General features: G+C 33.6%; 13 protein-coding genes and 1 long non-coding RNA gene across 14 annotated transcripts; 4 read left to right on the forward strand and 10 right to left on the reverse strand.

The window, feature by feature from the left end:
• Nucleotides 1-5,047: 5,047 nt before the first annotated feature.
• LOC133702588 (monolignol oxidoreductase AtBBE-like 13) lies at nucleotides 5,048-6,734 on the reverse strand. The gene has a single exon (XM_062126895.1). It carries the CDS (start codon nucleotides 6,718-6,720, stop codon nucleotides 5,083-5,085), a length of 1,638 nt encoding a protein of 545 aa, XP_061982879.1. The 5' UTR covers nucleotides 6,721-6,734; the 3' UTR covers nucleotides 5,048-5,082.
• An 8,159-nt stretch (nucleotides 6,735-14,893) lies between these two features.
• Nucleotides 14,894-17,295, reverse strand: LOC133702810 (monolignol oxidoreductase AtBBE-like 13). Its single transcript, XM_062127124.1, has 4 exons — nucleotides 17,215-17,295; nucleotides 16,744-16,874; nucleotides 15,247-15,506; nucleotides 14,894-15,153 (listed from the first exon to the last, which is right to left on the reverse strand). The coding sequence occupies exons 1-4, from the start codon at nucleotides 17,293-17,295 to the stop codon at nucleotides 14,894-14,896; spliced, it is 732 nt and encodes a 243-aa protein (XP_061983108.1).
• A 6,797-nt stretch (nucleotides 17,296-24,092) lies between these two features.
• LOC133702598 (monolignol oxidoreductase AtBBE-like 13) lies at nucleotides 24,093-25,786 on the reverse strand. The gene has a single exon (XM_062126905.1). It carries the CDS (start codon nucleotides 25,763-25,765, stop codon nucleotides 24,128-24,130), a length of 1,638 nt encoding a protein of 545 aa, XP_061982889.1. The 5' UTR covers nucleotides 25,766-25,786; the 3' UTR covers nucleotides 24,093-24,127.
• A 15,113-nt stretch (nucleotides 25,787-40,899) lies between these two features.
• Nucleotides 40,900-42,661, reverse strand: LOC133702522 (monolignol oxidoreductase AtBBE-like 13). Its single transcript, XM_062126816.1, has one exon. The coding sequence runs from the start codon at nucleotides 42,628-42,630 to the stop codon at nucleotides 41,029-41,031; it is 1,602 nt and encodes a 533-aa protein (XP_061982800.1). The 5' UTR covers nucleotides 42,631-42,661; the 3' UTR covers nucleotides 40,900-41,028.
• A 13,998-nt stretch (nucleotides 42,662-56,659) lies between these two features.
• Nucleotides 56,660-58,620, reverse strand: LOC133702999 (monolignol oxidoreductase AtBBE-like 13). Its single transcript, XM_062127373.1, has one exon. It carries the CDS (start codon nucleotides 58,429-58,431, stop codon nucleotides 56,821-56,823), a length of 1,611 nt encoding a protein of 536 aa, XP_061983357.1. The 5' UTR covers nucleotides 58,432-58,620; the 3' UTR covers nucleotides 56,660-56,820.
• An 11,690-nt stretch (nucleotides 58,621-70,310) lies between these two features.
• LOC133703260 (monolignol oxidoreductase AtBBE-like 15) lies at nucleotides 70,311-72,340 on the forward strand. The gene has a single exon (XM_062127720.1). It carries the CDS (start codon nucleotides 70,531-70,533, stop codon nucleotides 72,148-72,150), a length of 1,620 nt encoding a protein of 539 aa, XP_061983704.1. The 5' UTR covers nucleotides 70,311-70,530; the 3' UTR covers nucleotides 72,151-72,340.
• Nucleotides 72,341-72,769: 429 nt separating this feature from the next.
• Nucleotides 72,770-74,530, reverse strand: LOC133703261 (uncharacterized). Its single transcript, XR_009843859.1, has 3 exons — nucleotides 74,410-74,530; nucleotides 73,526-73,605; nucleotides 72,770-72,935 (listed from the first exon to the last, which is right to left on the reverse strand). It is a non-coding gene; the product is annotated as an uncharacterized LOC133703261 (long non-coding RNA).
• A 1,733-nt stretch (nucleotides 74,531-76,263) lies between these two features.
• Nucleotides 76,264-77,875, forward strand: LOC133702641 (monolignol oxidoreductase AtBBE-like 15). Its single transcript, XM_062126949.1, has one exon. It carries the CDS (start codon nucleotides 76,264-76,266, stop codon nucleotides 77,866-77,868), a length of 1,605 nt encoding a protein of 534 aa, XP_061982933.1. The 3' UTR covers nucleotides 77,869-77,875.
• Nucleotides 77,876-78,562: 687 nt separating this feature from the next.
• LOC133702811 (tetrahydroberberine oxidase-like) lies at nucleotides 78,563-87,253 on the forward strand. Its single transcript, XM_062127125.1, has 9 exons — nucleotides 78,563-78,660; nucleotides 79,664-79,826; nucleotides 79,914-80,013; nucleotides 82,418-82,682; nucleotides 83,374-83,645; nucleotides 83,727-83,860; nucleotides 83,978-84,074; nucleotides 84,889-85,076; nucleotides 85,664-87,253. Exons 1-9 carry the CDS (start codon nucleotides 78,563-78,565, stop codon nucleotides 87,251-87,253), a joined length of 2,907 nt encoding a protein of 968 aa, XP_061983109.1.
• Nucleotides 87,254-88,081: 828 nt separating this feature from the next.
• LOC133703036 (uncharacterized) lies at nucleotides 88,082-96,833 on the reverse strand. Its single transcript, XM_062127430.1, has 8 exons — nucleotides 96,592-96,833; nucleotides 96,374-96,488; nucleotides 94,112-96,006; nucleotides 91,687-93,305; nucleotides 90,589-90,719; nucleotides 89,609-90,447; nucleotides 89,357-89,469; nucleotides 88,082-88,706 (listed from the first exon to the last, which is right to left on the reverse strand). The coding sequence occupies exons 1-8, from the start codon at nucleotides 96,649-96,651 to the stop codon at nucleotides 88,403-88,405; spliced, it is 5,076 nt and encodes a 1,691-aa protein (XP_061983414.1). The 5' UTR covers nucleotides 96,652-96,833; the 3' UTR covers nucleotides 88,082-88,402.
• An 8,636-nt stretch (nucleotides 96,834-105,469) lies between these two features.
• LOC133703032 (dihydroceramide fatty acyl 2-hydroxylase FAH1-like) lies at nucleotides 105,470-108,698 on the reverse strand. The gene is made up of 7 exons (XM_062127425.1): nucleotides 108,470-108,698; nucleotides 107,258-107,328; nucleotides 107,035-107,127; nucleotides 106,690-106,886; nucleotides 106,484-106,589; nucleotides 106,111-106,257; nucleotides 105,470-105,834 (listed from the first exon to the last, which is right to left on the reverse strand). The coding sequence occupies exons 2-7, from the start codon at nucleotides 107,306-107,308 to the stop codon at nucleotides 105,718-105,720; spliced, it is 711 nt and encodes a 236-aa protein (XP_061983409.1). The 5' UTR covers nucleotides 107,309-107,328; nucleotides 108,470-108,698; the 3' UTR covers nucleotides 105,470-105,717.
• Nucleotides 108,699-109,623: 925 nt separating this feature from the next.
• Nucleotides 109,624-111,004, reverse strand: LOC133702812 (receptor-like protein 33). The gene is made up of 2 exons (XM_062127126.1): nucleotides 110,610-111,004; nucleotides 109,624-110,379 (listed from the first exon to the last, which is right to left on the reverse strand). Exons 1-2 carry the CDS (start codon nucleotides 110,877-110,879, stop codon nucleotides 110,095-110,097), a joined length of 555 nt encoding a protein of 184 aa, XP_061983110.1. The 5' UTR covers nucleotides 110,880-111,004; the 3' UTR covers nucleotides 109,624-110,094.
• A 3,336-nt stretch (nucleotides 111,005-114,340) lies between these two features.
• Nucleotides 114,341-115,207, forward strand: LOC133702950 (putative germin-like protein 2-1). Its single transcript, XM_062127297.1, has 2 exons — nucleotides 114,341-114,528; nucleotides 114,672-115,207. The coding sequence occupies exons 1-2, from the start codon at nucleotides 114,414-114,416 to the stop codon at nucleotides 115,205-115,207; spliced, it is 651 nt and encodes a 216-aa protein (XP_061983281.1). The 5' UTR covers nucleotides 114,341-114,413.
• Nucleotides 115,208-117,574: 2,367 nt separating this feature from the next.
• Nucleotides 117,575-119,476, reverse strand: LOC133703081 (uncharacterized). Its single transcript, XM_062127493.1, has one exon. It carries the CDS (start codon nucleotides 119,286-119,288, stop codon nucleotides 117,837-117,839), a length of 1,452 nt encoding a protein of 483 aa, XP_061983477.1. The 5' UTR covers nucleotides 119,289-119,476; the 3' UTR covers nucleotides 117,575-117,836.
• Nucleotides 119,477-126,597: the final 7,121 nt, after the last annotated feature.

A 126,597-nucleotide genomic window follows, 5' to 3' on the forward strand; every position in this document is an offset into this window, starting at 1 on the left:
GTGTTTTTTCGTTCTTTCCCCCTGTATGCTTCCCCTGTTTTTTCTCTGTTCGGCTCTGTGAATTTTTGTTCTCTGCCGTTCAGGGCTTTTCCTTCTTCTTCTTTTTCTGTTCGTGACTCTTTTTTTTTTTTTTTGTCTCCCCCTTCCCCTCAGTTTGTTTTTCAGTTTTTTCAGTCTCCCTTGCCCTTCGTGGCCTTTTCTTCTCCTCCCCGGTCCCCCTAGTTTTTGTGGTTTTTTCGAGTCTGGGTTTTACCTTCCCCACTCCCCCCTGTTTTTTTTTCAACCTCTTGCTTTTCGGTGCTGCTCGGTTTATATAGGGCTCGGCGGGTTGATAACGGGCGGCAGGCTGAGGGTCGACCACCATTAAGGCACCCATTACTGAAGCCAACGGACGACCATTATTGCTGCAATGTTCGGCGTCCTTTACTGTAGAAAACGGTCACTGGGTTAAAGGCGAAGAAGATGAACAGCGTATTCACAACGACGTCGTTCGGCCATTTGTCCTTTTGATCCTTGCAGTTTTGAAAGTCTTGCAATTAAACCCCTGGTTTAAACTGTAATTGGCCCCTGCATTTGTGCGCCTTTTTTAATGTAGTCCTTGGATTTTAATTTCGCAATTTAGACCCCCAATTAAACCCCAAACTTTGCTATTTCTTCAATTAAGTCCCTCATTTCACTAATTTAATTAAATCCAAAGTCCAATTAAGTCTAAAACTTATCAATTCTCTAATTAAGCCCCTGATTGGATTAATTAGATTATTTCCAAGCTTAATTAAGTCTCAAAACTTATCAATTCTCCAACTAAACCCTTGATTGGATGAATTAAATTAATTTCAAGCTTAATTAAGTCTCAAAACTTATCAATTCTCCAATTAAACCCTTGATTGGATGAATTAAATTAATTTCAAGCTTAATTAAGTCTCAAAACTTATCAATTCTCTAATTAAACTCTTAATTGGATTAATTAAATTAATTCCAAGCTTAATTCGATTAATTCCAAAGATTAATTAAACCCCAAAACTTCCAATCATTTTGTCCTTAACCCAAATTTTAATTCATTCTTCATTTACTTGTTTTTTCCAACATTATTATTTTTTTTTTCATCATTTTTTTCTTTTCAGTAAATAAAATAATAATAATAATAATAATTAAAATAAAATGGTCAAAAATTGGGTTATGACATCCTAGACGACCAGATATTGGGAGCGCAAACCCAATTGCGAGGAACAAAAGATCGATACATTACGACCCGTTTGTATATCCTTAATCATAGTGTTTGAGATACCATAAACTCGATTTCTATCGAATCCACCAGACGATCCAGCCTCCAACCACAAATCCAAATCGAGTTTTGGATGTCGAATGATTATCCTTGTATTCCTCTTGCAAACGGGAATTATATGTTTCCTAAAAAAAAATCAACAAATTAAAAAAAATAATAACTTAATAAAAAAATTGTTAAAATCCGATTTACCCTGAACTTTTGAGCTTGGCTATCCAAAAGATATTATGCTTATTTCCAACAGTCATCATTTTGCTTGTGAGTTTTAACAAAAAGCTTTATCGGTCTTGTCGCACCCGACATCGTAGCGGCCCACAAAATAATCTCGATTGTGAAAAAAGAACAGATTTCTGGCATCTTGTTCTTTTAGAAAAAATGTCATGTTTGAGGAGTCGCCACCTAGTATTATGGTCACTAGAAACCCTAACTGGTCAACAGAGATTCTATGGTTCGGGATTGGTTACGTAAAAGGAAAGATATTAGCACCCCTTAAACGTTCTGCTGAAGGCAAACCGCATTGTTGTTTTGTCTTAAATTGCTAAATGTTTATTAGTTTATGCTTTGATAATTTGTTTATAATATTCCTGACTCTGGCGTCAGTGAATATTCGAGCTCGAATAATTCCAACTCTGGCGTTGGTAAAAATTCGTAACTATGAAAAATTAGATCAATATTTTTTATTCCCTACTCTAGCGCCAGTGAATAAATAAATAAAAATAAATTGATTTTTACGCATGCACATATTTTTTATTTTTCTAGCTAAATAAAATAAAATACACCGAATAAAAATAATATAAATTTAAACCGATATTTTTATTCCTGACTCTAGCGTCAGTGAATAAACCAATAAATTTATATTATTTTTATTCATGCATACATATTTTTTTAATTTTTTCAACTTTTTTACTTTTCTGTTTTTTTTATTTTTTATTTTTTTTTTGGGCTGGGCTAGACCCAGCCGGCCAAAGCGAACAAGAAGCACGCGTGCTGTGTACCGTGCGAGGTGATTAACAAACTTATTTGATCTGTGAAGGCGAAAGAGAATTATTCTATGAAAGCTAAAGAATTAGTCTACCTTTGCTTTCCTGCCCTCTGCTTCTTCCTCTCTCGGTCATTTGTCTCCTCTCTGCTTCTGTTTTTTTTTAGAAATGAAGGAACGAAGATGATGATGATGTCGGTTCTCCCCGATGGTTTTAGTTCTGGGTCCTTCCTTTTTCTGATTTGCAGGGTTTCTTCCCTCTGTTTTTTTCTCTGTTTTTCGGGGTTTTTCTTCCTTGTTTTTGCTTGCGTTCCTCTCTTCCTGCTTCTGTTTTCTTCCCCGGAAACAATCTAAAAAAAACATACATAATAAAACAAAATCTTACCATCCTCTTTAGTTTAGACACATGTCAATTAACTAGTATTCTAGGCCAAGGGGTTTCATCATAGATTTAGCAGCATATAAAATCGCTTTCAGCCTATTTCCTTTAGATAAAATGTTTCTTGTTCATTTGATAATTTTATCGTAACCGCCCTAGCTCAACCCATGATCTGATTTAATAGTGAACACTTATGAAACGATCGATAATTTACTATTATTTATGGAACCATACCATAATGGTTCGTCAAAATCTTTCAATTAGTTCTTCATCTACAATTAACATTCACATGCATTACTCTGATTCATTCTTATTACATCCATAATCATACTCCTATAACGATTATTATTATCATTTACAATTCCATTCACATTGCTAGAACTAAAAGTCGACTTAACCATCATTTATACCATGATCTTGTATGGAACATATGATTCTACATACGCAAACCAACACAAGTACTTCTCTAAGCATTTTTTTTTAGAAGATGCATCGTAATAACATCTAGATCAAGAAACTTTTATTTTGACACCTTTTACATGGAAATTTAATATCGCATCCACTAATATTTTTGGATTAGATAGTGTGTATTTAATAAAACGCTTAACGCCATTACAATAATTTATTTTTATGTAGTAAAAAACTAAATGAAATGGAAAAAATGAAATGAATGAAAAATAAATTGAAATTTGGGTAAGACAACACAAATTGAAAGCTTTGAGAATTAATAAGGGTGAAATTATAAATCTAGGAGTCAATTTTGGTAGAAATTAAAAGAATTAATAAGTTTGGGGACTTAATTGAACTTGAAATTAATTTAATTAATGAAATGAGGGGCTTAATTGAAGAAATATCAAAGTTTTGGGGTTGATTTGGGTCAAAATTGCAAGAATTAAAGTCCAAGGACCAAAGTGAAAATTCAGAGTTACGATAGGTAGTTTAATTGATTTTTCAAGGATAATTTTGATAGAATTAAAAGTTAAAGAGTCAATTAAGAACTAAATTAGAAACCAAGGACTCTTTTGTAAATACCGATGGCATGCAGGGGTCCAATTGCAATTAATCCAGAGGCAAAAAAAATTTAAAAAAAGAAGAAGAAATTTCCTTGAATAAGGGCCTGATTGCAATATATCAGAACTTTAGTGTCCAAATTGAAGAATGACCAACTCAGTCGAAAACAATGTCGTTTCTACATGTACTGTTTCTTCTTCTTGTTCCTTTGGAACTGAAAATCTGCCTACAAAAAAAAGGAAAGAAGAGTGAAGTGATGGTGTCCCCATCCTACCCAACACCACAACCAAGGTCACCCTATACGGCTCGGCTAGATCCGGCCCAAAAATGACAGATATTTGTTTTTTCTATCATAGAAAATTAAAGGCCACTATGATGTATCAGTGTGACAATTTATTTTATTATAAAACACTTAAATTACAAAATCAAACCATTTTCATCCAATGACAAACAAATATAATTTTTTAAAATTTCAAACAAACTATAACATGCACAAATCATATAATAAATTTATATGAAAAAACGCTATAAAACAAGTAAACACACAAACAAATTACATATACTACATCAAAATGCAACAACAACAAAAATCAATATTTTGAAAATGGGTTACAACAAAAAAAAAAGGTAGTTTTGTTATTTGATGTGGTAAATATTCAAAAAACATGGAACCAGAATAGGATTGCTAACCGACTTAGTATTGGGGTGACTAGATTCATAATGATGATAGCTTGATTTGTGACAAAATATGTGAGTATTGTGTGTTGTTTTATGCAAAATGAAAAGGAAGAAGAAGAAATGAGAAAGGAGGAGAGGGGGGTCGTCTGTCAAGATATAACATAAATATTATCGACAAACGATGAGTATTAGTAAAGAGTATATTTCTTGGTAATTCTATCTGTAATAATGACACTTTTTTTTTTCATTCCTTTATTTCCAACTGTATTTTCCTTAGTATTCATCGATGAAAATTTTATATTAGTGTATAATGAGAGAAATAGCGAGGAAATATTTCATCAATAAAAGTCATTGTGATTTATTGACGACTTTGTTTTTGTTAATATTTCTATTTGTATTTGATAATTTTCTAGTTGTGATATTTATTGGACAATGTACTGTGATATTGGACAATGTACCGTGAATCTCTCTCTCTCTCTCAATTTAATTTTAATTTTAACTTTATAAGTTTGATGAAAACAGTGGCAAAAGCTTTTATTCTAATGGTGTTTCCTTGTTGATCATTTTTATTCTAAACATTTTTCAACATTCTTCCTCAACAAATTGGACTATTTAATGCAAAGCTTTTATTTATAATAAAAAAAACCGCAAGACAGCATGATTGCACAGCATGACATTTCTTTATTTAGCTAAAGTATTAAAGCAAAAAGTCCCTGCTCCTATATATCATGACTTGTGAGAATAGTGATCCAACTAAGCTTTGCTGGATATGAATTCCACTTCATTTCTTAATCCCATTTGTTGTGGAAGAGGAGGGATGCTTTGTTCGTGCCTGAAGAAATTATCAGGATCAACTTTGGTCTTGACATGCACCAACCTGTAGAAGTTATCCTTGAAGTAGCTGGTACCAAAAGCAGTCGCTTCGACAAAACTTGTTTTAGAATTTCTGTTCATGCCCAAATCAAGATCCCTGTAATTAGCATATGCTTCCCTAGGATTCTTTGAGACATAAGGTGTCATGTAACTGTAAACCTTCCTAGTCCAATTTATATGCTTTGCAACGTTTTCCGTTGCATCTTGCCAACTGGACCAGTAAAGGATCATGAACTTGGTACCGTTTCTATGAGGGAAAGGAGTCTGAGATTCTGAAATTTGGTTCATCATCCCACCATAAGGAGTAAACACTACTAGAGGACTCTCTGCTTCAAATAACTTCTCCCATAACCCTTCAAGTGCCTTTTCAGGTATGGGTTTTCTGGCATAGTCAGATTTGCCTTTGAAGTAGGCCCTGTCCATGTTAATTCTTTGAAGGAGAACTTCAGGAGGAGTATTATTTGCAAAGCCTGACATATATACAGTAGAATTGATCCAGTTTGTTTCGATACAATCCTGTCGTGTCAAACCCAATTCAGGGAAGCTGTGTTTCATTACCTGGAGAAGTCTGTTGGCGTCACCAAGAAACATGGCATTGTAAGAGGTGGTGATAGTTCTTTTACCTTGACTACTGACATTAGCTGTCTGAATTTGAACTCTGATGAAAAGATCCTCGTCTAGTTGATCAGCAATTTGTTGCCATCTATAGAGGAGTTCAGTTGCACCTTGTTCTAACGTCTTGGTAACGGTGAATACTGTCACAGCGGATGGTACAGGAACTAATTTTACCTTCCAGGCGGTGACGATTCCGAAGCTGCCACCTGCGCCTCCTCTGATGGCCCAAAAAAGGTCTTCGCCCATGGCTTTTCGGTCTAGAAGTCTTCCATGAACATCAATTATATGTGCATCAACGACATTGTCGACTGCAAGGCCATATTTTCGCAACATGGCACCATATGCACCTCCTGAAATGTGCCCACCCATGCCTAAACTTGAGCAAGTACCAGCTGGGAAGCCATGAATTTTGCTTTTCTCATAAATTCTGTAGTAAAGTTCGCCATTCGTAGCACCCGTCTGAACCCACGCGCTGTTGTGCTCAATATCAACGCTGATGGACCGGAACTTGGCAAGGTCCACAACGATGAAAGGTGACTCAATTTCTGAAACATAAGAGAGTGCCTCAAAATCATGGCCTCCGCTACGGACTCTAAGGTGAATTCCAAGCTGCTTAGAGCAAATAACAACTGCTTGGATGTGAGATTCTTGTAAAGGAGTGAAGATAAACTCAGGTTTCGGTACTTCAGGCAAGGTGAACCTGAGGTTTTGAGCAGAAGATTGTAAAACACTAGTGAAGGAAGAGTTTTTTGGAGTATACAAGACAGTGGAAAAAGGAAAGGATGATTCTGAAGTTCTTGAGAGACATTTCAGAAACCTATCCTGAAGTGCATGTGAAACTATAAATGGAGATAGGAGTAGGACCAGAAGTATTGAAAGTATGAAAGAACTTGAAGGCACCATTTTGCTTGCTTTGTTGCTTCTTTGGCTTGTCTTCAAGAATTGAAGTCTCAAGGTGCTCTTATAGAGGAGCTGTGAGGAGTTGATCGTAAATTGGTTTAATCATTACATTATCCTAGAAATATAATATTACTCTGAATTCTTTGTAGTAAAATATTTAATTATGACATTAGAATTGAATTGTGATTCTAAACAATTGATATATATGTGATCTTAAATCTTTTATGTCAATTTTTTTGGAAATATATATATATATTGTTAAAGGATAATATAAATTATTTTTTGAAATCTCATTTAATAATTTAAATTATTGGATTAATATAGTTTTTTAATATGATATTAAATTCTTAATAATTTAGTGGTTACAAGTTTGAATTTCATTATTTATATTTATTTAATAAAAATTAAGTACAAAATAGTGTGAGTCTGTATAAATTTTAAATTTAAAATGTTTTAACTTAAAAAAATATAGAAAAAACAATATAATTGATGTAGATATTAGACATGTATAATTAACCATGCATGAAAAATATTTGATTGGCCTTAAACATGTACGTGTCTATTGAAAGTTTTAGTTAATTAAACGTGTCAAACTTTCTTGCATTTGGGAAGAGTATTTGTTTTTATTGATAAATTATTTGGATACGGAAGGCTGTATTCCGTATCGATGTCGGAATTGGCTTGTGTACCTTCCTTTTATGTTGTCTGCTTTGATTTTTACAACGTCCTCTTCTGGTTTTATCAATAAATTATATATATATATATATATATATATATATATATATATATATATAATAAAAATACAGTGGATCTTCTTTTTCTGTTGTCTGCTTTTATAGAGCATGACTTGACGGAGTAAGATCTTCAGTTATCTAAAATCAAGATTTTCTGAATTTATATATATATATATATATGTGTGTGTGTGTGTGTGTGTAAATGAATGTGCTTAAGGTTCTTTATTAAACTTTCAAGTTGGACCAAGTGAGAGCTTCTAATATCTCAGTTTTATTGAAAGTTTCATCGCCATCGATTTTCTAAATTTACATCAATATTCCAATCCTTGAATTTTCAACCAGATGCTTTAATACTAAATTAAAATATCTCAATTACAGGGGTAACACACCAATCATAATATAGAAAAAAACAAATGATAAATCTTTTTTTTTTTAAACAACATCACTAAAGATTCACTAAAATTTCTATCGAAATTTTAGGTACTATCTTCTCTATACCAAAAAGTTCTAAATTATCAACAAACAACATATACACTTCTATTAATCATTATTCAATCATGATCCAATTATCTTGAGTCTTAATTTTCATCAACGCTTATTGGTACAACCATAATTTTCCAAATATCCAAATAATAACAATGAGTATTAATTAGTACTTAAATGAGAAAAAAATTGACATACATGGAAATTATAAATACATGATAATATAAATTATGCTAATCAATTTTATATAAAATTTTGAAATATCTCTGAGAATGCTAATATCAAAGATTTTTGACATCATTAACTTTAACATCAGGAATAAGTAATCAATTTTCATGGAATTGTTGATATCAATATTGCCATTGATATCATTAACTATTCTTAACTTGAACAGTTAATTAAGTTCATTTAAAGTAACTTTAAAATAGAAATATATGTAGCCAAAACAACATTATTTAAAATTAACTATAGTAATACCAATTGCATAAAGAATTATTGGTGAGTTAGAGACTATAGTAATAATTTAAAAGAAAGTACTCACTTCTTTTTATAACAACAAATAACAGTAATACGTTATAAGGTGAGGATGATATTGCTAGAAACTAGTATATTGGTATTTGCTTCGCTGTAGGTTAGATTAATTTTTTAAAAATATATAAATAAAACATTAAGAGCACAAAGAATTTTTTTTAACAGTGTTATTAAACCTGACTAAAAGGTTTAATTTTAAAACCTTTCGACTCAACTCTTACATAACTTAAGTTTTTAATTAAACTATGTGAGAGCTAGTTCGACTTAAATCGATCGATTTTATAAGTCTAAATGCAACCTTGATAATCGATAAAAACATGACTTAACTTTTAAAAAAACATCAAGATGATAATTTTATTTTTTAAATATTAAGACAATGATATATTGGATCGACCTCGGTCCCCCGCGACCTGGGTCATGGACTCTATCAGGTTTAATAACTTTTTCTTATAAATCTTTTTTATTTAATTATACAATAAAAATAGATGCTTATAAAATTGAGTACCAACCTAAAAAAAGACATTTATTTGAGACAATTATCCGTAGAAAGCAAACAAGAATCAATAATACAGTTCATTTCCTAACCAATTCAATATTAAATGATGAAATAAAAAAATAAATTAAAAAAATTAAAAGATCATAAAAAAAGCATATCCTATCAGTGAGTAAACTCGTCAAACTTCTGAATCAGGTAAGGCAGGTTAGGACGCCAAATTTGTGAAATGGATTATGGACTTCACTAGGATTATAATTTGTTTTTTTTTCCAAAACTATTTTTCATTTAACTATATGATAACTAAAATAGATAATTGCAAAATCAAAAAACCAACTCAATACTGAGATATTTTTTTAGATTGCGATAACATCATAAAAGGCAAAACGAAACCAATTATGAAATTGAATTCTCAATTAACCAGTATCTAAAGATGAAAAAAAATTAATTTAGAAAAGTTAAACTTGTCAAACCCGCGAATCAAGTCAACTAGCCAAACCTGTAAGTGGGTCTATGTACTTTATAAAGTTTAATAACATGATTTTTTTATGAAACCTCTTTTTTTAACTATATGAGAAAAGAATAGAAGATAAAAAAATCAAGTTCAATTAAAAAAATGACACCTTACTAAACTCGTAAACCAGGACAACTCAAGTTATTCTAGAAAACATGCAAACCATGTTAACCTTATAGAAAGGTAAAATAAAAAAAAATTATTAAGTCAAATTCTTAACCATCCCAATATTAAAAGGAGAAATCGATAAAAAAAATAAAAAAATCATAACAAAAAGAAAAAAAAAACCAAAACACTATGAATTACTATTATCATTCACAGTGCAATGTGTTCTTCACACTCTTTAATTTTTGTTACTTTATAAAGTTTAATAACATGATTTTTTGCTAAAACTATATTTTTTAACTATATGAGAACAAAAAAATAGACTACAAAAAATTAAATTCAATTAAAAAAAAAACCCATCACACTTGTAAACCGAGACAATTTAAATTACCTTGACAAACTCGTAAACTACACTAACCTCATATAAAGGTAAAATAAAAAGAAATAAAATACAAAACTAAATTCTCAACAATCTTAATTTTAAAAGATAAAATAGATTTTTAAAAAATAATTATAAAAAAATTCAAAAAAATAGCAAAATATCATGGATACCATTGTAATCGACAATTGAATGAATGTTAAGTTAACAATGATTTCCCACGTATCCTTTAAATTTTTTTATACTTCATAAAATATTTTGAAAAGTTTGAAATGACAAGGCACGTGGTCAAAGCAATCAAATTGAAAAGTTGCCTAAAACATTTAGAAATAAGTAATCTTAAATTCGGTCAGTTTGACAAGTGTTTTCGTGACGCAGCTAAAGAAATGTAAGAATAAAGAAAACAGAATTTTCAAAAGAAAAATCATAGATAGACTCTAATTCATGATTTTATTATCTCTTTTAATAATATTCTACCCTCAAAACAAAATTACAATTCAATTAATAGGCTTGAAACTAACCTTTACAAAATATAAATAGTCAAGTTTTAATTCAAATAGAAAGTATCACATGGAATCCAAAAATAAAACTAAAAATTCAAAATTAATTAAAAAACTAATAAAACTACAATTTCATGAGCTAATTTTAAGATTTTTTAGATGATCATTAATTTTAGAATTCATAAAATTAATTGAGATATGCACAAGTTGATTCGAACAATCACGTTAATTAAAAAAATAAACCTTTTAGATCTAATCTTGTTATAACAATTTAACCTCTTATATATAGAACCTTTTAACCAAATTTAATCCCAATCCAATGTTAATCAAATCAAACGTGACTTGCCTTTCAGTCATAGAGGATGATACGTAAAAACAACATTATTGAAAATTAGCAGTTGCGCAAAGAATTATTGGCTCTCTGTCATATCTTACAAAGAAAATACTCACATTTAAAAGATGTTAAAATTATTAGGTGGCAAGGTGCATGCAAGTAGTCGAAGCAATCAAATTTGAAAAGTTGCCTAAAGCCGCACGTAATCTCAAATTTGGCCAGGTTGAAAAGCGTGCTAGAAAATCAAAGGCGTCCACTGGGTTGGGTTTAACTTGAAAACTAGGAAATGACATCTAAAAAAAAACTTAGAAAAAAAGCTGATCTGTTATAACAAAACCATATCTTCTACCAGCCCGGTTGCTCTTCCTGAAGATTAAAAGAGCAACTTCTTCACCAGACTTTATGAAAGCAGTCCTTAAATAGCAATAAAATTTTATTTTGTGCGATTTGATCCTAGTTGAAGGCCAATTGATTTGAATTTTTTAGGCAAAGGATAAATTTGAAGAATTAGGATCAAAATTAAAAAGGCATCAAACATGGATGGCGTGCTAGAAATTTTAGGAAAGATACACTTTGGTCTTTTAACTTTAAAAATTACACAAATTATACAATTTTGGTGCTTTGATTTTTTTCCAATTTAATTTTGGTACAAAAATTTATTTTTGTTTTTTTTAGTCTCTAGTTAAGAGAGTAAAGATAGAGAGGTCACTAGAAAGAGAAAAATAATGTTGACACTAATTTAGACCATTAAAATTTTCGATGTTTGTGTTAAATGGTTTCATTTGATGAAGAAAGTTCAGATCAGGTGTTCTTTTTTTACCCTTTAATGTTGTGAAAAAACAAATATGAGTTTTGTTTGATTTTTTATTTTAGGTTAATTTTAATTTTTTGCATGGTTTTTTGGTTTTTTAAGGTCATAGATAGGTTTATCACGATTTCTAAAGTGTTTTTGATCAAAAATAAGTCGAAAACATCTTTTTGGGTAAAAAAAACATAAATCTCAATTTTTGGGACATTTGGTGATTAATTGCATATATCAAATATTCAAGGACCATTTGGGATGAAATTCCAAGTTATTTCCAGAATTTTTTTAACATTAAGAAAAATAATTTTGAGGTATACTATAATAGAAAAACTTGACTCCGCGGAGAAAAAACTTGTATAATGATTTATTTTATTGTAACAATAATGGTTCAAATGACGCAGATTTACTAATTAAAAGGGGTTTAGCCCATTTTGAGGTGCTCACTATAGTCTATCTGACAAGTCCAGTCCAATCCTTAAGCTCCTTGAGATGCTCCCTGTAGTCTATCTGAAAAGAAAATTAGTCCTCAAACTAACCTTTAGAAGTTATCTTCCACCATTCTGGCCATCCATGGCCTAACCTTGTCGAACAACTTGTTCCACTAAGATAAATTATTATATATCAAAAGCTGCCATCATTGAATTAAAATCATCAAATAAAATTACAACTTGTGAAGCCCCAAGAAAACGATGTCCAGAAAAAACCAAATCATCTTGTAGCAACCACGACTATATCAGGGAATAATCTACCCCACCATAAATCCAACCAACTAGGCTCTTACGAAGCCATAAAATATCATACTCTTTTGAGCCAACAATCACCAGATTCGCAGCAAGAAGATTAGCAACAAGAGGCACCATATCTAAAGAGTGTTCTAGTGGAATAGTGTCGGCAGACATAGTCCCCCTCCCTGACTAGACTCAAGTTGATTGGTATCTGAACTCTAGTTATGTTTGGATTCCTCTTCATAATGACTTTACTTCTAAGCTCACGTAGATCATATTGGCTATAAGTTTATAAGAGCCCAATCATAAATCATTAAGCCTATCAAGGAAAACAGCATCAATATAATTTGATCTTATAGGTAAAAAAATCCATACTCTACCAGCCCGGTTGCTCTTCCTGAAGATTAAAAGAGCAACAACTTCACCAGACTTTATGAAAGCAGTCCTTAAATAGCGAGGAAACCTTTCAAAATAAATCTACAATGCCCCTACAGCGGATTTGGTTAAACTCTGTCGACGAGTTGAAATTTGGTGATTTTGGGAAGGGTTGTGATAATGGTTGGCGAAGTTTTGGGTGGGAAATGGAGGTTCTGTAGTGGTGTTGGTAAGTGTTGTGGTGGCCTGAGAAAAGGCATCCCTTTATAGGGTTTTTGAACTTAAAAACTAAAACATGCGAGGTAAATATTGTCTGGCTAGCATTGTTCATCCCCTCATAAAATATTGTAGATGCCCTGTTTATCTTTTAAAAAACTATTTTAATTTTTAAAATTTTATTTTATACAATTTGATCCTAATTGAAGGCTAGTTTATTTGGATTTTTTAGGCAAAGGATGAATTGGAAGAATTGGGACCAAAATTAAAAAGGCACCAAACATGGATGATGCGCTAGAAGTTTTGGGAAAGATATGTTTTGGTCCTTTAACTTTAAAAATAACAAAAATTATACAATTTTGGTGCTTTGATTTTTTTTAAAATTTATTTTTGTTATTTTTTTAGTCTCTGATTAAGAGAGAGGAGAGAGAGAGGTAACTAGAGAGAGAAAAATGATATTGATACTAATTTAGGCCACCAAAATGATCAATATTTGTGTTAAATGGTTCAATTTGATGAGGTGAGTTCATATTAGGTTTTTTTTTTTTTTTACCTTTTAATATTGTGAAAAAACATATCTGACCTTGTTTGATTTTTTATTTTAGATTGATTTTAATTGTTTGCATAGTTTTTTAAGGTAATGGATAGGTTCATCATGGTTTCTAAGACGTTTTTGGTAAAAACAATAAGTTAAAAACATGTTTTTGGATAAAAAAAAACATAAATCTCAATTTTTCAGACATTAGGTGATCTTTAGACATTTTGGTGATTAATTGCAGATATCAAATATTCGAGGACCATTTGAGATCAAATTCCAAGTTATTTCTAGAATTTTTTGAACATTACGAAAAGTAATTTTGAAGTATACTATAATATAATTAAAAACTTGACTCCTCGGAGAAAAAACTTGTATAATGACACAAAAAATAAGCATTCAATAAATGAATAACCAGGTATTTAATTTTGGGTGTCTAGTGTATGGAGGACAAGGAAGGCCGAATATAGATTTAGTAATGTGGAGGGGGCAAATAATAATTTTGATTTTGAGGAGGATTTTAGAAATTCTTTAAACTTGGGGGGGCGCCAAGGCCACCCCTAAATCCATTCGTGAGGACAAGATTAACCAGGGATATTAAAAAAGCAAAATCCCTTTAAATGGTGCAATCAAGATTAGACTAAAATGTTTAAAATATAAAGTTGAGGGTCCAAAATGAAATTAACCTCAAAACTGCATTCAGAACCCGGTTAAAGTGATTTACCAAATGGGCTTTATCCCATTTTGAGGATAGGCACAAAGACCCAAATAATGATTTATTTTATTGTAATAATAAAGGTTCAAAGGACGCAGATTTACTAAATGGGGTTTAGCCCATTTTATTGTAAAACATTTCATTATAATAATTTTTTATTTTTTGATTATCTCAATGAATACACAGTTTTTAACTAGATTATTGCTTCTGCTAAAAATAAGTATTTTATTATTGTTACATTAAGTTAATAAAAAAATTTAAAATAGTATGTTTATATTTTATGTGTGATTAAAACAAAAAAAATCATAAATATAATAAAGTCAAGTTCAGAATCTATTTAAAAATTTTAAGATTAAAAAAACATCTGAATAGAATTTTTATGAACAATTTATTATTAGTATTATTATTTTAATTTCATATCATATACATATAGTTGAATAAAATTATTATTGTTATTAAAATATAAATTTATAATAATATTTAAAAATTATGTCAAAACTAAAAAAATAAATGAATCTAGTAAAAGAAACTTTAGAATTCAAAAAAAATAAAAGAAAAAAAGAAAAAATAAAGGAGAAAAGGATAGAAAAGAGTGAGCCAAGTGTGGATGGGCGATAGGCATTGCATTATTTTTTTTTTATTAGAGTTTTTTTTTAGAGTTTTAATGTTGGAGAAATATATCATATTATATAGTCCAAGATTCAATACACAAAAATACACCAGATTTGAACCTTATAAGATCTTAGTTGCACCTTGTTCTAACGTCTTGGTAACGGTAAATATTGTCACGGTTGATGGTACGGGAACCAATTTTACCTTCCAGGCGGTGACAATTCCGAAGCTCCCCCCTGCGCCTCCTCTGATGGCCCAGAAAAGATCTTCTCCCATGAGTTTTCGGTTGAGAAGTCTACCATGAACATCAATTAGATGTGCATCAACGACGTTGTCCGCTCCAAGGCCATATTTTCGCAACAAGGCACCATATGCACCTCCTGGAATGTGCCCACCCATACCTAAACTTGAGCAAGTACCAGCTGGGAAGCCATGAGTCTTGCTTTTCTCAGAAATTCTGTACTAAAGTTCGCCATTCGTGGCTCCCGCCTGAACCCACGCGCTGTTGTGCTCAATATCAACGCTGATGGACCGTAGCTTTGCATGGTCTGCAACAATGAAAGATGTCTCAATTTCTGAAACATAAGAGAGTCCCTCAAAATCAAGGCCTCCGCTACGGACTCTAAGGTGAATTCCAAGCTGCTTAGAGCAAATAACAACAGCTTGGATGTGAGATTCTTGTAAAGGAGTGAAGATAAACTCAGGTTTCGGTACTGAAGGCAAGGTGGTGAACCTGAGGTTTTGAGCAGAAGATTGTAAAACACTAGTGAAGGAAGAGTTTTTTGGAGTTTACAAGACAGTGGAAAAAGGATAGGATGATTCTGAATTTCTTGAGAGACATTTCAGAAACCTATCCTGAAGTGCATGTGAAACTATTAAAATGGAGATAGGAGTAGGACCAGAAGCACTGAAAGTATGGAAGAACTTGAAGGCACCATTTTGCTTGCTTTCTTGCTTCTTTGGCTTGTCTTTAAGAATTTAAGTCTCAAGGTGCTCTTATAGAGGAGCTGTGATGAGTTGATCGTAAATTGGTTTAATCATTACATTATCCTAGAAATATCATATTACTCTGAATTCTTTTCAGTAAATTATTTAATTATGACATGAGAAAATCGTGATTCTAAACAATTGATATATGATTAAATAACAACAGCTTGGATGTGAGATTCTTGTAAAGGAGTGAAGATAAACTCGGGTTTCGGTACTGAAGGCAAGGTGAACCTGAGGTTTTTAGCAAACGATTGTAAGACACTAGTGAAAGAAGAGTTTTGTGGAGTATACAAGACAGTAAAAAAAGGAAAGGATGTTTCTGAATATTTTGAGAGACAATTTAGAAACCTATACTGAATTGGAAGTGAAACTATAAATGGAGATCGGAGGAGGAGCAGAAGTATTGAAAGTATGGAAGATCTTGAAGGAACCACTTTTCCTGCTTTATTGCCTCTCTGGCTTGCCTTCAAGAATTGAAGTCTCAAGTTGTTCTCTTATAGAGGAGCTATGAACAATCAACAGGAAATTAAATTATTTTGAACGTAGCTAGCTAGCTGGTTTTGTGCAGTGAGATATTTACTTGTGATACTACAATGGGATTATAGAAATTTGAATGATTCATATTCCATGCAATATAGTCAATTAAATGTTTAATTAATTAAACACGTCCAATCTTATTATACATATCATTATAGTTAAAGGAATAAATCAAAACAATTGAGGATTAATTTGGAAATTAATATTTTGACGCCATTTTCTTTTAAATAAAATGGCATGTTTTATTCAAAACAACACAGTTTCATACACTGTTCATAAAAAAAAAACCAAAACGGTGTCGTTTTGAACGACACTGTATATCTTCTTCCCTAACGTGCAAAGGTAGGGGAATAAGGTTTTTCTTCATCTCCTTGCAGCACCCATATTCCCTCTTTCTCCCTCTCCCCACTGGTCCAAACCCTGACACAACTCACGCCCCTCACCTGCCACCTTGATAAAGATTGGGCAGGGAAGCCATACTATATGACTGAGGCGGCTGCACAGAAGCCGCCCCAACCACCCTACCTTGTCGCCATGATTGGACACAGGTAGGGTAGCTCCCGCTTCCCTTGTCCTATAAATACCCCATTCAACAGACCGAGAGTCGGGGGAAAAAAGAAAAAACAGGGGAAACATAAAAAAGAGATGAAAGAGAGAGATTGTGAGAGATAAGAGAAGAGAGAGACTCAAACAGAAAGGAGTGAAGAAAAAGACCAAAACAAACCAAGAAAAAAAAAAAGAGAAATGGAGATAGAGAGGAGAGAAATAGAGGGATTTGGAAGGAACAAGAAGGAAAGGAAAAGGAAAGATATAAAAAGGGTGGATAAATAGAAGAAAAAAAATGGAGGGAAGAAAAAACACAAAGAAACAGAGGAAAAAAAGAAGAAGAATCGTTGTCTAGAACAGCCGTCCACCGCGACATCACCACCATCGAGAGCCACCAGCACCATAAATGTCGTCAATAGGTCATCCTCCCCTCTTCTCCTTCTACTCATTTTCCATCTCCACTGCCCTGTAGAGCGAACAATGGAGAGCTGCTATACTGTTCATTAAGTCGGACAACGCCGATCCAAACCAGAATAGATGGACCAGGTTCGGCCCAATTCGAAAGAGAAAAAAACATCTAATGGGCCAAACCACCCCAACACATTTAGGTCGGCCTCGGTCCAACCCCAATACCTTGGGCCGAACTCAGCCTAATTTATTCTAGGCTGTTTTCGACCCAGTCACAATGGGCTCTGTAACAGTTCAAATTGTACGACTCGATCAATGTTAAAAAATCTTGGGTAATGACACGAAAAATAATCATTCAATAAATGAATAACCAAGTATTTAATTTTGGGTGTCTAGTGTATGGAGGACAAGGAAGGCCGAATATAGATTTAGCAAAGTGGAGGGGGCAAATTATAATTTTGATTTTGAGGGAGGATTTTAGAAATTCTTTAAACTTGGGGAGCGCCAAGGCCACCCCTAAATCCATTCGTGAAGACAAGATTAACAAGGGATATCAAAAAAAAATCCCTATAAATGGTGCAATCAAGATTAGACTAAAATGTTTAAAATATAAAGTTGAGGGTCCAAAATGAAATTAACCTCAAAACTGCATTCAGAACCCGGTTAAAGTGATTTACCAAATGGGCTTTATTCCATTTTGAGGATAGGCACAAAGACCCAAATAATGATTTATTTTATTGTAACAATAAAGGTTCAAATGACGCAGATTTACTAAATGGGCTTTAGCCCATTTTGAGATGCTCACTATAGTCTATCTGACAAGTCCACTCCAATCCTTAAGCTCTAAATCAGTGAAAAAAGAAAAGAAAAACGTACCTTTCTTACAGCTCCGTGAGATGCTTCAACCTGACATCGTCTCCCAAAACACAAAGAGAGTAGTTGTGGTTTATATATATATATATAGTAAAGTTCAAGTTTTAATGATTATAATTTACTTATTTGTATGCATGACTCTGCTGAGAATAAAACAATTTCTATACATAAAAAAATATTTAGGTTTTAGAGAAGTGTTGAAAAAAAAATTCATTATAATAATTCTTTTTAATGTATTTCTTGTTTATTTCAATGAATGCATAGTTTTTAACTAGAATTATTGTTTCTACTTAAATAAGTACGTTATGATTGTTACATCAAGTTAATAAAAAATTTCAAAATAGTATATACATATTTTATGTGTGATTAAAACAAAAACTATCATAAATATAACAAAGTCAAGTTCAGAATTTATTTAAAAAATTTAAGATTTAAAAAACATATGAATTGAATTTTTATGTACAATTTATTATTAGTATTATTATTTTAATTTCATATTATATTCATATAGCTAGTTGAATAAAATTATTAATATTAAAAAATAAATTTAAAAATCATGTCAAAACTAAAAAATAAATGAATCCAGTAACAAAAATTTTAGAATTCTAAACAAAATAAAGATAAAGATAAGAAATAGCCAGCCAAGTGTGAATGGGCGCTAGGCATTGCATTTTTTTTATTACATTCTTTTTTAAAAAAACAATTAATCATAAATATGACCTCTAGATTTAAATATGCACACTGACCAACTAAACTATTTGCATGCAAATTTGTTGTCATATGAAATAAATAAATATATCATGTGGAATAAATAAATATACTAACCTGCTTCAATTTATTATAAAGAGTCAGTTTTTTTAGAGTTTTAATGATAGAGAAATATATCATATTATATAGTCCAAGATTCAACGGATCATCCAATAGACACACACACACACACCAGATTTTTGTAATGTGAATTCCAAGCTGCTTAGAGCAAATAACAACAGCTTAGGCGACTACACAGGGGCCACCCCAGCCACCCTACCTTGTCTCCATGATTGGACAGAGGTAGGGTAGCTTCCGCTTCTCCTATCATATAAATACCCCACTCAACAAGCCGAGAGCAGGGGGGAAAGAAAAAACAGGGGAAATAGAAAAAAGAGATGAAAGAGAGAGAGAGAGACTCAAACAAAGAGAAGGAGGGAAGAAAAAGAACAGATCAAACCAAAGAAAAAAAATAGAGAAACAGAGACAAAGAGGAGAGAAACAGAGGGATTGGGAAGGAACAAGAAGCAAATGAAAAGGAAAGACAGAAAAAGGGTGGAGAAATAAAAAGAAAAAAAACTGAGGGAAGAAGAAACACACAGAAACAAAGGAAACAAAGAAGAAGAATCGTCGTTTGGAACAACCATCCACCGCAACATCACCGCCACTGATAGCCACCAGCACCGTTAATGCCGTCAGCAAGTCAGCCCCCCCTCTTCTCCTTCTTCTTCTCCTCATTTTCCCGTCTCTATTACCTAGTAGAGCGAACAATGAAGAGTTGCTCAACTGTTAACTGGGTGGTCAGACAACGCCGATCCAAACCAATATGGATGGGTCGGGTCTAGCCCAATCCAAAAGGAAAAAAAAACATCTGGTGGGCCAAATCGACCCAAACCCAATACCTTGGGCTGAACTCAGCCTAATTTATGCTGGGCCGATTTCGGCCTAGTCAGGAAGGGCTCAGCCCAATGTAATTGGACCAAGCCAATCCTAATATATTGATATAATAATGTTATATAATATAATATAATATATTAAAAAAAATTCCAAATCCTTTGAAAAACTTCTTTGGGATTTTCTCACAAGTTTTTTTTTTCATTTTAGGTTAATATCGATTTGTATTTTTATACTGTAAAGATATAGATCCGATATTAAAATACCTGGTTTTCTTTGAAATGTTGCAAAAAAATTATATAAAAAAAATATTTTTTTTCATGCATACGGCCAAGTTTCTCAAAAAATAAAAAAAAATCATATTGTATTTTCATACAACAAAAACAATTACAGAAAATGTTTAGCATGTATTTTGGTTTTAATAATTAGTTTATTAAAGCCATGAGAACTAAGCCAATATTTTAAAATACCCAAAAAATATTTTTGTTTTTTTAGTAACTGGGATTATGAATTTATATGTAAAATGTATTCCCGATGTTAAAATGTATTTTTTTTATAGACATTAGAACGATTAGGTTTTTACCTGATAAGATAAGGACTTCTTTATCGAGCAGGACTTTTGTTAACCCATAGACATACCAATAATTAGAAAACACAACAAGACCTTAGTTTTTTTTTTATCAGACGATTAAACAATGCAACTTACTTTAGGTAGGGCGTATTTGGGGTGTTAGTACCTTCCCTTTACGCAACCAGTCTCCATACCCGATCCCCGAGACTAGTTAGGGTTTCTAATGATCAAAATACTAGGTGGCGACTCTCATTCCCTGTTTCCACGGATAAAAGACAAGAATTCCTTGTCTGCTCCATTTTTCAATTTCCAGATACTTAAAAGAGTAGACGATCGTCGCGATATTGCACACGTGCAACAAACCACATGGAACACCAGGGGTTAACAATAAATGCTCGTACAATCACCTAAGTTGAGTCGTCATGTACCAAAGTTGAGCCATCTCATAACTAAGCTGGGTTGTCTGAGCCTTAACTTATTCTCGTACAATCGCCTAGACGACCATAGATTGGGAGTGCCAACCCGATTGCGAGGAACAAAAGGTCAATACACTACGACTCGTTTGTATATCCTCAATCATAGTGTTTGAGATACCATAAACTCGATTCCTATCGAGTCCACCAGACGATCCAACCTCCAACCACAAATCCAAATCGAGTTTTGGATGGGTCGAATGATCATCCTTGTATCTCTCCTACAAACGGGTATTATATGTTTCCTGAAAAAAGAAAAAAAATCAACAAATTAAAAAAATATAACTTAATAAAAAAATTGTTAAAATCCAATTTACCGTGAACTTTTGAGCTTGGCTATCCACAAGCTATTATGCTCCTTTCCAACAGTCGTCATTTTGCATGTGAGTTTTAACAAAAAGCTTTATCGATCTTGAATCATGTCCAAGACCTGTAACCTGCAAAAGAGAGTTATTGTTTGTTAAACATTAAATATTTTCATATAAAACAACAATAAAAAAAATATACATAATAAAACAAAATCTTACCATCCTCTTTACAAGCAAAATGAACAAAATGAATTTAGTAAAAGTTTAGACACATGTCAATTAACTAGTATCCTAGACCAAAGGGTTTCATCATGGATTTAGCAGCATATAAGTTCGCTCTCAGCCTATTCCCTTTAGATAAAATGCTTCTTGTTCATTTGATAATTTTGTCGTAACCGCCTTAGCTCAACCCATGATCTGATTTAGTGGTGAACACCTGTGTAACAATCGATAATTTATTATGATTTGTGGAACCATACCATAATGGTTCGTCAAAATCTTTTAATTAGTTCTTCATCTACAATTGAACATTCACATGCATTACCCTGATTCATTCTCATTGCATCCATAATCATACTCCTATAACGATTATTATTATCATTTACAATTCCATTCACATTGCTAGAACTAAAAGTCGATTCAACCATCCTTTATACCATGATCTTGTATGGAACATATGATTCTACATGTGCAAACCAACACTAGTACTTCTCTAAGCACTTTTTTTTCTAGAAGATGTATCGTAATAACATCTAGATCAAGAAAATTTTATTTTTACACCTTTTCATGGAAATTTAATACCGCATCCACTAATATTTTTGGATTAGATAGTGTGTATTTAATAAAACGCTTAACGCCATTACAATAATTTATTTCGCTCAACCTTTAAGGTGAAATTCGATACATCCAAGAACGATCGATAATTACATATATGAAATCTATATAGAATATTGATGAAAACATGTATTGATTAATAATGTGAACTAAAGAAATTATCGATGCCCAACTAATTAGCTATCATTAGTTTAACTGAAATTTATTCAATTTATTTTAATAGTACCCTTAAATCATTATTAATTTTCTATAAAAGTTCAAATTCCTTTAAATTTGTTGAGATTTTCAGCTTAACAATAAAATTGATAAAATTATGAAATGTACTTATTAAATAAGTCATTATTTAAGTCATAATGTAATGTTTTATTCTTTCTTTATTTTTATGTAGTAAAAAACTTAATGAAATGGAAAAAATGAAATGAATGAAGAATAAATTGAAATTTGGGTCAAGACAACACAAATTGAAAGCTTTGAGGATTAATGAGGGTGAAATTATAAATCTAGGAGTCAATTTTGATAGAAATTAAAAGAATTAATAAGTTTGGGGACTTAATTGAATTTGGAATTAGTTTAATTAATGAAACGAGGGGATTAATTGAAGAAATACCAAAGTTTTGGGGTTGATTTGGGTCAAAATTGCAAGAATTAAAGTCTGAGGACCAAAGTGAAAATCCAGGGGTACAATAGGTAGTTTAATTGATTTTTTCAAGGATAATTTTGAAAGAATTAAAAGTTAAAGAGTCAATTAAGAACTAAATTAGAAACCAACGACTCTTTTGTAAATAGTGCTGGAATGCAGGGGTCCAATTGCAATTAATCCAGGGCAAAAAAAAAATTTTAAAAAGAAGAAATTTCCTTGAATAAGAGCCTGATTGCAAGATATCAGAACTTTAGTGTCCAAATTGAAGAATGACCAACTCAGTCGAAAACAATGTCGTTTCTACATGTACTGTTTCTTCTTCTTGTTCCTTTGGAACTGAAAATCCGCCTGCAAAAAAGGAAAAGAAGAGCGAAATGATGGTGTCCCCATCCTACCATCACCACAACCAAGGTCACCCCATATGGCTTGGCTAGATCCAGCCCAAAAATGATAGATATTTGTTTTTTCTATCATAGAAAATTAAAGGCCACCGTGATGTATCAGTGTGATAATTTATTTTATTATAAAACACTTAAGTTACAAAATCAAACTTATTTTCATCAAATGACAAACAAATATAATTTTTTAAAATTTCAAACAAACCATAACATGCACAAATCATATAATAAATTTATATGGAAAAACGCTATAAAACAAGTAAACACACAAACAAATTACATGTACTACATCAAAATGCAACAAAAGAAAATCAATATTTTAAAAATGGGTTACCACAAAAAAAGGATAGTTTTGTTACTTGATGTGGTGAATATTCAAAACACATGGAACCAGAATAGGGTTGCTGACAGACTTAGTGTTGGGGTGACTAGATTTGTAATGATGATAGCTTGATTTGTGACAAAATATATGGGTATTGTGTGTTGTTTTATGCAAAATGAAAAGGAAGAAGAAGAAATGAGGGAGGAGGAGAGGGGGGTCATCTATCAAGATATAACATAAATATTATCAACAGACAACAAGTATTAGTAAAGAGTATATTTTTTCGGTAATTTTATCTGTAATAATGACACTATATTTTTTTCATTCCTTCATTTCCAACTGTATTTTCCTTAGCATTCACCGATAAAAAATTTATATCAGTGTATACTGAGAGAAATAGCAAGGAAATATTCCGTCAATAAAAATCATTGTGATTTACTAACGAGTTTTTTTTTGTCAATATTTTCATTTGTATTTATTAATTTTATAGTTGTAATATATATTGAATAATGAACCGTGAATCTCTCTCTCTCTCTCTCTCAATTTAATTTTAATTTTAACTTTGTAAGTTTGATGAAAACAGTGGCAAAACCGCCAAACCTCAAGAATGGTGTTTCCTTGTCGATCAATTTTTAACATTTTTCAACATTCTTCCTCAACAAATTGGACTATTTAATGCAAAGCTTTTATTTATAATAAAAAAAACCGCAAGACAGCATGATTGCACAGCATGACATTTCTTTATTTAGCTAAAGTATTAAAGCAAAAAGTCCCTGCTCCTATATATCATGACTTGTGAGAATAGTGATCCAACTAAGCTTTGCTGGATATGAATTCCACTTCATTTCTTAATCCCATTTGTTGTGGAAGAGGTGGGATGCTTTGTTCATGCCTGAAGAAATTATCAGGATCAACTTTGGTCTTGACATGCACCAACCTGTAGAAGTTATCCTTGAAGTAGCTGGTACCAAAAGCAGTCGCTTCGACAAAACTTGTTTTAGAATTTCTGTTCATGCCCAAATCAAGATCCCTGTAATTAGCATATGCTTCCCTAGGATTCTTTGAGACATAAGGTGTCATGTAACTGTAAACCTTCCTAGTCCAATTTATATGCTTTGCAACGTTTTCCGTTGCATCTTGCCAACTGGACCAGTAAAGGATCATGAACTTGGTACCGTTTCTATGAGGGAAAGGAGTCTGAGATTCTGAAATTTGGTTCATCATCCCACCATAAGGAGTAAACACTACTAGAGGACTCTCTGCTTCAAATAACTTCTCCCATAACCCTTCAAGTGCCTTTTCAGGTATGGGTTTTCTGGCATAGTCAGATTTGCCTTTGAAGTAGGCCCTGTCCATGTTAATTCTTTGAAGGAGAACTTCAGGAGGAGTATTATTTGCAAAGCCTGACATATATACAGTAGAATTGATCCAGTTTGTTTCGATACAATCCTGTCGTGTCAAACCCAATTCAGGGAAGCTGTGTTTCATTACCTGGAGAAGTCTGTTGGCGTCACCAAGAAACATGGCATTGTAAGAGGTGGTGATAGTTCTTTTACCTTGACTACTGACATTAGCTGTCTGAATTTGAACTCTGATGAAAAGATCCTCGTCTAGTTGATCAGCAATTTGTTGCCATCTATAGAGGAGTTCAGTTGCACCTTGTTCTAACGTCTTGGTAACGGTGAATACTGTCACAGCGGATGGTACAGGAACTAATTTTACCTTCCAGGCGGTGACGATTCCGAAGCTGCCACCTGCGCCTCCTCTGATGGCCCAAAAAAGGTCTTCGCCCATGGCTTTTCGGTCTAGAAGTCTTCCATGAACATCAATTATATGTGCATCAACGACATTGTCGACTGCAAGGCCATATTTTCGCAACATGGCACCATATGCACCTCCTGAAATGTGCCCACCCATGCCTAAACTTGAGCAAGTACCAGCTGGGAAGCCATGAATTTTGCTTTTCTCATAAATTCTGTAGTAAAGTTCGCCATTCGTGGCACCCGTCTGAACCCACGCGCTGTTGTGCTCAATATCAACGCTGATGGACCGGAACTTGGCAAGGTCCACAACGATGAAAGGTGACTCAATTTCTGAAACATAAGAGAGTGCCTCAAAATCATGGCCTCCGCTACGGACTCTAAGGTGAATTCCAAGCTGCTTAGAGCAAATAACAACTGCTTGGATGTGAGATTCTTGTAAAGGAGTGAAGATAAACTCAGGTTTCGGTACTTCAGGCAAGGTGAACCTGAGGTTTTGAGCAGAAGATTGTAAAACACTAGTGAAGGAAGAGTTTTTTGGAGTATACAAGACAGTGGAAAAAGGAAAGGATGATTCTGAATTTCTTGAGAGACATTTCAGAAACCTATCCTGAAGTGCATGTGAAACTATAAATGGAGATAGGAGTAGGACCAGAAGTATTGAAAGTATGGAAGAACTTGAAGGCACCATTTTGCTTGCTTTCTTGCTTCTTTGTTGTCTTCAAGAATTGAAGTCTCAAGGTGCTCTTATAGAGGAGCTGTGAGGAGTTGATCTTAAATTGGTTTAATCATTACATTATCCTAGAAATATAATATTACTCTGAATTCTTTGTAGTAAAATGTTTAATTATGACATTAGAATTGAATTGTGATTCTAAACAATTGATATATCTGTGATCTTGTATCTTTTATTTCAATTTTTTTGGAAATTTATATATATTATTAAAGTATAATATAAATTATATTTTGGGATCTCATCTAATAGTTTAAACTATTGAATTAATATGGTTCTATAATATGGTATCAGATTTTTGATAATCAACCGGTTATGATTTTGAATATTATCATTCCTATTTATTTTATAAAAATTAAGTACAAGATAGTGTAAGTCTTTATAAATTTTAAGGTTAAAGGATTTTAACTTAAGAGAATATATTAAAAAAAAATATAATTTGTATATTATTAAATTAATATAGATATTTTACATGTATAATTAACCATTCAATGCACGTGTCTATTGAAAGTTTTAGTTAATTGAACGTGTCAAACTTTCTTGCATTTGGGAAGGGTATTTGTTTTTATTGATAATACGTGAGCCAACGTCAGCAGAAAGGAGGAGGATACGGAAGGCTGTACTCCGAATCGATGTCGGAATTGGCCACAAATACAAAACAGTGTTCTTGTCTATAGGTTTTTGTTAGCTGTCAATGCCCGTGTATCTTCTGGTTTGATTTTTACGTTGTCTGCTTTGATTTTTACAGCGTCGTCTTCTGGTTTTATCAATAAATTATATATATATATAAAATACAGTGGATCTTCCTTTTATGTTGTCTGCTTTTATAGAGCATGACTTGACGGAGTAAGATCTTCTGTTATCTAAAATAAAGATTTTCTGATTTTTTTTTATATATATTTGTGTAAATGAATGTGCTTAAGGTTCTTTATTAAACTTTCAAGTTGGACCAAGTGAGAGCTTCTAATATCTCAATTTTATTGAAAGTTTCATCGCCATCGATTATCTCTTTTATAATTTTCCATTAAATGTGGGTACTCTCATTCAACAACTAGGTCACACAATTTACCCGTATTTCTTATGACGTCTGCATCTAATCTATAATCCTTTTCACTTTTCTCAACTAATGTCTAGTGACTTCAGTGTCTTCCTTACAAAGTGACCACCCTCTTCGGTCTAGGAGCGGTATTGGATGTTCTTGCTGCCATAGCCCTAACTAGCTGCTCCATGAAGGTAAGATATCAATATATGGGTTAGGCACAACTATCAGCACCATCGGTGGGGGTTTATCATCTTGTCTCTGCTCCTCTGCAGCCCCGGGCAACGATACCTTTGCCTGATGGGATGCAGAATCATCCTGATGCCATGCTGATTCACCCTTCTCAAAGTGAGCTGACGCTGCATGTAGGTGGGAGGCATTATCCGTCAATGGATGCCCCTATGGTTCACTACCATACAATGAATTATACCCTCTTCTCTGTATAGGGAAGGATCCGTGCTGGCTCTCTGTATACGAACCATCCACAATATGTTTTTAAATTCACATCAATATTCCAATCCAATCCTTGAATTTTCAACCAGATGCTTTAATACGAAATTATAACATCCCAATTACAGAGACAACACACCAATCATAATATAGAAAAAAAAACATGGTAAATCTTTTTTTTAAAAAAAACAACGTCATTAAAAGGTCATCAAAATTTCTATCAAAATTTCGGGCACAATCTCTTCTATACCGGAAAATCTCAAGTTATCGACAAACAATTTATACGCTTCTATTAATTATTATTCAATCATGACTCAATCATCCTGAGTCTCAATTTTCATCAACGCTCATTGGTACAACCATAATTTTCCAAATATCCAAATAATAACAATGAGTATTAATTAGTAATTAAATGAGAAAAAAATAGACATACATGGAAATTATGAATACATGATAATATAAATTATGTTCAGACATTCTATTTAAAAGATATTATTACAATTTAAGTCATAATAGTTTCTTGAGATACAAAATACATTAGCATTTGTTTAGTTCTAAATGACAGAAAAGATAGAGGATCTAAAATATTACTCTTGTCGTGAATATGATGGACTTGAAACAAATATAAGATTGAAAAATAATTATCATAAAAGCAATACTAACATTAATAGTAAAAAAAAAATATTTAAGGCTACATATTATCATATTCTTTGCAATTTTCCATCTAATCCCCTTTTAATAATTTTGGACTTATTCCTTCTAGATTTACTAACACTTTCCTTTCAACTCCTAAATTTTCTTGCCAATGTCATATGTTAATGTTGAAGGACAATTCCTTCAAAAGTGTCAATACCAATTCAATGGTACCATCAACTATCCTCTATAGGATTGCTAATCAAATCTCTTCTTCCCCAAATCTTGGGATGGTAATGTTGATACTAATAAATGTCATTAGTATCATTAGTCGTCTTTACTGGGACCGACTAATCAAGTTTGTCGCAAATTTCGATATCAATGCAACCCATTGATGTCATTAACTATTTCTAACGCGAAATAGCTAATTAATTTTCCATAAAACTTCGAAATATCTCCGAGAATGCTGATGTCAAAGATTCTTGACATCATTAGCTTTCACATCAGGAATAACTAATTAATTTTCATGGAATTGTTGATATCAATGATGCCAATGATATCATTAACTATTCTTAACCTGAATAGTTAATCAAGTTCACTTAAAGTAACTTTAAAATAGAAATATGTATAGCCAAAACAACATTATTGAAAATTAACTATAGTAATACCAATTGCACAAAGAATTATTGGCGAGTTGGAGACTATAGTAATATTTTAAAAGAAAATACTCACTTCTTTTTATAACAACAAATAACAATAATACATTATAAGGTGAGGATGATATTGCTAGAAACTACTTTATTGATCATTGCTCCTACGGGTTATATTAATTTTTTTTAAAATGTAAGTAAAACATTAAGAGCATAGAGAATTTTTTTTTTACAGTGTTATTAAACCTGACCAAGAGGGTTAATTTTGAAACCTCCCAACTCAACTCTTGCTTAACTGAAATTTTTAATTAAACTGTGTGACAACTAGCTTGACTTAAATTGATCGATTTTATAGGTCTAAATGCAACCTTGATGATCGATAAAAACATGACTTAAATTTAAAAAAAAACATCAAGATGAAAATTTTATTTTTTAAATATTAAGATAATGACAGATTTGATCAACCTCTATCCCCCGCGACCCAGGTCATGGACTCTATTAGGTTTAGTAACTTTTTCTTATAAACCTTTTTTTATTTAATTATATAATAAAAATAGATGCTCATAAAATTAAGTATCAACCATAAAAAGACATTTATTTGAGACGATTATCTATTGAAAGCAAACAAGAATCAATAATACAGTTCATTTCCGAACTAATTTAATATTAAATGATGAAATAAAAAATAAATTAAAAAAATTAAAAGATCATAAACAAAAAAAAAAGCATATCCTATCGGTAGGTAAACTCGTCAAACTTGTAAATCGGCTAAGCCAGGCTAGGACGCCAAATTTGTGAATTGGGTTATGGACTCCACTAGGATTATAATTTGTTTTTTTTCAAAACTAATTTTTATTTAACTATATGATAACAAAAATAAATGATTGCAAAATCAAAAACCAACTCAAGACCGAGATGTTTTTTTAGATTGCGATAACCTCATAAAAGGCAAAACAAAACCAATTATGAAACTGAATTCTCAATTAACCTAGTATCTAAGGATGAAAAAAAACTAACTTAAAAAGTTAAACTTGTCAGACTCGCGAATCAAGTCAACTAGCCAAACCTGTGAGTGGGTCTATCTACTCTATAAAGTTCAATAACATGACTATTTTATGAAATTACTTTTTTTAATTATATGAGAAAAGAATACATGATAAAAAAAGTCAAATTCAATTAAAAAAAAGACACCTCACCAAACTCGTAAACCAGGACAACCCAAGTTACTCTAGAAAACATGCAAACCAAGTTAACCTTTTATAAAGGTAAAATAAAAGGAAACTTATGAAATCAAATTCTTAACCATCCCAATATTAAAAGAAGAAATCGACAAAAAAATTTGAAAAAAAATCATAACAAAAACTCAAAAACAAAAAGAAAGAAAGCAAAATATTTTGAATTACTATTATCATTTACGGTGCAATGTGTTCCTCACACCCTTTAATTTTTGTTACTTTATAAAATTTAATAACATGAATTTTTGCTAAAACTATTTTTTTTTAACTACATGAGAAAAAAAATAGACTACAAAAAAGTCAAGTTCAATTAAAAAAAAGAAAAAAAAAAGACCCATCAAACTTGTAAACCGAGACAATCTGAGTTACCTTGGCAAACCTGTAAACTACACTAACCTCATATAAAGACAAAATAAAAATAAATAAATTACGAAACTAAATTCTCAACAATTTTAATTTTAAAAAATAAAATCAATAAAAATATTTTTGAAAAAAAATCATAATAAAAATTAAAAAAAAGCAAAATATTATAAATTATTATTATAATTCACGGTACAATACAATGAATAATGAGTTAACAATCATTTCTCACGTATCCTTTAAATTATTATTTTTTTGTACTTCATAAAATATTTGAAAAGTTTGAAAAGACAAGGCACGTAGTCAAAGCAGTCAAATTGAAAAGTTGCCTAAAACATTAAGAAATAAGTAACCTTAAATTCGGTCAGTAATCTTAAATTTTCCAAAGAAAAATCATAAATAGACTTTAATTCATGATTTTATTATCTCTTTTAATATTCTACCGTCAAAACAAAATTACAATTCAATTAATAGGCTTGAAACTAACCTTTACAAAATATAAATAGTCAAGTTTTAATTCAAATAGAAAATAGTATGGAATCCAAAAATAAAACTAAAAATTCAAAATTAATTAGAAAATTAATAAAACTGCAACTTCATGAGCTAATTTTAAGATTTTTTATATGATTGTTAGCTTTAAAACTCGTGAAATTAGTTGAAATATATACAAACTAACTTGAATAACCACGTTAATTAAAAAAACACCTTTTAAATCTAATCTCGTTATAATAATTTAATTTCTTATAGAATAATTTAATTTTTTATAGAACCTTTTAACCAAATTTAATCCCAATCCAATGTTAATCAAATCAAACGTGACATGCCTTTCCGTCATAGAGGATGATAAGTAAAAACAATATTTTTATATATTATTGAGAATTAAGTTTCTTCTTTGACTTTAACCCATAAAAACAGCTAAAGAAACTTAAGACAGTGTTTTACAGAAAGAAAACTTCAATCGTATGCCTATTCTGTTGTTCTATACATGTATATATAGCAGGAAATTATGTGGCAAGGAAAGACAATCTTGCACATAATTTCTCCAAGAATCTCGCTAGGATTTCAGACTAATAATAACAGAGCATAAAATCATGTCTAATCTAGGTAACAAATAAATTACATTAGGGAATATTATAATACTGGAATATCTGTATCAATAGTTGCAGCTGGAATTTCTTCTTCAATATCTGTTGTATTTTCTGCAGTATCTTCAATACTCCCCCTCAAGCTGGATCGAGCGGATTGGTAGATCCAAGCTTGCTCAACAACCGGTGAAATTGAGTAGATGACAGCGCTTTTGTGAGCACATCAGCTAATTGATCATGAGAACGAACATACTGGGGTTGAATAAGTTTGGCTTGAACCTGTTGACGAATGTAGTGACAATCAACTTCGATGTGCTTTGTACGTTCATGAAATACCGAATTGGACGCAATATGCATGGCAGCTTGATTGTCACAAAACAATGTCATGGGAGTAACCCCATGAAAACCGAAATCAGCAAGAAGTTGTTTAAGCCATATCAATTCGCAGGCAGCAGAGGCCATAGCACGATATTCTGCTTCAGCACTTGACCGAGCGACGACAGATTGTTTCTTACTTTTCCAGGACACCAAATTACCACCAACAAACATACAATAGCCAGTAGTAGATCGACGATCAAGAGAGTTTCCTGCCCAGTCAGAATCAGCATATCCCATGATGTTGTTATGACCATTGCGAGTCATAACTATGCCACGACCAATGGTGCCTTTCAGATATCGCAAGATACGTTTGACCATACCAAGATGTTGAACTGTTGGAGCATGCATATAACCACTGACAAGACTGACAGCAAATGTAATATCCGGTCGAGTGATTGTTAAGTAAATGAGTTTTCCAACAATTTGTTGATAGTAAGTGCAAGAAAAAAGAGATTCACTGGAAGAGTCCAATGTTAATTTGCTGTCTAAAGGGTTGGCAACAGGCTTCGTGTGCAGCATATCAACATCCTGCAATAAATCAATTATGTATTTACGCTGATTGAGAAAAAATCCTTTACGGGAGGTTGCCATTTCAATGCCTAAGAAATATTTCAATGAACCAAGATCTTTGATCGGAAATTGCTGCTGGAGAGACCGTTTAAGCTGGGCTATGGAAGCTTCATTACTCCCTGTTATAATAAGATCATCGACATATATCAGTACAACCAGTGTATGATCAGAAACAATTTTAATGAACAAGGAGGAATCTGCTGAGCTTCTTGTAAAACTGAGACTCTCAAGAGCAATGCTTAATTTTGTATGCCAAGCACGAGAGCTCTGCTTCAAGCCATAAATAGATTTGTGAAGCTTGCAAACCAACATAGAGTTTCCACTGTGAGGATGTCCGGGAGGAAGTTTCATGAACACTTCCTCTTCAAGATCTCCATGTAAAAATGCATTGCTGACATCCATTTGGAAGAGAGGCCACCCCTGGTTGATAGCAACTGAAAGTAAAACTCTAACAGTGGTCATCTTGGCCACAGGGGCAAATGTCTCCTTGTAATCAACACCAAATTTTTGAGTGAAACCTTAGGCCACTAGACGAGCTTTGTGGCGATCAACTGTCCCATCTGATTTAAACTTTGTCTTGAATATCCAAGGACATCCAACAGCTTCCTTTCCAGCAGGTAAAGAGACTATAGTCCATGTGTGATTTTCAGTAAGAGCCTTTAATTCTTCATGCATGGCCTGCTGCCATACGGGCTGTGATTGAGCTTCTTTAAAGTTTTTCGGTTCATGAACATTGGATATAGAGGTAAGGAATGCATTATGTGTTGGAGACAGTCGATGATAAGACATAAATTTGGAAATAGGGTACCTCACGTTGTAGGTGACATAGTCTTGCATGCGTGATGGCGGTTGACGTGTTCGAATAGAAACTCTTCTAGTGACTGGCAGAGCATCAAGAGTACCAGGCAGTTCTGAGTTACTGATATGGTCAATTGTGGAATTGCTGGAATCAATGGCAGACTGGAGGTGAATCTGTTGGTCAATCTGCAGAATATCATTGCTAGGATTAGATGCAGGATGAGTTGCAGCTGGAAGTTGATGTTGTCCCAGACCATCATTGTTGGATGTGAATCTAGTGGAAGACTGAGTGTGTTGGTCCGGATTGGGAAGAACACAATCAATACTAGGAACAATAGACAGAAGATTATTAGTGTTCTCAATACTGGGCAAAGGAAAAAAATTTGACAAAACTTCTCCCTGTTTTCCTGCAGTAAAATATGGTGTGCCTTCAATAAATCTAACATCTCTGGACACGTACAATTTCTTCAATAACGGGTCATAACATTTGTATCCTTTTTGGGTTGTGGAATAGCCCAAAAAAATACACTTGCTTGTTCTAGGATCTAATTTATCCCGGTGAGTAGCTGATAAATGCATGAAACAAGTGCAACCAAACACCTTGATGTGTGATATATCCGGAACCTTATTCTGCAAAACTTCAAGAGGAGATTTAAATTCCAGCACTCGACTGGGTAAGCGATTGACAAGATAAACAGCAGTAAGGATTCCATATGACCAGAAGTGTTTTGGAACATTCATTTGAAGCATGATGGCACGAGTTTTTTCAAGCAGATCACGATTTTTGCGTTCAGATACCCCATTCTGTTGAGGTGTACCAACACAACTAGTCTGATGCACAATTCCGTTAGAATGTAAATATTTTGACATGTTTTTGGACATATATTCGGTGCCATTATCAGATCGAAGGATTTTAATATGAGCAGAATACTGATTAAGGATGAATGAATGAAAATCCTTAAAGCAATCAAATACATCATGTTTAGTTTTCAGCAGATACACCCAAGTGACTCTAGAGAAATCATCGATGAAAGAGACAAAATACTTAAAACCATCAATAGAAGCATAAAAGGGTCCCCATACATCTGAATGAATAAGTTCAAAAACATGAGTGGTTTTCGACTTCAAAAGGGAAAAAGGAAGTCGTGTAGATTTCGAAAAATGACAAATCTCACAATTGAGAGGTTCTTGTATTGGGACGGATTTTATTTTATTGAGGACAAACTCTGAAGGGTGCGCTAGCCGACGATGCCATAAGAGGTGCTCATGTGAATGATTAATGGTTGCTTGAAAACTCCTGGGAGCTGGAGATTTATGAGAGATATAATAGAGACCATGTAGAAAAAATCCTTCACCAATCATCTTCTTGGTGACAAGATCCTGAAACACAACCTTGGATGAGGTAAAAATTACTTCACAGTTGAGAGTAGCTGTAATTTTACTAACAGGAAGCAATTGAAATGGGAAAGAAGGTAAGAAAAGGACATCTGATTCTATCTTATTAGACAGTAGGTTGATCTTACCTTTTCCCTTAACATAAGCATTTTTTCCGTTAGCAATAGACACAAAAGTGGGACGAATGAATGATTTAAAATCATGGATGCTGGTTAACTTATTTGACATATGATCAGTGGCACCAGAATCAATTATCCAAAGATCATGCAAATTTACAAGTTCTAACGCAGTCATGAAAGCAAGCAGTTTACCTTGACTGTTTTTCGGGTCTGTCTCTACTAGAAAATCAGCAAAGTGGCTAAGGAGTGCAGCTGATTGCTTCTGGTCCTGACTAGTTTGTTGATCAGGTGACTTGCCCTGGACTTGCTTGTCTTGCAAATAATTTGCAAAATCAGATATCAAGGTTCCCGGAGTAGCAGGAAAAATCTCGGTGTGGTTAGAATTATTGTGGGCAAGGTATGACTTAAAATTGTTTGCACGTCTTGGTTGCCTCCTGAAATCCTTTGCAAATTTAGGCTTGAGTTCGGGGTGTAGAAGCCAGCAACGATCCATATGATGACCAATATTGTGACAGTATTGGCACTTGGAATCAGGTCGTTTCCCTTTGTAAGCTTTATTCTCAGATAGTGACCTGTACTGACCATGATCAGCATTTCTAGAACTCATGTCTTGTGACAGCAACTTGGTTTGATAAGCACGAGTATCCGATACACCAGCTTCCCGAGTCATTACTTTTCTGCGTATTTCTTCACGTTGAATAGTGGCACACACTGATTTAAAAGTGGGCAGTTCTGGGTTCATTAGAATGTGGCTTCGCAGATCTTCAAAATCTGGACTGAGGCTCACCAATAGCTGAAAAATTTTGTCCTCCTCAGTCCTTTTTCGTAGTATGGTGGCATCTGTAGTGTGAGGTCTGTACATTTCCAATTCATTCCACAAGTTTTTAAAACTACCCAACAATTGAACAAAAGGTTTGTCTTCTTGGTAAAGGCTGGCAACTTCACGATGGATCTGGAAAATCCTGGCAGAATTGTTTTGATTCCCATACATGTAACGAATAGCATCCCATAGATCAGAAGATGATTATGAGAAACTAAATATTTCTTCAAGGTTTCTTTCCATGGAGTTGAGAATCCATGACATAACCAGTTGGTCTTTGGACAACCATGCTTCATATTCCAGATCGTTCACTTCAGGAGAAACAGTTGAACCATTGATAAAGCTCAATTTAGATCTTCCACCAAGGGCAATGGTTACAGCCCTTGACCAAGGAAGGTAGTTGAACTCATTCAACAATACAGAGGTTAATTTGTGGGAGGTGTTTGTGTCGTCTGAGTAACTAACTGGTGTGGAGAATTTGGAGCCAACGTCAATGGCTTCTTTCAAGTGGCCTTCCATGGCAGCAAAACTGACTCTGCCTATGGTAAACAAAAAAATTCAGAGAACCTGCTCTGATACCATAAAGAAATTTAAGACAGTGTTTTACAGAAAGAAAACTTCAATCGTATGCCTATTCTGTTATTCTATACATGTATATATAGCAGGAAATTATGTGGCAAGGAAAGACAATCTTGCACATAATTTCTCCAAGAATCTCGCTAGGATTTCAGACTAATAATAACAGAGCATAAAATCATGTCTAATCTAGGTAACAAATAAATTACATTAGGGAATATTATAATACTGGAATATCTGTATCAATAGTTGCAGCTGGAATTTCTTCTTCAATATCTGTTGTATTTTCTGCAGTATCTTCAATAACAGCATTATTGAAAATTAGCAGTTGCGCAAAGAATTATTGGCTCTCTGTCGTATCTTACAAAGAAAATACTCACATTTAAAAGATGTTAAAACTATTAGGTGAGGATAATACTGCTAGCATTGTACGTATGATGAATTTCTTTTACAGTCAATCTTTTGAAAAGTTTAATCTGACAAGGTACATGCAAGTAGTCGAAGCAATCAAATTTGAAAAGTTGCCTAAAGCCGCATGTCATCTCAAATTTGGCCAGGATGAAAAGCGTGCTAGAAAATCAAAGGCGTCCACTGAGTTGGGTTTAACTTGAAAACTAGTAAATGACATCTAAGCAGGTATACATTTCAGTACCCAAGCTAATTTTTCAATTGCACAATCTGATTTTGTCCATGGCCTAACCTTATTTATATATATATATATATATATATATATATATATATATATATATATATATATATATATATATATATATAATAATGGAGAGTATATTGAAAAGCCTATAAAATCAATAATCAAAATAAAATACAGGAACATAACAAAAAAACTTTTAAAAAAAAACTGATCTTTTTCAATAAAAACAAAAAAATTACCTAAGATTTTTTATTACACCACAATTTGATGTCATCAGAAGATCTTAAAAGATTATTTATTGTATAAGTGAACTTTGAATCCAGAGTAAGTAATTAAATAACAACTCAATGAGAAATGATGGAGAAATAATCAAATAAATTTATAGTTATCTCATCAAAATCAATTTTATTGCTTAACAACCAAATACTCCAAATAATACTACTAAAAATTAGTCTTCAAACTAATCTTTAAAATTTATCTTGCACCATTTTGGCCATCCATGGCCTAACCTTGTCGAACAACTTGTTCCACTAAGATAAATTATTATATATCAAAAGCTGCCATCATTGAATTAAAATCATCAAACAAAATTACACCTTGTGAAGCCCCAAGAAAACGATGTCCAGAAAAAACCAAATCATCTTGTAGCAACCCCGACAGTATCAGGGAATAATCTACCCCACCATAAATCCAACCAACTAGGCTCTTACGAAGCCATAAAATATCATACTCTTTTGAGCCAAGAATCACCAGATTCACAGCAGGAAGATTAGCAGCAAGAGGCACCATATCTAAAGAGTGTTCTAGTGGAATAGTGTCGGCAGACATAGTCCCCCTGACTAGACTCAATTTGATTGGTATCTGAACTCTAGTTATGTTTGGATTCCTCTTCATAATGACTTTACTTCTAAGCTCACGTAGATCATATTGGCTATAAGTTTATAAGAGCCAAATCATAAATCATTAAGCCCATCAAGGAAAACAGCATCAATATAATTTGATCTTATAGATAAAAAAAAACCATATCTTCTACCAGCCCGGTTGCTCTTCCTGAAGATTAAAAAAGCAACAACTTCACCAGACTTCATGAAAGCATGCAGTCCTTAGATAGCAATAATCCAATCAACTAGGAAACCTTTCAAAATAAATCTACAATGCCCCTACAGCGGATTTGGTTAAACTCTGTCGACGAGTTGAAATTTGGTGATTTTGGGAAGGGTTTTGATAATGGTTGGCGAAGTTTTGGGTGGGATATGGAGGTTCTGTAGTGGTGTTGGTAAGGTGTTGTGGTGGCCGGAGAAAAGGCATCTCTTTATAGGGTCTTTGAACTTAAAAATTAAAACATGTGAGGTAAATATTGTATGGCTTCATCCCCTCATAAAATATTGTAGATGGTCCTGTTTATTTTTAAAAAAATTATTTTGATTTTTAAAATTTTATTTTATGCAATTTGATCCTGATTGAAGGCTAATTGATTTGGATTTTTGAGGCAAAGGATGAATTGGAAGAATTATGACCAAAATTAAAAAGGCACCAAACATAGATGACGCGCTAGAAGTTTTGGGAAATATATACTTTGGTTCTTTAACTTTACAAATAACAAAAATTATACAATTTTGGTGCTTTAATTGTTTTGCATTTTAATTTTGGTACAAAAATTTATTTTTGTTATTGTTTTAGTCTCTGGTTAAGAGAGAGGAGATAAAGAGGTCACTAGAGAGAGAAAAATGATATTGACACTAATTTAGGCCACCAAAATGATCAATTTTTGTGTCAAATGCTTCCATTTGATGAGGAGAGTTCATATCAGGTGTTTTTTTTTTAACTTTTTAATGTTGTGAAAAAACATATCTGAGCTTTGTTTGATTTTTTATTTTAGATTGATTTTGATTGTTTGCATGGTTTTTTAAGGTCATGGATAAATTTATCACGGTTTTTAAAGCGTTTTTGATAAAAATAATAAGTTGAAAACATGTTTTTGGGTAAAAAAAACATAAATCTCAATTTTTCGGATATTTGGTGATTAATTGCAGATATCAAATTTCGAGGACCATTTGGGATCAAATTCCAAGTTATTTATAGAATTTTTTGAACATTACGAAAAGTAATTTTGAGGTATACTATAATATAAAAACTTGACTCCTCGGAGAAAAAACTTGTATAATGACACAAAAAATAAGCATTCAATAAATGAATAACCAAGTATTTAATTTCGGGTGTCTAGTGTATGGAGGACAAGGAAGGCCGAATATAGATTTAGTAAAGTGAAGGGGGCAAATAATAATTTTGATTTTGAGGGAGGATTTTAGAAATTCTTTAAACTTGGGGGGCGCCAAGGCCACCCCTAAATCCATTCGTGAGGACAAGATTAACCAGGGATATTAAAAAAGCAAAATCCCTTTAAATGGTGCAATCAAGATTAGACTAAAATGTTTAAAATATAAAGTTGAGGGTCCAAAATGAAATTAACCTCAAAACTGCATTCAGAACCCGGTTAAATTGATCCATCAGCCTTGTGAGGCAGCTAGCAAGCAATAAGCTTAACAGAGTGTTCGGCTGTGCGTTTCAACCTGCATTTTATCAAATTTTGAATTTTTTTTTTACTAAAATTGAGTGCGGTTTGTACTTTTTAAATTGTTTTGATGTGCTGATGTTAAAAATGATTTTTAAAAAATAAAAAAACATCATTGGCATGTATTTCGGCACGAAAAGCTATTTGAAAAGCAATCGTTACCACACTGCCAAACACACTCTAAATCCTTTCGAAAAACGAATTTCACTAAGCATCTATCAACATTTTAGACCTTAATTCATGCGAGAAGTGAATTTACTCTTCATATTATTATTTTAAGTTTTGATTAAAAAATCCCAAAAGAATTTGTTTTAAATTAGATTGTGTGTTTCAAAGCACACCAAAGAGATTTAGTCTGATCATGTGAAAACCTAAATTTTTTTCCTTCATCATCTGTAATAACAAAAAAGATTTACCACATGGGCTTTATCCCATTTTTAGGATAGGCATAAATTGACCCAAATAATGATTTACTAAATGGGGTTTAGCCCATTTTGAGATGCTCACTATAGTGTATCTGACAAGTCCAGTCCAATCCTTAAGCTCTAAATCAGTAAAAAAAAGAAAAGAAAAACGTCCTTTCTTACAGCTCCTTGAGATGCTTCAACCTGGCATCGTCTCCCAAAACACAAAGAGAGTAGTTGTGGTTTATATATATATATATATATATATATATATATATATATATATATATATATATATATATAGTAAAGTTCAAGTTTTAATGATTATAATTTACTTATTTGTATGCATGACTCTGCTGAGAATAAAACAATTTCTATACATAAAAAAAATATTTAGGTTTTAGAGAAGTTTTTTATATTGTAATTAAACTTAAAAATACAGTCGTTCTGAAAAAATAAATTCATTATAATAATTTTTTATAAATGTATTTTTTGTTTATCTCAATGAATGCATAGTTTTTAACTAGAATTATTGTTTCTATTTTATTATTGTTACATTAAGTTAATAAAAAAATTCAAAATATTTCAAAATAGTATGTTTATATTTTATATATGATTAAAAAAAAAACAAATCATAAATATAATAAAGTCAAGTTCAGAATCTATTTAAAAATTTTAAGATTAAAAAAACATTTGAACAGAATTTTCATGAACAATTTATTATTAGTATTATTATTTTAATTTCATATCATATATTTATAGTTGAATAAAATTATTATTATTATTAAAATATAAATTTATAATAATATTTAAAAAACATGTCAAAACTAAAAAAAAATGAATCTAGTAAAAGAAACTTTAGAATTCCAAAAAGAAATAAAAGAAAAAAAATAAAGAAGAAAAAGATAGAAAAGAGCGAGCCAAGTGTGAATGGGAGCTAGGCATTGCATTATTATTTTTTTTATTGCAGTCTTTTTTTATTTTATTTTAAAAAAAATAATCACAAATGTGACTTCTAGATTTAAATATGCATACTAACCATGCAAAGTTGTTATCATGTGGAATATATAAATATACTAACCTGCTTCAATTTACTATAAAGGGTGAATGGGCGCTAGGCATTGCATAATTTTTTTTTATTACAGTCTTTTTTTAGAGTTTTAATGATGGAGAAATATATCATATTATATATATAGTCCAAGATTCAATACACACACACACACCAGATTTGAACCTCCAACATTTAAAAATTTTAAGCCAATCGATTTGAAATTACTCTTTCTTTCTTTTATTTGCTGATACAAACAGTGAATGTGAAAATAAATAAATATATTTTAAGTTTAGTCTCAAACCCCAGACAGCATGATTGCATAACATGGCATTTCTTTATTTAGCTAAAGTATTAAAAAAAAAAAGATCGATCAAGACTTGTGAAAATAGTGATCCAACAAAGCTTTGCTGGAGATGAATTCCACTTCAATTTCTTTATCTCATGTGCAGTGGAAGTGGTGGAATGCTTTGCTCGTGCCTGAAGAAATTATCAGGATCAACTTTGGTCTTCACATGCACCAACCTGTAGAAGTTATCCTTGAAGTACTTAGTACCAAAAACACTCGCTTCAACAAAACTTGTGTTAGAATTGGTGTTCATGCCCAAATCAAGATCCCTGTAATTCACATATGCTTCCCTTGGGTTCTTTGAGACATAAGGTGTCATGTACCTATAAACCTTCCTCGTCCAATCTATATGCTTTGCAACGTTTTCCTTTGCATCTTGCCAACCGGTATGGTACCGAATCATGAACTTGGTACCTTTTCTATGAGGGAAAGGAGTCTGAGATTCTGAAATTTGGCTCATCATTCCACCATAAGGAGTAAACACTACTGCAGGACTCTCTACTTCAAATAACTTCTCCCATAACCCTTCAAGTGCCTTTTCAGGAATGGGTTCTTTGGCATAGTCAGATTTGCCTTTGAAGTAGGTCCTGAGCAGGTTCGTTCTTTGAAGGAAAACTTCAGGAGGAGTATTATTTGAGAAGCCAGCTAAATATACGGTGGAATTGATCCAGTTTGTTTCGATACAATCTTGTCGTGTCAAACCCAATTCAGGGAAGCTGTGCTGCAATATCTGAAGAAGCCTGCTGGCATCACCAAGAAACAAGGAATTGTAAGAAGTAGCAATAGTTCTTTTACCTTGGGAGGTGACGTTGGCTGTCTGAATGCGTACTCTGATGAAAAGATCCTCGTCTAGTTTATCAGCAATTTCTTGCCATCTATAAAGGATCTTAGTTGCACCTTGTTCTAACGTCTTGGTAACGGTAAATACTGTCACGGTTGATGGTACGGGAACCAATTTTAACTTCCAGGCGGTGACAATTCCGAAGCTCCCTCCTGCACCTCCTCTGATGGCCCAGAAAAGATCTTCGCCCATGAGTTTTCGGTTGAGAAGTCTACCATGAACATCAATTAGATGTGCATCAACGACGTTGTCCGCTCCAAGGCCATATTTTCGCAACATGGCACCATATGCACCTCCTGAAATGTGCCCGCCCATACCTAAACTTGAGCAAGTACCAGCTGGGAAGCCATGAATTTTGCTTTTCTCAGAAATTCTGTAGTAAAGTTCACCATTTGTGGCTCCCACCTGAACCCACGCGCTGTTGTGCTCAATATCAACGCTGATGGACCGTAGTTTTGCAAGGTCTACAACAATGAAAGATGTCTCAATTTCTGAAACATAAGAGAGTCCCTCATAATCATGGCCTCCGCTACGGACTCTAAGGTGAATTCCAAGCTGCTTAGAGCAAATAACAACAGCTTGGATGTGAGATTCTTGTAAAGGAGTGAAGATAAACTCAGGTTTCGGTACTGAAGGCGAGGTGAACCGGAGGTTTTGAGCAGAAGATTGTAAGACAGTAGTGAAAGAAGAGTTTTGTGGAGTATACAAGACAGTGGAAAAAGGAAATGATGCTACTGAATATTTTGAGAGACAATTTATAAACCTATCCTGAATTGGAAGTGAAACTATAAATGGAGATAGGAGTAGGACCACAAGTATTGAAAGTATGGAAGATCTTGAAGGCACCATTTTTCCTGCTTTCTTGCCTCTCTAGCTTGCCTTCAAGAATTGACGTCTCAAGGTACGTGTTCTCTTATAGAGAGGAGCTGTGATGAGTTGACCGGAAATTGTTTTAATCCTTACATTATCTTAGGAATATAGTATTACTCTAGCTGACATTAATAGAATTGAATTGTTAATCTGAACAATTGATATGTCGGCAATCTCAAATCATTAAGATCAGACTTTTTGGCCATTAAATGTCTAATTAATTAAAAATAACTCTAGCTGGTCCTGTCATGTTTATACAGGTAATTATAAACGTGATAATATTCTTTAACAGTTTACGAACAAATCATGGTCATTGTTTGAAAAGGCATGAATTGTGACTTAAATAGTTTAAAAAGTGGCTAATGAATCATGACTATGAAAGTTATTAAATAATTATTTTAATTTAAAAACTTAAATAGATGAATTGTGTTTTAAAAATAGTTTTATATTATTTTTTAATATTTTTTTATGGTGAAAGTTTTTTAAATTTAAAGCTTACATAAACTTATTATTAATTCTTAATTAAAAAAAAATCTAAAATTTAAAATCTTAATTACTTGATTATAAAAGTTCTAAACCATGTTAAAGGCGACACTTATACAATTTACTGATGGTGATGCTGCTGGTGATTTTGGAGGTGATGATGCATGATGATGCACATTGTTTCCTAGCATATCCAGTATGGCAAACTGCAATCAATGATTGAGAGAGTGATTAAGAAATTTGAACCGAGTTCATCAAGCAATCATTTTAATTTAAAAATTAATTTATTAAATGAAAATCCAAAAAAAAATTATATTATTCATTAACAACACTAATATTATTCTAAGCATTTTTTTCCTGCTAAAAGTTTGGTTGGTTGCTTTTTTATGATCCCAAGACATGCTCATGATTATTGTAAAAAATTAACTATTTACTTTTCGAAAATTAAATACATTAATTCATTCCAAATAATTTCAATTTGAAAGAATCAAATGATATAAAAACGAAGGATAGATGAGTTGGTCTAATATTTAATTATTAGCTTTGATGAATAATATGCAAACTCCAACAAATCTCTTGCTGTGGAACGAAGGAAGCGTGATTCTTATGGCACTATTTTTTAAAAGGAATAGTGCAAGAGATACTAAGATTTTTTCAATCACTTGAATAATAAGCTAATGTTAATACGGTTTTTTTTAAAAGTGATTTTTATTTAAAAATTAATATATTAAAATAATATTTTTTTATTTTAAAATTTTTTATATCAGCCCATCCAAACAATTTAAAATCATAAAAAATTAATTTAAAATAAATAAAAAATTTAAAACACTTTTTAAATACAAAACTAAACCTCTTTTTTGAGACTGCCTTCATAAATTTGAATTTTGCTTTCATTTACAATTATTCTGAATGCTAAATTTGAGAGAGTTGGTGAAGTTATGCCAGTGGCAGACGGGTGAGTGACGCATTATAACACCTTGTATTTTTTTGGCCACTACCTTGATGGCCTCTTTTTTTAATTAATTTTTCAGTTTTGAGTTTACCCAAAGTAACTTCAAAGAAGAAATTTATTTGGGCCAAAACAACATTATTGAAAATTAACAATTGTGATGCACAAAGAATTGGATTCGCTCTCTATAATATCTTAGAAAGAAAATACTCCTTTTTTTATTACAAAAAATAATATTAATCCAATATAAGGTGAGGATGATACTGCTAGCATTGCATAATTGAACTGTAATGAATTCCTCTTACAGTTCAATGTGACAGAGGTGAAAGGTGCATGCACGTTGTCAAAGCAATAAAATCGAAAAGTTGCCTAAAACCACATCATAATAACATTATTATAGAAACAAGTAATCTCAGATTTGGCAAGTTTGACCGTTATGGAAATGATTCGGTTAAACTTAATGTATCAAAAAACTCCATCGTCATCATATCAATGAATCGCAGGAAAGTTGGAAATGTGTCTGGAGCTTGAACCAATCTTTCTTGCGTGCATACAAGAACAGCCCTAACCTTTTTTCTTATTCCAGGCTTCCTATGAATATTTTTCATGGAAGTGCTGCAATATGTACATGACTGCAAATCCAATGAGTGGAAATTTAACCCAACTAGTTGTACTGTGATTAAACATGCCCCACGCTCAAACCTTCTTCATTATTATAAACCTAAGTGCGTAGGAGGGTATATAGTCTTTTGGAAAGCCAATCAAGCATGCCCAACAAGCAAAACAAGTAAAAAATTACAAAAGAATAATGACTGTAGCATTATATATATATATATATATATATATATATATATATATATATATATATATATATCATAATTACAACCAGAAAAAAGGCTAATGTTCAGGTGATACTTGATAGTCTTCATGCATTTTCTCACCAAAAATGATGTTACAGCTCATAGCAACCAAAATAATACTATGTCTAGCTTAATCTTTTTTAGTTAAACTGGATTTTTGACATTATAGTGACGAAAAGTTCAAAGACTTTCACTTAAATTGATATGTTAAAAAATAATATAAAATTATTTTTGAACTCATGTAACTACTACTAAAAAATCGATAAATACAAACGGAAATACCGATGGAATATTTTCGTCGGTAAATTTTCGAGGGATTTTACCAACGGAAATATTCCCTCGGTATATACCGAGGGAATTACAGTGGAAAAAAAATTAAAACAAAACAAAAAAAATGATAACGTGTAATTTTTACCAACGGAATTAGCGACGGAATAAATTCCGTCGGTAAATTCGTTGATAAACTATGAACACTGTTCTTCATGTCAATTACAAAGGCAATCACTGACGGAAAATTCCGTCAGTATTTTTCAAAGAGCTCCAGAACTGTTCACTTTCCAATTGCAATGTTAATTGTTGTTCTTTACGGACAAAATCACCGACGGATTGAAAATTTATCGGTGTTATTTGGCGGTTTTCTGAAAAAATTCAAATAACTTAAAATTTTCATTTAAATATTACAGACGGAATCACCAACGGATTGAAAAATCATCGGTAATTGTTGGCGGTTTCTGAAAACTTTTTACGAAATTGAAAATTTAAATTAAATATTACCGATGGAATTACCGATGAAATAATTAAAAAATATTAATATTCAATTATCCGTTGGTAAATCTGTCGCTAACATGCCCCAATAAAAAGCCTGAATCCTCTTATTTTACAAGAGACAGACTCATTTCTTATTATTCTTCTTCTACTACTTCTACTTCTACTTCTACTTCTTCTTCTTCTTCTTCTTCTTCACTATATGTTAAAAACATCAATATCTATTTCTTTCTCTTTTTTTCTCTCCTCATCTCCTTCTCTTTTCCTCCATGCTCGGGTATGTCTTCTTCTTCTTTCTTCTTTTATCCTCTTATTGTTTTTTAATTAATATGCTTTACGAAATTTTTTCTCTCTCTTTAGCTTCACTTGCAACTACATTAAGGTAAGATTTTTCTTTTTTCTTCTTTTTTCATGATTTTTTTCACTATATTAGTTTTTTATTTTAATTTTAATTGTTTTTGTTCTTAATAATTGTATAAATGTTGTTGTGAGATTTTTTTTCATATGATATCAATTTTTAGTTGATTTATTTATAGGATTTTTAAATTTTTAGCAATTGCAACTTCATTTTTTTCATATGAATTTTTTTAGTTGAATTTATTTTTTTGTTTTATTTATTTGTTGCAAATTTTTTTGAGTTGATTTTATTTTCTTTTTTTTCCAAGCATTTTGAGTATATATTATACAATGTTGATTTATGTTAATTTAATTATTTTATAATTTTTTAAAATGATTTTTTAAATTTTTTTTAAATAATTACCGATGGGATTTCCGTCGGTATATCCCTCATAAATCCGTTGGTAATAAAAAAATATTATTACCGAGGGATATACAGACAAAATGAAGTGTGTAATTTGTTTTTTACCGATGAAAAAAAAAATTACCGATAAAAGATTCACCGACGGATCATTTCCATCGATGATTTTGTTGGTAAATTAATTACCGATGGAATATGTATCTTATGTCAACGGAAAAATTCCGTCGGTAAAACTATTAAATCTTGTAGTGAACTACTTAAGCTTTCAAACAAAAGGTAAAGAATATCTGGCATTGGAAATTCACCGAACTCTTATGGAACTCAAGATACTTCTAGTAATCCAGCTGATTTTTTTTTTTTCAAATAATTGATTTTACCAAGTGATTGTAATGCTTTTGTTGGTTAATCTATTCTGTTAATTAATCACCTATGCAAGCCCACATGAAAAAAAAAAAAAACTATAATCAGTAAGGTATAATATATGGCAGCAAGAATTACAGAACAGCGGCAATTACAAAAAGGAAAATAAAGTTGAAGCTGCTTTCTTTTTTTCTCTTTCTCCTTTTTTACTTACAAGGAAAGAGATAGCTAGCCTTTAGGGAAGGGGGAGTGGGGATTTGATGTTTCCCCCTTTTCAGCTGCTATCAGACTATGATGAAAATGATGTATCCTCAAATAAGTATGAAAATGATGCTATCAGTAAGGTATCATATTTTCCCTCTCTGTCAAAGACGTTCTCAATCCAGGTGTGCTCATCTTTTTCCTCTATTATTTGTGTGACAGCTCTTCGCAGGTTTTTCAATCGATTATTGCTACTACCATCTTCCATGTCACGGTTTAGTTTTTTAGTCATCTTGCTACTCTTTTTTGTCACGGTTATTGCTATGCATCCATTGGTTAGTGCTGCTACTGGCATTAATGTCAGCCCTTCTTCTCCAAATTCATTTTCCCCGGTTCTTGGACTCACAACAGCAACCAACACAGCCATGGCTCCTTTTGTTGCAACCGCAGCGCTTATTCCCCTCTCTAACACCTAGCAGGTTATCAATCTCAAACTCACCAACAACAATTATTTGTTTTGGCGTATGTAGATGAAGCCGTATCTGATTGGTCAAGGAGTCTTCTCATTTGTTGACGGCTCGACTTCATGCCCCTCTATACACAATCTGTCCAATACGGTTTCTGCTGCCTCTGCTACCTTTAATTATGGCCCTTCCCAAACATTTCTGACTTGGAAACAGTAAGACCAACTCTGTTGTCCTCTCTCACAGATGATGTTCTTCATCTCGAGGTTGATTGTCTGACTTCTGCTAGTATTTGGAGCACACTTGAACATGCTCTCGCCTCCCCATCCAAATCTCGAATCATGCAATTGCATGGCTCTTTTCAAGATCTTCAACATGATAATGATAATGTCACCCTCTACTTGCAACGCGTTAAAGGTTTGTTTGATGAATTAGCTGTGATTGGCAGACCTATTTCTCTCACTGATTTCAACTTATATGTGTTTCGGGGATTTTGTGATGAATTTTGTGATTTGGTTACGAGTCTGTCACCAAAGTTGACTGTAAATCCCGAGATAATCAAGGTTGGATTAAATTAAAGAAAATAAACTAAACTAAAAAGAAGTGGGGGCAAAACGAATACACTTAAAGAAAATAGGGCTTAAATGCAAATAAGAATAATTATAGAGCATAAATACTACTCTTCTTACCAAAAACAAAACTGAAACTATCGTGAAGAAAGAATAGAGGGAGTTTTGGTATCTATTTTTACAGATCAAGAGAGAAACACCAAATTTCAAGAACTCATCCAAGATTAAAGGTTATAGGTAAAAATAAACACTGGTGAGCAAGGGATTAACAAGAAAAATTGAACAAGAAGAGAAGAGGGGAGGGTCAATTGCTATTAGAAAGAAAAGGAGGGATCGAGACCTTGATTCGTACCGGGTAAGATATTTTAAACATGATCTTATGAGTTCTTTTAAAGTCCTTTATGAATTGATGCATGGATGTTAAATTATAGATTTGAGTTCTAAAACTCCAGATATAGTTAAAAAATCTGAGGAGAGGTCAGACAGTAATAGTTCAAAATTGAGACAGTAACAATCCAAGTGTTTGTTGATGACCATTTTGACTATTGTAGAGGCAGAATTGGGTTCTCCTTAAACATAGAACTTCTAGCCTCATGTCTTAGCTTTCCAACAAGACTAATCTCGCTTGAATCAGAGTCCTTTAACTCCAGATATGGTTAAAAATCTGAGGAGAGGTCAGACAGTAACAGTTGGACAGTAACAGTCCAAGTGTTTATTGATGAGCCATTTTGACTATCGTAAAGGCAGAACTGAGTTCTCCTTAAATCATAGAACTTGTAGCCTCATGTCTTAGCTTTCCAACGAGACTAATCTCACTTGCATCGGAGTCCTATAACTCCAGATATAGTTAAAAATCTGAGGAGAAGTCAGACAGAAACAATTCAAAAATGAGACAGTAACAGTCCAAGTGTTTGTTGATGAGCCATTTTGACTATCTTAAAGGAAGAACTGGGTTCTTCCTTTAAGATAGAACTTGTAGCCTCACGTCTTAGCTTTCCAACGAGACTCATCTCGCTTGAATCAGAGTCCTATAACTCCAGATATGATTAAAAATCTGAGGAGAGGTCAGATAGTAACAGGTCAAAAATGAGACAGTAACAATCCATGTGTTGGTTGATGAGCCATTTTTACTATCTTAGAGGCAGAACTGGGGTTCTCCTTATATCATAGAACTTGTAGCCGCATGTCTTAGCTTTCTAACGAGACTTATCTCACTTGAATCGGAGTCCTATAACTGCAGATATGGTTTAAAATATGAGGAGAGGTTAGACAGTAACAATTCAAAAATGAGGCAGTAACAATTGGAAGTAATAGTCCAATTGTTTGTTGATGTGCCATTTTGACTATCTTAGAGGCAGAACTGAGTTCTCCTTAAAAAATAGAACTTGTAGCCTCATGTCTTAACTTTCCAACGAGACTAATCTCACTTAAATCGGAGTCCTATAACTCTAGATATAGTTAAAAATCTAAGGAGAAGTCAGACAGAAACAGTTCAAAAATGAGACAGTAACAGTCCAAGTGTTTGTTGATGAGCCATTTTGACTATCTTAAAGGAAGAACTGGGTTCTTCCTTTAAGATAGAACTTGTAGCCTCACGTCTTAGCTTTCCAACGAGACTCATCTCGCTTGAATCAGAGTCCTATAACTCCAGATATGATTAAAAATCTGAGGAGAGGTCAGACAGTAACAGGTCAAAAATGAGACAGTAACAATCCATGTGTTGGTTGATGAGTCATTTTGACTATCTTAGAGGTAGAACTGGGTTTTTCTTATATCATAGAACTTGTAGCCTCATGTCTTAGCTTTCTAACGAGACTTATCTCACTTGAATCGGAGTCCTATAACTCCAGATATGGTTTAAAATATGAGGAGAGGTTAGACAGTAACAATTCAAAAATGAGGCAGTAACAATTGGAAGTAACAGTCCAATTGTTTGTTGATGTGCCATTTTGACTATCTTAGAGGCAGAATTGGGTTCTCCTTAAAAAATAGAACTTGTAGCCTCATGTCTTAGCTTTCTAACGAGACTAATCTCGTTTGAATCAGAGTCCTATAACTCTAGATATGGTTAAAAATCTAAGAAGAGGTCAGACAGTAACAGTTCAAAAATGAGACAATAACGGTTGGATAGTAACAGTTCAAGTGTTGGTTGATGAGCCAGTTTGACTATCTTAGAGGCAGAACTAGGTTCTCCTCAAATCATAGAACTTGTAACCTCATGTCTTAGCTTTCCAACGAGACTAATCTTGCTTGAATCGGAGTTCTATAACTCCAGATATGGTTAAAAATCTGAGGAGATGTCAGACAGTAACAGTTCAAAAACAAAACAGTAACAGTTGGACAGTAGCAGTCCAACTGTTTGTTGATGAGCCATTTTGACTATCGTAGAGGCAGAACTGAGTTCTCCTTAAACATAGAACTTCTAGCCTCATGTCTTAGCTTTCCAACAAGATTAATCTTGATTGAATTGGAGTCCTATAACTCCAGATATGGTTAAAAATCTGAGGAGAGGTCAGACATAAACACTTCAAAAACAAGACAGTAACAGTCCAAGTGTTTGTTGATGAGCCATTTTGACTATCTTAGAGGCAGAACTGGGTTCTCCTTTAAAATAGAACTTGTAGCCTCATGTCTTAGCTTTCTGACGAGACTCATCTCGCTTGAATCAGAGTCTTATAACTCCAGATATGGTTAAAAATCTGAGGAGAGGTCAGACAGTAACAGTTCAAAAACAAGACAGTAACAGTTGTACAATAACAGTCCAAGTGTTGGTTGATAAGCCATTTTGACTATCTTAGAGGCAGAACCGGGTTCTCCTTAAATCTTAGAACTTGTAGCCTTATGTCTTAGCTTTCCAACGAGACTCATCTCGGTTGAATCAAAGTCCTATAACTCCAGATATGGTTAAAAATCTGAGTAGAGGTCAGACAGTAACAGTTCAAAAATGAGAGAGCAACAGTTGGACAGTAATAGTCCAAGTGTTTGTTAATGAGCCATTTTGACTATCTTAGAAGCAGAACTGGGTTCTCCTTAAACATAGAACTTGTAGAATCATGTCTTAGCTTTCCAATGAGACTAATCTCGCTTGAATCGGAGTCCCATAACTCCAGATATGGTTAAAAATCTAAGGAGAGGTCAGACAGTAACAATTCAAAAACGAGACAGTAACAGTTGGAAGTAACAGTCCAATTGTTTGTTGATGTGCCATTTTGACTATGTTAGAGGCAGAACTAGGTTCTCCTTAAAAAATAAAGCTTGTAGCCTCATGTCTTAGCTTTCCAACGAGACTAATCTCGCTTGAATCGGAGTCCTATAACTCCAGATATGGTTAAAAATCTAAGAAGAGATCAAACGGAAATAGTTCAAAAACGAGACAGTAACAGTTGGACAGTAACAGTCTAAATGTTTGTTGATGAGCCATTTTGACTATCTTAGAGGCAGAACTGGGTTCTCCTTAATTAATAGAACTTGTAGCCTCATGTCTTAGCTTTCCAATGAGACTCATCTTGCTTGAATCGGAGTCCTATAACTCGAGATATGGTTAAAAATCTCAGGAGAGGTCAGACAGTAACAGTTCAAAAATGTGACAATAACAGTTGGACAGTAACAGCCCAAGTGTTTGTTGATAAGCCATTTTGACTATCGTAGAGGCAGAACTGGGTTCTCCTTAAACATAGAACTTCTAGCCTCATGTCTTAGCTTTCCAATGAGACTAATCTCGCTTGAATCGAAGTCCTATAACTCTTGATATGGTTAAAAATCTGAGGAGAGGTCAGACAGAAATAGTTCAAAAACAAGATAGTAACAGTTGGACAGTAGCAGTTCAAGTGTTTTTTGATGAGCTATTTTGACTATCATAGAGGCAAAACTGGGTTCTCCTTAAACATAGAACTTCTAGCCTCATGTCTTAGCTTTCCAACTAAACTAATCTTGCTTGAATCGGAGTCCTATAACTCTAGATATGGTTAAAAATCTAAGGAGAGGTCAGACAGAAACAGTTCAAAAACGAGATAGTGACAGTCCAAGTGTTGGTTGATGAGCAATTTTGACTATCTTAGAGGCAGAACTAGGTTCTCCTCAAATCATAGAACTTGTAGCCTCATGTCTTAGCTTTCCAACGAGACTAATCTCTCTTGAATCGGAGTCCTATAACTCCAGAAATGGTTAAAAATCTGAGGAGAGGTCAGGCAGTGATAGTTCAAAAACAAGATAGTAACAGTTAGACAGTGACAGTCCAAATATAAAGAAAGGAATGATAACTGGGGTCGGACAAAGAACAACAATAATAATGGGTGAAATAAGAAAAACATAAAATATTAAGAAATGACTTAAAGAAAGACTTATTGGTTGTTGATATGGTTATTATAAAACATATCCTTGAGTGAGGAAAATTTATGAGATAAACCTGTGATTTGCAGAAGGGACCACAGGCGTGGTGCAACAGCAGCAGTAGGGGTGCACGAGTAGTGCTTCTATTGCTGGTAGGTGAATCGCACCTTTACCTTCTAGTTAAATTCCATGATTTAATATCTATTACCAATGTGAAATGTGAATTACTGAATGTATGTGTACTCAAGGGGAAAGGTTGTTGTGTGAATTGCTAAGTGATGAAATTATCATTGACAAATGAAATATGAGAAGTGTGATTTGAGGCGTAAACTAACATACATTTAGTGTATGTTAGGATCCTAGGTAAGGGGATCGCCAAGTTTGGACTAGCATACATTTAGTGTATGTTAGGATCCCGGGTAAGGGGATCACCATGTATTGGCTAGTATACATTTAGTGTATGTTAGGATCCCGGGTAAGGGGATCACCTTGCATCGACTCCTATGGGATGATGATGATGATACCGGTGAAAGGGGTATCGATAATGTGTTAAACAAAGATAATCATATTTGATCTTATAAAGTCTGGAATGGAGGTTAATAGTGAAAGAGGGAACGGTTATTAATAGTTGAATAAGGAAGAGATTCTAATGAAAATCAGAAATAAGAAGTGAACAAAATATGAATGCATGTTACCCTGTTAAAATTGTTAGATATTCGTGTTGTTATATTTATGTGATATTCACCTTTCAATAATATGTATTTTATTTCAGGATCATCACATGTACGACAGGAGTAGATCCTAGCTTATGTTCCCTTTTTGTAATTTAGGTTCTAGAGGGTATACCCTTGTATTTTGTAAACATGAAAATGTGTGTATAACTTAATTTGTATAATTAATGTTTAAACTTTATTGAATGAACTTAATCTTTGTAGTTCATATAACCATTTTTCGTGTGTATGTATTTATTTTTTATCCATCCATAATGATATTTTGTTATATAATGTATATTATGAATATTGTGGGTAATAGGTGTGAGAATATCTGTGGAATTTGAAACCCAAGATAATTGGGTTGGGATTAAGTTATGAGATGCGAGTTATTAAAAGTGTAAACTGGTTACATGTCGATAACTTGGGACCTTTTGGTATAGGAGGACTCCGCCAAAATTTCGGTAAATTTTAATATGAAAACCATGAATATATATATATATATATATATATATAAGAGAAAAAAAATTATTACTCTGTTTTCGGTTGACATGAGAATGTTGTTTTTATCCCGGAATGAAGGATGTTACAGTTGGTATCAGAGCCCAGGTTGCTATTCTGGGGACAGGAATGATTATATGATTTTGAAATGTGTTTCAGCATGGTGAGAACAAGGCAATGAGCCAGGACTGATCCATCCCCAGTTCAGGGAAGTGACAAGAGTTTTCGAAATGAAAGTGATCCAGACTGGGATCCCTTGGCAGACACCTCCTCTCATATACCTGCAACATCAGTGTACTCTGAAGCTGGCGAGTCAGTGAGACTTTGGAATGATTCGTTGTCCCGTCAGGCAGATGTGTCCATGCCCGAGGTATGAGACAGACGGGGGGGAGATAATATACCCCCACCAGTGGAACCGGTAGCTGGATCAAACCCATTTTTAGATCCTGCTTTTATGGAACATATAGTGAAAGCTGTAGCAGCAGGAATGGTAGCCGAAGCCTCCGGTATAGCTCTTAGATCAGGGGGAGTAGTCATCATAGTGCAATGGGTGACGGGTATGAGAGAGATGGGTTGTATGACTTACGGTGGTGAAGAGGATGTTGAGGTTGCTGGGCATTGGCTAAGGAAAGTGGAAAGAGTTATAAATCAGATGCAGGTGCCAGAGGAGCTACGGGTGGATTGCATGACTCAACTATTGGTTGATAGTGCCCACTCTTGGTGGGAGACTATTAGAGAGAGGAGATCAGGGGAGGCATTGAGATGGAGGGACTTTCGTGAAGAGTTTAAGGAGAGGTACTATTCCAGGGAACATAGGAGGGAGAAAGAACAGGAGTTCTTGGATTTGAGGTAGGGAGATTTGATATTTCTGGAGTATGAGAGGAGATTCCAGGACTTAGCAACTTTTGCCTCCACTTACCTTCCCACATAGCGCCACAGGGTGGAAAGGTTCTGTGATGGACTGAGGCGGGAACTGAGGATGATATTGATAGCCATGCAGTTTCAGTCTGTGCAGGAATTGGTACGGGCAACTCAGGGTATGGAGAGTGTAATAAGGGATACCCCGAAACCAGTGGTCGAGCAGAGTTGGGTAATTGGAGCTAAGAGGAGAGATTTTGAGTTTTTGACTGGGAGACCTCCTCTCCCAAAGAAAGAGAAGAGCAGGCAATCATCAAGTCAGTTCCAGAGAAAGAGCGAGAGTTTCATCCTAAGAGGGAGCTCAGGAGGATCTAGACGGGTCAGTGGAAGAGGAGATTGGGGAGGACAGTCTAGACAGGGAGTCAAAACTACTGGAGGATCTACAGAACAAAAGGGCGAATCTTCTAAACCTAGTTTAATCCCCGAAACTCGCATCCTGTAAAATCCTAGACCTGAACTCAACCAAAAAGCTCAATTTTTAACCAATTTAATTTTACAGGATGAAATAAAAAAATATCAATTTTAAAAAAATAAAGTATAAAAAATAGCAATCAAAAGAATAAGGATGAAAATTGATACGTGAAAAAAATTGAGATGAAATCATAAAAAAAATCAAATTCAAAAATTTTCTCAAATAGAAATCAAAAAAATGAGGACAAAATTTGACAGATAAAAAATCAATGGATGAAATTGAAGAAAAATCAAATGTTATAAATTATATCAAATAAAAAGAAAGAGTAATTAAAATAACATGACCAAATCTAAAGAAAAAACAAATTGAAGGGATGCTTTGAAAATTAGAAAGGTCGAGTATGGAAATTGAGGAGAAAGTAAAAAAAGAGAAAAGAGTCGCGTGCCACCTAGGGATGGAGGAGACATCATAAAAATTCAAACAATACCCTAAAAGCCACTGCTAGGCCACCAGACTCCCACTAACACCCCGTTAGAAGATCATGAGAGCTTCTCACTCGTTGTCGAATGTGCCAACCAATTTTTTAAAATAAACTTTTATATTTTATAAAGATAACTAGTTGCCCCTGAGTAAACTTGGTTAGAAACAAATAGGATAAAAATATGAAAAATCCCCTAGATGTATTTTTTTTAAAATGTAATTAATCATTTTATTGTGCTAAAAATTAAAAAAAATTACAAAAAAGCCCCTAAACAACAGCTAAATATTTTTTTTTCTTTTAAGGGTAATTCAATATTTTACTATGCTTAAAATGCATGAAAAGAATGATTTTTTCCCGGTCAATCTAATAATAAACAATGGATCTCGTGAAAAAGATAGTAATGCCTCCAATAGAAAGTTTATTGAGCTTTTTTATAAGGGTAAAATTGTCGCTATATTGTTCAAATCTACAGTGTTTTTTATCTACGTGAACAGTAAAAGCCTTGATCCATTTTAGTTTTTTTTTTAATAATTTATTTGATTATTATGTAAAAGGGCAAAGTGCATCCTATTATACAATCCAAGATTTAATGGATCCTTTGAAAAAAAAAATACTTATTATACTACTAGACCAACATCCAGGGGAGGGTATGTTTTACAAGGTTAATTAGGAACAAACATTAAATTATCTTGATATATCTTTATCGGATTAGAACCTCCAAGACAAAATTGACAATCTAATCTATTTTAAATTAATCCATATAGTTCAACTCTCTCTCTTTCTTTTATTTTTTTTAACTTTTGGTTTGACTAAGGTTGCTGACATAAACAATGAATGTGCAAGCAAGACTTTAAGTTTAGTCTCACAAGAAACTTTGGATTGATTCGTACCCAAACGTTCAATTGATATGTGAACAAACTAAATCATATGTCATAAGGTTTAATGGCTATTATTGGAATTAATTTAATACAAGTAGTTCCTATACATGTGCTTAAAATAATATATAAAAGAGATTCGAGAAGTTAGCACAAATGTGAAATTAATAAAGAAAGATTAAAAAAAACCATTTTAACTGAAGAAAAAAAGTTTTTATTTATAATAAATTGACAAGCTAAGGGATATTTAGAAAAAAAAAAGAAAAAAAAAACTTTGATCAGAGCAGTGGCAAAAACACCTCAAGAAGGGTGTTTTCTAGTCGACCATTTTAACTCGAAACATTTTTCCATCATTCTTCCTCAACAAATTGGACTATACAATGCAAAGTTTTTAGTTATAATAAATAAACCCCAGACAGCATGATTGCATAACATGGCATTTCTTTATTTAGCTAAAGTATTAAAAAAAAAAAAGATCGATCAAGACTTGTGAAAATAGTGATCCAACTAAGCTTTGCAGGAGATGATTTCCACTTCAATTTCTTTCTCTCATGTGCAGTGGAAGTGGTGGAATGCTTTGTTCGTGCCTGAAGAAATTATCAGGATCAACTTTGGTCTTCACATGCACCAACCTGTAGAAGTTATCCTTGAAGTACTTAGTACCAAAAGCACTCGCTTCAATAAAACTTGAGTTAGAATTGTTGTTCATGCCCAAATCAAGATCCCTGTAATTCACATATGCTTCCCTTGGGTTCTTCGAGACATAAGGTTTCATGTAATTGTAAACCATCCTAGTCCAATCTATATGCTTTGCAACGTTTTCCTTTGCATCTTGCCAACCGGTATAGTACAGAATCATGAACTTGGTACCTTTTCTATGAGGGAAAGGAGTCTGAGATTCTGAAATTTGGCTCATCATTCCACCATAAGGAGTAAACACTAGTAGAGGACTCTCTACTTCAAATAACTTCTCCCATAACCCTTCAAGTGCCTTTTCAGAAACGGGTTTTTTGACATAGTCCGATTTGGCTTTGAAATACCCCCTGTTCGGGTCTTTTCTTTGAAGGAAAACTTCAGGAGGAGTATTATTTTGGAGCAAAGCCATAAATACAGTGGAATTGATCCAGTTTGTTTCGATACAATCTTTTCGTGTCAAACCCAATTCAGGAAAGCTGCGCTGCATTATCTGAAGAAGCCTGCTGGCATCACCAAGAAACAAGGAATTGTAAGAAGTAGCAATAGTTCTTTTACCTTGGGAGGTGACGTTAGCTGTCTGAATGAGTACTCTGATGAGAAGATCCTCGTCTAGTTTATCAGCAATTTCTTGCCATCTATAAAGGATCTTAGTTGCACCTTGCTCTAACGTCTTGGTAACGGTAAATACTGTCACGGTTGATGGTACGGGAACCAATTTTAACTTCCAGGCGGTGACAATTCCGAAGCTCCCCCCTGCACCTCCTCTGATGGCCCAGAAAAGATCTTCGCCCATGAGTTTTCGGTTGAGAAGTCTACCATGAACATCAATTAGATGTGCATCAACGACGTTGTCCGCTCCAAGGCCATATTTTCGCAACATGGCACCATATGCACCTCCTGAAATGTGCCCACCCATACCTACGCTTGTGCAAGTGCCAGCTGGGAAGCCATGGGTTTTGCTTTTCTCAGAAATTCTGTAGTAAAGTTCACCATTCGTGGCACCCACCTGAACCCACGCCCTATTATGCTTAACATCAACGCTGATGGACCGTAGTTTTGCAAGGTCTACAACAATGAAAGGTTTCTCGATTTCTGAAACATAAGAGAGTCCCTCATAATCATGGCCTCCGCTACGGACTCTAAGGTGAATTCCAAGCTGCTTAGAGCAAATAACAACATCGTGGATGTGAGATTCTTGTAAAGGAGTGAAGATAAACTCAGGTTTCGGTACTGAAGGCAAGGTGAACCTGAGGTTTTGAGCATAAGATTGTAAGACACTAGTGAAAGAAGAGTTTTGTGGAGTATACAAGACAGTGGAAAAAGGAAAGGATGTATCTGAATATTTTGAGAGACATTTTAGAAACCTATCCTGAATTGGAAGTGAAACTATTAATGGAGATAGGAGTAGGACCACAAGTATTGAAAGTATGGAAGATCTAGAAGGCACCATTTTGCCTGCTTTCTTGCCTCTCAGCCTCGCCTTCAAGAATTGAAGTCTCAAGGTGTTCTATTATAGAGAGGAGCTGTGATGAGGTGACCGAAAATTGTTTTAATCCTTCCATTATCTTAGGAATGTAATATTACTCTGCAATCTTTGCATAGAAGAAATTTTTTAGATGACATTAGAATTGAATTGTCAATCTGAACTATTGATATGTCGGCGATCTCAAATCTTTAAGATCAGACTTTTTGGCCATTAAATATCTAATTAATTAAAAATAACTCTAGCTGGTCCTGTCATGTCTATACAGGTAATTATAAACGTGATAGTATTCTTTAACAGTTGACGAACAAATTATGGTCATTGTTTGAAAAGGCATGAGACCTGGGATCAACAAAAACATAAAGCGGCGAATGAATCATGACGATGAGAGTTATTAAATAATTATTTCAATTTTAAAAAGTTAGATTGTGTTTTAAAAATAGTTTTATATTATTTTTTTAACAAATTTTGTTTTGATGAAAATCTTTTAAATTTAAAATTTTAATTTATTAACTGAAAATCCAAAAAAAAATTATATTATTCATTAACACCATTAATATTATTCTAAGCATTTTTTTTCCAACTAAAAGGTTGGTCGGTTGCTTTTTTATCCAACTAAAAGGTTGGTCTAATATGACCTGACACCCATCCTTATTTTCAACTCTCAATAGACATAAAGAAGCATACCACGCTTATTTTCAAACTCTCAATAGACATGATTATTTTCAAACTCTCAAATAATTTCAATTTGAAAGAATCAAATGATATAAAAACAAAGGATAGGAGTTGGTCTAAAATTTAAGTGTTAGCTTTGTTGAATAATATGATACTCCAACAGATCTGTGGCTGTGGAGCGAAGGAGCGTGATTCTTCTGGCACTGTTTATTTAGAAGGAATAATGCAACAATATTATTGTTTTAAATTTATTTTACTTGAAAATATATTAAAATAATATTTTTTTAATTTTAAAAAAATTTTATATAAAAAGATTTCAAAAACATTTTGTAAATACAAAAACTGAATCTATTTTTTTAGACTGCTTTTTGTCCAATTTCTCCTCAATTTTGGTGTCAAAAACCCCCTGCCTCCATAAATTTGAATTTTGCTTTCATTTACGATTATTATGAATGCTAAATTTGAGAGAGTTGGTGAAGTTATGCCAGTGGCAGACGGGTGAGTGACGCATTATAACACCTTGTATTTTTTTGGCCATTACCTTGATGGCCTCGTTTTTTAATTAATTTACTGATTTAAAAAAATTAATTAACATTATTATAGAACCAAGTATTCTCAGATTTAGCATATCAATGAATCGCAGGAAAGTTGGAAATGTGTCTGGAGCTTGAACCAATCTTTCTTGCGTGCATACAGGAACAGCCCTAACCTTTTTTTTCTTATATCACAGGCTTCCTATGAATATTTTTCATGGAAGTGCTGCAATATGTACATGACTGCAAGTCCAATGAGTGGAAATTGAACCCAGCTAGTTGTACTGTGATTAAACATGTCCCACGCTCAACTATCCTTCTTCATTATTATAAACCTAAGTGCGTGGGAGGGTATATAGTCTTTTGGAAAGCCAATCAAGCATGCCCAGCTAGCAAAATAAGTGAAAAATTACAAAAGAATAATGACGGTAGCATTATAATTAATCTTTCATACAGGATGACAACCAGAAAAAAGGCTAATGTTCTCACCAAAAATGATGTTACAGCTCATAGCAACCAAAATAATACTATGTCTTTTTTAGTTAAATTGGTTTTTTAACATTATAATGATGAGTATATAAGTTTTAAATCTAAAAATTTTTACTCTTAGACTCTAAGTAACTACTTAAGCTTTCAAACTAAAGGTAAAGAATATCTGGCTTTGGAAATTCACCGAACTCTTATGGAACTCAAGATACTTCTGGTAATCCAGCTGATTTTTTTTTTCAAATAACTGATTTTACCAAGTGATTGTAATGCTTTTGTTGGTTAATCTATTCTGTTAAGTAATCACCTATGCAAGCCCACATGAAAAGAAAAAAAAAAAACTATAATCAGTAAGGTATAATATATGGCAGCAAGAATTACAGAACAGCGGCAATTACAAAAGGGAAAATAAAGTTGAAGCTGCTTTCTTTTTTTCTCTTTCTCCTTTTTTAGTTACAAGGAAAGAGATAGCTAGCCTTTAGGGAAGGGGGAGTGGGGATTTGATGTTTCCCCCTTTTCAGCTGCTATCAGACTATGATGAAAATGATGTATCCTCAAATAAGTATGAAAATGATGCTATCAGTAAGGTATCATATTTTCCCTCTCTGTCAAAGACGTTCTCAATCCAGGTGTGCTCATCTTTTTCCTCTATTATTTGTGTGACAGCTCTTCGCAGGTTTTTCAATCGATTATTGCTACTACCATCTTCCATGTCACGGTTTAGTTTTTTAGTCATCTTGCTACTCTTTTTTGTCACGGTTATTGCTATGCATCCATTGGTTAGTGCTGCTACTGGCATTAATGTCAGCCCTTCTTCTCCAAATTCATTTTCCCCGGTTCTTGGACTCACAACAGCAACCAACACAGCCATGGCTCCTTTTGTTGCAACCGCAGCGCTTATTCCCCTCTCTAACACCTAGCAGGTTATCAATCTCAAACTCACCAACAACAATTATTTGTTTTGGTGTATGTAGATGAAGCCGTATCTGATTGGTCAAGGAGTCTTCTCATTTGTTGACGGCTCGACTTCATGCCCCTCTATACACAATCTGTCCAATACGGTTTCTGCTGCCTCTGCTGCCTTTAATTATGGCCCTTCCCAAACGTTTCTGACTTGGAAACAGTAAGACCAACTCTGTTGTCCTCTCTCACAGATGATGTTCTTCATCTCGAGGTTGATTGTCTGACTTCTGCTAGTATTTGGAGCACACTTGAACATGCTCTCGCCTCCCCATCCAAATCTCGAATCATGCAATTGCATGGCTCTTTTCAAGATCTTCAACATGATAATGATACTGTCACCCTCTACTTGCAACGCGTTAAAGGTTTGTTTGATGAATTAGCTGTGATTGGCAGACCTATTTCTCTCACTGATTTCAACTTATATGTGTTTCGGGGATTTTGTGATGAATTTTGTGATTTGGTTACGAGTCTATCACCAAAGTTGACTGTAAATCCTAAGATAATCAAGGTTGGATTAAATTAAAGAAAATAAACTAAACTAAAAAGAAGTGGGGGCAAAACGAATACACTTAAAGAAAATAGAGCTTAAATGCAAATAAAAATAATTATAGAGCATAAATACTACTCTTCTTACCAAAAACAAAACTGAAACTATCGTGAAGAAAGAATAGAGGGAGTTTTGGTATCTATTTTTACAGATCAAGAGAGAAACACCAAATTTCAAGAACCCATCCAAGATTAAAGGTTATAGGTAAAAATAAACACTGGTGAGCAAGGGATTAACAAGAAAAATTGAACAAGAAGAGAAGAGGGGAGGGTCAACTGCTATTAGAAAGAAAAGGAGGGATCGAGACCTTGATTCGTACCGGGTAAGATATTTTAAATATGATCTTATGAGTTCTTTTAAAGTCCTTTATGAATTGATGCATGGATGTTAAATTATAGATTTGAGTTCTAAAACTCCAGATATAGTTAAAAAATCTGAGGAGAGGTCAGACAGTAATAGTTCAAAAATGAGACAGTAACAATCCAAGTGTTTGTTGATGACCATTTTGACTATTGTAGAGGCAGAATTGGGTTCTCCTTAAACATAGAACTTCTAGCCTCATGTCTTAGCTTTCCAACAAGACTAATCTCGCTTGAATCAGATTCCTTTAACTCCAGATATGGTTAAAAATCTGAGGAGAGGTCAGACAGTAACAGTTGGACAGTAGCAGTCCAAGTGTTTGTTGATGAGCCATTTTGACTATCGTAAAGGCAGAACCGAGTTCTCCTTAAATCATAGAACTTGTAGCCTCGTGTCTTAGCTTTCCAACGAGACTAATCTCACTTGAATCGGAGTCCTATAACTCCAGATATAGTAAAAAATCTGAGGAGAAGTCAGACAGAAACAGTTCAAAAATGAGACAGTAACAGTCCAAGTGTTTGTTGATGAGCCATTTTGACTATCTTAAAGGAAGAACTGGGTTCTTCCTTTAAGATATAACTTGTAGCCTCACGTCTTAGCTTTCCAACGAGACTCATCTCGCTTGAATCAGAGTCCTATAACTCCAGATATGATTAAAAATCTGAGGAGAGGTCAGACAGTAACAGGTCAAAAATGAGACAGTAACAATCCATGTGTTGGTTGATGAGCCATTTTGACTATCTTAGAGGCAGAACTGGGTTCTCCTTATATCATAAAACTTGTAGCCTCATGTCTTAGATTTCTAACGAGACTTATCTCACTTGAATCGGAGTCCTATAACTCCAGATATGATTAAAAATCTGAGGAGAGGTCAGACAGTAACAGGTCAAAAATGAGACAGTAACAATCCATGTGTTGGTTGATGTGCCATTTTGACTATCTTAGAGGCAGAAATTGGTTCTCCTTAAAAAATAGAACTTGTAGCCTCATGTCTTAGCTTTCCAACGAGACTAATCTCACTTGAATCGGAGTCCTATAACTCCAGATATAGTTAAAAATCTAAGGAGAAGTCAGACAGAAACAGTTCAAAAATGAGACAGTAACAGTCCAAGTGTTTGTTGATGAGCCATTTTGACTATCTTAAAGGAAGAACTGGGTTCTTCCTTTAAGATAGAACTTGTAGCCTCACGTCTTAGCTTTCCAACGAGACTCATCTCGCTTGAATCAGAGTCTATAACTCCAGATATGATTAAAAATCTGAGGAGAGGTCAGATAGTAACGGGTCAAAAATGAGACAGTAACAATCCATGTGTTGGTTGATGAGCTATTTTGACTATCTTAGAGGCAGAACTGGGTTCTCCTTATATCATAGAACTTGTAGCCTCATGTCTTAGCTTTCTAACGAGACTTATCTCACTTGAATCGCAGTCTTATAACTCCAGATATGGTTTAAAATATGAGTAGAGGTTAGATAGTAACAATTCAAAAATGAGGCAGTAACAATTAGAAGTAACAGTCCAATTGTTTGTTGATATGTCATTTTGACTATCTTAGAGGCAGAACTGGGTTCTCCTTAAAAAATAGAACTTGTAGCCTCATGTCTTGGCTTTCTAACGAGACTAATCTCGTTTGAATCAGAGTCCTATAACTCTAGATATGGTTAAAAATCTAAGAAGAGGTCAGACAGTAACAATTCAAAAATGAGACAGTAACGGTTGGACAGTAACAGTTCAAGTGTTGGTTGATGAGCCATTTTGACTATCTTAGAGGCAGAACTAGGTTCTCCTCAAATCATAGAACTTATAGCCTCATGTCTTAGCTTTCCAACAAGACTAATCTCGCTTGAATCGGAGTTCTATAACTCCAGATATGGTTAAAAATATGATGAGATGTCAGACAGTAACAGTTCAAAAACAAGACAGTAACAGTTCAAAAACAAAACAGTAATAGTTGGACAGTAACAGTTCAACTGTTTGTTGATGAGCCATTTTGACTATCTTAGAGGCAGAACTGAGTTCTCCTTAAACATATAACTTTTAGCCTCATGTCTTAGCTTTCCAACGAGATTAATCTTGATTGAATCGGAGTCCTATAACTCAAGATATGGTTAAAAATCTGAGGAGAGGTCAGACATAAACACTTCAAAAACAAGACAGTAACAGTCCAAGTGTTTGTTGATGAGCCATTTTGACTATCTCAGAGGCAGAACTGGGTTCTCCTTAAACATAGAACTTGTAGAATCATGTCTTAGCTTTCCAATGAGACTAATCTCTCTTGAATCGGAGTCCCATAACTCCAGATATGGTTAAAAATCTAAGGAGAGGTCAGATAGTAACAATTCAAAAACGAGACAGTAACAATCCAATTGTTTGTTGATGTGCCATTTTGACTATCTTAGAGGCAGAACTGGGTTCTCCTTAAAAAATAAAGCTTGTAGCCTCATGTCTTAGCTTTCCAACGAGACTAATCTCGCTTGAATGGGAGTCCTATAACTCCAGATATAGTTAAAAATCTAAGAAGAGATCAAACAGAAATAGTTCAAAAACGAGACAGTAACAGTTGGATAGTAACAGTCTAAATGTTTGTTGATGAGTCATTTTGACTATCTTAGAGGCAGAACTGGGTTCTCCTTAATTAATAGAACTTGTAGCCTCATGTCTTAGCTTTCCAATAAGACTCATCTTGCTTGAATCGGAGTCCTATAACTCGAGATATGGTTAAAAATCTCAGGAGAGGTCAGACAGTAACAGTTCAAAAATGTGACAATAACAGTTGGACAGTAACAGCCCAAGTGTTTGTTGATAAGCCATTTTGACTATCGTAGAGGCAGAACTGGGTTCTCCTTAAACATAGAACTTTTAGCCTCATGTCTTAGCTTTCCAATGAGACTAATCTCGCTTGAATCGAAGTCCTACAACTCTAGATATGGTTAAAAATCTGAGAAGAGGTCAGACAGAAACAGTTCAAAAACAAGATAGTAACAGTTGGACAGTAGCAGTTCAAGTGTTTTTTGATAAGCTATTTTGACTATCGTAAAGGCAAAACTGGGTTCTCCTTAAACATAGAACTTCTAGCCTCATGTTTTAGCTTTCCAACTAGACTAATCTTGCTTGAATCGGAGTCCTATAACTCTAGATATGGTTAAAAATCTAAGGAGAGGTCAGACAGAAACAGTTCAAAAACAAGATAGTGACATCCAAGTGTTGGTTGATGAGCAATTTTGACTATCTTAGAGGCAGAACTAGGTTCTCCTCAAATCATAGAACTTGTAGCCTCATGTCTTAGCTTTCCAACGAGACTAATCTCGCTTAAATCGGAGTCCTATAACTCCAGAAATGGTTAAAAATCTAAGGAGAGGTCAGGCAGTGATAGTTCAAAAACAAGACAGTGACAGTTAGACAGTGACAGTCCAAATATAAAGAAAGGAATGATAACTGGGGTCGGACAAAGAACAACAATAATAATGGGTGAAATAAGAAAAACATAAAATATTAAGAAATGACTTAAAGAAAGACTTATTGGTTGTTGATATGGTTATTATAAAACATATCCTTGAGTGAGGAAAATTTATGAGATAAACCTGTGATTTGCAGAAGGGACCACAGGCGTGGTGCAACAGCAGCAGTAGGGGTGCACGAGTAGTGCTTTTATTGCTGGTAGGTGAATCGCACCTTTACCTTCTAGTTAAATTCCATGATTTAATATCTATTACCAATGTGAAATGTGAATTACTGAATGTATGTGTACTCAAGGGGAAAGGTTGTTGTGTGAACTGCTAAGTGATGAAATTATCACTGACAAATATAATATGAGAAGTGTGATTTGAGGCGTAAATTAACATACCTTTAGTGTATGTTAGGATCCTAGGTAAGGGGATCGTCAAGTTTGGACTAGCATACATTTAGTGTATGTTAAGATCCCGGGTAAGGGGATCACCATGTATTGGCTAGCATACATTTAGTGTATGTTAGGATCCCGGGTAAGGGGATCACCTTGCATCGACTCCTATGGGATGATGATGATGATACCGGTGAAAGGGGTATCGGTAATGTGTTAAACAAAGATAATCATATTTGATCTTATAAAGTCTGGAAAGGAGGTTAATAGTGAAAAAGGGAACGGTTATTAATAGTTGAATAAGGAAGAGATTCTAATGAAAATCAGAAATAAGAAGTGAACAAAATATGAATGCATGTTACCCTGTTGAAATTGTTAGATATTCGTGTTATATTTATGTGATATTCACCTTTCAATAATATGTATTTTATTTCAGGATCATCACATATATGACAGGAGTATATCCTAGCTTATGTTCCCTTATTGTAATTTAGGTTCTAGAGGGTATACCTTTGTATTTTGTAAACATGAAAATGTGTGTATAACTTAATTTGTATAATTAATGTTTAAACTTTATTGAATGAACTTAATCTCTGTAGTTCATATAACCATTTTTCGTGTGTATGTATTTATTTTTTATCCATCCATAATGATATTTTGTTATATAATGTATATTATGAATATAATGTATATTATGAATATTGTGGGTAATAGGTGTAAGAATATCTGTGGAATTTGAAACCCAAGATGATTGGGTTGGGATTAAGTTATGAGATGCGAGTTATTAAAAGTGTAAACAGGTTACATGTCGATAACTTGGGACCTTTTGGTATAGGGGGACTCCGTCAAAATTTCGATAGATTTTAATATGAAAACCATGAATATATATATATATATATAAGAGAAAAAAAATTATTACTCTGTTTTCGGTTGACATGATAATGTTGTTTTTATCCCGGAATGAAGGATGTTACAGTTGGTATCAGAGCCCAGGTTGCTATTCTGGGGACAGGAATGATTATATGATTTTGAAATGTGTTTCAGCTTGGTGAGAACAAGGCAATGAGCCAGGACTGATCCATCCCCAGTTCAGGGAAGTGACCAGAGTTTTCGAAATGAAAGTGATCCAGACTGGGATCCCTTGGCAGACACCTCCTCTCATATACCTGCAACATCAGTGTACTCTGAAGCTGGCGAGTCAGTGAGACTTTAGAATGATTCGTTGTCCCGTCAAGCAGATGTGTCCATGCCCGAGGTATGAGACAGACGGGGGGAGATAATATACCCCCACCAGTGGAACCGGTAGCTGGATCAAACCCATTTTTAGATCCTGCTTTTATGGAACATATAGTGAAAGCTGTAGCAGTAGGAATGGTAGCCGGAGCCTCCGGTATAGCTCTTAGATTAGGGGGAGTAGTCATCATAGTGCAATGGGTGACGGGTATGAGAGAGATGGGTTGTATGACTTACGGTGGTGAAGAGGATGCTGAGGTTGCTGGGCATTAGCTGAGAAAAGTGGAAAGAGTTATAAATCAGATGCAGGTGCCAGAGGAGCTACGGGTGGATTGCGTGACTCAACTATTGGTTGATAGTGCCCACTCTTGGTGGGAGACCATTAGAGAGAGGAGATCAGGGGAGGCATTGAGATGGAGGGACTTTCGTGAAGAGTTTGAGGAGAGGTACTATTCCAGGGAACATAGGAGGGAGAAAGAACAGGAGTTCTTGGATTTGAGGTAGGGAGATTTGATATTTCTGGAGTATGAGAGGAGATTCCAGGACTTAGCAACTTTTGCCTCCACTTACCTTCCCACATAGCGCCACAGGGTGGAAAGGTTCTGTGATGGACTGAGGCGGGAACTGAAGATGATATTGATAGCCATGCAATTTCAATCTGTGCAGGAATTGGTACGGGCAACTCAGGGTGTGGAGAGTGTAATAAGGGATACCCCGAAACCAGTGGTCGAGCAAAGTTGGGTAATTGGAGCTAAGAGGAGAGATTTTGAGTTTTTGACTGGGAGACCTCCTCTCCCAAAGAAAGAGAAGAGCAGGCAATCATCAAGTCAGTTCCAGAGAAAGAGCGAGAGTTTCATCCTAAGAGGGAGCTCAGGAGGATCTAGACGGGTCAGTGGAAGAGGAGATTGGGGAGGATAGTCTAGACAGGGAGTCAAAACTGTTGGAGGATCTATAGAGCAAAAGGGCAAATCTTCTAAACATAGTTTAATCCCCGAAACTCGCATCCTGTAAAATCCTAGACCCGAACTCAACCAAAAAGCTCAATTTTTAACCAATTTAATTTTACAGGATGAAATAGAAAAATATCAATTTTAAAAAAATAAAGTATAAAAAATAGCAATCAAAAGAATAAGAATGAAAATTGATAGGTGAAAAAAATTGAGATGAAATCATAAAAAAAATCAAATTCAAAAATTTTCTCAAATAGAAATCAAAAGAATGAGGACAAAATTTGACAGATAAAAAATCAGTGGATGAAATTGAAGAAAAATCAAATGTTATAAATTATATCAAATAAAAAGAAAGAGTAATTAAAATAACATGACCAAATCTAAAGAAAAAACAAATTGAAAAGATGCTTTGAAAATTAGAAGGGTCGAGTATGGAAATTGAGGAGAAAGTAAAAAAAGAGAGAAGAGTCGCGTGCCACCTAGGGATGGAGGAGACATCATGAAAAATCAAACAATACCCTAGAAGCCACTGCTAGGCCACCAGACTCCCACTAACACCCCGTTAGAAGATCATGAGAGCTTCTCACTCGTTGTCGAATATGCCAACCAATTTTTTAAAATAAACTTTTATATTTTATAAAGATAACTAGTTGCCCCTAAGCAAACTTGGTTAGAAACAAATAGGATAAAAATATGAAAAATCCCCTAGATGTATTTTTTTTAAAATGTAATTAATCATTTTATTGTGCTAAAAATTAAAAAAAAATTACAAAAAAGCCCCTAAACAACAGCAATATTTTTTTACTCAATTTGTTTTTTTTTCATGGGAACATAGTGTGTATATACTAATGGGTTTCAAATCCCACATTTAAAAAAAAAAAAAAACAAAACCGAGTCTCGTCTGGGTTTGCCCGGGTCCCGTGTTGACCCGCCGGGTCGCCCGGGTTTAGCCGGGCTGTTGCCACAGCCGGTCTTTTATTAAACCCGGACCGGTCTAGCCACCGGGTCGACCAGCCAGGCCGGGCCGGGTTTAATAACTATGCTTATATCACAGGCTTCCAATGAATATTTTTCATGGAAGTGCTGCAATATGTACATGACTGCAAGTCCAATGAGTGGAAATTGAACCCAGCTAGTTGTACTGTGATTAAACATGCCCCACGCTCAACTACCCTTCTTCATTATTATAAACCTAAGTGCGTGGGAGGGTATATAGTCTTTTGGAAAGCCAATCAAGCATGCCCAGCTAGCAAAATAAGTGAAAAATTACAAAAGAATAATGACGGTAGCATTATAATTAATCTTTCATACAGGATGACAACCAGAAAAAAGGCTAATGTTCTCACCAAAAATGATGTTACAGCTCATAGCAACCAAAATAATACTATGTCTTTTTGAGTTAAATTGGTTTTTTAACATTATAACGATGAGTATATAAGTTTTAAATCTAAAAAGTTTTACTCTTAGACTCTAAGTAACTACTTAAGCTTCCAAACTAAAGGTAAAGAATATCTGGCTTTGGAAATTCACCGAACTCTTATGGAACTCAAGATACTTCTGGTAATCCAGCTGATTTTATTTTATTTTTTTCTAATAACCGATTTTACCAAGTGATTGCAGTGCTTTCGTTATTCTGTTAATTAATCACTTATGCATGCCCACGTGAAAAAAACTGAAACTATAATCAATAAGACATCTAAGAAAATAATATAAATCATATCTTACAATCTCATTTAACAGTTTAAATTGTTAGATTGAGATGGTTCTTTTCCATGGTATTAGAACTTTAATGACTAAACGGTCACGTATTTGAATCTCATTATCTCCATTTATTTGATAAAAATTAAGTATAAGGTAATGTGGGTTTGTACAAGTTTCAAACTCAAAAAGTTTTTACTTGAAGGGATATATTAGAAAATAATATAAATTATATCTTGAAATTAACTTCATCTAACCATTTAAATTATAAAGTTAAAATAGTTTTTGGAGAAGGTATAATATAGCAGCAAGAATTGCATAACAGCAACAATTACAAAAAGGAAAATAAAGTTGGAGCTGCTTTCTTTTTTCCTTTTTCTCCTTTTTCAGTTACAAGGAAAGAGAAAGCTAGCCTTTAGGGAAGGGGCAGTGGGGATTTGATGTTTCCCCCTTTTCAGCTGCTATCAGACTATGATGAAAATGATGTATCCTCAAATAAGTGTGAAAATGATTCTCCCTCTTAGAGCATATATCTCCTTTGATCTTGTGCCAAATATTAAATGATCTAAACACATGAATGGAAGATTTTGAGATTGCTTACAAAATCATTCACATTCAGTACCAATTTCAATGTCATGAGTCAATATCTAGTTGCACCAAATTGGTTACATGCAGAGAACATACATTGCCAAGATGATGTTATATAGGATTAGCTCAATATCTACAAGACAACTCGTGAGAATTGAATTCTTGAACACAAAGCCAAAGCAGCGAAAGGAGGATAATGGTTCCTTCCAGATTTTCCGTTCTTTCAATACTTGTAGTTCTTGTGTTAACACCATCTCGGATGGGTTCACATCCAATTCAGGATCAGGATAGGTTTCTACAGTGTCTCTCTAGAAATTCTGAATCGTCCATTCCTTTTTCCACTGTCTTGTATTCTCCTATTAACTCTTCCTTCACCGCTATTTTACGTTCTTCTGCTCAAAACCTCAGGTTTACATTGCCTTCCCTGCCGAAACCTGAGTTTATCTTTACTCCTTTGGAAGAATCTCACATTCAAGCTGCTGTAATTTGCTCAAAACAGCTTGGAATCCACCTTAGAGTCCGCAGTGGAGGCCATGACTATGAGGGACTCTCTTATGTTTCTGAAACTGATACACCTTTCGTTGTTGTTGACATTGCTGAGCTTCATTCTATTAGTGTTGATATCGACAATAATAGTGCATGGGTTCAGGCAGGTGCCACAAATGGTGAACTCTACTACAGAATTGCTGAGCAAAGCACAACTCATGGCTACCCGGCTGGTACCTGCACAAGTTTAGGTATTGGTGGGCACATTACAGGAGGTGCATATGGCTCCATGATGAGAAAATATGGGCTTGCTGCAGACAATGTCATTGATGCGCGTATAATTGACGTTCATGGAAGAGTTCTTGATCGGCAAACTATGGGAGAAGATCTATATTGGGCAATTAGAGGAGGTGGAGGAGGCAGCTTCGGAATAATTACTGCTTGGAAGGTAAAATTGGTTCCAGTACCATCAACTGTGACTATATTTACAGTTACCAAGTCCTTAGAGCAAGGTGCTACTAAGCTCTTATTTAGATGGCAACAGGTTGCTGATAAACTTGACGAGGATCTCTTCATCAGAGTCAATATACAGACAGTTAATGTCAGTAACAAAGGTGGAAGGACTATAACGACTTCCTATGATGCCTTGTTTCTTGGTGATGCGAACAGACTTCTCCAAGTAATGCGAGAAAGCTTTCCTGAACTGGGTTTGGCAAGACAGGACTGTATCGAAACAAGCTGGATCAATTCTACTGTATATCTTGGTGGCTACACCATCAATACATCTCCTGAAGTTTTACTTCAAAGAAGAAATATATTGAAGCACTACTTCAAAGCCAAGTCAGACTTTGTTAGACAACCTATACCTGAAAGTGCTCTCAAAGGATTATGGGAAATAATGTTAGATGAAGACAATCCAGCTATAGTTCTTACCCCTTATGGTGGAAACATGGGCAAAATTTCCGAATCTCAGACTCCTTTCCCTCATAGAAAAGGTACCTTGTTCATGATCCAGTACTTGGCCAATTGGCGAGATGCGAAAGAAAATGTTAGAAAACACACCGATTGGACTAGGATGGTTTACAGGTACATGAAACCTTATGTTTCCATGTTTCCAAGACAAGCATATGTCAATTACCGGGACCTTGATTTGGGAATAAACAAGGAGACTAACACAAACTTTCCAGAAGCAAGTGTTTGGGGCACTAAGTACTTCAAGGATAACTTCTACAGACTGGTACGGGTGAAGACCAAAGTTGATCCTGACAACTTCTTCAGGCATGAACAGAGCATCCCAACTCTTCCACATCATATGAGGAAAAGAAATTGAAGAGACATTGGTCAAGGACAGAGAAAGGTTCCTTGGAGGATCACAGTAGTGTCTAGTTTCTGACCTCAATTTTCTTTCAATAGTTTATCTTTCTAGATTGTGTTAAATAAAAGTTGTTGATGCTGCATTAAGATGTTGCAAGAAAGTACTTACTCGATATGATTTTAGTGATGTTGAACTTTTCTATGTTGCATAATGCTTATAGCATGAATATTATCACCAAAGAAAAAAAAAATAGAACTGTTAAACATTGTAAAAACAATGAGATAATTAAACATTTAATGCATTAAATGTGTGATTAGAAAATATGAAATTCCTTAGATTTTTTACCACTCCAATAATTATATTATATCAGTAATGTCATAAGTCAATGTCTCATTGCACAAATCAGATAAAATAAGATAATGCAGAGTGATAATATATGCTAAGATAATGTCAGGATTAGTTAGCTCAACTTCAAGGTCAACTATTCACAATTCCTCTATAAAAAAACTGTCACGACACGAATCCCGGATCCATGACCGGCACATAGGCAAGGTTCCCCTCCAAGATTCCATACCTATGTGAATCCAAACTTACACACAAACTTATCCTAACTCAATCAGAGTTCAACGCAGCATTAATAACAAAATCAACTTCATAATATAATTGAATTGTCTTAATACAAGAGTTTATATAAGTTCAGAGTTTTGGAGCACTAACTAGACATAAAGAAAAGGTACAAAGTACAATCAAAAAGCAGGTTCTGAAGGTCCAACAAAATGACCTGCTATCAAGCTATAAGCCTGAAAAGAATAATAATGAGAGGGTGAGTTCAACAACTCAGTGAGTAGATAATATTCAATATACACACACGAGGTAATATAACAATGAGAATTATATACAATTATGGCTCTAGGTATTTATATGAAGGTTTCTCAAATAAGCCATAACAAGAAGATTAAATGGTAAAGTTCGTCAGAAAATCAAAATGCAATGAGCATGAGGCTCCGTACTGTGGGATGATCAGTCCATACAGGTTGGTGACTTCCCCGACCAACTAGGGTTCAGATACGATGTGCACAAAGACTGACACTACCCTGTTAGCATGGGTATTCTGACTGATATACCATAGGTTCATAATCATAATCTAACAAACATATTTATATCTCAAAGCTCAACTCATGACATCAATCAAATGAGGAGCTATCAATTCAGAAGTCAATTCAAAATATATGTTGGTTCATATCAAGAATTCAGATTCAATAATTGATCATGCTTTATCATAACAAGGATAATAATCAACATATATATTATCAAGAAGCATGATTCAATTCATATTAACAAATCAAATATTTATACTATTTCTCATGCATATGGAAAATTATCCACTCACCTGACTCGAAAGCAACAAAACTCAAAGCTGATATCGAAGAAAATCCTACTGACGTCCCGCCAGTAGAATATCAGGATTATCTGAATATAAAGGAGACATATTTAAGAATGACTCAAAAGAATATATATAACCTATTTAATACACTTATCTAAGGGTGTATTCCATAACCCTAAATGTTTTTGAACTAACTAGTTATCTTTCCTAAAAACTCAACATTTAACAGTTTTCCTGAAATCTAATCCATAATAAAACAATTAATAAAATTGGTAATAATTCACTAAATAACCCTCAATTATTCATCAAACCAATCTGAAAAAGGTAATATTACATCTAGGGACTAATCTGCAATTTATCATATTTTTAGGGCCAAATTGTAATTTTCGTCTAATTGGAGGACCAAACTAAACATATCATAAATCCATGAATATACTGAAATTATATCCATAATTCATCCTCATTTCTGTCCAGATCATCTCATTATACTCCAGGGACCATTCTGTAATTTTTCCTAATTTTTAGGGTCAAATTGTATTTTTTGTCAAATTGGAGGACTAAACTGTAATTTTCCAAAATTAAGGGACCAAATTGAATTTTCGCCATCTTCAACCTCCAATCCAGAATTTTAACAGAAACCTACTGTTCTTCCCTGATTTTTAACTCAAAATCCACCATTCAAACAAAACTATAACTTAAAATCATCATCTTTCAATTCAATCTCTCAAAATCATCCAAATAATCAAATACCCACAACAATTAACCCTACACCATCCAAATTAACTCATCAATCAAACTCAAAACACAAATTTCATAACCCTAACATTTATTAAAATCGAAATTAAAAGCTCAATAATACAAATTTATACATTTAACAACCTAAATCTTACCTTTAAACTTATTCCCTTCAATTCCTTTCTATTTCCCTTCTAATTCCCTCTTTTCTCTTCTTCCTCTTCTTTCTCCCTTCTCTCCTGCCGTTTCTCTCTCAAATTTTCAGATCCCTCTTTTGTTTTTTTTTTTTTCCTTCTCTCTATTTATATTTATCAACTATTGTTCAATTACTACTATACCCCTCATTTAATTTATTCCTACATCTAAGCCTTCAAGGGCTTTCTAGCCTTTTCCTATCCCTTTATATTCAAAACATTACAAAAACCATCTGAAACTTCAATTCTGAACAAGCCAAAGCAAGAAAATCAAGCAAAATGGTGCGCTCAACTTCTTCCATTCCTTCAATTCTTCTGTCCATCCTACACCTATCTCCGTTTATAGTTTCGCTTCCAATTCAGGACAGTTTTCTAAAGAGCCTGTCAAGAAATTCAGAATCAGCCTTTCCTTTTTCCACTATCTTGTAAACTCAAGAAAACTCTTCATTCACTACTGTTTTACATTCTTCTGCTCAAAACATCAGGTTTACGTTGCCTTCCGTACCAAAACCTGAGTTTATCTTCACTCCTCTGAAAGAATCTCTCATCCAAGATGCCATTATTTGCTCTAACAAGCTTGGAATTCGCCTTAGAGTCCATAGTGAAGGTGACGACTATGAGGGACTCTCTTATACCCTTTGATGAGTAGTTTAGGGTATAAATATTCGAGGGATATTTTGGGTCTTTTCATATATTAATTAATGATAAGTTTTAATTGGTTTGAGTTTTTTTATTCAGGTATTTCTAATGTTATATATGTAGTTTTATTTTTCAAGTAATGATTTTATTAATCAATGCATATATTTTTAACATATTAAAAAGAATTGAAGAAAAAAAAAGACGTAGAATGGTAGAATTTATTTTTTATATATATAAGGGTAAAATCCATTAAAAAAACTAAGTACAGGGGGTAAAAAAGTTATTAACCCATTGTTATTAGTTAAATACAAGTCCACAGTAAATTGTAAACTGTCTCTAGGTCCACAATGAAAAGTATACCTTTATGCTACCATGGCTTGCTATAGTTTTTATTTCTTTATTTATTTTTCATGTTAAAAAAAAAAGGGATTGCCTTGGTGGTACGTAGAGCAATGGGGATCCGATTTTTCCCCTATTTAGCTTCTCGAAAAGTATGAAATCACAATCTTAGAGAATATATTTCTTTCATCAAAAGCATGTAGATTGGATTAGAACAATCACAAGTGCATGAAACCTCATGTTTCCAAGAATCCAAAGGGATGCATATGCATATTCCTTACACGATTGAAGCAAGTGTTTTTGGTACTTCAGGAGAACTTCTACAGATTGGTACAGTTGAAGACCAAAGTTGATCCTGGGAACTTCAGGCATGAACTGGGTGTCTCGATTTTTCGACTTCATACAGAAATTGATCATGGCCAGTAAAAGGTTTCTAGGATGATCACATTTGTCAATTGTGTCTAGATTGGAGTAGTGACATGAATTTATTTCAATAGTTAATTTTTTTTTTCTTGTCGCAAGAAAAGTATGTAAATCATCAGTATGAATTTTAGTGATGTTGAACATTTCAATCATGCAGAAGTTTCTTATTTCAAAAGTCAAATGTTGCTGGTATGAATCTTATGAATGTTAACAGTAGAGAATATTCTGTAGGTAAATTAAAAAATTTGAGATTGCTGACAATATTGATCATTCAGATTCATAATCCAAAAGTCAAGTTCTGAATGGACAAAAGCATCTAAGACAAGATAACTCAACTTCCGGGTCAAATTTCACAGCTCCACTATAAGATAACTTTGTGAACAACAATCTTGAAACAGCAAGCAAATCAGGAAAATGGTGTCTTCAAGATCTTCCATTCTTTCGATGCTTCTGTTCCTCCTCCTAACTCAATTTGTAGTTTCACTTCATCTTCAGGATAGGTTACTAAAATGTCTCTCAAGAAATTCTGAATCATCCTTTCCTTTCTCCACTGTCTTGTATGCTCCAAACAACTCATCATTCGATAGTATTTTACTATCTACTGCTCAAAACCTCAGGTTTACGCTGCCTTCAGTACCGAAACCTGAGTTAATCTTCACTCCTTTGAAAGAATCTCACATCCAAGCTGCGGTTATTTGCTCAAAGAAGCTTGAGATTCACCTTAGAGTCCGTAGTGGAGGCCATGACTATGAGGGACTCTCTTATGTATCTGAAATTGAGAGACCTTACATAGTTGTCGACCTTGCCAAGCTCCGATCCATTAGCGTTGATATTGAGGATAACAGTGCGTGGGTTCAGGTGGGTGCCACGAATGGTGAACTTTACTACAGAATTTCTGAGAAAAGCAAAACTCATGGCTTCCCAGCTGGCACTTGCTCAAGTTTAGGTATGGGGGGGCACATTTCAGGGGGTGCATATGGTGCCATGTTGCGAAAATATGGCCTTGGAGCAGATAATGTCGTTGATGCACATATAATTGATGTTCATGGAAGACTTCTTGACCGAAAATCCATGGGCGAAGATCTTTTTTGGGCCATCAGAGGAGGTGCAGGGGGCAGCTTCGGAATCGTCACGGCCTGGAAGGTAAAATTGGTTTCTGTACCATCAACGGTGACAGTATTTACAGTTACTAAGACATTAGAACAAGGTGCAACTAAGATCCTTTATAGATGGCAAGAAATTGCTGATAAACTAGACGAGGATCTTTTCATCAGAGTACTCATTCAGACAGCTAACGCCACCTCCCAAGGTAAAAGAACTATTGCTACCTCTTACAATGCCTTGTTTCTTGGTGATGCCACCAGACTTCTTCAGATAATGCACCACAGCTTCCCTGAATTAGGTTTAGCCCGACAGGATTGTATTGAAACAGACTGGATCAATTCTACCGTATACCTTGCTTTCTTCCCAAATAATACTCCTCCTGAAGTTTTACTTCAGCGGAGGAATATAGTCAAGCTATTCTTCAAAGCCAAGTCGGACTACGCCAAAGAACCCTTACCTGAAACTGCACTTGAAGGGTTATTGGATCTTATACTGGAAGAAGAGCTTCCTACAGTAGCATTTACTCCTTATGGTGGAAAGATGAGTGAAATTTCTGAGTCTCAGATTCCTTTCCCTCATAGAAAAGGTATCCGGTTCATGATTTTGTACTCGGCCAATTGGCAAGATGCAAAGGAAAATGTTACGAAGCATGTAGATTGGACCAGGAAGGTTTACAAGTACATGCAACCTTATGTTTCCAAGCATCCAAGGGAAACATATGTCAATTACAGGGATCTTGATTTGGGCATAAACAAGAGGACTAACACAAGCTTTACAGAAGCAGGTACTTCCTGGGGTCTTAAGTACTTCAAGAATAACTTCCACAGATTGGCATTTGTGAAGGCCAAAGTTGATCCTGACGACTTCTTCTGGCATGAGCAGAGCATCCCACCTCTTCCATTTCACATGAGATGAAGAATTGGAGAGATATTAAGCTATTATATTTTTTTACTCGCATGTTCAATTTCCATATTGTATTCTGATTGAACCAATGTTTTGAGGTTATTTAGCAATTTGACAGAAAGAAATCCCTGCCTTGTTGCCCAATTTCATATTTTATTGTTCATTTCAAAAACAAGTTTGCTTGTTATCTCTTCTTTCTAATCCATTTGGTGAAGTAATTGACTAAACTGAAATCGATAGGGGATGTTAAACAGCGGCATTGAAAATCTTGTTGGACTTTATACTAATATGTCCAGATAAGAATTAATAAATATGATTAGTATTATATTTGATCTTTATATTGTCAAATTATTGTCTACAATAAGCTACCAGCTGCCAATTATTGTCAAACTTTGAACTTTATATAATATATTCTGGCACTGGAGTGTCAAAACATATGATTTTGTCGGCGTTTCTTCAATAAGCTAAACCAACATACAAGGCACGAACGCCTTGCAAGATAACAGTGCTGGGGTTGACGCTGGGGCGACAGTTAGTGAATTGTATTATAGGGTTGCTGAGAAAAATCCTGTGCATGGATTTCCAGCAGGAATTTGTCCTGCAGTTGGTGCTGGTGGGCATTTGTGTGGAGGCGGGTTCGGTACCATGTTGAGAAAATATAGCCTAGCTTCTGACCATATTCTTGATGCTCACATAGTTGATGTGAATGGAAGAGTTCTTGATAGAAAATCAATGGGAGAGGATCTGTAATGGGCTATTAGAGGAGGTTGGGGAGCAAGTTTTGGGGTCATCCTTCCCTGGAAGGTGAACCTTGCTTATGCTCCGACAACTTTACTGTATTCAGTGTTGGCAAGACACTATATCAAGAAGCGACAAGGCTTGTTCACGAGTGGAAACTATTAAATAATAATTATTTAGTCTTATTTATTAAGGATAAAATAGTATTTTTAGTTTAATCTATATATAATTTCTTTGTATATAGGTTAACTCTAAGCACTCATAATAAACACATTATTGAGAATTCTAACCTCCTTTTTCTATTTGATCTGAATTATTTTTATATGGTATCAGAGCTGGTTTTATGGAACGAAGTTTAATCTCAAACACAGCTTTCACGGATCCAGCTGGTTTTAATTTTTTTTAGTGATATTTTTTCTTCCACTTCTGCAAAATCTGGTATTTCATCTTTCCTTCAGCTTCTGCAATTTGGTATTTATGTTATGTCTCTGCAATTGTTTTGGTATTTCATCTTCTGCAATTTGGTATTTGTGTTCAATTTTTGCAATTTATGTTGTGTTTTGGAGTAATCGTATAATTTCAAGAAGATATTTGTTGAGTATTTATGATATCTGTTCAGTTTCTGCAATCTGGTACTTTGTCTTTCGCTGCTTTTACGTTCTGGTTCTCCTTGTTTGTTAATTATGGCTACCAAAAAAGATGATTCGCTTCAGTCATTGAGTGTGAGGTTAGATGGAACAAATTATTCATATTGAAGTTATGTAATGAGAAATTTTCTTAAGGGTAAGAAGATGTGGGGGTATGTTAGTGGAATTTATATGATACCTAAGAATACTGAGGAGGGGAATGTTGTTTTGATAGATACATGGAAAGCAAACAATGCAAAGATCATTACTTGGATCAACAATTCTGTTGAGCATTCGATAGATACGCAGTTGGCGAAGTATAAGATAGCAATGAAGGATTTGGGTTCTCTTCAATATTTCATGGGTATTGAAGTAGCTTACTCGCCTAGAGGTTACCTTCTTTCTCAATCTAAATATGTTGCAGATATTCTTGAGCGGATTAGACTTACTGATAACAAGACTGTAGACACTCCCATTGAAGTTAACGCAAGATACTCTTCTTCTGATGGGTTATCTTTGGTAGATCCTACTTTATACCGTACTATTATTGGGAGCTTGGTATATCTCATCATTACTCGTCCGGATATTGCATATGTTGTTCATATTGTTAGTCAATTTGTTGCTTCTCCTACTACTGTTCACCGGCCAGCTGTTCTTCGTATTTTGTGATATCTTTGAGGTATAGTTTTTCAGAGTCTTTTACTTTCATCCACCTCTTCCTTGGAGCTGTATGGATACTCTGATGCTGATCATGGCAGTGATCCCACAGATCACAAGTCTGTTACTGGGTTCTGTATTTTTTTAAATGATTCTCTTATTTCTTGGAAGAGCAAGAAATAATCTATTGTTTCTCAATCATCCACCGAAGCAGAATATCGTGCCATGGCATCTACTACCAAAGAGATTGTTTGGTTACGTTAGCTACTTGTTGATATAGAAGTTTCATTTTCTCATCCTACTCCTATGTATACTGAAAACCAGAGTGTAATGTTTTGAATTAAAAGAGATAGGGAAAGGCTACAAAGCCCTTAAAGGCTTAGATATAAGAATAAATGAATGAAGGGTATAGTAGTAATTGAATAAAGAGATGATAAATATAAATAGGAGGTAAAAAAAAGAGGGATCTGAAATTTTAAGAGAGAAAAACCGTGAGAGAGAAGGGAGAAAGAAAAAGAAGAAGAGAAAAGAGAGAAATTGGAAGGGAAATAGAAAGGAGTTGAAGAAAATAAGTTTAAAGGTAAGATTTAAATTTATAAATGTATAAATGTGTTCTTTGAACTTTAAATTTCGGTTTTGATGAATGTTAGGGTTTTGAAGATTGTGTTTTGGGTTTGATTGATGAATTAATTCGAATGTTATAGGGTTGATTGTTGTGGGTAATTGATTATTTGGTTGATTTTAAGAGATTGTAGATAAAGATGATGAATTTGAGTTATTAATTGTGTAAATGATGAATTTTGAGTTAGAAATCTGGAAAGAATAGTAGGTTTTCTGTTGAAATTCTGGGTTGGAGGTTGAAGATGATAAAATTTCGGTTTAGCCCCTCAATTTGTGAAAATTATAGTTTAGTCCCCAAATTTTGAAAAATTATAGATTGATCCCTGGAGCATATTCCAAAATTCTGAACAGAATAAAAGATGAATTAAGGGCAGAATTCCTGTATAGTTATGAAATTTTAACACTTTCAATTTAGTCCTCCAATTTGACAAAAATTACAATTTGACCCTAAAAATTTGGAAAAATTCCAGAATGGTCCCTGGAGTATAATGAGATATTCTAGACAGAATTGGGGATTAATTATGGTCATAATTTCAGTATAGTCATGGATTTATGATATTTTTAGTTTGGTCCTTCAATTTGACAAAGTTACATTTTGACCCTTAAAAATATGATAAAAATTCATATTAGTCTCTAGCTGTAATATTAACTTTTGTAGATTGGTTTGATGAATAATTGAGGGTTATTTAGTGAATTATTACCAGTTTTATTATTTGTTTTATTACGGATTAGATTTCAAAAAAACTGTTTAATTTTGGGTTTTGGAAAAATAACTAGTTTAGTCTAAAAACATATAGGGTTATGGAATACACCCTTAGATAAGTGTATTAAATAGGTTATATGTTCTTTTGAGTCATTCTTGAATATGTATCCTTTGTATTCAGATAATCCTGATATTCTACCGGCGGGTCATCAGTAGGATTTCCTTCGGTATCTGCTTTTGAGTGCTATTTGCTTTCGAGTCAAGTGAGTGGATAATTTTCCATATGCATGAGAAATATTATAAATATTTGATTTGTTAATATGAACTGGATCATGCTTCTTGATAATATATATGTTGATTATTATCCTTGTTATGATAAACCATGATCAATTGTTGAATCTGAATTCTTGATATGAACCAGTATATATTTTGAATTGACTTCTGAATTGACAGCTCCTCATTTGATTGATGTCATGAGTTGAGCCTTGAGATATGAATATGTGCGTTTGATTATGATTATGAACCTATAGTATGTCAGTCAGAATACTCATGCTAACAAGGTAGTGTTAGTCTTTGTGCACATCATATCTGAACCCTAGTTGGTCAGGGGAGTCACCAACCTATGTGGACTGATAATCCCACAGTACGGAGCCTCATGCTCATTCAATTTTGATTTTCTGACGAGTTTTACCATATGATCTTGTTGTGGCCAATTTGAGAAACATTTCCATAAGAACCTAGAGCCATAATTGTATATATATTTCTCATTGTTCTATTACCTCGTATGTGTGTATTGAACGTTATCTACTCACTGAGTTGTTGAACTTACCATCTCATTATTTACCTTTTCAGGCTTATAGCTTGATAACAGGTTATTTTTGTTAGATCTTCAGAACCTACTCTTTAGTTGTACTTTGTACCTTCCTTTTATATTTAGTTAGTGCTCTAAAACTATGAATTTATATAAACTCTTGTATTAAGACAATTAAATTACATTATGAAGGTTATTTTGTTATTAGTGCTGCGTTGAACTCTGATTGACTTATTTTGATTAGTATTATATTTGATCTTTATATTGTCAAATTATTGTCTACAATAAGCTACCAGCTGCCAATTATTGTCAAACTTTAAACTTTATATAATATATTCTGGCACTGGAGTGTCAAAACATATGATTTTGTCGGCGTTTCTTCAATAAGCTAAACCAACATACAAGGCACGAACGCCTTGCAAGATAACAGTGCTGGGGTTGACGCTGGGGCGACAGTTAGTGAATTGTATTATAGGGTTGATGAGAAAAATCCTGTGCATGGATTTCCAGCAGGAATTTGTCCTGCAGTTGGTGTTGGTGGGCATTTGTGTGGAGGCGGGTTCGGTACCATGTTGAGAAAATATAGCCTAGCTTCTGACCATATTCTTGATGCTCACATAGTTGATGTGAATGGAAGAGTTCTTGATAGAAAATCAATGGGAGAGGATCTGTAATGGGCTATTAGAGGAGGTTGGGGAGCAAGTTTTGGGGTCATCCTTCCCTGGAAGGTGAACCTTGCTTATGCTCCGACAACTTTACTGTATTCAGTGTTGGCAAGACACTATATCAAGAAGCGACAAGGCTTGTTCACGAGTGAAAACTATTAAATAATATTTATTTAGTCTTATTTATTAAGGATAGAATAATATTTTTAGTTTAATCTATATATAATTTCTTTGTATTTAAGTTAACTCGAAGCACTCATAATAAATATATTATTGAGAATTTTAGCCTTTTTTCTGTTTTATCTGAATTATTTCTACATGATATCAGAGCTGGTTTAATGAAACGAAATTTAATCTCAAACACAGCTTTCGCGGATCCAGCTGGTTTTAATTTATTTTTTTTAGTGATATTTTATCTTTTGCTTCTGCAAAATCTGGTATTTCATCTTTCTTTTAGCTTATGCAATTTGGTATTTATGTTCTGTCTCTGCAATTGTTTTGGTATTTCGTCTTCTGCAATTTGGTATTTGTGTTCACTTTCTACAATTTGTGTTGTGTTTTGGAGTAATCGTATAATTTTAAAAAGATATTTATTGAGTATCTGTGATATCTATTTAGTTTCTGCAATCTGGTACTTTGTTTTTCGCTGCTTTTACATTCTGGTTCTCCTTGTTTGTTAATTATGTTTATCGAAAGAGATGATTCACTTCAGCCTATGAGTGTGAGGTTAGATATAAAGATTTATTCATATTGGAGTTATGTAATGAGAAATTTCCTTAAGAATAAGAAGATGTGGGGGTATGTTAGTGGAACTTATATGATACCTAAAAATACTGAGGAGGGGGATGTTGTTTTAATAGATACATGGGAAGCAAACAATGCAAAGATCATTACTTGGATCAACAATTATGTTGAGCATTCGATAAGTACGCATTTGGCGAAGTATGAGACAGCAATGAAGGATTTTGGTTCTCTTCGATATTTTCTGGGTATTGAAATAGCTTACTAACCTAAAAGTTACCTTCTTTCTCAATCTAAATATGTTGAAGATATTCTTGAGTGGGCTAGACTTACTGATAACAAGACTGTAGACACTCCCATTGAAGTTAACGCAAGGTACTTTTCTTCTGATGGTTTACCTTTCGTGGATCCTACTTTATACCGTAATATTGTTAGGAGCTTGGTATATCTCATCATTAATCCAGATATTGCATATGTTGTTCATATTGTTAGTCAGTTTGTTGCTTCTCCTACTATTGTTCACTGGGCAGTTGTTCTTCGTATTTTGTGATATCTTCAGGGTACAGTTTTTCAGAGTCTTTTACTTCTATCCACCTCTTTCTTGGAGCTGCGTGCATACTCTGGTGTTGATCATATAGTGATCCCACAAATCGCAAGTCTATTCCCGGGTTCTGTATTTTTTTAGGTAATTCTCTTATTTCTTAGAAGAGCAAGAAACAATCTATTATTTCTCAATCATCCACCGAAGCATAATATCGTGCTATGGCATCTACTACCAGAGATTGTTTGGTTACGTTGGCTACTTGCTGATATAGAAGTTTCATTTTCTCATCCTACTCCTATGTATTGTGACAACCAGAGTTCTATTCAGATTGCTCACAACTCGGTTTTTCATTAATGAACTAAGCACATTAAGATCGATTGTCATCTTACTTGTCATCATCTCAAGCATGGCACCACTACTTTGCCTTTTGTTTCTTCTTCCTTGCAAATTACAGATTTCTTTACCAAGACGCATTCCATTTCTCTTTTTTTTTCTAGTTGGCAAACTCTCGATGCTTGTAACTACCGCATCGTGAGTTTGAAGGGACATATTAAATAATATTTATTTAGTCTTATTTATTAAGGGTAGAATAGTATTTTCAGTTTAACCTATATATAATTTCTTTGTATTTAGGTTAATTTTAAGCACTCATAATAAATATATTATTGAGAATTCTAGCTTTTTTTTCTGTTTGATCTGAATTATTACTACATAAACATATGGGGCCAAATCTCGAAGAAAATTTGTTCATCAGGGTTATTATAGAAGCTGTTGGAGATGCAAGAAAAGGGAACAGAACAATCCATGCTACCTTTAAGCACTCTTTGTTTCTTGGAAGAACTGATCAGCTTCTTGAATAATGTTTTCCTTGACTTGGGCTTCAAGTACTGAAATGAGCTGGATTGAGTCTATCCTTTACTTTTCAGGGTACCCTAAAGAGGAAACTATAGAAGCCCTTATAAATATAGCAGATTTTATTGAGCACCCTATAGCAGAACCTGTTTTGAAAAAGTTATGGAACTGGTGTTTGGAAGAGGAGAAGCCAATATTAATCAGGGACGGAAGAATGGAGGAAATATCCGAATCAGAAACTTCATTTCCATATAGAGAAGCTGTTCTGTACAGCATATAGTTTGGTCAAGTCATGTCATCAAATTGGATAAGGTACATATACGAGAGCATGACTTCTTACATGTCTAGGAATCCCAGACTTGAAAATCAAATAAGGGAGCATACTTGCTTAAGCACTAGATCATCCTTAAAAATTAATAAATTTGAAAGATGTTGATGGTTCCTAAACTCCAACCTCTAAGAATTTTTATTTAGAGGATTTAAACTAAAAAAGTACTTTCAAACAAGCTTTGATATAATCGAAGGCAGGCCTTTTTCATGTCTTAAATGCCCCATCCATGCTAAGATTAGTGTATCATGGAACGATAATATTGAGAAAACTTGGGGTGATGGCCCTTGTCGTATAGACAAACACCTTCTCCACAATGCATGTGAACATGACAACAGTCTCTGCTAATTGCCGAACGAAATAAAAATGACAAAATGCAATTGACATGGAGAGCCTGAAATCTTTAATTAGGGTATCAATGGTGTCTTCACGTAAATATTTGCTAGTAACAAACGGCCTCTCACAATATCCCTAGTTGACAGTCAAATATAGACCATAAATACCCAAGATGGTAACCCCAGAAGTTAGGAAAAATGAATCACATTGTTCTTGTTTCTCTTTTGCTTTCAGTTTCATGGGCAACTTGTAGTAGTAAAATCCATGAAAACTTCATACAATGCATGTCAACTGAGTTCAATGCCTATACTAAATCCTTTCAAACCATATTCACTCCTCAATCCCCTTTGTATTCATATATCTTGCAATCATCTAAACAAAATTTGAGATGGTTGAACTCAACATCAAAGCCTCATCTCATCATTACTCCATTTCATGAGTCTGAAATCCAGGCAGTAATTCTTTGTAGCAAGAAGCAAGGGTTACAAGTTAGAGTTCGAAGCGGTGGCCATGACTATGAAGGTTTATCTTTTCTATGCAAGACACCATTCATCATCATTGATCTTGTCAATCTTAGAGGGATTGAGATTGATATTGAAGATGAAACAGCATGGGTTCAAACTGGTGCAACACTTGGTGAGCTTTATTATGCTATTGCAAAGAAAAGTAGAGTTCATGGATTCCCAGCAGGATTATGCCCTACTGTAGGTGTTGGTGGACACTTTACTGGAGGTGGGTTTGGTATCTTGTTAAGGAAATATGGCCTTGCTGCAGATAATGTCATTGATGCTTACTTGATTGATGTGAATGGGAGGATTCTTGATAGACAAGGCATGGGAGAAGACTTGTTTTGGGCTATTCGAGGGGGTGGTGGAGCAAGCTTTGGAATCATACTGTCATGGAAGATCAAGCTGATTCAGGTTCCACCAACTGTGACTGTATTCACTGTGCCAAAAACTATTGAACAAGGTGCCACCAAGCTTGTCCATAGGTGGCAATACATTGCAGGTAAACTACACGAAGATCTCTTCATCAGAATCGTCATTCAGAATGTTGGAGGAGAGAGTACTTCAAGCAAGAAGACAGTGGAAGCTTCCTTCAACTCACTGTTTCTTGGAGGCATCGACAGACTAATCACCTTGATGAATGACAGTTTCCCTGAGTTGGGATTGGTACCTGAAAATTGCACAGAAATGAGTTGGATTGAGTCTGCAGTCTATTTTGCTGGATTTCAGAAGGGAAGCCCTTTAGAGGTCTTACTTGACAAGACTCAACTATACAAAGCCAAATTCAAGGCAAAATCTGACTTTGTAACAGAACCCATACCTGAATTTGGACTTGAAGGAATATGGGAAAGGTTCTTAGAGGAAGGGCTAGTGTTCATGATAATGGACCCTTTCGGTGGAAGAATGAATGAGATTCAAGAATCTCATATTCCTTTCCCTCACAGGGAAGGAAATTTGTACAACATTCAATACCTGGTGAAGTGGGATGAGGATGAGGCTAGAGCAACACACAAGCATGTAAATTGGATCAAGATGCTATATAGGTACATGAAACCATATGTTTCCAGATCCCCAAGGGCTGCGTATCTTAATTATAGAGATCTTGACTTAGGCATTAACAAGCATGCAAACACAAGTTATTCTGAGGCTAGGGATTGGGGTATGAAGTATTTCAAGGGCAATTTCAAGAGATTGGTTCAGGTGAAAAGCAAGGTTGACTCTGACAATTTCTTCAGAAGCGAACAAAGTATTCCAAGCATCCATACATAAAGGAGAAGGCAGTGCAAAGAAAAAGAAATAATGTGTAATGTGTTCTATGTGAGTGCAAGGCCCTTTTTAATCGGCTCCACAGGCTTTAGGTTCAAAACAGGGAGTCAGCAAGGGGGCAATAATCCCTCCCATAAATTTTACTTATGACAGACAGATCACCGAGTAAAATTAACTATTTAGTTAGAATCCAGCAGAAAACTAACTGCTGAGTGCAGAGGGCGAAGTAGAGCATCAAGTGGATTAAAGTCCTAATAATACCCACAGAAATGCAGAGGGCGAAGTAGAGCATCAAGTGGATTAAAGTCCTAATAATACCCACAGAAATTACAACTTTCAACTACACTACGTCCAAGAAAAGAAAAAAAAGAACAAAGAAGGAGTGAGACTAACCTTGCAGTGGCAGTAATTTCTTGATAAAGCACTTGGGAGCAATGTCACAATTGCTATGCAGAACCCGCACCCAGAGATTCTTGGCCAGGCTATGCCTAGGTCATGTAAGAAGAGACCCTAAACCTTATAACTAAACATTGGCCTTGCAAGCAGCAACATCCTCAATATGAGCATGAATTGTGCTATCGTAACAGGGCAATTGAGGATTTGTACAGGATTATAAAAGCACAGCATGCTCCACTATCACCTGTGCAACTAAGCCAACGAAGTCAACCACTGAGAAAAAAATTTGACGCACAAATGAATTCTTCTTGAAGACCTGTGTTTCATATAGAGTGCCTATGCTCATCTTATATTCTTTCACCTAAAAATGTAAATTGTAAATTGAAATGGTTCGTTAATCAAATCATGCAAGCTGATGCAAAATGCTACAGAAGGTGCTTCAAAAAATTTACGATGTTATTGGAGGTAAGAGACAGGACTCATACAGAAAGGCTTTCACCACGAGCTACATCTCAAAATTTGTGTCGCTAGTTTCTGCCCACTCAGAACTCAAAAAAAGGACAAAACTTATATGGAGAATTCCATCTCAGAGTGGAAAGCCTACTAAAAAAGTGAATCCCGAAAAAATTTCTACATTGTTTTAGTTTTAGCCATATTACAAATTGGTAACCACTCGCTATTGAGAAACTCCCGCATCAAACTTGAAGAGTATTGTTGCAGATGGTAATATGTTCTTATTGCAACTATGCAATTGTCTCAGCTGACATCAGAAGATGGTAAGAGGCTGAGTGACAATGCTTGCTGCTCCTTGGTCAGTGAAGAAAACCAGCTTCTTATATGATCAATGGAAACGGATTGGCGTGACATTGCTGGGAGGCAAGAGTTGCTCTGGATAAGCTTCTCAAAATCAAGAGAAAGTAGACCTAGCAAAGCAGTGGCCAAAGCAATTTGAACAGGAAGAGCCATTCTGATGGTAGCATCCCGTGAAAGAAAACCAGACAATTTACACCTCAAGTTATCTACTCCATTATCTTCATAGCCAAAAGCAGAAACTCCGAGCCTGAATCAACATGGTAGATTAAATCATCCAGTAATTAGTAATGCAACACAAAAATCGAATTTTGTACTGTCCAAGATAAATGAAGAAAATGTCACCAAGTAGGTTTGCTATAAATCCATAACATGAGAAACAAAATTTATTCTGTCCCAAAAGCCAAATATAAATTTTTGGAGTGCTAAATAACGTTATCTAACACAGCTATATATATCAATGAACTTCACATTTCTAACTTCCTCGATGCATATTCATATCATGGTAATGGATCACCCATTAATATTCAAAGGTAAACAGCTTTTCAAGATAAGACAGTAACTAATAATAGGCTAATTGGTTAAAAGCTACCCTGAATTTTTTATCATCAGGATATTAGTACCTAACCTTTTTTTATTCTGATTTAGGTCCTAAGCCTATTTTTTTATCAGCAATGTAGTCCTTCCGTCAACTTCGACAGCAAGTGTGGTCACATGACCATGCAGAAGTATAACAAATATCTCAAAGTTGATGGAAGGACTACATTGCTGGTTCAGGACCTAAATCAGAATAAAAAATGTCGACTAATGTCCTGTGAAACGAAAGTTGATGATAGTTTTTAACCAATTAGCCTAGATAATATATAAACATAAACAAATAACGGATCAAGCTAAACATACCTTCCAAGTTGACCAAGGAGAATAACTACAGCAGCAGCGAAGTTGTCTAACTTAGTTCTTTCTAGCATTTCCAACAGCTCAGGTATAATTTTGCTACAGGTCCACTCCCAGCTCTGCATATAGACAAGAAAGACAGGTGAACATAAGGCTTTGCCACATTTCTTTTCAGGACTATGAATAATTGAGTAGTTTACACAAAAGATGTACACGAATGGAAACACTGATACAAAACCAAAAGGGGAAACCACATACCATATTGCAAGCAAGCAACTCAACCAAAGATAGAAGATCACTGAGGCCACACAAGGTCTCATTCATGATAGAATTTGATCTCGCAGGCATCACACACTTTTTTAAACTACAGGATGTATCACAATTCATATCAAGGGCAGAATGAACCTCTTCTTGATTTAAACTCAGTTTGTCTGTATCCTTACAGCATAGTACATTGGAATTTGACAAGCTGGGTGATTTCATTGGATGATGCATGATTCCAGAAACAGCACAATTCTGAAGCTTTTCCAAGAGCACTGATGTAACAGTATCTATGGAAACAGCATCTGTTGAGAATGGGCATTTAGTACATGGATGGAACATTCCACCCTTGTACCTGGTAAGACTGGAAGCTGCTGAAGCAACTGGTGAATCCCCCCCTTCAAGAAACATTATTGTTGATTTCAACACAGTCATTGTCAAATTGTGCTCCCTCAGGGAGAAAAACTTCTCTCCAGCCAGGTAAGCAAAAATGTGTAGAATAGTAAGTACAAAAACAGTATCACATTTGTGCATCAGCAGAAGACTGTATGAAGCCTGACAAAGAAATCCAATGCAGTCAACTGCTGCACATATTGAAGCTAGTATGATACTTCCAGCCACTAAAAGGTCAGCTGAAGCTGATTTGGAGGCAAATTTTATATTTACACCATCCAGAAGGATGTCTATCATTGAATCGCATCCAGTCAATGATTCAGAAGATAGATCTGCATATATCATCAGTTTCCCATCTAGGAGGAATTCTTCAATGAGGCCAAGCAGTTCATCCAAACAACATACCTCCGCAAACAAGTTTCTTGCCTCAACATCAGAGACAACTGCAATCAAGAAAACACAAGAGTTAGGCTCAACAAAAAACAACCTAGGAGAATAAATACTAGATCATATATTGCAAGGACAATAGAATATTTATAGCATGTCAATATCAGAAGAAAACAAATTGCAACAAATAGACATACCTGCAAATATGTCTTTGGCAAAAGAATCTAAGCAGAAGAGAAAGTCCTGATCCGAAAAGCTTCCAAATTTCCCCCAATTGCAAGCAGAGAAATTCAGCAGCAGCAACGTGAAAAATGTGCAAGCCTTCTCCCTGAAAGATGTAGACAGAAAACAAGGAGAAAAATTCAATGTCATAATCTAACCAAGCCAGTGTTGTCAAGAGGCGCTCGCCTAGGCACTCCAAGCGAGGCGAGGCGAGGCCCCAGCACCTTTATTAGCCTCAGACGTTGGATTTCAATGAGGCGCACCTAGGCGAGCGCCTTGTGAGTGGGTGCAAGGCACTAAGGCTAGCGCCTGCTTGAAGTTCTTCCCTTTCTGTTGGATTTTTCTTTATTTTTTTAATTTGCCACAAGAAACAACTTAGGGGTATTTTTGTGAAAAACAAAGATTAGGGTGCAAAAATTAAAAAAAATCATTAAAGTGGAAGACGAACCGACAATGAAGGACACTTAGAAGAGAAACACCAACCACACTTTCTTTTTTCAACAGTAGGAGGCAAAGAACAACACATTTGTACAGTTAATACTTTAATTTTTTCTAAACAAGTGCATTATAGTTTGAGAGATGAGGATTTGGATTATAATCATGAAATGGAGGATGTGGAGGATTCAAGTGAAGGAGAGGAAAGCATGGATGGAGATGTTTTTGAAGATTAATGAATAATGATGATGATATTTAATTTTGATTTTTAATCTAACAGGCTACTTACTACTATAAATTATCTTATTTTGTTTTAAGGGTGAAAAATATAACTTTATATGACTATGTTATGGTATTTTATATCTTCCTTTGATTTTCTAATGATCTAATCTTAATTGGAAAGATATATATTTTAGATTTATAAAATATAATATAATATAAATTTTTTTTTAATTTATAGCATATTGCCTTAGTTTCACTCAGGCATGCACCTAGCACCCCGGGTATTTTACAGGCTTTCGCCTTTGACAACACTGAACCAAGCACACAATCTCTATTAACTAACTTGGGAATTAAACTCATGTAAAACTCTACAGCGGTGCAGATATGATATGCTTGAATAGAGATGCATTACTTACTTGGGTAAACTGTTCTCTTCCAGTTTTAGAGCACAAAGGATCTTTTGAACCAAACAATCTGCTTGAGTGTCCAAAGAACAGCGAGTCATACAAGTTTGAGTCGCAGATAATACTCTAGACATGCTTATAGTGTCCTTTATATCTGAATGCATCACACAGTATTTAGGAATATTGTTGTGTCTAGAACCAGGTTCGCCTTCAATTGGAAACTTCAGGCCCTCATAACTAGAACTAGGTATATTCAGCATCTCAATCTCCAATCCCGATCCAGGACCTCTGGTCTGACCATCAGAAGCTTTTCCAGCATCAACATCGTTACCAGTGCCACTTCTATTGCCTAATGTATCAAGGGAATCTGCATGGCCTTCATTTTCATGCAGTCCATCAGCACAGGAAATTCCAAAGGAGCAGTCTTTTAATTGTTTGGAACTAATTTCAGCAACAATGACATCTAATCTGAAAGAAGGCACTAGAGATTCCTTTCCACTAGGTAAACTTCCAGGGAAGCTTTCATCAAGCATGGGTTTAAAATTATCCATGTTATCAGATATTTCAGCACTTGAAGACCCTATCTCAGGAAGAATAGGGGACATAGGCATTTTCATTGCTCTCCTGTAACATTCCTCATCTGCAGTGTTATCCAGGTCCAACAATTTCATATAATCCCCATTGACTACTTCCTCAAAACTTACCATACCTTCAAGGCTACTTTCAAAAGAATAACCCAAACCTTCCCTGCATGCCTTTGAGGCTTCCAATAAATTATTGGCAGTAGTGGAGATATATCCACAGGCATTTGCATCTTCATGGACCTCTTTCCCAGCTATTTCAGTCTTCTCCAGCTGATCTATGCCAGATAAACGGTGGACAATTACATTCTCTTCATGAGATATCTTTCTTTTCTTATGAATCCTCCCATGCTTATCATATGAACCACCTTGCAAATTAGGTTCTACATATTTGGCTTCTTCCTTTGGTTTTTCAATTTGCCTGTTTAATATACCATGCAAGGCAGAGAGTTTCTCTTCCATCTGCAGGTGCAGCTTCTTACCCTCCGAATACAAAAGTTCAACAGATTCAACTGCATCAAGGATCCTCCTCTTCCTACCATGTCTATTAACTCTTCCAATCACGTCAAAGCTAGGAGGACTTCTAACACTATTGTCAGCTACCACAGCAAGATTTTCATTGTGCTGTACTTTAGTGACTTCATCAGACATTCCAGAAATTGTTGTCTGCGCCCTAAAGTTATCTTCTACCAAGTTCTTTGATGTGGGAAAAAATGGACCCCTTTCCTGTGAGCCGACCAACTGACCATCAGAAAAAGATGCCGAACTGGAATTTATTGCAGAAGTCTGTAACAGTTTTTGGTTAGAGCCTCCAAGCAGAGACTCCAATTTAGAATCAATACCTGAGATGGAAGCAGCATAGTTCCCACTGGATGGAGAAACCAACGGAACTGTACAGTGAAGTGTTTGCGTGGGAGGTTCAGAGACAGCCAAAGCCAAGCAACTAGGCTTCAGAAGTTCACTTTCATTATTAGAATACATCTGACATTGTTCTTCTGCACACAGTTTTCTGTTCAACTTTGACCTTTGCATGGTTCCGTGGTTTCCAAACTGCCAAGATCATCAAACAATCCAGTTAGCAAACTACTAGCCGAGGCTTGTGCAGATTTTAATTACATAGAATGGAACAAATGTATTAGAAACAACAATGAATGCACAAGCAAAGACAAAATAACACTGATTCAAGTTCTCAAGTCCAATGATATAAATATAATTATTAAAATAAAAATTGGAATAATTACTAAACTAAACATTTGAAATGCTAATCAATGTGCTGCAACAGCCATGAAAAGATGCATAATTATTCACTCAAAACATCGAATAAACATGGGAGACACCATGCTTTTTTTCAGCTGATAAAAATTCAAATCTAATACATAGTGCCCACCACGGTTTTATAGCTAGCACTAACACTCCCACATGAGAAACAAAGTGAATGTTACAAAATGATCGAGAATGAATGTATTCTGTGTGAACTAAATAAATAAGAAGGGGAAGGAAAGCAGAGAAAGAGAGAGGAAGAACTCAAGTTTCCTATTCAAAGAGTGAGGAAAGAAGATTCTAACGTATATGACAATTCCAATACATATTGTTCAATTGTAAATCATATCGACCACAGCAATCATAAACTTCAATAAAAAGATAGTATTGAGAGAAAATGTCTTTAAAGGGGCATCAGGTAACCAAGCACATCTAAGAAAAATCAAACAGAAGCCAAGTATAGTAACAAATGCCAAATCCTGTTTGCTAAATTTCAAAAATAAATTGCATTGCCACCATCATAAAAACAAGTGTCTTGTATTCCAAATTAAAAGTTCAAAAGAATAAGTTGTAAGTGATTCAAAAGCAAGATTGACCTTTTCCATTTTCTCTGTACCTCCATCGCTGGATGAGAAATATCTATCCAGTACATCAAGGCGAAACAACATTTGACCAACATCAAGCTTCAAGCGAGCTAGTTCTTGCTGAAGAAAACTATTCCGGTTTTTTTCCATCTTAGCCACTACTTTGGCATGCTTTAATCGCATCTTTTCTAGCTTCACTTGCTTTTCCAAGAACTTCAGTTTTGTCTTTTCCACATTCATAACTTTGTCAGGTAAAACTGAAGAAGCCACAACAACTTTTTTGGAGGATTGGAGTTCCTGTATCTGCTTCTGCAATTCTTCAATCTTTATTTTATCTTCATCAAGCTGCCGAGACAGCTGATCAGCACGGGATTTTTCTTCTGCTGCTATCTTCCTATTCATTTTTGAAAGGTTTCTTAGCTTTTCTGCTTTCACCATCTCTGAATCTGCACGTTTTTTCTCAGTAATAGCTTTTCGCTTCTCAATATCTAACCTTTTGGTTGCTTCCTTGTTATTTAAGAACTCCAAAACCAGCTTTGATTGATCTGAATTGTTCTTCAAATTTTCCAATGAATCCCTAATTGTGGCATCTTCACCATTCGTGATTTCATCATGTTGATCATCAAAAGTCCCACCCATACTTTTGGACTGTATGAATCCATTTATCCCCTTCTCCAGTTCCTTAATCTTTATTCTAGCATCTTCCAACTGCCGAGAAAGATTATCACCACGAGACTTTTCCTCTATGACCTTCCTTCCATTTGTTTCAGCAAGTTTCCTTTGCTCCTTTGCTTTAGTGACCTCTGAATCAGCACGTTTTCTCTCTTTCATCACCTTAGCTTTTTCTGCTTCTAACATTTTGTTTGCATCTTCAAGCTTCAGAGTCTCAGCAACCAATTTTGATTTTGACTCAGCAGCTTCTTTTTTTAAAGACTCTAACTGACGCTGATATTCCTCAGCCTTCTGTGGTTTCTCAATTCTTTTTCTCGCATCTTCCAACTGCTTGCAAATATTTTCAGTGTGAGATTTCTCTTCCATGAGCTTCTTCCAGTTTGCTTCTGCAAGCTTTCTATGCACCTCTGCTTTTGCCAGCTCTGAATCAGCATGCTTTTTCTCTTTTGTCACCTTGAGTTTTTCTGCTTCAAGCTTCTTGTTTGCCTCTTCAAACTTCAAAGTTTCAGAAGCCAACTTAGATTTTGCCAGCTCAGCTTCTTTCGTCAATGTCTCCAACTGAAGCCGATATTCCTCAGCCTTCTTCCACTCACTACTAGCATGCTTCCTCTCTTCATCGGCCTTAGCCTTTTCAGTTTTCACTTGTTGCCATGCTTCAGCAGCTCTCTTCCTCTCCACCTCAGCCTTCTTCTTTTCAGATTCCGCCCTTGTCTTCTCTCTCTCATGAAGCTCCTTGAGCCTACTGATTTCCTTCTCCCCTTTAGAAACTTGATCTTGAAGAAGCTTAACCTCCCCATTTTTGTCTTCATCGACCATACTTCCCTTCTGCAGTAAGGATGATATTTCAGACTTAAGGGCAGAAATCTCATTTTCCAAAGAGACTCTCAAAGCCGCTTCTTTCTCTTTCCCCTCTTTCTCAGCTTTTACATGCTTCCATGCATCAGCAGCACTCTTCTTTTCCACTTCAGCATTCTTCTTTTCAGAATCTGCTCTTAGTTTCTCTCTCTCAAGAAGCTCCTTAAGCCTACTGATTTCCTTCTCTCCTTTAAAAACCTGATCTTGAAGCAGCTTAACCTCTGTATTTTCAACTTCTGGAAATGCATTTCCCTTCTGATGTAAGGTGGATACTTCAGACTGGAGGGCAGAAATCTCTTTCTCCAATTTAACTCTCAAAGCCGCTTCTTTTTCTCTCCCCTCTTTTGCAGCTTCCACCTTCGCTCTCTCTTCCTCACAAGCTGCAAAAACAAACTAATTTAAATTTCTATACCACATGCAAAAAAGTATACCTGCATAGGAGGTAGTACAATACAATATCAAATAAAAGTAGCTTCCAACATGGCTTTTCCTAATCATTCATTCGAACATCACGCATCTTCTACACAAATTAACAAACTTGGCATTATCATCAGTACTAAATAACAAGTGAGATAGATATATTCAACCAAATAGAAAAATGGACTATCAAAATTTCAACTTCAAACCAAAAGCCAACCCAACAAATCAACGTTATAACAAGATCATCTAATCTGTTTTTTTTTTTTTCAAAAAGAAAATCCAACAAAAAAAAACTCCATTAATTCTTTTTCAAAAAACAAGTTTTACCTTTATTGAGACTAACATTCTCAGCTTGAAACTTATCAGCTTGTTCAGTCAAAAGCTTAACTGCTTGCCTCAAACACTTCCTTCCTTCTTCCAACTTTCCGCACTTCTCTTTCCACTAAATTCAAAAAAAAAACCCATAAAACATTAATCATCAGAAACCAGAAAAACCAGGAAAAAAACCATATTATGATATCAAATCCTACAAAACAATAACTTACCACTTTGCAGCATGGATTATTCACTGTGGCTTCCTTCTTTACTGAAACATCAGCAGCCATGGTACTTCAAGAAAAATCAAACGCTAATTCATGAGGCATTGCTAGTTGGATTATTAATAAATAAAGGGTCTTGATTTGATTTTGATTTAGAGTGATAAATCAGAGAGGAGAGAAAAACCCTAAAAATGGACGAGAAAAGAAAAAACCCTAGTAGTTTAAGAAAAACAAGAGGGAAAAAATAAGAAACCTAATTGGATACGGATACGGGACGAAATGGGCCGACTCTTGCTCTCAAATGGAAATTAGAACCGACATTTGGGCTTTTCTTTTTGCTTCTTTATTTTTGTTTCTGATATTCGATCCTGGACACATAATTGTAAAAGTCGATTTAGGAACCGTTTGGAAAACGGTACAATTCGAGTTTTTAAAAATTTTATTTTTTATTTAAAATTAATATTAATATTTTTTTAGTATTTTTATATTATTTTCATGCGCTAATATTAAAATTAATTTTTTAAAAATAAAAAAATATTTTTTTAATATATTTTTTTATTACAACTATATTATTAAACATATAGAGGCAGATGGGGGCAAAACTCAAGTTATTATTCAAAAAAATAAAATTAAAAAGTTGAGGTTTATGTTTTGAAAATAAAATGAATTTGATCGAGTAAATTAAATTTTTTTATTATTATTATTTTAAAACTTGAATTATTCAAATCTTGAATTAACTAAATCACGAGTATAAACAAGTTTTTATTTATGTATGAATCAAGATATCTTTACTTCACATGTGTGTGATAGGTAGAGAGATTTTATGTGACTCCAAAAGCAATTATTAATAATATTATATGATTTAATTTTAAAGAGAGATATAATAACAATACAATAATAGAAGGAAAATCCTAGTTAACAGAAACAATAAAACCCATAAGCTAACCATTGTAGAAAACAGTGTGTATATAAACAAAATAAAAAAAATAAAAACTATTCATTGTGACAGTTAAAATACAATTTTATTCTTTGAAAAAAAAATTAGGGTGTTTTGGTTTTGATATTGGTTTGGTATTTTCAAATATTCAATTGATCATTAAAGAATTGTCTAACGTTATTTTTATTTTTCTAACTTTTTAACAGTTAAATTACTTATTCACCCCATGATTAAAAAATTATTGAAATGTTGGTCAAGTGTATGTTTGTTTTTTTTGTGTTTTACAAAACAATAAAATAACTTTTTTTCCACTAGAATCGAAAAAAAATTAAGGCAAGTGTTTAGGTGCGATTTCATCTTTTTAAATGGGTTTTTTTTTGTTAATTCTAGAATCATGAAGGGTATTTTAAACTTTTTGCACTTAGTAATTAATTTTCAAATCATGAAGTTGTAGGGGCATAGGCATCACACATCAACAAGTAAAAGGCATTCATGTTTTTTGGACGGCGCATGTGGCTTAATTACCAAAATGTTTGCTCTGACATGTCTTTAGCAGCACCACCCCACTCTTTTCCTCCTGGTGTGGCGTGAGACGGCAAATGATGGGTGGTTTATTACTGGTGGTATAACACCTACCTTCCATAACACATGAAATCCAGTAATCATAATAATATGACTCTTTTAGAGAAAAAAATTATAAAATATTCACCTTGAAACGTTATCATATTTGTATTTTCATATGGAAGGAGTCTACCGAAATTTCGATAGAGTTTCCTTTATATTTATAACGTACCAAGTTATAGACTAATTCATAATAACCATTTAGCTTTGTTCTACTACATGTGATGGTCTAACACATATATACAACAAAAAAAAAAATTACATGAATAAATAATTTACTATTACTAAAGGTCATCCTCGATTCATTATGAAAAACATAAATGATTTAATAAGTACAAATAATTATCTTATCTTTCTATAAACCACTTTCTTGATAATCCATTTCCTATATTGAGTTTACCAACCTACCATCTAGTTATCTCCACCTTCAAAACCTTTTCCATATTTTAATTCCTTACATACTCCTATATCCTGATATGAATTTCCATATAATACTTCATTATACATCATTAAGTTTCATTTAATAAAGGAAGCAACATACCAACTTTCTTTTCATGTCTTCACATAATCTCTCCATTCTCATACCCTTCACTACTAAATCGTCTTCTCATACACTCCTCTTCAACACCATAATTTCTTTCTCAATTAACACATAGCCAAACATAATATTTCTACATATATATAATCATCATTAATTCAACCATTATCATCTCTAACTAAGCCTTTCTTCAATATAAATTCCTTATAATCACTTAATACCATTAAAATATATACATAATATTGTAAGAATTTAGATACTGAATTAAATATTAAGGTGCAATAGCACCTACCTAAATCTCCAATTAAGCGTGCTCCTCCAGCTACTGAGGATGTTGCTCCAGAAACTCCTCCTAACCCAAGGAAAATATCACGATTAACATTTCATTCATTTCATTTCATGATATACCCAAAAAGTCTTTTAAAATTAACTTATAATTTCAAAGTCATATTCAGCATTTCCCTTTTTTTATTCCTGAATATATTTATATAGAAATTTCCTTCTATTCTAGTTTTCCGCTCTTTTCATAGAACTACTCAAGAATTAAATTACATACCAACTCATCACTAAAATCTTTTCCTACACCTATTCTTTATTTTCAATCATAAAGCCTTTTTTCCATTTCTTTTCTTTTCCAATTCTTTTCTTTACTTCTAGCATAGTCTAAAATCCAAATTATATTCCATATATTACATAACCAAACACACTCATTAATACATTTCCTCTAATCTTTCCTTTCTTCACTCACATTACTAGAATTCCAATATATTAGTTAACCTTGATATTATATATATATATATATATATATATATATATATATATATATATATATCATTTCATTCCAAACCTTATTCATATATCATATTTTTTACACTAATGACCATATTTACTAACATTTCATTTCTTTTAGATTAACCGGCCATGTAAAGAGCTTTTCCCACTAAAGTAATTAATTTCTTTCTTTCTTTCTTTCTTAACATCAATTGACATTCATAATACTTATTTTAACATCTTTATAAATCAATTGACAAAAACCTCAAAATTCACATATAAACTCTAATGACATAATCTTAACAAATTCAATCACAATTAATCAAATTCATATTAATCAACTCAATTAAGTTTAGAACATCTTATAAGTCATTCAATTTACATTCATAATACTCATTTTAACATTTCTAACAATCAATTGATAAAAACCCCAAAATTCATAAATAAACCCTAATGACATAATTCTAACAAATTCAATATTCATATTAATCAACCTAATTAAGTTTAGAATATCCTCCAAAAGCTAGCCAAATTGAAATTGCTCCAAGCTTTCCTCTTCTTCCCTCACTTTCCTTATCTTCTCTCACTAAACTCTACTTTCTCTTAATTTCCTATCTTAATCACAAGTGTATAAGTGTTTAAAATCATTAAATCTCACAAACCTCCTCACAAATCCATGATCTCCTTTGTTTTTTTTTTCCTATTATCTAACTAAGAAAGATGAATAATTTTCATTCCTAAACATTTCTTAAGTTTCGGCCAAGCCTATTTATAGTCAATAAATTTTAAAAATTCCCTTTATGTCCTTGCCTCACACCTTTAATTTTTCACGGGTGATTTTTCCCGGGTCTTGACGCCGGTTTATACCAAACTTAAAACTGGTGAATTCAAATTTCATTAAATTACGTGTTACTATTATTTATTTATTTTTATTTTCTTTCATATAATTTTTATTCTCATTTTAGTCTTTTTTTATTTTCCGGTATTTTTCAAGTTTCCATTTTTTAAACTCGGTATAGAAACTTTTCTATCCAAATTTCTCAACCCAAAACCATTCCTCTAAGGTAAATATAAATTTGACATGCACGGTGTAATATTTAATTCATTATCCTTGTAGGTTTACATTTATATCATAATATTTACACCAGTGTGTATATAAAAATAATTTTCCCGAATAATATAAAAAAAACCAATACCACCCCCATTAAGGTAAATATTCATTTTACTATGTCTGACAAATATGTATTTCTCATTCATTCCATGCAGATTTATTCAGGGGTTTAACAGGTGGTCGTTTCTTTTTTTTTTCCTTATATTCTCTCTCTTCCAAAGAAAATGCAGGTTTGTCCTCTTTCTTTTTTGTTTCTTTTTTTACTTCAGTTTTTACATTTTTAATTGCTTATTTTCATCCTTAGCCCTTTAAGAAAAGTTTTTTATGTTTTCAATTTAGTCCTTAAATTACAATTTATCATATATTAGTTTTTCAATCTGCACCTTATTCTTTTGATTTCTAATTTTTTTATTGACTCTCTTATTAAAGTTTTATTAGTTTTCAATTTCATCCTTCAATCAAAGTTTATGTTTTTTTTAATTTAGCCCTTATTCTTTTGATTTATTTCTCCTTTTGTTAAAGTTTTTTTTTTCAATTTAACCTTCCAATTTAAATTTTTTGATGCCCTCTAATTCATTTTTTATTTCGATCTTCACCCTCATTCTTCTAATTATAGGTTTTTATGTGATTACTTTTTCTCTAGTTTTATCATTCGACATTTGATTTATCTGGGATTGGGCTTCATAATTTTTGTATTTGCCATGCTTCCAATCTAATAACATGAGCCACAAATTTAAAGAGTTAATATAGTTAGGGATCATTTTTTCCTCATCTTTTTTTATGATTTTTTATATATAAAAAAATAGTTTTGTGATTATCTTCAAAAGCCAGATGGAATAAATGATGAGTTATTTACACATTCAATTTGAACATAATTAACAAAAACTAAAACATGTGGTGTTTGTATTGACATAAAATCATTGTTCACTATCTCACAAATCAGTGTGGATTAGAGTAGTGATATTTTTTAAAATTTTGAATTTGATTCTCGACCTTTGTCATTGCATAATTGAGTCATTTTGAGCCCAAATTGGCACTGAATTGCATGTTTTTTAAAGGAGGGAGAGTTGAATTGAAACAATGAGGACTAAAGTGAAAAACACAAGTAACATAAACGTGACTTTCAAATTTATTTGTAAAGTACATTTTAGTTGCTCAACTTTTTTTTTTTTGCTATAAGGTGATCAGTCCTTTTAATTTTTTTAAAATACATTTTGATACCAAACTTTATTTTTTTATTTTTCAGATCATTTTTCATAATGGGAGAGAGAGGAGCCACCAAATTCCAGAGAAGAGAGAGAAAACTCTTTGTTGGTGATGATTTCGACCACTTTACAAGTAAAATTAGTGTCAACAAGTTTCACGAGGTGAGAAGTCTTATGGTGGTTGTTCTAAGCCTTAACGTAGCTTAAAAAGTTAGTTTTAGATCAAGGATGCAATTTTTTTCTAGTTTGATTTGGTGGTTCGGACTGTTTTTGGGTTTAATAGGTTGATAAGTTGGTTTTCTTGGTGTTTTAAGGGTATTTGTATAGTGTTTTTGTGGTTAAAATGGATTGAAAACCGGTTTTTTATGTAAAAAACATGTAGGCGTGATTTTCTAGCCACCACGGTGGTGGTCGGAATCTAAGTTGGCAAATGACACATTGTCTGCAAGAATGGGCGATATGTTGTTTGCCTATTCATTTTTTTTCAAACAATATAAGGCCAATGATCTGTTGTCTGCCCTTTTTAAAAAAAATAATTAGTAGGCCAGGCATGCAAGCCTAGGTTTCAAGGCTTACATGCATGAGCTTTTTCTTTTTTTATACTTTTTTCCAATCAATAATTGTTTCCATCTTTTTTTAAAATATTTTTTAAGTTTGTTTTTTAATTAATAACCATTGTATGTTTTTTTTTTTGCTTATTTAGCTTTGTTTAAATATAAATTATTTTTAATTATATTCGGTGCTTTAATATTTCATGAGATTAATATAATTCATTTGTAATATTTTTTATATATATTTATATAAATTAATTTTTTTATTTTTTATGATATTTTTAATATGTGCAACCTTACTTAATATTTCTTTCCTTTTATTTTATCAATAAATTTTATATGTATGTGAATTTATATTACAAATTGGTTTTAACAAACAAATTCATCAAACTTAACCAAGTAAATGACCCATGTGATGCTATTAAATATCTTGATTTATATTTATATTTTAATTTTCACAATTTTGTTTTTATTTATCATCAATTTTTTTTATCGAATTATCTCAACCTCATGATCTAGGATGCACGACATACATGTAATCTTGACATATATCATGTTCAAGTCATGGATTTCACGTGTTAACTAAACTTCACCAAAGCAATTTTTTTTTCATCTTTTTTATTGTTGTTGCCACATTTTTTTATCATATTATCAAAATAATCAAAGTTTAACTCGATTATCAAATTTATCTCACTTCTTTAAAAACACGATCATCTCCTAAATTGTTTTTTAGTTAAAAAAATTTGATCCAGCCTGCGGCATCGCACATGCCAGAAATCTAGTTTCAACCTATTTTTTGTAGAAACATAACACATGTCAATATTTAACTAGCTAACAGTTGATGGACTTACTTTATTTAGTCTAAAACTAGTTCTTAGACTGCGCTATGATGCGGTTTAGAGCAAAGAAAATTTAAAGCACAAAAAAACTATCCAGGTATTAGTAATGTGTCTTCTAAAAAAATAGAATTTAACCATGAATTAAATAATTTTTTTATCTAATATTGAGATGGAAAAACATTTTAAATACCTAGGTTAACATGGGTTGATCTTGAAAAAAACAAATTGAAAAGCTCAATCCTGAATTAACTCAATGTTGTAGAACAAAATCGGTAAAAAACAATAGCATTTACTTTAAAACAAAACTAAGTGAACTTAAGTCAACAAAGCAAACTTGCAATTCAAGTCATGCACGTCATCCGATTCAATAAAATTTTTATCTCAGAAATTATTTTTGATTTAATTATATAACAATAAATTGCATGATAATTTTTTTTTATCACATGATAATTTTTTTGTATCAAATATTTATTTTAGAAGTAAAAAAACCATGATAGAAATATGGTGACGTGATAGTAAAAGTACTTTATTGATAACAAATGATGAAATTGCATTTTTTGTTTAAATTGAGGGATAGTAAAAACATTAAACTAAAAAAAGGAAAAACAAACAATAGTTCGGATACTACAAATTAACCCATTAAATATGCAACCCGGTTTATGGGCTCGATCGGGTTCAACAATTTGTTTAACCCAAACATAAAAAAACAAACAAAAAAAAACCCAAAAGGAGCTCAGACGCGTGGGCTTGGGCATTTTGAAAAAAAAAAAAACAGATTAGGCGCTCGGGCCTTGAAGCCCAACTCATGTGCTTAGGTTTGTCTTTATTTTTTTTTAGTTTTTTAAAAGGACAGACGTCATATTTTTTTAAAAAAAAGAAGAGAGCAAACAACGCATCGTCTGCTTTTGCAGAATCCAACGACCAGAGATTGCTAGAAAAATAGGGCTTCAGTTTTATTGGTTTAAAAACTCATATTGACTCAAAATACCTAGAAAACACCAAAAACACCTTGATAAACTTATCTATGGCCTGAAAAAAACTAAAAAATAGCTTTAAAAAATCAAAATCAGCCCGAACCCAAAAACATTCTCTTAGTTGGATTTGCCTCATCGAGCAAGGAAAAAAAAATACCTAGGTAAAACTACACTTATGAAATGGAACCCATTGACATTGATTTCAACCTTTTGGTGGTCAGAATCATCGTTGACAACCATTTTCTCTTTTAAAACCAGAATTCATTATACTCTCTCTCTCCTCTAACCAAAAAATAAGTGAAAAATAATGAAAATAAAATTTTGTACCAAAATTAAATTTTAAACAACTAAAAGGACCAATCACCTATAAACCTAAAAAGATGAGAAATGAAAATTAATTTTTTATATAAAATTCTAACCCTTTTCAAATCACTTATAAATTTTGAACAACTAAAAGGAACAACCACCAATCATCTATTTTATCTGTTATTGTTACTTCGATACTCTAACTTTAAATCTAACCATTCCTTTCCAAAAAACATATATAATTGGTACTACTTTGAGTTTAAAAAAGTTAAATTTTGCTAAAGAAAAGTTCAAGAACTAAATTTAATTTTTTTTTACTATTATAATCTATAATAATTTGTGACAGGATAACTACAACACTTTTATCGCAAGAGTTAGTTTTTGTTAATGCTCTAATTCATATGATAAAAAGGTTAATTGTAGCCTTTTATATATATATATATATATATATGCAGGAAGATTTATCTAACTAAATTAATATAATACAATAGCAAAAGACAATATGATACAATAGTCGCTGTAATCTTTCCATGTGTCGTTCAATTTATCTTGTTATATTTCAATGTCTTCAAAGTTTTTTTATCTTTCCTATCCATTTAATAATTTTTTTTCCGGATATCACAAGTTATAAATGTTATATTTCTTTTTTAATTGTAATATTACACCAATATTTTTAATTTACTATGCTAATTTTAAAATTAAAATCCATTAAAAAAAACAAAAAAAAATTAAACTAGAAAAAATAAAATTCTTGTGCAAATATAGGAAAACAAAACTATACTCCTTTTTTTAGATCATATTTACTTTTACATTTCAAAAACACTTTCGAAAAATTAAATTAAATTAAATTTTTTTTATTTTAAATTAATATTTTTAAATTATTTTCATACATTAATATCAAAAATAATTTTTAAAAAATAATAAAAAATATCATTTTAATATATTTTTATATAAAAAATACTTTAAAAAATTTTTATATTCCCAAGTAAAAGTGGGCGAGGATAACTAAAAGCATTATTGACACAGGGAAATTTTCCCTCACAAACAAATAATAAATAAACCAAGCTTAATTTACACACAACTTCCCATAGGGAAAAGGGGACCGAAAAGATTTATAATGCTCATATCAATTATAAAACCCTGGCAGAAAACACTTGGATTAACATAGTTTAAATCAATGGATAGCTGATGAATGAATTTAAGGAACAAGGAAAAATGAATTTTGGACCTTCCACCCTGACCCTTGCTAGATTGACTACTAGGCTTCCAATTAAATTATCTATATTTTCTTTGCCACTTTTAATGGAGGAAGTGTTCCAAACACTCTGTCCCACAATGATGAAGTGATTCCAAAGCCCTTATCTTGCACCCGGAAGTGATGATTCATGTGATATTTCTGCAAAACACAGACACGCCCTTTATTAGAATTGACGAAACTAATAACATTAGAAAACAATCACAGCAAAAGCTTTAAATCACACTGACAAATTTTGAGATCAATGATCATGCAATACTACATCCGGTTACAAATCTCCTAGGAACTAAAGGCATTTATTTATGAGGCTGACTGTAACCATTTAGAATTAATAATAAGATTACTGTAGTGATTCTAAAAGATTATATGATTGGTAATTAAAGAAGGAAAAGCAAATGGATGCTGTGCTGCTCTTACCTTGAGATTTTTTGGTACATCATTTGCAGGCTGACCATGGTGCAGGTAGTAATGAGTGCAGTCGTATATCACATAGCCCAGTAAACCACCTCCAAAAAGAGCAGGAGTAGTTGAAGGAGTAGAAAACAACTTGACCATGTTCCAGAACTGGCCACGACAAATTTACCATAAAAACCAATATGATTATGTATGTAGAGCAGCTTTTATGCATAAAAACAATACAAACAACTTAACGTGTTAAAAAAGAACAGAATCCAATTGATAAAATTTTGGGAAAAATCCTGAATGTAAACATTTGAAAATATTAAAGTGTTCAACAATCAAACACATTTTTTATCAACTATATGACATGATAAAGCCACAATACACATACCGGCACCAAGAGAATAGCTGTTGCTGCTGGAGGAAAAACAAGGCGGAGACCATCCATAGGGTGCTTATGATGACAACCATGAAGAAGATAATGCATTGTGTTCCCCCTAAAGCAAGTTCAAGTTATCAGAGGACTATTCTAAAATAACATAACTTTAAAGAAAGTAATAACTTCATTGCATGAGTGCGAATAGAGAGAGGACTGACCAATAGCTTTTTGTTTTTATATGGAAAAGGAAGCGATGCAAGGTGTATTCGAGCAATGTCCAAATGAAAACACCACCAACCACAATTAAGGCCACCTCGGGAAGTGTATGGCCCATCCTTACAGATTTTAAGACAAAATAGCATATAACAGGCAGCCAAATAGATGGAATTGCCCACCAAACTGTGCGTGTCAAGGACTGTTCCAGGTATAAGTGTCAAAGATGCAGTCATTTATTCTCAAAAAATGCATTCAAACATGACAATTCTGATTAGCATATATATGCACAGATGATCTGTGATCATGTGGGAGATTGAGATCCTATGTATGAGACAAAGCAGCAATACCTCCATAAAATCACTCTCAAAAAACCGAGGGCCTTCCCTGCTTACAATAGGCTGGTGGACCCATTCTTCATAAGCTTCTCCTAGATGGCCAACCTGCAATAAAATCTCAAGAATTTCTAATCGCTAACAGAATTAACAATGACAATATGAATGATGAAGCAAGCTGAAAAGTGCTTTGAAAAAGAAGCTACCCTATGACTGAATTAAAAAATCAATGATGTACCTGGAAGACAAGGGGCTTATCTAGATCGACAGTGAATTCCTGTGCGACCATCTTGACACTTAGTTGTGTAGCTGAAGACATATAGGCAAAAAATAAGGAACAGGTTCAATAGGCAAATTATACAGGAAACATAACATAGAACAATACATTCTAGAATATAATTTCTGCAAAATATTTTAAGCAAAAAGTCTTTGGCACAGGGGCCTGCTACTCTATACCTATCAAACATAACATAGGCAAAAATATTAATGTTTCCATCAAATATTGTATATTCAACACATTAAGCCATTGAATTGTATATTACCCCAGGGGCCTGCTACTCCATACCTATCAAATTTCAACTTCAAATTCGCAATGTAATCACTTGCATACAATCCTTCAAAGAAATTAAACTTTATCAAATGTAAAAAACTTGTGGAGCATGATATAGCTTAACTTCAAAATTAAATCTCCAAAATTCCAATCACCATCGTCAACCATGTATGATGTTATGACTTGCATCAATTACTCCTACTACAAGGGAAAAACATTATTCAATTCAAAGGTCCCACATCCCAGTCAATTCAAGCCTAAAAAACCAAAATTGTTCCGCCCTGATTCCTGATAACAGACATTCAAACTCACATTCCGCCTACAAATGAGCCTTATAATTCAAGATTGGAACTTTCTTTAATAAATCTCTTGAAAGCGTTTTTATACACAGGCATATATACATGTGGATGGGACCATGAACACTTTCACATCTCGATTAAAGTAAATTATCAACCTTGGTTAAAATATATATAAAAAATCAAAACACAGTAATTTCTTCCCTTTTACCACATTTTCTCAGGAAACAAACAGAAAATCTTCACCATTAATCAACAAACCAACAATGCAACACTCAGCACAAATTCTAGATCAAAAAATCAACCACACAATTCATAAAAACGCAATCTTTCTTTCAATTCTCATTCAAAATTCAAAAGTGCAACCAGATTTCCTCGGTGACCAAACAGGAAAAAAAAACCCAAAATGCACCTATTACCCAAATCCAATTTCAACCACACATTCCATGAAAAAGAACCCACAAATTTTCTGCATAAAAAATCCAAAGTTTCAAACACAAAAAAGAAAACTAAGATCCAAAAATGAATAATTAAAAAAAAAACAAAAAGATACAAACTTGAAAGAGAAAAGAAGCAATGCAGGTCGGATCTAGAATCAACAAACCTTAATCGTTAATGGGTTTCTTCCTTTCTTCTCTTTGAACAACAAAAAACCACCACAACCAGACCAAAGCTGTGGTGTTTTTGTTTTTGTCTGTCTGTGTTTGTGTTTTGCAGGAAGAAAATGAGAGAAAAAGGTGGTGGTGGCAGTGAGAAAGAAGTAGAGATTGGAGAAATCTGGACCGTTGAATTTATTATGGGACTCACGTTGGATTCTAAATGTTTCCAGCCTGGAAATTTACGGGGAAAAAAAATCGATTCAAACTTTCCAAGGCCTTTTCTAGCTGCTTGCCTGGCCAAGTCTAAGAATATGGTTACTGTATTTTATAATTTTAAAGTAATATCTTGATATATGTGTTAATTGTTCTATATATATATATATATATATATATATATATATATAATCTGGGTTGTTCGGACCAGCTTATATGCACCATAACTAATTTCTAAATTTACTGAATACTCTGCAAATCTACGAAACAAGTAAAATACCACAAGAACAACAGACGTACACTGAGGGTTGAATCCAGAAGACAAAAGCAGGAAATTCTTGCCAAAACCACTCAGCCAGAAGCCTCAATGCGTTATATGATATAATAGTTGTTAATTGGTATACAAATTGAGATATTAATAAATAAATAAATAAAATATAACCATCGATAAATTGACTTGTTTACAAAATTAAAATATAATTTCAAAATTGTTAATATGTTTTACAGTAAAAAAATTTACATGGAAGTTGTGATATAATTATTTTTATAATAATAAAAATATAATTTAATTAAAATATTAAAATATATATATTTTTTAAAAATATTAAAATGAAAATATATTAGGTTTACTTAAATTTACAAGGATGAACTCAGATTTACATGAGACCTAGTAGAAAACAATAAAAAAAATTGTCAATTATAAGGATGATATGGCTACTAATTAATAAGCACTTGAGCTGTTGTTTTTCCTTTCCTTTCCTTTCCTTTTTTTGTTAAAGATTAAAAGAAAAGGTTGTTGTAATGTCTATCAGAGTATGAATTGGTTTTAGGTGGATGACAATTTTTGCTGTCATCCACTTGCTATATTTATACTCTCAATTCAAGTTCTTTTCCATTTAATCTGTATTGGTTTTAGGATTGTCTGCATATTTTAAAACTCGATCACTTGATAAATAATTTTCCATTTTTTATTCATATTCAAGTAGGGAATTTACAACAAGAAGCAACACAAAAGCCTGGAAATATTTTACAACTGAACTAGAACTAGACTAGATAAACAGAGAACCTAACATTGAAATATGTAGTACAGTGTATCATTAGGCATAGAAAGGATCGTGGAGGCTGCTTCCTCCATGTCAGAAAATGAAATCCATCTGACATTTGCAAGCTCAGTTTCTATGTCTCCTTATGTGCTTTGGCCTTCTTTGTTGCCTGATTCGAAAAGTCCTCATGAACCAATCATGTTTTCTTTTCGTTAAAATGTGTCCTATAGCTACTCCAATGACAAATCCACTTCCATAACCAATCAGAACAAATTTCCAGTCAAGTCCCAAAAGTTCATCTCCTGTAGCCGGAGCCGGAGCCGGAGTAGGTAAGGCCTTGAGACTTCCACATCTCTTTGACAATGGCTCTCCGCTCAGTCCTGAATTGCCATCAAATGAATCTTCTGAAATGTATTGAATTGGTTTCCTCGTGGTATTGGCCCAGTAAGATGATTATGAGATGCATTGAAGAACTGAAGGAAGGTTAGCTGCACAAGTTGCTTAGGGATGTTCCCAGAAAGCTTGTTTTGAGACAAGTCCAGTGCTTCGAGCTTCGCTAGATTCCCAATGGATGACGGGATGAAACCAGAGAAGATATTGTTGGAAAGGTTGAGTAACCGAAGGCCCTTCAGATTCCCAATGTGTTCGGGTATCTCAGATCAGGCAATTTAAGTGTCAAAAACCTTTTAGAATATACATTATAGTGGGAAAACAGGGAAAGGTAAGTTAATTTGGACAACTTTTGAAATTTCTGATGGAATTTCTCCAACAAATAGGGAGTGGGAGAGTTCGAGAGCGGTTAGCTCAGAAAGATTACCTAATGCAGACGGTATTTGAGAACTACCGAAGTCATTATTGGCGAGGTTGAGCTTTTGAAGTTGAACTAGGCCGAAGAGACTACTGTTGGAGTCAATGGAACCACAGAGACAACTAGCGTTGAGTCAAGTTCAATCACATGACCAGTATCCTCATCGCACTCGACACCATCCCATAAGCAACAGTCACTACCATTTCCGTCGAGCTTCGAGGACTGAACCTTTGGATAAGCAAAAGGGAATTTGGTAGCAGATCGGCTAATAATAAAGCTTTCCTTGAATTGCAACAGGGCAGAGCGCTCTTCGCTATGGCATGCGGGGTGCCCTGATGAATAGGCGAGCATGATTATACAGTGTTATGTGCTCAGAAGATGGTTGTCGGTACTGAAGAAAGTAATTTCAATTTCATATTTATGGCACAACATTTCAGGTAGGGGCATTTCCTTAGAGCATAAGCAACTTCTAGTCAAGTCATCGACCTGCATCCTAGGATCGATTCCAGCTTGCCGGTGTCAGAAGGTCTAGTGAAAGTGTCACTGTCACGTTATTGAACATTTTCTGTTTTGTGGTCGGAATTTCCACGCCAAATACTGTTTTGTGACGACTCCTAAGTACCAACTTTCTGCTTTGTCGTAAACTCCAAGAACATTTATTGACAGGTAGCTAGTCATAAAAAAACGACGACTTTGATGCCTAGTTAATTCAAAAACTGAAATTGAGTGCATGAAATCCGCGCCGCGGATCATACAAAATGAAAGTTCTTCTCAAGTTAGAGAAAATCCAACCTTTGAACAGTAGAAAGAGCTTTGGCTAAGCAAAGCATGCAGAGGGAAAAAGGTTTTCATTTGTACAGCTACTGTTAATCCATGCTCTTATCGGCTAAAAACTTATTTCTAATAAAATTTATACATTTTGCATAAAAAAACGTACATGTGTTAAAATATTTGTATTTTAAATATTTAAATCTTTTATTTATTACTTTCTAATAATTTATACCTAGATTATTGGTAAACTTAGTCACTTGTTAACCAAGTATGAAGTATGCAATATTTGATCATATTTAATTCATGATATATACATCAAGCTTTTAAGAATATTTCAATTAATATATATTTACATTCATTGACGTTTTGATTATACCATTGTCATTTTTAGAAAATTTACAGTGAATTTTTTTAACACACTATGTTTCTGTTTGAGACAATAATAATTTATCAGATGTTCTAAAAATTTTAATTTTAATATAACATCAGCAACACCTAAGATTTTCATATTACCCTTTAACGACTAACACATTGGTTGTTTAATATAGACCTCTTTGTCAAGGCTACCATTTAAAAAATTTATTTTTATATTTATTTGATGTATTTCAAGTTTATTCATAATTGTGATGGTTATTAATGTCCTTATAAAATTCACGTGTCAAAATAGTCCACACCTTTTTGTTGTTTGAATCCTTTGAAAATAAATTTTATCTTATATTTTTTAGTAGTTTCATTAGTTTTAATCTTTTCTTGAATATCCATTTATGATTACTTTGGGGTAAAATACCCACTAGTTTTCATCTTTAATTTCTTGAAGTTTCCATTCAATCGGCTACATGCTGGTGAGAATGTCTGTGGCAAAAGCCTGCAGGCCTTGAGATTCAGACTCTGAATGATGTAGCTAGCTAGTCTGCTATGCCGTTTTTAAGCTTAAAAATTACTGAACCTTGGAGCACCAACAATTAGGGAGAATTATCAATTGATTTTCCTCATTGAGCCAATCAAGGAACACCGGAGCAAGTCTTCAGGAAACTGATTGTTGAGCAGGTAAATAAATTTGGGAGGTTGCCATTGGTGTGCATATTCTTGAAAAGATGTTGTGCTTCCCTAAGGCTGCCTAACAAGCACAAGCCGTGAATAAGAGTGTTGCAACTAACAATGCTCGGAGTTAAGCCTTTGACGAATCAAACATGCTTTTAAAACGTACGCAAAAACAAACAGAGATTAAGAGAAACAAGACCTCATTCCAAACAGAAAAAAATTATATCCTGACAGAGTAATTAAGCTTCAGTACTTCAAAATAACCTCAAACAGAAAACATTATAATGGCGTGCACACACATGCACATTGTAATGTCAAGAATCACCGGTTGCACCTCTTGAAATGCTTTTCTAATCAATGAATCGGTTTTCTTCTTAAGCTCTTCGTGACCTGAAAATCTTGATCATTAACAAAATTAATAAAATAATGTAGTAAACATTTTGATACCAAGATTATAGAAGAAATCTCTTCATGTCATGAATCCCTTCTATTTTTGAAAAACTCGCCCTCAAGGTATAGCTATCAGAATTGAACTCAATTACTTTAAAGAAAAAGAGACTTTGAATATAACATTGTCATCCATTTACTCATGAGATAGTTGTTCCAAATATCTCAAATCTAATTTCAGCAAAGATATAATTATGTAGAATTTATGAATCTAAACAAGACTTATCGAGACCTAAAAAAGCCTAACATGAAACCATCTTTTAAGATAATAACAACTTTAGTTAACGTCTTCACTATTAGCCAATTTGATAATTTTATAATTTCGATAAGTTTGGTTTGGATAACACATCCACACTTAAGTCTTCTTTGATACCAATTTCAGCCTCCTAAACAATTCCAACAACTTGTTTTAGTTTTTTTTATAGTACTTCAAGACCTTAAGAATCATTAAGTGAAACTAATTTAGAAACATTTACAACTAGAGGAGTATTTGCAATAGTATCATTGCTGTTTTTGTCCATCAAAAGGCCAACTTACTCTGATATCGATTAACGTGATGAATAATATAAATAAAACTATATATGTTAAATTTGAATGTTCATAAAATAAACTAGATATATGTATGTTAGTTCCAGACCTAAAATTATTTATAGGAAATGATTTCTAATTAAAACTTACCTAACTAATAGAATTTATCTAGCATTAAGATTACTAAATAATAAAATATTAATTAAATTAAAAGTCATGTTCTAAGTGGAAAAAATAATTCAAATACAACAACAAAAATCACAATAAATTCCAAATCTTATTTGATGGCATTCTCAATTTACTATCATTATAAAATTTTAACATTTTAACATAAAAGGAAACTAGGCCTTCAGAATCATTAATTATTAAAACTTGAGCTTGATCCAACAACCGGATAAAAAGATATGTTTATTTTAATAAATTACATCTTAAACTCTTTTTCAATTCTTCAAAACCTAAAAATCTTAAATAATACAATAAGCATTATTATGCAAAAAAATTTCTAAGAAATTTCCCCATCTCACTACCAATACCGACAACATATGAGACGGTTTGTCCATATCAAACCATACTGAGATTCTTTCCCAGACAACAGCCTATGTCCAAAACAAGGATTTCATGACCAGTTCTGCAGCATTATTTTTCCATTTTCCACTCAAGCTTGGATTCACATGAGTACAAGACTTGCACAACTGAGTTGATTGACCTAGTCTCTTAAACTCACAGAGCATATGAGGCTATGTTAGTAAGACAAACAGAAATTGGACTCATATGTGTAACATATCCCGTAATAGGATTTTGCAGTCACATATTTTATTGATCATCCTAGGAGAAAACAAGACATCTGGATCAAAATGATTTTCTTCTGGTTATATTTTCAGATTGTATGGAAGATGGCAGACTCTTTCAACACATATAGACACTGGCTAGCAGCTAATCATATCTTCAAAGACGGAGACCTGAAACTCTGATCCATCCTTTAATGCCAATGCTTATCTGCACTCTATGTTCACTATATATAAGAGTTCTTGTAACCATCTTTTTCCATCTCAAACTTACTTCATCAGTCTCTCTCTAACAATACTTCGAAGAATCAAAATGGCTAATCACCTTTTGGTTATTGCAAGTTTACTAGTCATTGCTTGTGCCATGGTTACTGCCTTCGAGCCTAGTCCATTGCAAGATTTCTGCGTTGCAGATCCTACTAGCTCAGGTCAGGATCTTACTAATTTATTAAGTAGCTTTAATTGCATAAACAATGATGCATGTTTTAGCTTCTGCTCTTTCCAGACCATTAATCAGTACATGTCAGATGTTTGGCTCTTGTTTCTTACAAATATTTTTTTCATATGGCAGCAAAAGTTAATGGTCTAGCTTGCTTGGACCCGAAGATGGTGCAAGCCAACCATTTTTCCTTTAGTGGACTCCATATTCCCGGCAATACATCAAATTCCCTTGGCTCTGCAGTTACACCAGTCTTTGTAGGCCAACTACCTGGACTCAACACCCTTGGAATCTCAATGGCCCGTATCGACTATGCACCATGGGGTCTGATCCCTCCTCACACGCACCCTCGAGCAACTGAAATTCTAACAGTCTTAGAAGGCAAACTCCTCGTTGGCTTTGTGACTTCTAACCCTGAAAACAGGCTCATTACCAAGGTCCTTGAGAAGGGTGATGTGTTTGTGTTTCCAATTGGACTTGTGCATTTCCAGAGAAATGTTGGCCATGGAAGTGCTTTCTCAATCTCTGCCTTAAGCAACCAAAACGCTGGTGTTGTTCTCATTCCAAATACTCTATTTGGATCCACTCCAAGTATTCCTGGAGACATTCTAGCCAAGGCTTTGCAGGTGGACAAGTCAGTCATTGAAAAACTTCAAGCTCAATTCTAGACGGTCGAGATCCTGAATTGAAGAATTTCTCCTTTCTTACCAATATGTTTCTTTTGGTGATTTCTTACATTTGTCTAGTCCTCATTTATTCTAATGTATGACGATTTGTATCATTTACTTACAAAATGTTCCCAAGACTTCCATAAAGTTCGCAATAATTTATAGTTTGATCAGATACTGCTGCTTTATGACTGTAATTGCCACACCAAATTCTTCCAGCCAAATAATAAGCTTACATAATATAAATGAGAAAACATCTGATGATTGAACACAATTTCATTCCTGAAGGTCCAGTTAGTCCAAATGGTGACAAAAGGCAATGCACTAATCTTTCTTCTGCATGTTGCAGTGGCCAAAGTGCTCAATTGCCAGAATATTTCCTCAATAGAACTTGACATACACCACATAATTCCTGACTTCGATTGAGTTAATTCCACATACTCTAAATACTAGGCCACTGCATTAGAAAATGCAGTGTGTTTCAGCAGAACTACCATAGAAAGAATAAACCTTGCTACTTTAGCAGTTTTGCACTCCTAGCTCCAAATGACTTGACTGAAAATTCCATTACAGTAACAGAGTACTTTCACAGTTTTGTTTGCATATACTATCAAGTTTGATTTTGAAACACTCTAGCAGTTTTCATGCATTTGTTAAAAAAATGATCTTAATAAATCTCGGCAGGCCCGAAACATATTGTTCCATGCGTTTCTCTAGAATTATTCAAAGTTATTTAGCGCAGGGTTAGTTTTAGTTCTGAGATGGAAGAAGACATCCTCTGCGTGAACTAAATGATTAAGAAGATTTGCTAATGTGGCACTAATGAAATCAATAGCAACAACACATGACACAGTTCGATCATATGAAACCAAACTCAAATCATGTTGAGCATATCTTGTTTTCTTAAGCCTAATTCCAAGTACCTGAGGACCTTTTCAGAAGCTGGGAAGAACAGGAAGGCGAATAGTGACAGGGATGCAAGGTATCGTAACCCTTACACAGACGAAGCCATTTGGAATAAAGGGATGTACTTCTGTAGCTATATTCGGCTTGAATTGAAGATGCCAGACTCTCTCAATTCTAGTGCTGACATTGGACGGCAGCTAACTCGTTCAAGGTCTAATTCTTTAATTTCTGAGCCGCGCTTCATCATATGCATATGTAAGAGTCGATGTAGCGACGATTTCACAACTTCAAATTACTTGAACAAAAGCCTATCACATGTTATTTGTTGTGAGTTTAGTAGCCATTGCTTGTACCTTGGCCATTGCCTTTGAGCCTGGTCCACTGCATGATTTCTGTGTCGCAGATCCTACTCGTCCAGGTCCAGGACCTTACTGAATTGTAAGCGATCATTGTACAGTAGCTTTAATTCCTTAAAAAATTGTTTCAAATGTTTTTGCTTCTGCTCTTTCCAATACATTAATCAGTACATGATCAACATGCTATTTATATGTTCTTACATTTTGTTTTTCGTATGGCAGCAGAGAGTTACTGGTCTAGCTTGCTTGGATTCAAAGCCTCATCTCAGCTATCCTAGACCGAATCCCAATCTCGTACAAATTTTTAAGGAACATTGATTGACACACAAAACAACACAGTGTTATTACCTCCAAGAAATATCCTAAGCTTATGAATGGACGAATTATCAGTGTGGTGTCCTTTCATGAACTTGTTCTTCTAATGGGCACCAACTTTTTTCGCTAATTACTTGCAAGCCCTAACCTTTCCTATCAATGGAAGACTAAGGCACAGCAATCAACAACACTTGGTTCAGGTAACCTGCACTGTAAAGGCTACTCCAAACAATTTCATGCTCATCGGAAAGGTGATACAACATATTTATCCACCTTTTGACCAAAATTTCCTTTCTAAAAAATAAAGTTGATGTGTTTTTTTACTGGATTGCAAGTTAATCTGAATTTTTAACACGATCAGATTTTTATTTTTTTAAACTCCGACTATTCTAGACTTTAGAATGACCATATACTACATTAATCCACCAAACCATTCTAGATTTTATAATTAAAATTATTATATTATTATTTATTTTCATATTCAATATAAATAAAAATAAAAATAATTTATTGAATCTTGTTGACAATTTTCTAAATACCGTACTAAAACAGTCAACCGTCAACGTCCCTTGTTCTGTATCTTTTCTTCACCATCTCCTATCCTTCTTATCTACACTGTGTTGTCTCTTGTGACAATAACCAGACGCGCTACCGTTGTGAATAAATTAGAGGAACTAGTAACTCTAAAGGTAAAGAAGACTACATTTGGCTGATACATGCGTTTTACAGTTCTTTTGCGGTACAGATATGGTCAATGCATTTGAGCTGAACATTTCTGCTGGTCTAGCGGTTGACATAAATAAAATGCAGACTTGATGCTGCTTCTTAAACTGAAATAAAACCAAGACAAGTATACAACAAATTTCCACAATTTAGGAAATGAAAGTATTTATGAATCTTGATTCCGTGTCTGTAAATTTACAGTTACAACACCTCAGGTTGGAATCCCAGCAAAAAAAGATTGGAATTGCTCATCAGACTTCTGTAATACAGTTTTGAGACGTGAAGAACACTTTCCCTGGAAGCAAAAACAGCAAAAATCACCCAAGATCCTAGCTTGAGATTGAAGCTCGGGACCTATTCACTGGCTCGTTTACACATCTAAATCTTCCAATCAATTTTATCAGCAAACATGATGCAAGTGTAAGCACAAGGGATAGACTCCGACCTCCTACTAGACCAGCAAGAGCAACAAAAAAGAGAATCAGATAATCTGAACTGCCCTTTTTATCAACTACTACTACTTCCGTTTCAGCCTGCCATCCAGTGCTAGAGCTAGAATTTTCTTGATCAGGTTCTTTTCCTCTTCTCCTCTCTTTTATTCCCTCTTCTTCTTCTTCCTCTTCCTCTTCTAGCAACTTTGATAGCAAGGCCTTGCCTTTGTTTTCAAACCCTTGTTTGTCACCATCTTCTAGCACTTCAATTATCCCCATCTCATCGTCTCCCCAACAACTAGATGATTCACTACCGACATCTGGTTCCTGCCCCTTGCTCTTTTTCGCTTTCTTTATAGCCCGCAACTTCTTTGGCACCAATTTCTTTATGATCTTTCTTCTGATTTTTGATTTTCGGCTTCGCTCTTTTTCGCATACCAAAACTCCACTTTTATCTTCCTCTACCTCCATTATTCTCCAATCACAAACGAGCAAATCCATTCTTGATTCAGCTCCCCTATTTGCTTCAACTGGCACAATCCTATCAAAATTAAATTCTAGAGCTTGAGTTTCCTCAAGGGAAGACTTCATTTCAAGAGTCTCAATTAAATCACAAGAATCAACCCCACCAACATCTTCTTCTTGTTCTATCTCTTGAATGATCAATTCTTTTCTTGAATCATCACATTTCCTTACTCCTTTCAACATCAGAAATGCTGAAGAAACCCTTTCGACAAATAGTTCGAAGACTATCTCTACATTCAGACATGGTTTCAAGAAACATAACACATGCTTTCCAACATATTCAAGAAAAATAAGCACAAAAGCAGACATTGTTATCCCAACTACAAGCTTTTTGGTACTTAAACCCAAAACCACCACCAAAAACATCTTCAAAACCACAAATAACAAACGTTTCTCTTTCTCATTCCAACATTTCTTATCAGTAACCTTAACATCATCAACATCATCAACATCTTCAACATCTTCATCATCTTCAACAACAGGCAATAACTGACTCACCAAATCACATACATCAAAACTCTCCATATTCTCCAAATTCTGAATAGGCCCTGGTGAATCCACCAACTCTATAGAACTTGATACAAAAATAGGATCAGAGATTACAAGTTCCTCCTCCACCTCTTGCAACTGCTGTTGTCTCTTCTTCTTCTTCTTCTTCTTGCCAGTTGGTTTCTTTAACCTTTCACGGTTCTTGACAAAGAGATCAACAAGAGAAGTAGGGAAACCAGTCTCAACAACAAGAGAATTCCCTCTTTTTGGCGACTGAAGATCTGCCACAATACGTGAAAATCTTGAAACTTTGTCCTTCTTCCACGGAAAAGGCATGTTCGCGTCAAAAAAGATTGGATTTTGAAGGATGCCCGGATGAGAATTTTCCCTAAAAATATAGAATTTGAAGAGAATATTTGTGATATTGTTCTCTTACAAGCATCCTATAAAAATGTCTCGTTTTGGTTTTATTGTGCTGATAAAAAGGTGAGGAACCTATAGGAGATAACAAGGGAGACACGATTCGGGGGAGGGGGGGGGGGGGGGGAATTACTGTGGAAACGCGTGTGCGCTGTTGATGAGATTGTTTAACTTTTAATAATTCATGATATTTTAAAATATCATGAATTATTAAAATTGATTTTTAATAATAGTATATTAAAACGATATAAAAATATAAAAAAATTAATTTAAAACTAAAAAAACTTAAAAAATATAATTAGACAACAAGTAAAGTGGAGTCTTAATCTCTGTTTTTTTAGTATAGAGAATTTAGGTCTTTTTTAAAAAAAAACAAGAGGTTTTGGGGTCTAAAAGGGCTTGCATTTACCTAATAAGGTGGTGAAATATGGTGGAATACTACAGCTTGGCAAGGGAATTGGCGGTGGTTGCTTTGCTAATTTTGGCTATTCTTGTTGCCAAAGGCTGGATTTTTACCTGTTTTACAGCGTCTCTATTTAGTAGGAAAATTGTTTGAGTTGTTAACGGTTGATGTTTGTTATTTTATGTCTTTCCCTTTAAACTTTGTGGGTTATATTTAGAATTGAATTATAAAAAATAAAATCATAGTTATTAAACTTTATTTTACAAGAATTTCATAAGAGTTAAGTTTCTTTTTGAAATTATTTTAAATATTAATTTAATATATTGATTTGATATCTGATTGATATAATATAATATGAGTGAAATTCAACAAAACTAAGTCTAAATAATTAAAATGATAAAGTTTGGTGAATTTTTTTAATTTGAATTAACTAGATAAACTAGTGTAAAATTTAAAAATAAAATCTTTGAAAGATAATTCGAAACAAATTTAGTTTCGCTTAGTTTACCTAAATCAAAGCTTTATGCTAATTAAAGCATTAATATCATGATATTTGAGCCTAAATATCATGTGTCCCACCGTGATTTAGGAGAGAATCGTCCATTCATGAAAAAGTTATTTTTTTAGAAAAAGAAAAAGGAAAGAAAACAAACCATTCTTTCCATAAGGCCATGATTGGATTCCATTTGAGAAAGAAGTAAGCATTCTTCCCGTAGGGCCATTAAGCATTTAATTAAGTTCCTAAACGGCGGGAGTAGTTTTTTCTTTTTAAAATTGTTAAATATTAAATTAATATTTTTTTTTTATTTTAATATATTGATATTTTAAATAAATAAATAAAAACGCGCTAAGCTAGATAATAAAACAGCATGTCGATTAGAAGAATCAAACGGTGGAAAATCAAGATCAAGAAGAAAGAAGAAGAGGATTTTGGGACAAAGGCAAACAAATTTTTTGTCAATAATCAAAACAAGCCGCCTAATTTATGGACAAACGCGAGGATATTTCTTTAATGGGACCCATATGGCATTCTGATTAGAATCAAACGGTGGAAAATCAAGATTAAGAAGAGGATTTTGGGACAAAAGTGGAAAGGGGCATGGCTAAGCTGGATGATGGGGGAATGTGGACAGCTCAGCAGAGAGAGAGAGAGAGAGAGAGAGAGAGAAGGTAGGGCCCAACAAGTCATGAAAGTAGTTCAGAGTCAAGTGGGGGTTTCTGTGACAGGATAATTGAAAAGACAAAGGGTGAAACACAAGTTAAAGTGACTATCAACGTGGTATTGATGATGTTTGACTGCGTTTTGGTCTTTTTTGTTCGCTTTCTGCAAGGCGTGGTCTTTGGGCTTGGTTCCAGCTGTTCAGTATCGTACATTTTACTGTAACCATGATCATTAAATGTACTTGTCTTGTCACCATGTTTTTTTAAAAAAAATCTAGGTTGATGAATTATTCAGTTAATTTGTGGGTTATAAGGTAAATTAGAATTGTTTTTAATTAAAATTACATCTTAAAAAAAAAACATTTGGTTTTGATTAGTGGAACTTGATCGGGTTATTAAAAACTTGATTGTGTAAATTGAGTTTTAATAGATTAATGTCTTGTATATATACTTTTTTAAGCCTGATAATATGATTGATCAAAGACATGCCACGTGTTAGGTGAATTAATCTAGATCGGATTAATTTCTAATTTATTTTTGTTGAAAAATGACTTAACTTAGGCCATAATTCAAAGGTTAACCTGTTGAGTCGATTGCGTTTTATAATATTGATCTTAATTCTATAGTTTTTAATTTCAATATAGAAATCAACTCGAGGCAAGTTTTATGTTATGGGTTAAATAGATCGACGCGGGTTAACTCGAATTAACCTAATTTTTTATCTTATAAAAAAATAAAAATGACATCATTTTAAAAAGAAAATTAAAGAAAAACGTCAACGGGTTTTGATCAAGTTGTGGGTCATTCTTGATTTTTAATCAAGTTACACCGAGTCAATTATTTCTATGTTTTTGTTAAAATTCGATCTAATCTAAACCTAGAGTCAATCGGATCTCAAGTCAACCCACCAATCCAGATTGAGTTTTAAAACAATGCATGCGTGGTTTAATTAGAAACCCAACTTGAATCATGTTTATATCTCATGCGTGGTTTAATTAGAAACCCAACTTGAATCATGTTTATATCTCAAGTTTTTCAAGTCAATTTGTTATATGTGTCAAGTTTTAAAATCCATGCACGAATGAAAAATGATGAATTTGATATTTGGCACTATACAAGGTTCAAGAAAGAAGGGATCTAGCTCATTTATTTGTTTTTCAACAAATTGACTATAATTTAGTCTATTAAAAATAAGTGATTTATTTTTTTATTATAAAAAATTATTAGATATATTGTTCGTGCTTCGCTATGGATCGAGAAAAAAACATTTGACATAAAAAAGTTCTAGATTTAAAAAAAACCCAAGTATCGAGTCATTCGTTCAAATGACAATTTAAATAATATAAAACAACAAAAAATAAATTGACAAAAAAAGATTAAAAGAACCATACATGAGCTTACCTAGATTATTAAACAACTCAATGCTAACCTAATAGAAGGAAAACCACAAAAAAAAAGCAAAACTTGAAAACAAAAAAGAGATGAAAACATCATATTAAAAAAATAGGGAAAAAACCAAGAAAACTCAGACGAACTTCTTAAACCTAGTCTAATATTAAAAACTTGCAACTTCTTAAATCATGGATCAAAGTTCGATAAAAATACTTAATTGTTAAACATTTTAATTTTGAAGGATGATTGAAAAAATATTAAAAAATAAACTTGTAAAAGTAAAAAAAAAAAAAAGAAGAACAAAAGGAATGAGAATAAAATTTGAGAGAAAAACAGATAAAAATGATGAAATTTGAAAAAAAAAAAAATAATCTCAAACAAAATCATAGGGTATAAAATTAAAAAACATTTATAATTTGATATATTATTTATAGATTAAGAAATGGTAGGAGGTGATGCTAAAAAAGGTTATAAATAGCTAACCCAATAGAATCAAAAAAAAAAAAAGAAAACAAAACAAAAAAAAGATTAAAATTAAGCTAAAGAAAGGAAGAAAAAAAACTCGAAGCAAACCCGGATGAATCTCCTGAACCTGATCTAATCTCTAAAACCTGTAAATTGTGAAATCCTGGATCTGGGTTTAATTAAAAAAACCTAACTCTCAACAAATTTAATTTTTAAGGATGAGTAACGTAAAAACCATTAATAAAAAAACTTGTAAAAGAAAAACAACAACAACAACAAAAATAAAGATAAAATTTAATAAAAAAAACTCTAGGAGGATGAAATTTGAAAAAAAATAAAAATGACCCAAAATAAAATAAATTATAATTAAAAAAATGAGAATGAAATTTAAAAGATTAAAAAATTATAGGAGAATGAAATTAAAAATAATTATAATTAATATGGTGATGCAGTCTCATTAACTGGCTCACAAATTATTAATGCAACACCATCTTTCTCGTCAATGACTACTTCCTGAATGAGCACCTACTTCTCTTTTTTATTGTCTATGTTCACTAACCTCTTTATTAATAGTATAATGAGACATAATAATTAATTATTTAATTTTTAATATGCTCTTATTATTATATTATTTTTCACGAGATAAATTAATATGATTAAAATAAATAAATAACTCAGGTAATAAAGTAAATATTTGAGATGAAACATTCATCTTTAACTAGTTTACGAAGAGCATACCACACAAGCTACAAAAATCCATGGTTCTTTGCTTGCTCTACTCGTCTCCCCGTACATTTTTTTCGGCCTTTATATCCCTTGCTATTTACTAATTTAAACATTAAATAGTTACTGTTTCGACCGAGAACTTGTACTTAGTCTTTCACTTTAAAAAACAGTCTTTCAATATTATCCCACCAATCTATTAGACTAATAATTAAGTCAAATCACTCTTCCAATGAAGATCACAGCCGTCCAAACCTGAAGTTTTCACGGCTTCATCACTTGCCAGCATGTTCCAATAGTGTACGGGCTACCAAATTAATGAGGCAGGTACAGTATATTTTAGCACTCCACTCAAAATTATCAGAAACCGAACCTTATAGAATTGATATCCTCTGCCATCTTGCTAGCTACTGTACTGGAGTTGTGATTTAAAAAATATATATTTTTTTAAAAATATATTAAAATAATATTTTTTTAAAATTATTTTGATATTAACATATTAAAATAATTTAAAAATATAAAAAATTAATTTTAAATAAAAAAATTAAAATTAAAAAAAACACGATTCTTAAAAGTCATCTAATGTTGCATCCCCCAGGCCAGCCCGTCGGTAGTGTATGGTTATTAGATGGGTTTGCTTTTAGCAAAAATGACATCACAGGCCTAGTCCATTTTCATGGATTCCAAATGCTCCTCAACTTATTTCTGTTCACCATCTTTTACCTAGGACTTGGTCCGAATGTCTTTTTTTGGGAACAGGGTTTTGGTTTGGGGCCATTATGAACTAAGGCCTACCAAACTTTCTGAGCACGAGCTCTCATCATGCCAGGAATTTGTTCAAATGCGATCTGTAAATCCAATGACTTCTTTTCCGGTGTTGCCCTTATTCTACTCTCCGAGCAAACTTGGAAGAGATGAACTTTCCAAGCTTTTGATTCATTCATCTATGGCGGGGTTGCCTGCATTCCTAGCCCTCCTCTTTACTGAGATCGAAGTATCAGAAAACTTGACAGTGAGAACTAAGGAAGCATGAACAGTTACCACTGCTGGGACTTGCGACTGAGAGACATTGGAGAGCAGAGTGGATCTTATCTTTCCCAAAAAATAAAAAAAAAAGTTAGATTTTTTCTTTTCCAAATTAAAACTTTATTGCTTTAAGTTCATATCTCATCTTGAAAACACCAGCTTCTTACAAATTTCTTGCTGTGTAATCCCAGAGGCAGGCAGGCAGGCAGCCCTAATGCCACAAGTCTCATCACGTATTTTCATCAAACACCACCAACAATTTAGTATTTTTTTTTATGGGTCTACCATTGCTTGTACATATAAGAAATATTCAAATTTTTTTTTTTTGATTTATGTGGGGTGTCCGGGCCAGCTTGCACGCACCACGACTATTCCCCACAATAAAAAAGAAGAAGAAATATTCAAATTTATTTCTCAAATAATATCAACAATTTATGACATTAACTTTGTGGAATGGATCTTTCTAAAAAAATCTTAATCTAATCACCATTGTACTATTAGATATTTATGAAAAGTTTGGAATTCAAAATTATCTAATTATTACATCAATAATCAACACAAAATAACAATAATTAATCCTATAGCAGTTTCTCTAAGCTAACAATAATTAATTCAATAACAATTGAATTTAATTAAGAAGTTTTAATGAAATTTTACATTTAAGATATTTTAAGTGTTAAGAGATTTAATATATAAAAATAAATCAAATATTAACTTTTCTGTTTCATTACACTAAAGAGAAAAAAATAGTATAAAATAATTATTTATCTATTTTTTTAATAGATATTTGAATAATTAAGACCAATGCAATGCAATGCAAGTACTCTAAACAAAATTAAATTGTATTTTTTTAATATTTAAATTGAATTTATTTATTAATTAGATTTAAATTAATCAGAAATAGAAAATTTGTTACAAACAGTATTTAAGCCTTAATTAAAATACACATTATAAAGACAACTAGATACATGACCCGCACGATGCCGCGGGTTATTTTTTTTGTATAAAAAATATTAAAAAAAAAATTTAAAAATCTTGGGGTTTTCTACAAAGTTATACTCAAGAATCTTGATTTGGCTGCAACGCCTGACCTAAGAGTAATATTTATAATAATAATAATAAAATTAAACTTGCATGACCCAAGTTTAAGTGATCATGTCTGCAATACCGGACCTAAGAATATTGGATGTGGATCTGGCTATAAGTTCGTGTCATAAAAGTGTGATAATTAAATAGATTAATGAAAAAAAAAAAGAAAAAAAATCAACAGGAAGGAAAAACCTAATGAAGAAAAGGAAAAAAATTGAATTAATTGGGTTAACCCTTTAAACCAGGTTATCTCGTAAAACTTGGGATTCGCGTCATGAAAGTTTGATAACTAAATAGAAAAAAAAAATGACGGATTTACCCAGAATTAACCAGGTTAACCCATCAAACCAAGTTAACCCGTCAAACCTAGGATACGTGTCATGAAAGTATGAAAGTCTGATAATTAAATAGAAAGAAAATTAACTTTAACAAACTAAACTAAATGAAAAAAATAACTCGTCAAAAATTAAAAAGAAAAAACAAAACAAAAAAATAGTTATATAATATAATTATAATTATAATTATAATGAAAAAACGTGGGGAAAATTTAAAAAAACAAAAAAAAAAACGTGGGGAAAGCTAAAGCTAAAGCTAAATTCTCAACCAACTCAATATTGAAAAAATAAATTTAACAAAGATAATTTAAAAAAAAACATGTGGGGAAAACACTGTAGCCAAACAAAAACCATGTAAGGGAAACACTGTAGTAATCCATAGTGTTTTTTTTTTTAAAAAAACTACAAAGCTAAGTTCTCAACCAGCTCAATATAAAAAAAAAACCGACAAAGACTATTTAAAAAAAACAAAAAGTCAATTTTGGGTAAAAGAAATGAAAAAAAAACATGTAAAAAAAAAAGAAACAAAAACCGACAAAGACCATGTAAGGGAAACACTGTAGTAATCCATAGTGTTTTTTTTTTTAAAAAAACTACAAAGCTAAGTTCTCAATCAGCTCAATATAAAAAA

This window comes from Populus nigra, chromosome 9 (genome assembly GCF_951802175.1).
Source record: "Populus nigra chromosome 9, ddPopNigr1.1, whole genome shotgun sequence".
In the NCBI taxonomy this organism is placed as follows: Eukaryota; Viridiplantae; Streptophyta; class Magnoliopsida; order Malpighiales; family Salicaceae; genus Populus; species Populus nigra.

Coding starts and splice junctions, on each gene's coding strand:
- LOC133702588 (XM_062126895.1), bottom strand. CDS start 6,720: ATGGTGCCTTCAAGTTCTTTCATACTTTCAATACTTCTGGTCCTACTC.
- LOC133702810 (XM_062127124.1), bottom strand. CDS start 17,295: ATGAGTAGAAGGAGAAGAGGGGAGGATGACCTATTGACGACATTTATG. Junction 16,875..17,214: donor TCGATGGTGGTGATGTCGCG/GTGGACGGCTGT, acceptor GGGTATTTATAG/GACAAGGGAAGCGGGAGCTA. Junction 15,507..16,743: donor AATCTTTATCAAGGTGGCAG/GTGAGGGGCGTG, acceptor TCAAAACCTCAG/GTTCACCACCTTGCCTTCAG.
- LOC133702598 (XM_062126905.1), bottom strand. CDS start 25,765: ATGGTGCCTTCAAGTTCTTCCATACTTTCAATACTTCTGGTCCTACTC.
- LOC133702522 (XM_062126816.1), bottom strand. CDS start 42,630: ATGGTGCCTTCAAGATCTTCCATACTTTCAATACTTGTGGTCCTACTC.
- LOC133702999 (XM_062127373.1), bottom strand. CDS start 58,431: ATGGTGCCTTCTAGATCTTCCATACTTTCAATACTTGTGGTCCTACTC.
- LOC133703260 (XM_062127720.1), top strand. CDS start 70,531: ATGGTTCCTTCCAGATTTTCCGTTCTTTCAATACTTGTAGTTCTTGTG.
- LOC133702641 (XM_062126949.1), top strand. CDS start 76,264: ATGGTGTCTTCAAGATCTTCCATTCTTTCGATGCTTCTGTTCCTCCTC.
- LOC133702811 (XM_062127125.1), top strand. CDS start 78,563: ATGGAAGAGTTCTTGATAGAAAATCAATGGGAGAGGATCTGTAATGGG. Junction 83,861..83,977: donor GTAATATTGTTAGGAGCTTG/GTATATCTCATC, acceptor TGATATCTTCAG/GGTACAGTTTTTCAGAGTCT. Junction 84,075..84,888: donor AGTGATCCCACAAATCGCAA/GTCTATTCCCGG, acceptor TTTACTTTTCAG/GGTACCCTAAAGAGGAAACT.
- LOC133703036 (XM_062127430.1), bottom strand. CDS start 96,651: ATGGCTGCTGATGTTTCAGTAAAGAAGGAAGCCACAGTGAATAATCCA. Junction 90,448..90,588: donor TGCCAAAGACATATTTGCAG/GTATGTCTATTT, acceptor TCTTGATTGCAG/TTGTCTCTGATGTTGAGGCA. Junction 89,470..89,608: donor AGTTGCTTGCTTGCAATATG/GTATGTGGTTTC, acceptor GTCTATATGCAG/AGCTGGGAGTGGACCTGTAG.
- LOC133703032 (XM_062127425.1), bottom strand. CDS start 107,308: ATGGTCGCACAGGAATTCACTGTCGATCTAGATAAGCCCCTTGTCTTC. Junction 106,258..106,483: donor CAGCTATTCTCTTGGTGCCG/GTATGTGTATTG, acceptor TGTCGTGGCCAG/TTCTGGAACATGGTCAAGTT. Junction 105,835..106,110: donor ATGTACCAAAAAATCTCAAG/GTAAGAGCAGCA, acceptor TGTGTTTTGCAG/AAATATCACATGAATCATCA.
- LOC133702812 (XM_062127126.1), bottom strand. CDS start 110,879: ATGCTCGCCTATTCATCAGGGCACCCCGCATGCCATAGCGAAGAGCGC. Junction 110,380..110,609: donor CTCCAACAGTAGTCTCTTCG/GCCTAGTTCAAC, acceptor TAAATTGCCTGA/TCTGAGATACCCGAACACAT.
- LOC133702950 (XM_062127297.1), top strand. CDS start 114,414: ATGGCTAATCACCTTTTGGTTATTGCAAGTTTACTAGTCATTGCTTGT. Junction 114,529..114,671: donor TGCAGATCCTACTAGCTCAG/GTCAGGATCTTA, acceptor TTCATATGGCAG/CAAAAGTTAATGGTCTAGCT.
- LOC133703081 (XM_062127493.1), bottom strand. CDS start 119,288: ATGCCTTTTCCGTGGAAGAAGGACAAAGTTTCAAGATTTTCACGTATT.